Source organism: Kogia breviceps, chromosome 3, assembly GCF_026419965.1.
Source record: "Kogia breviceps isolate mKogBre1 chromosome 3, mKogBre1 haplotype 1, whole genome shotgun sequence".
Lineage (NCBI taxonomy): Eukaryota > Metazoa > Chordata > Mammalia > Artiodactyla > Physeteridae > Kogia > Kogia breviceps.
Window position 1 is genome coordinate 1,698,898 of NC_081312.1, and position 117,874 is coordinate 1,816,771.

The 117,874-nt window shown below is 48.8% G+C and overlaps 3 protein-coding genes and 1 long non-coding RNA gene across 4 annotated transcripts; 2 read left to right on the plus strand and 2 right to left on the minus strand.

Moving 5' to 3' along the window:
* Positions 1-18,516: 18,516 nt before the first annotated feature.
* TDRD9 (tudor domain containing 9) lies at positions 18,517-83,354 on the minus strand. Its single transcript, XM_067027593.1, is given in 28 exon segments — positions 18,517-18,546; positions 19,032-19,187; positions 20,102-20,362; positions 20,863-20,952; positions 21,235-21,447; positions 22,528-22,639; positions 24,299-24,472; positions 26,584-26,684; positions 28,559-28,723; positions 30,060-30,157; positions 35,153-35,257; positions 37,555-37,614; positions 38,970-39,052; positions 39,203-39,257; positions 41,018-41,082; positions 42,147-42,209; positions 43,579-43,739; positions 47,300-47,376; positions 51,514-51,640; positions 52,328-52,549; positions 54,032-54,122; positions 57,584-57,590; positions 61,607-61,710; positions 64,824-64,836; positions 65,835-65,878; positions 81,680-81,710; positions 82,841-82,846; positions 83,216-83,354. Coding segments are annotated over 28 exon segments (2,853 nt in total).
* Positions 66,100-72,423, plus strand: RD3L (RD3 like). Its single transcript, XM_059058277.2, has 4 exons — positions 66,100-66,163; positions 70,782-71,019; positions 71,404-71,709; positions 72,091-72,423. Exons 3-4 carry the CDS (start codon positions 71,411-71,413, stop codon positions 72,386-72,388), a joined length of 597 nt encoding a protein of 198 aa, XP_058914260.1. The 5' UTR covers positions 66,100-66,163; positions 70,782-71,019; positions 71,404-71,410; the 3' UTR covers positions 72,389-72,423.
* A 4,253-nt stretch (positions 83,355-87,607) lies between the features above and the next one.
* On the plus strand, positions 87,608-92,453 carry ATP5MJ (ATP synthase membrane subunit j). Its single transcript, XM_059058280.1, has 4 exons — positions 87,608-87,717; positions 90,516-90,639; positions 91,596-91,619; positions 92,305-92,453. Exons 2-4 carry the CDS (start codon positions 90,516-90,518, stop codon positions 92,334-92,336), a joined length of 180 nt encoding a protein of 59 aa, XP_058914263.1. The 5' UTR covers positions 87,608-87,717; the 3' UTR covers positions 92,337-92,453.
* Positions 92,454-105,304: 12,851 nt separating this feature from the next.
* On the minus strand, positions 105,305-109,644 carry LOC136793748 (uncharacterized). The gene is made up of 3 exons (XR_010839366.1): positions 109,263-109,644; positions 106,168-106,376; positions 105,305-105,425 (listed from the first exon to the last, which is right to left on the minus strand). It is a non-coding gene; the product is annotated as an uncharacterized lncRNA (long non-coding RNA).
* Between the last annotated feature and the right edge of the window lie 8,230 nt (positions 109,645-117,874).

Here is a 117,874-nt window from a genome sequence, read left to right on the forward strand (position 1 = left end):
GCCGCGGCGAGGAGTGGCCCCCGCTCGTCGCAGCTGGAAAGGGCTCGTGCACAGCAGTGAAGACCCAACGCAGCCAAAAATAAATAAATAATTTATTTAAAAATAAAATAAAATTGTATAAAAATAAAAATCACTATAAATTTTTTTTTTAAACACACTACTGGACAGTGGATTAATGCAAAAGTGGAAAACAGTGACCCATGGACCAAATCTGACCCACCACTTGCGCCAGTTCCAATAAAGTTTTTTTTTTTTTTTTTTTAGTAAATTTATTTACTATTTATTTATTTATTTTTGGCTGCGTTGGGTCTTCGTTGCTGCCTGTGGGCTTTCTCTAGTTGCGGCGAGCGGGGGTTGCTCTTCGTTGTGGTGCGCGGGCTTCTCATTGCGGTGGCTTCTCTTGCTGCGGAGCACGGCCTCTAGGCGCGCGGGCTTCAGTAGTTATGGCTCGTGGGCTCTAGAGCGCAGGCTCAGCAGTTGTGGCGCAGGGGCTTAGTTGCTCCGTGGCACGTAGGATCTTCCCAGACCAGGACCCAAACCTGTGTCCCCTGCATTGGCAGGCAGATTCTTAACCCCTGCGTCACCAGGGGAGTCTGCCAATAAAGTTTTCTTGGTTTTTTTTAACATTTTTATTGGAGTATAATTGCTTTATAATGGTGTGTTAGTTTCTGCTTTACAACAAAGTGAATCAGTTACATATATACATATATCCCCATCCCCAATAAAGTTTTATTGGAACACTAAAAAAAAAAAAAAACAAAACAGGGATGACTCAAGTTTGGACCAGAGCAGCACCTTTGACGGAGATGTTCTTTCCCAAGTCCAGAAAGCCTGGGGCAGGAATTGGGCCATACTGGGTGCCTTATGTTTTGAGATGCCACCTGGAAAGCCCAGAGGAAACAACGGCTGTAGGTTCTGGAGTCAAGGGCACAGGGATGACATTTAAAGGCACGGCAACAAGGTGTCTCGGAGTGGAAGCAGGGAGACCGAGGCCCAGACTCAGCTTGGCATCGCAGCTGTGAAGCCAGGAAAAGGGGAGAAGCCGGGAGAGTCAGGGGTGAAGGTGGGGTCCACATGCCAACCCCAGGGCTTGAGTGTGTGTACGTGTGGGGGGGTGCGCAGACCCGGAGCAAGGTGAAGGTCCCGGGCAACCTGATCCCCAGTCATGGAGCAAAGGGGACAAACGACCCCTGGAGGGTCTGCCTCAGTGCCCACCGTGCCCCTGCCGGGGGATCTAGCTCCTCCCACAGGGGTTGGGCTCCCCGACTCTGTGGTTGCGGGGGATGGCATGTGCCGCCCTCTCCCTGGGGCGGGAGCTGTCCCCAATCCCCTCTCCCCCCCGGGGTCAGGGAGCTGTCCCAGACCCTCTCCCTGGAGTGAAGGCTCCTCCGCTGGTCAAGCCTTGGCAGACTGGGAGGTGGGTTTGGAGGACCTGGGCAGGGCCATCAGTTCTCATCAGGGTCACCCCAACCCCTGCCTTTATCTGTTTTACTTCTCAAAACTTGTCTCTTGGACCCCCAGGGATCCCTCGTACCCTCTTTTCTCTCTCTCTTCCCATCCACACCCTTGCTAGAGCCGTTCCCTGCACCCAGCGCAGGGGTGCTCGCGGTCAGAACCCCTCCCGGGGCACTTATAAAATATGAGGCCCCGTCCCAACCCAGACAGCGGGATCCCGGTGGGGGAGGCGTGTCTGGGACTTGGAAGCTCGTGGCTGGTCCCAATGCACCCACAGCCCCATCTACTTGCTCCCTGCCCACCCGGCACTCGTACCCGTCTTCCGGAGCAGGGCTCTCAAGGCCAGCCCTGGTCTAGAGCCTCACCTGGAACTTGGAAATGCACACTTGCCAGACGGCCTGACTCAGAAACCCGGGGGTGGACCCCGACAATCTATGCTCCGATGCCCCCGCAGGGGGACAATGACGCAAGCACAAGCGTGAGAACCACGGGCCTAGAACAGGGGCCGGCAAACCGTGACTCAAGGGCCAAGTGTGGCCCAGCTGTCCCTGCAGATGAAGCGTCACGGGGACAGCCACGTCCACACACTTCTGTGCGGTCCGCCGGTGGCCACGTGGTGGCTGGCCTTCCGGTGGCAGAAGGGGAGCCCCCTCCCCTCAGGCCACCCACTGGGGCAGGCTTCTGTCCCTGGTCGCCACCTCCGCCCTCACGGGTCTCAAGCAGCGGTCCGAGGGCCCGGCCTCTGCAGACAGACACGTGGGGACTCCACGGGGGGCAGAGCAGCCGCGGGTCCTGAAGGTGCGGTGGGCGCCGGGGAGGCAGCCCCCCACCCGGTCCTCTGGGAAAAGCACGCCCCCCTCGCCTGAGGCCCTGGCAGGCACCGGGGGGCCACGGGCGCCCTCAGCTTCTGCCCCTTTAGCAAACCCATCCGAGGGGCCAGGCATTGCGGGACACCCTCCCGAACGCGAGTCCTTGGGCCTGGGACGCCCCTGTGTGTCTCGTGAGACCCCTGAGGCTCCGAGAGGCCCCGTGGCCTGCGGACAGCGCGCGGGGGCGGCAGCCCCTGTAGGGAGGGCAGCACCGGCTCCGATGGCTGCAGTGGAGACTCGGGCGGCAATGATGACACAAGGTGATTTTTAAGGCAAGGAAAGAAAAATTTAACATACAATTTTCTCTGCTGTTGGCCCCCTTGAGCGCGCCCTGTGCGCCTGCATCACACGCTAACCAGACGTGTCCCCCGCCACTGGCGCCAGCAAGGCGACTCCTTGGGAGATAACATTGCTTTCTCGATCCCGGGAGGGGTCACGATGACCCACCACTCCCCTTGCTGGACTCTGTAAAGTGTCCACGTGTTACCGTGACGTATAACCCTTTGTCTCAAAAACATACACAGCTGTGCTTTGACCTCTAAGGGGAGGGATGGTCCTCAGAGCTTCTGAAAGCCTGTCCCCCGTGTTGGAATCCTCATGTTGGCTCCAATAAAATGTTCCATGTTTTCTTACTTTGACTGTGGATTCATGTTTTTGCCAACAGGAGGCTCGAGAACAGAGCGGGGAGAAGAGCCGCACCTGGGACTCGGGGAGGGGCGCCCGAGAAGCCCTCCCGATGGGGGCTGGGGGCCGAGGAGATAAGTGGGGAGGGCACCCTCGGCTAAGCCCAAACGGCCCCCCGAGCTCGGGGCCCCGCGCGGGCCCTCTCCCCGAGGAAGGGCTGCAGCCCACACACCCACCGTCACACGCTCCGGCCTGAGCCTGGTCCCTGGGGGCACCCAGCCCCGGGGAGGGTGGCAGCGGGCTCGGCTCCCTGGCAGGGCCGCCCAGGCCGCTGGTGACTGCGCACCGGACTCGGGCCTTGCCTCTCGCCGCCTCGGGGCGCTCTGAGCTGTCACAGGGCCACTGCTCCCGGGAGAAAGGGCAGGCGGCGGAGGATGAGGGCCCCGGGCACCAGGCTGAGCCTTTCTGAGCCGCGCAGAGGGTGGTGTCAGGGCTGCAGGGCCGGCCCCTGCGGGGACGCGGGGGGTGGCTTGCAGAGAGATGCGACTCTTCCTTTAAACTTCACTTTAAAAAACTTTAAAAAACTTTAAAACTTTAAAAAAACTTTAAAACTTTTGTGCATCAAAGGACACAATAAACAAAGTGAAGAGCAACCTACAGAATCAAAGACAATATTTGCAAATCATGTACCTGATAAGGGGTTAATAGAATATATAAAGGATTCGTACAAATCAACAAAAGTCAATAACTCACTTTAAAAATGAACAAAGGACTTGGATGGACACTTCTCCAGATTATATACAAATGACCAATAAGCACCTGAACAGATGCTCAACGTGACTAATCGTCAGAGAAATGCAAAGAAAACCACAAAGAGATGCCACCTTATACCCAAGAGTGTGGCTGGTGTAAAAACAACAACAACAGAAAACAACAAATAGTGGTGAGAAGGTAGAGAAATTGGAAGCTCTGGGCTCTGCTGGCAGGGTTTTAAAATGGCGCGGGCACTACGGAAAGCGGCATGGAGGGTTTTCCAAAGATTAGAACTAGAGCTACCATGTGATCCATCAATCCCACTTCTGGGTATTCATCCAAAAGAATTCAAAGCAGTGTCTTGAGGACATCTTTGCACACCCATGCTCACAGCAGCACTATTCACAATAGCCAAGAGGTGGGAGCCTCCGAAGTGTCCACAGATGGATGGACGGAAAAGCCTGATGTCCACCCACACAGTGGACCATTACTCAGCCTTAAAAAGGAAGTCAGTTCTGGCACAGGCCGCAACGCAGCTGAGTCTTGAGAACATTACGCTAAATGGAATAAGCCAGTCACAAAAAGACAAATACTGCCTAAACCTACTTACGAGACGTAAGAGAGAAAGCAGGGTGGTGGGTGTGTCAGGACCTGAAGGAGCGGGGGGGGGGGGTGCTCTTCAGGGGGGACAGAAGTTCAGATTCACAAGATGATAAAGTCCTGGAGACGGGTTTCACAGCAACGTAAATATACTTAACATTTTGTAACGGTAATCGTTTTGCGTTTTTACTACAATAAAATGAATAGGCAAGGATAGACTAGGATAAAATTTTCGCAAAACATACACCTGACACAGCACTTATATCCTGAATAAAGAACTCCTACAACTCAGTAATAAAAACACCAACCCCCCCAAACGAGGCATAAGACTTGAGCAAATACTTCACGGAGGAAGACACAGGTAAAATGTAATACAAAGAACAATTAATAAGAGGGGATTAACTACTTTAGTTTAGTGGGGTAGACGGACTTCTAAAGACTACAGGAGGAGAAGGCTCAAAGCAGCCACCACTTCGGAAAGTTTGGTCGCTCCTGATGAAGTCAAACCACCATCTGCTCTACGACCCAGTAATCCCACCAGTCCTAGGTATTTATCCAAGAGACGTGAAGACGTATCTGTAAGGACCTGTTCACAGCAGCTTTATTCGTAATAGGCCCAAAGTGAAAACAATCCACATGCCAGTCCATAAGAGAATGGAGAAACTGGTGTTTTCGTACAATGGATAATAAAAGAACACGTTATTGATTTATACAACAACATGAATGAATCTCAAAAATATTATGTTGAGCAAAAAGCAGCCTGACCAAAAGAGTACACGCCGCTGTAGGATTCCCCTTATATGAACTGCTACAACAGTCAGAACTACTCTACAGTGAAGGAGATCAGAACGGTGCTTGCTGTGCACGTGGAAACTTCAGTGCCGATGGAAACATTCTGTTCTCTTAGTAGAGCTGTGGCTGCAGGAATTCATCAGCATTCGCTGAACTATGACTCAGATCCATACACTCCCTGTATGTAAACTATGCCTCAGTTTTTAGAAAAGACAGAAATAACCGCTGATTTAGAGCTACATGAAAAAAGGAGAGAACATAGAAAGACCGGGCAATATCTTTTTGTTTTATGCTCTCCCAAATCAAGTTATTTTGTAATAAGCCTAAGCAACCAATAATAGACAAACAATAAAACTTACCTAACGCTCCATATTGTTTATAAAAATGCTTCCACAAAGTTGGAAGAAGTTCTGCTTTCTGGTCATAATTTCTCATCAGTACTTCCAATTTCTTTTTCATTTATGAGGTAGTCCCTCCCATTACCAGTTTGCAAGCTAACATTCAGAAAAGCTTCAAAAGCATTGCCTATGAAGACTGACAGCCGCTGAGGCAAAACCTGTAGTTCTAGGAGAAAAGGGGCCAGAGGGGGCCGTGCTGCCATTCTGATGTTTCTCGACTTGCGAGGAAAAAACTGTTCCCCACACTGGAATTGGTTTCCTGAAAACCAAGTATAAGTAGCTCATTATGAAATGTAATTTAAGCAAGAAAATATTATGTAAGAGATAACACGCCTCTGTCTAATTGCAGGTCTTCAAAAGCAAAGTCTAATTTAAGATTCCGCTGAAGTCTTTGCCTATCATCTTTCAACATTATACTACTTCTCTGAGGTTATAATACCATTTTTCTCTTTTGCTTAAAAAAAAATCTTTTCCAGTTAATGCTCTAAAACTATTGTTCCAATTCAAAAGCAAATCCAGGGAATAACCCATAACATGACAGAAAGCAAAGCACTATATTCTGCAGCGCTTCCTCACGTGGTATTGAATTGCACTCTCTCAGCCATTGTTCTCTAGTTTCTAGGCAGTCTTAACTTGCCTTCGGGGACTGGATCAGATCCATCTTTTGCATTCCTTCATGTACAAAGTAACTTCATGGTGGAGAGAGAAGATGCTTTTAGTAGAAGATGCTTTACTCACTTGGATTCTGGCAATTTGGATACTGTCTATGCTTCTAAAAGGAAGCCTGGACTTTTCAGAGTGAGAAGCAGGTGGTCAAGAGTTACTTTGAATTCAGCCAAGTCAGAATGTATAGGCTGGAAGCAAATATCCATGACTGCACTGAATCTAGACGATATCCATTTGCCTTGGTCTCTTCTTGCGATTTTTAATAGTCTTCCTGTAACTGAGCACTTTGTTGTTTGAACGTGTATTCTTTTACTTTTTAAGTTCTTTTTTTTCAAGTATATATTGTATCAAACAGGAACTATGTTCGGCTGCTCGTAACACAGACCAAAAATAACAGAGAGCTTAAAAAGTTAATTTCCCTCTCAAGATAAAAGAAGTCTAGAGGTAGGCAGTCCAGGGCTAGTGGGATGGCTGTGGTTGACAGGAACCCAGATTCTGCCATTGTATGTGGGTGGTCTCCACTATCAAGGTCATATCAAGGTTGAAGATGGCTGCTGAAGCACCAGCCATCAGGTCTGTGTTCCAGGAGAGCAGCAGGAATAAATCTAAAAGGGCCCATCCCAGATGACAGAGGTCATTATATAGAATGTATCCTTCCACATTTTTCTCTGTGCTCTTAGTCCCTTCCAGACAAGCATAAGCACAAATACACACACGTGTACATGTAACGTGGTTACTTATTTTTAGAATGAGATAATATGCACATTTCCTCACCTCTCTGTTCCCACTCGCCCTTCCTTGTGGGATTCCTTCAGGGAGCAGCTCTAATTCTCAGCTCACTCTTCATACAGCTGCAAATGTTCCCTAACGGCGGCGGCCGGATCTTTTTAAAAGCGCTGTATCGTTTTAAAAGTTGCTGAAGTGGAGGTGGAAGGGAAAAAATACATATACTGCTGGTAAAAATGAAGTGTTTTAGCTTCTTTGGAAATCAATCTGGCAACGTCCGTGAAAATTGAAAACAGGCCCCTCCTTTAACTTTGATCTGTCAGGACAGCTGTACAGTGTAAGGCAGAAGAGAAGCGGTGCCCAGCCGTCAACGCCAGGAATAGTTGCAGCTGTGTGATACGGCACTTTAGAGAATCTTGCCCACCAGTCTGTGGGTATAAAGCTCACTGGTTTCTATTTCCCTTACTCCTAAGGAATTTGAGCATTTTCATGTTTCTGGCCATTAAGACTTGCTCTTCTCTAGACCTTCTATTCATCTAATTGTTGTTTTTGTGTTTGTTGCTCTTTCCTGATGGGTTTTTTTTAAGGTTTTCGCATCGTATATATTAGCCCTCTGTCACCCCCATCACAGATATTTTCCATTCTACCCGTTGACTGGTTAGGGTGTCTTTTGCCATACAACGTTTTTCAGCGTTAATCAAATATGTTTGTATCTCCTTGTATAGCTTCCGGTTTTCCCTTCTAGGTTAATAAGGGGCTCCCCATACCTCAAGCAGGATTCTATCCTTGGGCATTTACTCATCCACATACAATTTTAAGATATTTTCATCCAAACCCAAAAGGATAACTCATTGGGATTCTTACTGGAATTGTACTATATTTGCATATTAACGACATCTTTCATGAAGTAAAATCTTCCCAAGTATGCTTTTTTTTTTTTTTGCTGTACGCGGGCCTCTCACTGTTGTTGGCCTCTCCCATCGCAGAGCACAGGCTCCGGACGCACAGGCTCCGGACGCGCAGGCTCAGCGGCCACGGCTCACGGGCCCAGCCGCTCCGCGGCACGTGGGATCTTCCCGGACCGGGGCACGAACCCGCGTCCCCCGCATCGGCAGGCGGACTCTCAACCACTGCGCCGCCAGGGAAGCCCCCAAGTACGCTTTTTCATCGGCTCAGATTTTGTTTGTCTTTCAACACGATCTCAGTTTTCTTCATGAGGGCATAGATCCTTCACCTTTACTGTGAAGCATATTTTTTCAGGATGCACATGGAAGGCCTTCTAGGCTCTCATCGCCACGGAAGCGAATGACTTTTGTACCCCTAGCGTGTGCGTCCAGAAGCCTCACCAAAGGATCTCGTTGTTGCCGAGCTCGCTCAGCCGGCGCGATAGCGGACCCCTGGGAAGGCTGCTCGCAGGGCCGGCCTTCGCCTGGCATCTGGGGGCTTAGATCTGAGGAGGGTTCCCACCGTTCTCTAACCGTTAAGGGTGCCTCACTGAGCATAAACCCTTTGCATAAACGCTGAGGTTTATGCCGAACTGGGAGACTGGTACTGCAGCGCATGCGGGGCGGGGGGGGCCTAGGTGACCAGCCTCCGAGACGGCCGACCCCTGGGCACCGAGACCCTGAGGAACTTCCTGGTGGACACCACTTCACACAAGCTGTCACAGCTCATTGGCGGACAAATTAACGTGTGCGACTTCCCTGGGAGAGGACTCCTGCAAGTTTGCACCTGCTGTTTTCATGGACTTTGCCCATGTGCCTGCTTCCTTTGCTGATTTTCCTTTGTATCCTTTTGCTGTCATAACTCTTAGCTGTGAGTCCTGCTAGGGAATCACCAAAACTGGAGGAGGTCTTAGGGACCCCAGCACACAGATTATACATCATACCAGCAAAAAAGAGCGTTATCTATGTCTAATGTTGTATCAGCTATTCCATCTTTCTAGGTTTAACTGCATTTGCTAGAACCTTCAAGTCGTTTTGTTTTTAAAAAATTTTTAATGAATTTATTTATTTGTTTTTATTTTGGGCTGCGTTGGGTCTTCGTTGCTGCACGTGGGCTCTCTCTAGTTGCGGCGAGCAGGGTCTTCTCTTGTTACGGAGCACGGGCTTCAGTAGTTGCGGCGCACGGGCTTAGCTGCTCCGCAGCACGTGGGGTCTTCTCGGACCAGGGCTCGAACCCATGTCTCCTGCACTGGCAGGCGGATTCTTAACCACTGCGCCACCAGGGAAGACCCTTCAAGTCGTTTTAAACAATAGGAATAGGAGACATCCCCGTCCAGTTCCTAATTGTAACGGAATGGTCCGAATGCTTTGCAGCTGAAGAGAACACACTGTGGATTTGGGGCTTTCATTCCTTTTCAGGAGCACCAGCCTCCCAACAACTCGGTTTGGACCCCAGTCCCCGCAGCGCGGTGACCATGAGCAACCGTGCCCAGGACGAGCCGGGCACGCGCTCCGTCCACAGGCGCGCAAAGGAACAGGTGCGCAGCGCGAGCGGGGACCACCCACTGCGTTTCTCCCGAAGTCCGTGGGTCCCTGACCCCCGAGTGCGTTATCTCACTCACACACAAACTGCAGAGCCTGCAGTGGCGTCGCCTCCTTGCCTCACCAGGGACAAACTCACATGACGTCTTACGAAAACGGACACTTGAAAGAGGACGTCGGCCAATAAAGGTGAAAGTGCAGCAAAGATACGAAAAGCGCCGATCACACCGGCAGTGAAATCGGAGTGGACCCTATCGGCCCTGGAAGAGAGGCTGCCGGGGACGCAGGATCTGCGGCTGCTCTGGGGCTGGAGACGCGCGGCCCGGGACCTGGGGAGCAGGACGCCGAGGGAGCGGGGCCAGCTTTCTGGCAGGAAGGCAGGCAGTGCTGGAGGCGCGTCCCAACCTAGGAAGGCCTGCGACGGGTCACCAAGGCCGAGAAGAGGTTCCGCGCCAAAAGCTACACGGTGAAAAGAGGGAAGCGATGTTCAAACCACTGTTTTTTCACTTCAGTTCTCAGCGTTTCCCATCTTTTAAGTTGCAGCGTACGACATGCCCTAGATTGACTATTCTTTTCATTATCCTCTGTATTTAGAGCGGACAGAGTTCCGCTGCTCTGACTGAGCATCTCACGGGACAGCTGCGTAGACTCCGTCTGCATTTCCGCCGCCCCGCCTGCTGTGCACGCGAGAACTGCCTGCACCTCTCTGCTGTTTCTGCCTTACTTCCTTTTTCTCTTCTGACTTAGCCATGGATGCTAAATTTCATGAAATGCCTTTTCAGCATCCATTGAATAGAACCACACACTCTTCCTCCTGTATTTATGAGGGACTTGACTGATGGTTCTTGACATGAAACTGCTCTTACGTTCCTGGAATAGGTCCTGCTTTGTCAGTTTTTTTTTTTTAACATCACTGGATTCCGCTCGGTGGTAAGTTAGTTTTCTCTGTCTGTATTGCTAAGCGGGCTCTGTGTGTAGTGACATTAAAGTCACGCGCCAGCTTCTTCAGATGAACCGAAGATGGCTTGAGAGAGATTAGTCAGCATCTGGGTCATCTGTTCTCTGCAGGCTGCGAGCCAAGCTGATGCCAGACCCTTTTTTAGTGGTGGAATTTTTTACTCCATTTAGCCTGTTTTGCTCCCGTTCTTATTTTTTCTCTTAGTCAGACTTGTGAAGGGCTTATCTATTTTTATGAAACCAGCTTTTGGGTTTATTTATCCTGATTAATTTCTATTTCCTGATTTTATATCTTTACTATATTTCTCTTCTGAGCAATTAAAAATTTTTTTAAAAATATTTTATTTATTTTGGCTGCGACGGGTCTTCATTGTGGCATATGCAGGATCTTTAGTTGCGGCATGTGAACTCTTAGGTGCGGCATGTGGGATCTAGTTCCCTGATCAGGGATCAAACCTAGGCCCCCTGCACTGGGAGCACAGAGTCTTACCCACTGGACCACCAGGGAAGTCCCAGCAATTGCTTTTCTTTGTCTAATATCTTAAGAATACTTAGTTCCTTTTTCTTTTAGTCTGAGAATCGTACACATTTCAGTATAGAGCATTTTTTTCACTGCATTCTTGGCAGTTTGTAATTTTTCTTTTAATTTCTTCTTTTGATCCAAGAGTTATATACGGGCATCTTCTTTTTCTAATTTCCAAGCAGTTAAAATTTGGAAAGGAGGGGGACACCTTTTTATTATTTATGTCCAACTTCAATGGATTATAACCAAAAAACTGTGGCCTTTAAATTCTCTGATTTAAAAAAAAGTGTTTCTTTGTGGTCACGTACATGATCTACTTTTGTAAACATTTCACAAACCTAAGGGAAAGGATACTTTAAATGTGAGGGATGCTGGATTCTACATACATATTATATCAGCTTTATTGACTGTATGATTTAATTTCTGTGCCCTAATTGGCCAATTAGAATGCTCGGGAGTGAACCCACGTGTGCCAAGATCACCCACTAGCGTTGCCTTTGCACGAAATTCTCCCAGCATTTCCAGAGACGTTCTGTTCACGCTATTCATCACGATGCTGCGCGGTGCACACGTGCTCCTCACACGTCATTAACTGTGCCTTTGACATGACCTAACATCCCTCTCAACACGCTTGACCTGAAACACCAGCTCAGCTGATGTGAGCTGCACACTGTGCTCTTGGCTCTCACTGATCTGGTTTCTGCGCCCTCGTCTTTATTTTCAACTTTCACCACTTTAAGTGCGTTCTCTTAAAACACTTAAAGCTGTGTTGGCTGTGCAGCGTAGAGCTGGGGTTTGTTTACTCGTCAGCTCTACTTAGGCGCCTGTCCTTTGGTGGGAAAATTCAGTCCACGTAATAACTGACAAACTTGATCCTGTTCCCTTCACCTTCGTGTTTATTACTCATCACGAAGGGACCGCCTCTGACCACCTCCTCCCCAGTTTCCTGGTCTGCCCAGGTTGCAGCCACTGCATCTCTCCCCTTGCTTGTTTGGAAGCCCCCACTCAGGGCTCCCTCCCTTCCACGGCCCTCGTGACCATGGCCATCACGTGAAGACTAGTGTCCGAGTACTGCCCACGCCGAGATGTTTTCTTCCCCCATCTCCCCGACGCACTAACCATGGCCCAGGAGGCCTGTGGAACACTGACTTTTATGATCGGATCCCTCCTTCTACAACGTAGAATGGGCAGAAAGGGAGGAAAAACAGAAGCCACGACGGAGAGACTGGGTCAGGAAGTTACTGGGTCAGAGATGCTGGTGGCCACCAAGATGGTGACACATGATGAACTTGCAGACGAGTTTTGGAAATTAAATTCTAAGAGAAAAAATAAAATAGTTCAGTGGCCACCTGTAAATTGCTCCACCCAGATGCCTCTCCTGACCTCCAGACACCTCACGGCTTCTTATACATCTCTGCTCAACTACCCATGGGGGCTTCAAGCTCAAATCCATAATCTTCCCCATTCCACCAAAACTGTTATTTTCCTGGCAAAGGATGTCACCACTGACCCAATTACCTAAATTAAACCCTAAAGGTCACCCCAGAAGACTGTTCACCACTCAGTTATACATCAAGCCTACCTCCTTCAGGGGTCTGAAGATCCATTCTTCTCTGTCTCCCCAGCTCCACTGCCTGCCTCGGTCCTGCAAGGTCCCCTCCTCCAGCTCAGGCAGCTCTTCTCCCAGTCTCCGGTCTCACCATTTTCCGCTCCTATTCAGCCCATCGATTCACCACCCTGAGGCCGGCATTATCTCAAGCTCCGACGTCATCACGTCACTGCTCTGCTTAACGCCCCTCGCCGGCGGCACTGCCTTCCTTATAAACCCTACACTCCACGGTCCGCCGGCATCTCTCAGACAAAACCCCAACCTGAACCAGCCTTCCTGGCAAGCAGAGTTTATCATTAGACTTCTGGATGGTGTCATGGACCCGAGGGGCAGGACTGAGGCCAGAACAAAGGACTCAAATGGCCTTCAAGCTCCCCTGCCCCTCCCATCCCTGCTTCTCTGGACACGACGGCTCCAGCCATCACTCGGGCAGCAGGCTGGCCTTCTCCCCACAGAAGAAAACTCCAGAGCTTCAGGCCTTCTCGTTTCGGCCACTCGAGAGTGGCCTGACGCCCTGATCTCCAATTCAAAAACCTGGCGGGCACGGTGGTCCAGTGAAGGCAGGTGCCCACTTCTGGATCAATATGGGGCCCACCACACAGATGGCCTGGGAGGAGAAGCGATACTCAGACGGGGGTATCCAGCGTCGGGAGTTCTCAGGACAGGGTCCGGGAGGTACTGCAGGGCAGACGGAACAACAGCTGCTCCCCGCCCCTTCAGTCTCCCCTCGGGCTACTTAGTTTCCCTGCCTTCGATCCTACACCTGAGCCTTCCGGAACCTTCCAGAACCGCTCAGCCTCCTGACCGTGCAGGCATTCCAGCGTCTTCACGCAGCTGTCCCTCCGAGCCCCAACCAGTTTCCTCATCAGACTCTCCACCTGCCCTCAAAGCTCAGCAGAAACGCCGAGTTCGGGGAGACTCCCCCCGACACCCACCTGCACCAGGCTGAGGCCCGCCCTCGACAAGAGCCCCCCGCGGCCCCGGCTGCCCTGTGACAACACAGACCGCGCTCTTCCTGAACGCTGTCTCCTCACTGAACCATGAGCTCTTGCGGGCAGGAGGCCTCCTTTACTTCTATCTCTAGCGCCCTGTGCCTGGCACCAGCAGGTATTCGCCTGTTCAGAAAGCTGCCTCTTCCTAGAACTATTTACGTTGCTAATCTCCTTCTGCACTTCTAAGTCAGAACTGCTGTGACCCACTAATCCACTTCACACTTAGCAAGTCGCTCTTACGTCGGAAACACAGCACTTTGACATCTCCGTGGCAATAAGCCCCATGACAGGAGGTGGCTTTGCCAGCTGCCTCGAGACACATGCACTGGCCCGCGCCATCGGGTCTCCCCACCAGAGAAGCCTGGACGGGGAGGAGCGCCGTCTCGGTGTGTGCCCGTGGCTTTCGGCCCCGCCCGTGGTCCTCCTGCTCCCCTAAACACAGGGCCGCCCCTCAGCCCCTGCCCTCCCGACAGTATGTCGATGTCTCCCTCCCTCCCCAGACTGTGCTGGGTTCTATTCAAACCGTATTTGAATACCAAGTAGGGGTCAGGTATTTCAGATCCAGAAATTAGTACCGATTCTACCCTTAAGAGACATATGATGTGAAGCCCCTCTCTTAGCATTTACTAAGGGGCAGGGCCATTTAACCCTAACCCCGCAAAAGGCAATCCAAACATGCTCGTGGAATAAATGAACCACTTAATGCTGGTAGCATAAGCAGATGCGTGGACCACCCAGAAAACGGGAAACTTAATTCCGTCCAGAGACTCACAGACAGCTTTGCAGTACGGGGGGCAGCCCTGGGGGTGTCCAGAGGAAGAGGAGGAATCCACCAGGGGCAGAGCAGGGGCAGAAGTCAGTCCCCGGGGAAGGAACCCTGTGTGCACGGAGAGAATGTCCAAGTACCTGCGAGGCTCAGGAAATGATGAGAAATAGCCCCGTGGCACTGGGACCTGGGCTGCAAGGTCGCGTGGTGACGCGACAGCCAGAGGCGCGTCCAGGCTGCACCAGAGGCATCTAAGCACTGAGGTGACGTGCACGCCACAGGGTGCGGGACGGGAGGAGGGGCAGCAACTAGACGTCAGGCAGGAAGCTCCAGCTACAAGGCATTCGCCTGCCGTTCTGACCAAGTGTTGGTGAATCTAAAACACATTAATGAGCATTGTATCAACAATGAAAATTTTCACTGAAAAAAGTATTTTCTGGAATGAATCTCACTAAATCTGTATAGTTCCCTGCTCAATTTTCTAAACAGAGAATGTTTGGGGAGGGGTGTTCTATCTACAGTTGTATTAGTCAGAGCTTCTGTCACTGTGGGATTTCTTTGGAGCCAGTTTTTCCCGTGTTAGATCTTATAAAGATGGCGGTTGTGTCCATTTTTTAGCTTTCTGTGGCTGCTGTAACACACTGGGGGGCTTGACACGACAGAAGTGGATTCTCCACAGCTCTGGAGGCCAGGAGTCTGAGAGCAAGGGGCCAGCAGGGCTCCACTCTTCCCGCAGCTCTAGGGGAGGCTCTCCCTGCCTCTTCCAGCCTCTGGTGGCTCCGGGTGGTCCTTGCCTCATGACCACATAGCTCCAGTCTCCGCCTCCATCTTCACATGGCCTCTTCCCTCTGGGTCCTCTGTGTGTCTTTCATAAGGATGCTGGTTATCGGCTTTAGGGCCTACCCTAAATCCAGGGTGATCTTCTCATCTCAAGATCCTTAACTTACCTAATCAGATCCTTTCTCTGAGTAAGATCACATTTACAGAGAGTCCCAAGGGTTAAGATGTGGACACAGCTTTTTTTTTTTTTTTTTTTTTTTTTTTTTTTTGCGTTACACGGGCCTCTCACTGTTGTGGCCTCTCCCGTTGCGGAGCACAGGCTCCAGATGCGCAGGGTCAGCGGCCGTGGCTCACGGGCCCAGCCGCTCCACGGCACGTGGGATCCTCCCGGACCGGGGCACGAACCCGTGTCCCTTGCATCGGCAGGCGGACTCTCAACCACTGCGCTACCAGGGAAGCCCATGGACACAGCTTTGAGGGGAAGTTCAGCCCACTACACTGGTGTCCCGAGAACATTCTTCCTCTCTGATTTTTAGATTCCAACCCTCTTCCCCCGTGTCCCTTCCCCTCTGGAACACACCCCAGTCCGGCCACCTGCTCTCAGCGCCAGTGTCTCTCCCTGGGCCTTACCTGCAAGTGGTCTCACCCTGTGCCCCATGCAGCAGACAGGATGGTCTTTCTCAGAAAATCAGTTGAGACACGATACTACTGCTCAAGCCCCTCTGTGAGCCCGCCACCTCATTCAGAATAAAAGCTGGACTCTGCCCCACAGTCCCAGACCTGGCTTCTGTCTAATGTCCCCTCCTAACCATCCTTGCCCCCAGCCTCCGGACTGGCTCTCCAAATACACCAAGCATGTGCTCCCTCCACAGGGCCTGGGCACGTTTTCCTCTGCCCAGAACACCTTTTTCCCAGATATCCCCAGATGGGATCTCTACCTGCTGTCCCCCCATCACAAAGGCTTTCCCTGACTGCTGTCTACAGGACAGTGTCACTGCCCTGCACCTGCCCCTGCCCTCTACTGCAGGGTCAGCAAACCACAATCATGGTCTGACACTTGTTTTTATGAAGTTTTTCTGGAATGCAGCCTCACTCATTTCTTTAAGTATCACCTATGACAACTTCTGAGCTATGATTGCAGAGCTGATGAGCAGCACAGACTCCACGTGGCCCACAGAGCCTAGGACATTTACCACCGGGCCCTTTAGAGACGACAGGCACCTTCTGCCCCATCCCTTCGGTCCCTTCAACTGACTTCACAGCTCTTACCGCTGCCTGCCTGGTTGCCCGTCCTTTGCCTATACGCACTCTGAGGTCAGCTCTGTGAGGGTGTCAGTGTCTGTAAGCACCTGCCCCGGTGCCTGGGGCATGGTATGTGCTCAACAAACACCCGCTGAAGGGCTGTGCAAATGAAGAAACCACAGCCGCCTCAGAGGAGAGCTCGGTGCTGGGGGGATGGGAAGACAGACTTTTCTTACCTGCCTTTTAAAACCTTTTCATTTCACATCATGGATATGTATTACTTACTAAGTAACTTTTTTTTTAGTTACTTACTAAGTAACTTTAAAGTTACTTACTTAGCAAGTAATATATAACTTTTAAAAAATAAACAACTGCTTAAAAATAAGTGACTAGAGAATTATGCACATGAAAAGCAAGGCAATTACCCTCTAAGTTAAAGTGATGTGGAAGGAGATGCCATCAAATCAACTACCTGGTTTGGGCAGAAAATAATATTTACAAAGTTAATGTTATAAAGACTGATGACTGATTTAACCAGCAGTATTGACGTGACTGTATGGGGGGATGGGGAAAATAAGGTACAGAATGATGGAAAGAGCTCAATCTTCATCTATTATAGCAGCAATTAATGACTAAAGCAGAAATCATGAAAAAGCATAATTGACTTAATAAAGTACTTATCAAGATGGAGGCAACTCCAAAAACAACAGGTAAGAGTTAGAATGGTTTTCTTGGAGGGTGAGAACCAGAGAAATCAAAAAACTGGATTTCTTTCTTTTTTTTTTTTTTTAAACAAACCTTTTGGTGCTGTTTAATTTTTTAACCGCCCACAGGACTTTTATTCAAAAGCTAACAAGCAGAGCGGGTGCTCCACCGCTCAGGTCTGTCCTCCTGCACTGCTAAGTCCACAGTGTGCTCACTCGGCGGACACGGGCCAACTACTCCCACCTGGCAGAGCAAAGAGCAAACAGCAGGGTCAAAATATGCTGCTTCTTTTCACAGGGCAGGTGAAATCTTAACCTTAAAGCTGAACAAAGGATGGTGTGTTGCTGGCTTGGTAGCACCACCTCCTGCGCATCCCCCAGAAACCCCCCACTGGAATGCTTCTGTTCTGAGCTGCCTCAGAAGCAGCTGAGCGAGACTGGGGCCCGGGTGAACTGGGGGCCATGTGCTCAGAGGGCCGTGTCGGGCGCAGCCGCTGCTGCCGGCGCACTCCGCAGCCAGCGGGCTTCCCGGCTGCCGGCCCAGCACGGCACTTGGCCGGGCCCCCAGTGCACAGAAGCTCCCCTGGCCGGGGTGGTTTTCGAGTTCTCTACACGAGCTCCCGGTCGTGACCCCACGTTGCTGACCAGGTACGCGCGCTCTCACAAGCCTCAAGCTGTCCGCCTGCAAGCAGCTGGCTCAGGTGGACTATTTCTGCGATCCGCCCTCCGGCCCTTCCAGACCTTCACTCCAGCTTCTGCCACACTCGTGTAAGAGCTGACTCGGATCTCACTTACTGCTGCATTTACAGCGGCTCTGCTTTTCTGGTGAGACCCTGTCTGACAAAAGTTGACTTTTAAAAAGAAGTCTATATTCCTTTATCAGTTTTAGAAATTTGGATTTTTTTTTCAGAATGAAATACCTTTTAATCTCCTCTAATAACTGTCAGAAACAAACTTAGTCTAATGCTTTTATTGTTTTCACATAGATATACTAGTGACCAGGTAATCTCTCTAATTTCTGAAATGTGGACAAAGAATTTAACTTAAGTAGAAACCTAAAATATACAAAACTGAAGTCGTTTTACCAAAGTTAGGTATTTTCCCTCATGGAAAAAAAATCAGAAAACGCCATATGGTTTTGGAAAAAACACACAGCTTTCCCCTTGTGGTAAACTGGGAGCCCTGGTGTCTCCTGTGCCCCAGGTTTAAATCACTGTAACAAAATAGAACATACAAGCATGTCCTGGAACCTTAGATGAAAGATTAGCCACTTACATTTACCTTAGTAAACTGAAAGCGAAATACAGCTCTTTTTCCAAATGAAGTCTTCTTTCAGAATAATTTTTCCCAAAATGTTTATTAATACAGTGATCTTCCGTTTCTAGAAGAGACTAGACTTTTCCCAATCTTCCACTTGAAAAGAAATACCACTCTCCAGCCACCACCCGAAGAGGAAAGGAACCGGGACGGAGGAGGCCTTCCAGACAGAGTGGACAGAGGGAGGCTGCCTGCGGGTGGAGCCTCTCACGGGCCTCCGTGGCCTCCAGGAGGGCTGGGTACAGCCTACGTCCCGCCTAGGAGTTGAGGACAATCAGTCTGTGCAGCTGAAAAGTAACAGTTAAAAACCAGTAAAGAGGGACTTCCCTGGTGGCACAGTGGTTAAGACTCCACCTGCCAATGCAAGGGACGCAGGTTTGAGCCCTGGTCCGGGAAGACCCCACGTGCCGCGGAGCAACTAAGCCCGTGCGCCACAACTACTGAACCTGCGCTCTAGAGCCCGCGAGCCACAGCTACTGAAGCCCACGTGCCACAACTACTGAAGCCCACATGCCTAGAGCCCATGCTCTGCAACAAGAGAAGCCACGGCAATGAGAAGCCCGCGCACCGCAACGAAGAGCAGCCCCCGCTCGCTGCAACTAGACAAAGCCTGCGCACAGCAACGAACACAGCCAAAAATGAATAAATAAATTAATTTAAAAAAAACAGTAAAGAAAAAAACCATCATGACTACTAGCTACAACTCAGCTTATAAATGTAGAATGATTTTTTTTAAATTTAACTGTATTTTAAAATAACTCCTATAAATTACCTTGCAGTTTGGGTTACCCAGTTTATTGGAAGAAAAGCTCTCCAACAAAATCCGGATCAGATACTTTTCGTCGTCTTTCAAGGGGGATGGCATGGACATGTCTGTCCCATATTCTACTGATTTGGAAAAGGGATCCTTGAGAACTTCATGGCTTTGCTGAACAAAGTAAGAAAAGTTCATTTTGCTAAAAGGAAAACCAGTACTAAAGGCATTTTATTCCAAGCTAATCAAAGTATTTCATAGGCGTGACCTTATTCTTAGGTGATCTTTAGATTATAAGGTGTCAAAAGATAATTTTCTCAAGTGCATTTTAAAATTCAAAGAAAAGAAATAAAACAGAATGCATTAAAGGCTCAATTCATTAGCCTTTACTACCTTTCAGCCATCAGAGAACTGAAAAGTGAGAAAAAGAATCTTTTGTATACAAAATGTCAGTTTCGTGCTGGGAATATCGCCAGGAGCCCCGGAAGTGCTTTCTCACACGGAAACACAGCCCAGCCGGCTCTGCGGTGACGTTTCCTGCTTGTTCGCCCCTTGCCCAGCTCGGCACCTCATCCCCAGCAGAAATTACAGAAGGACAAACAAACCACCTTCAACATGAGCCTCAATGCGGCATCTCAAACCTTCAGATCAAGAAAAATAGCTTCAGAACTGATTTTGAAAGAAACAGTTGAAAGATATTTTGAAATGTTCAAAATACTTGAAGCTAATATTTTACAATTACTTTCCTTAGGGAGGTAAATCTTGGAATCCGTTTTTTAAAAACTCCCCAAACAGAGAACACTTTCACATCTAATCTTCATTCCCCCCAAAAAAAAACCAGCTCCATAATCAGAAACCAACAAGAACAGCACTTGGACACCATACTTTGGTCTCAAAGAAACTAGAAGACATTTACAAGGGCACCACAGACCTTAACACACTGAACACTGTCCAGCTCTTCACCCCCCAATATCCTGAGAGGAGAAAAGGGCCCCCCTTCTCTCTCACTCCCCCGCCCCCTGCACACACACACACTCTCACACACACACACACACACACGCTTCGAAAAGGAGGACGGAAGCGCACACCTTGGACTCATAGGGCTCCTCGGCCAGCTCAGCATAGCCCTCCTTGACGAGGACGTCTCGCACGTTGACGGCGTCCTGCAGCGCCGAGGGGAGGTACGCGTCCACGTGTAGGATGCCGTGCACCATGGAGAAGACCTTCACGAGGAGGGCACGGCCACCGACCAGCGAGGAGAAGCGCCGGCTGGCCCCGCCGCTCCAGTGCTCGCCGCACACCAGACACGTCGCGGATGGGCGCATCCTGCAAATCTTAAACTCCAAAGCCTACGGGACAGAAGCGCACAGCTGAGCCAGTTTATAAATGTGCGAGACACTCACCCCAAATACCACTGAAAAGTGACCCTGGGGCAGGGATCCTCACCAGTGATCTCCTACAAATCCTACTGAAAACAGTTTCAGGGTAAGTGAGGATTTCATAGGTAAAAAAAAAACTTGGTTTTCCTTTTCGACAACAAAAAAAGTTTAGAATAACTTTTAGAAAGTGCATGTGGGAAAGCATTAGAAATTACTGCTGAATTAAAACTACTTTTTTTGCTAAGTGTGAAACACTCCATATATTTTAACTTGCTCCAAAAGCAGTACTAGCAAAAATATCTACAGCAATATATTTTTGGGAAAAAGCAGAAACCAAATTCGGAGAGCATGACAAAAAGAGTGCCAGCCCTCTGGGCCTTGGCCCTGTCCATAAGCTGAGGGGTGACCACATGACCTCCAGAATCCTTCTAGCTTTACACTCTCAGACCACAGGAGCGTCTCAACCTTACCTGAAAGGGAAGTTCAAGAAACTGACGGGGAATCTCCATTAAGACATCCAGAGCTACGTGCGCTCTGTTTCCATAGTCTACAAAGAACACCTAGAGGATGAGGAAAGCGCCTCCGTTAGTACAGGCCAGGCAAACGCTGTGTGCCACCAACCACGGCCCCGCGACCACCCATCCCAGCTCTGTCCTCACAGGATTCCTAGGGACGGGGCTTAAGTCCTCATGTCACTGACGGAAGTAACTTTTCTACCAGACCACTTTTCTAACTGTAATGATTTTAGATTTAATTTCCACTTGAAATTAGAAAAGACTTTCTATCAACTGCTATAAGTCTGTTTCATTTCCCTTTCAGCGATTTGTTACAGAAAAACATACCTAGGCAGAATTTCCAGAAACATAAAGGATTTGTGCTCTAAAGTAGCTTTCTTTATCAAAATCAGCAAAAGGAGCCAGACAGACCAAGTCTGGATGTGGGTGAACGGGCAAGGGCACCAACTTCAGACGGCTGATTTCAGCAGCCAGCTTTTTCAGAATCTCTGAGCCTTCTTCATCAATCCTGTATCCCCAAAAGTGCCCCACTTCAACCACCTAAAAAGGAGGAGGAAGAGCAGAGGTGAACTCCAGAAAGGATTTCTGTCAGGAGGGGTAGACACTCAAACTGCAGCCCTGGCACGCCACCCTACTGTCACAAGCCACATTACCCGTCCCTAAGTATTCTACGGGGGAGGGTGCCTGGGTTGAGCGAGGTGAGCAACGGCGTCTGGAGGCACAAGGCGTCTGGGCACGCACAGCACTGCAGGCTCTGGGGGGCACACGTGAGGGCAGGGCTGGTCCATCCCTGAGCAGACTCCAGGGCCCCCAGGTGCCCTCTGGGTGGCGAGGGCCGGGTGTGGGGCGAACGCACAGCCCCCCGGAAGAGCAGTGGGGGGACGGCAGAGTGGATGTCCTCGCCTGCTGCCGCTGCAGGACGGCCAGGGCCGCACTGCTGGAGCTCTCCAGTCTCCTGGCATCCAGGTTTCTATGGGAAGTCTCCCAGGGAAGGGTAACTACAGATTTACCAGGAAGCCCGATGTATTTTAACTGAAATTTTATTTTGAAGAAGTAAAAACTATACCCCAATGAATAATGGTGCCAATGCTAGTTTTGTGCATATAAATTGAATTACACAAGCAAATAGCACTATGCCAATTAACATTTTACACGTATCTCGTCGCCAAAACTGATTTTAAAATGTACTAACATTTTAAAAATTAAACTTTGACTCTAGAATGAATATTTGTGTTTACACATTTGTGTTACAGCCACATTTCAGTTCAGCAAGTGAGAGTGACTCAAGCTCACCCAGATTTGCTACAGGTAACCCTTAAACAAGGCAGGTTTGCTCTGCGAGGGTCCGCTTACCTGGATACTTTTCCACAGTAAAGACTACAGGACTGCATGGTCCGTGGCCGGTCGAGTCTGAGGATGCGGCGGGACCATGGAGACGGAGGGCCAACAGTGAGTTACCCATGAATTAGCCCCACATTGTTCAAGGGTCCAGTGTAGGTGACTAAGGCACACAGGCCGTGGGCGAGTGTCTCTATACCTCCGCCATCTCATGTGTACAACATGACAGTTCTAGATTAAGAAGACAGAAAAGCTCCAATGATTGGATCACACCATTCTTACCTCTGTAACAGCAATTGTTAAGAGGAGATCTCTAATCATCTGGGATCTGTCTAACGTGTTAAATGAGAGTTGCACAGGATCAACTGTCTGCTTCTGGAAGTCCACATTCACCCTATTTAACACAATTTATTTTAAAAGGCAATAAAAGTATTACAAAGAAAACATGTTTACATATATGAAGTTACTGCTTGAACTAGTCCACTGTTTCTATAAGAAAAGAACATTTTAATAAACGACCTAAAGCCAGAGATGACAAAGTCGATCTTATCTGAAATGTGAGCTTCTGATGGCTTCCTGAGCTGCCCTGGGGTAGGGTGTGTACCCCAGTAGTTACATACGACCCTTCAGGAATATATTCTAAAGGTCAAGACTGCTATGGAATATCTACTTTTAAGGATATAAATTCTAAATCTAGGACCTGCAATGTTTCCTAACTTGTGGTGTCAGAGGTGAGTGACTCTGACTTTTAGAAAACTACAAGAATGCAAGCCTATTTAATGTTGTTAGGAAACAAATACATGATTTTCTTTTTTTTTTTTTTTTTTTTTTTTTTTTTGCGGTATGCGGGCCTCTCACTGTTGTGGCCTCTCCCGTTGCGGAGCACAGGCTCTGGACGCGCAGGCTCAGCGGCCACGGCTCACGGGCCCAGCAGCTCCACAGCGTGTGGGATCTTCCCAGACCGGGGCTTGAACCCGTGTCCCCTGCATCGGCAGGCGGATTCTCAACCACTGCGCCACCAGGGAAGCCCTGATTTTCTAATAAACCTAAGAATTATCATTCATCCCTTGAAGCAGTAATATGATAAATGCTAAAATTCCAGGAGATGAAATATAAATTGATAAAAAGTTTCCTTTCCTAATAATTTTATTCTTAAGTGAAGAGGAAGAATTATAAGAAATCTGATCCACCTCTCTTCCCAATTTTCCAACCCACCTATTAAATAAGAGTGACTCAGGCTAAGTTACCCAGCAGGACAGGCCTACTCCATGTTATTACAGGCTGAACCCACTCAACTCCCAAACTCTCAGAATCAAACCATCCCACACTGGATGAAACTTGATGGAACACACTTCCCTACCTCACCAATTCCTCAAATCCCTGTCAAATTCCTCATGGGGTTAAAAAGATTACAAACGAGAAAGGTCGCAGGAGAATTCCTACATACAGCACTGTGTGAATATGACCGAAAGGTAAAGTAATCTGTCAGAAACACTGAAGGGCGATTTGATTTGGTCCAAGAGAAGCCAGCCTGCGAACTGCACGGCAGCTGCCTGGGGGCCGAGCAGAGCCGTGCAGGCAGCCCGGCCCCCCTACCCTGCCTGCTCAACAGGGACGGGTGGCCTGTGCCGGCAAGAGCAGCAGGCTGCTCCCAGCTGTGCCTGCGTCCTGTCCCGCTGCTGCCTCTGCTAAGGGCAAGGGAGACGCTACTCTGCTTAGGAAGAGAAAGGCAGTAACTGTAAGGAGGAAGAAAGGAAAGTAACATTAGGGTCAATCCCTTCGATTTAAACTGAAAATGATACCAATGGTTCTACCCAATCCTCCAAACAGCCTTGTACAATAGGTATCATAGCTATTAAACAGATGAAAACACTGAGGTTCAGAGAGGTCAAGTCATGTGCCCAAGCACACACAGCTAGGAGATGATGAAACCAAGCTACCATGCCAGTGCTTTTAGTGTGAACTTAAGCAAGGTTAAACAGTTGTTTAAAAATAATATTGAGAATGTGAAAGCAGGTGGACAGAGTTGTGCCCACCTCCCTTCTGAAAATACCTTGTATTCCTGAGCCTGGAAACAGCCCCTCCTTGCACCTTCCCTTCAATCTCCTCTGCAGAATGAACACTGAGTTCAAGGGAAACTTTCAGCTGAGACATCTTAATGGCCATATACACTGCAGGAAGAGTTTTAAACCTGTCTGTTGGATTGCGCAAAAACTCCACAAAGGCTCTGTTCCACAAATGTAAATAAAAAAATAAGTTTACGAGGCATGTTAATTTCTCTCAAGTTTAGATAGAGATTTTCAGTAACACCTCTCTTCAAAATACCAGCAACTCTTCCTTCTATAATTAATCAAGAAGATGTATTTAGGGGAAAATTATTCACTTAAGAGAAATAAAAGTTACAATGACATAATATTAAATTAAAACCAAGTATCATCCTCATGTATTACTCAGTATAATGCAGAATAAAGATTAAGTTCAAAAGGAATTTTCGGCTAAGAGATCTTAATTCTCATCATTAGAATAAAGTGACAGATTTGGGGTTTTGTTTTCTTCTATTTTATTGTAAAATAAAAATCAGACAGAGAAAAGCACACAGCTGAGTAGTTCAGTGATCTTTCTCATCTCCCTCCAAAAAACCACCCAGTTTATCACCCAGTAATGTTGAGGCGCGCCCCACCTTACGACCCACCCACATCCCACATCGCAGTGTCCTGTTATCACATCCCTCCCTCTGGGGGGATAAGAATCAAACATGCAGCAAGGGGACTTCCCTGGTGGCGCAGTGGTTAAGAATCTGCCTGCCAACGCAGGGAACATGGGTTCGAGCCCTGGTCCGGGAAGACTCCACACGCCGTGAAGCAACGAAGCCCGTGCACCACAACTACTGAGCCCGTGTGCCACAACTACTGAAACCCACGCACCTAGGGCCCGTGCTCCGCAACAGGAGAGAGGCCACGGCAATGGGAAGCCCACGCACTGCAACGAAGAGTAGCCCGCGCTTGCTGCATCTAGAGAAAGCCTGAGTGCAGCAACGAAGACCCAACGCAGCCAAAAAATAAATTAATTAAAAAAAAAAAAACATGCAGTAAGGGTGCCTGCCAGACACTTCCTGGTAAAAAGGAAAAAAGCTTCAAGTTTACATTTGTTTGTATATGCACGTCAAAATCTCCCGGAGCAAAACATCATACTCAGAAAAATAGACTTACGACCGCTTCAACTACCGTCAGGGAAACGTGTGATTTGGGGTGACCTGGAAGGACCCTGAGCTGATGAAGAGCGGCCTGTCGCGTCCTCTGGCCTCTCCGCAGCCTCCTGTCTCCACTGCACTGTCCCCCTGCCCTCGGCTCCCTTTCAACCCTCCTCCACCGACCCTGGGTGAGCTCACAAGTGAGCACGTGCAGTCCAATTTTAAGTAAGTAATTTTGTGTATGTGATTAAGAATTTGACTGCTAATTTACATTAGAATATTTACGAAAACTTGAGACACTGTAAGTTTAATTAAATCTGTGACGGTTGTTAGAAGCACCTAGAAAGACTTTACTTATTAGGGTTATATATTTGTCATGTGAGGCATTTACATGCTTACAAAGAAAATCAATATATTAAGCACAGGAATGGAACTTTAAATGTGAGGCAATTAATCCAAAATTTAAGCAGAATGGATATGCTCAACTTGAGTTACTGGACATAAATCAAAGAAAATATAAAAGTATTTCTTATTTACTAGATTTACAAAGCTTTGTAAATTAAATAAAATGTGTAGGACACGAGAAAATTTTTTCCAATTTTAAAAATTAAAAATCAATTTAAAAACCGTAATAGCCTTTTCTGTGCGTAAGCATTCTCTCTTGGAAATGAAAACTCAAAGTGATACCCCAAAACAAGCACTTATTCCTTGTCTGCCATTAAAATAGGCCAAATGTAACTGAGTTTTGCAATATTTGTCTTCCAAAAATATTTAGAACATGTAAGTTCTAAATAACTATAAGCAGATAAGCTCTCCTGCAGGCATCTCTGGCGGCCGGCGACTGACTGTGAAATCTCGGATGGACGTGCCCAAGTACAGGGCACTTGCAGAGCACCAGCCCTGTACCTCATCACGCTACTGAAACCTCGCAGCATCAAACACGTCCTTTAGGAGGAACGTGGTTGAAAGAGAAGATAAATTGCTCCTGACAACAAGATAAACCACAGCTACGCTTCAAGAGCTGTCCTCAGCAGCCCTTCTGACGACCCACTTCCACACGCCCCCAAGTTGAAAGAATCAGCCCCTGTAAACATAAAATCTCGTGGTTCTTTCGTAATTGCTGTGGATTACAAAAATACACTACTTACTTTGCACCATCAAACACGATGGATCTGACTTGGCCGCACTGTCTGAAGAGAGACTGCAGTTGTTTATAGTAGAGAAATCCATAGGGAGGAACGTGCTTCAGCTGTAAAACACCACACTGCATTAACAGGAGCAAACACAGAGCTCACAGTCATAATGTTCACAAGAACAGAGCACGCTGTCTGTAAGCACAAGAGTAGACCCGACAGCAGGGTATTTCAGGACTAATGACTTCTAAATTATAATTAAGTTTTAATAATACATGTTAAACAAAAGCTAATTCTTCCCCTGTTAAAAGAGTCCAAAAGTCTGACACAGAAAAGTTAAGACTTATTTTTCATTTTGACCTTAAAATAACCAAGCTGACTAAATACATCTTTTTCAAACACAGTATTTCTATACAGGCAACAGCGGGAACTTAAACGTTCAAGGGAAATGCACCACTCGGTGGGGGAGGGGGCACGTCCTCGCCCCACAGGCAGCACTAACAGGAGGGGAGCTGCAGCAACCCCTCCCTGTCCCAGCGCCTTCTCCCTCCCATCAGGGCGATCTGTGTTCCGAGGTCCGGCCGGACACTGGGAGTCCCCTGCCCCGTGGCCTGCTTACCCCAGGGCCCAGCACAGCTCCATGAGAGGCAGTGGGTAGCTGAAAAGCAAGGGCTGGGGGCTCAGGTCTGAGCTCAGGTCCTGGCTTGTCAGGGTTCTGCAGGCAAAAAGTCATGGAGCCACCCTAGGGCCCAACAGCCACATCACTAATTGAGGGGGACAATGAGTCCTCGACTCAGAGAGTTAATGTGAAGCTCAGGCAAGAAGGAGTAAACAGCACCCGACAAAGGCCCTCTCAGACGGTAAGCGCTACGTAAACACTAGCCACACTTCGTTTTTATAACGCACACAGCAGGTAACTCCTTGGCCCCCAGAGTGCAAGGTGAACAGGCTGCCTGGTGGCTGAAGGAGGCGAGCACAGCCTACGTCTGGGGAGATGTGCTGTGGGGTCCCTCCCCCGGTGCACAGGTCAGGAGGGAGCGCCACCGAGGCGTGAGAGGAAGCCAACGAGAAGGGCTCGCTCCCCCACGCCGGTCAGTGAGGAGCTAACGACCGCCCCTTCGGGTAAGACCCGTCCCCAGGTTCAAACTGCATCTCAGCTGCCTCTCGTCCGTCCCCACTGTGGGCGCCAGCTCCTGTCCAGTGCTCTGCAGAGACCCTCTCTCTGTGCGCTCTTACTTCTTCAGTAACAGTGTGATGGAACCAAAAGGAGGAGCAAGAGCTGGCAATGATGGCATGTTTACTTTGGGCCGGGAGCTCTGCCAAGTGCTCTACACCCCCCTGTTTATTAGATACAGGCCGGTAATGGAACCCAGGGTCCGCTAAAAGCCCGATTCCCAAACGCTTTATTCCAGTTGCCTGCCCTGAAGTGATCCTGTGCTCAGGTTTAAACAAAGGGTCCACAAATGTTGATCTGACAGTCAGTGCCTGGGACTGACCATAAGATTTGCCCAAAGCTCACGTTAAACACTAATTTCCAGGCCACACTTCCTAGTTCAGATTCTGTGCCACGGGGCCTCAAATCTGAATTTCAAAATAAACAAACACGCTCTAGGTGATTCTATTAAGCATGAATAGGGATCAGAGTTTAAATCACAGTACAAAGGTGCCAACCAAATAACTCTTTGTGTAAAATGAAGCTGTCAATTTACTAAATGTTCTTAAATTTATGGAGAAGTATCTTAAATCCTTCAAAATGGGACATGAGCAGTCAAGGTTAGCCATGAAAACTTAACTCTGCAAGGCTTTCTTTTTTAAGGCCAGGTCTGCAAAACAGGAAGCGAGACTGAGGAACTAGTGGATGCATGTGAAACGGTCAGACAAGCCATGAAATTCACTTTAGGGGAAAAAAATCCACTTAGTACTTATAAAAAAAATAGAGACAAGTGGGGAAATAAAGTGTTCATGTTCACCACATTGGAAAGAAGCTCACCTGAAAACTGAGCGCGCGGTCTCCACCCCAGAGAAGGCGGCCTGTCTCGCCACCTACCACAACGGTTGTCTTTGCGTCTTTGCCCGCCATCTCCCTCACTGCCATCTTTTCGTCAGGGTGCCCACAAGTAAAGTAATTTGGATAAAAAGCACCTGCCAATACAACCTGGAAGAGAAACTTATTTTCATGAAGTAACAGCATTATTTTATCACTTTATCTCACCAATAGACCAATCTCATCCCAGAATATCATCTACAATATAAAAGATGAGTTTAATGTTAAAAAAACAAAAACAAAAAAACACTGGACCTTTAAACCAATCAAACAGAAAGTCACAATTCTGGTTACTTCCCCATAACCGAAACACTTATACATGGTCTTTCCTCCAAGGAACCTGAGTACTTCTCAGAATGAGGTTTAGAAAACAGCGGTGAGTTGAATGAGGATACAAATGATTGTACACACAGAGCCCCGGGGGTTAGCCAACTTTTTCTACATTTTCCCTGACATACTTACTTCTACGGGTCAGGCCCTTTCCCAAATGTTTAGATAAAATTACAATTAAGACACTTAGATTTAGAGCAGCAGGCTTGCATCCAATATTCACTTCTAAAAGCATGCTGTGAAGAGCCCCTTCTTCAATAAAAATATACCAAATGAAATATACACCCATGGAAGACTCTCTCCTAAACTTCAAGTGATTTTACATCCAGAGAAACACTCCATTTCCCAGCATCCTCCAGTTTACAGGATCCACCTAGGACCCAATTCTGTATGCGTCAGCCAACACACTGACACATCCAAGAGGTACTCCTCCTCTGAGCCCCTACATCAGAAGCACTGGCCACCTTTCTAGGACACACTTCCCTCTACACAATGCCTAGAAGGTTCCATCCAACAAGCTAATTTGATCATGGCCTCGAAAGTTAAAATAATTTTTCAGTGCAAGGGAAGAGCCACATAATACTATTAAGAGCATTTTTACTTTCTTAAAAGCCAAAACACAAGGCTCTCTCCAGAAGCAGAACCACACTCAGCAGCCTTTAGAAACACTACTCCAGAGGTTAGAAGTGGGTCTGGGTCATCAACTCAATGACATGGAAAAGCTAAACTGGGTGAGGCCAGACTTCTTCCTGGTGCCCAAACACAGTATGAACACTATGGACCTAAAATCTCCTGTGAGGCATGATTTGTTGTTTTTGTTTTGTTTTGTTTTGTTTTTTGTGGTACGCGGGCCTCTCACTGCTGTGGCCCCTCCCGTCACGGAGCACAGGCTCTGGACGCGCAGGCCCACCGGCCATGGCCCACGGGCCCAGCCGCTCCGCGGCACATGGGATCCTCCCGGACCGGGGCACAAATCCGTGCCCCCTGCATCGGCAGGCGGACCCCCAACCACTGCGCCACCAGGGAAGCCCCTAAGCTGGAAGAAATTTAAAATCTATTCAGCAAAACTGTCTACAAAGAAACAAACTATGTCATAAAGATGACCAAAGTTTATTACCAACGTCTCAGGAACGACATGGTCGGGGATGGAGCTGTCCCGGAAATCCTGGTATATGAGTCTGTAACAGTATCCTTTAGACACTCGTCCAGCACGGCCTGCAAAGGAGAAACATTCAAACTCTGGCATTAATTACTTTAACACTAGCATAAAGATATATTTAAGAATAACCATTAAATATTAAGAAAAACTTCCGTTATCTTCTACCAAACCAGTCTGGTAAAAACTTCAGATAAGTGTTAGACGTGATCTTCTATATACAGATTAAGTGCTGACTCCTACTCAGTGATGTACAGTGGAAAATCCAATGCATATTTCTAAAGAGAACCACCTTGGCCCCAAAATACTATGGCAATCAAAACGTTTTAAATACCACACATCTCCTGCAAATGCATAGTTCATAAAAACTGGTAAAAATACAAAGGTCACCAAACGAAAGTAATCAAGTTGGCGAGAGAAGCCCCAGTGAAACGGCTGGTTGTTACCCATCCCAACACCTCTGCAAAGGTGTCACTCAAGACAATGGCTTCATATGAAATGAGTGATCACATGCAAACAGCTCAAAACCAGGCCTGGACCACGGAGACCATCCTATAAACGACTGTTCTCTTGTGATGGTATTGCTTGTGCAATGGAAACTCCTTTATCCCCAAACATAATAAAATCTGAGAGAGAGGAGACAGGTGGAGAGGGGGGATCCTTCACAAATACTCAGCTTTTAAAAAACGAGGCAGCCCAGGGAGGAGCTTTCCTTCCCCACCTGTGGAACCTGGACCCCTGCCCCCTTCTGCCCCCACCCACCTGTCCTGCCACAGGAGACTGAGTGCAGAGTCCAGACTGCTGCCTCCGCCACCATCTACCCACCATATCTTCAAATGACAGGACTGTCTAAATGGAAAATCCCAAGGTAATGACAAAACCAAAATCAACTCCTAGAACTAATCGGTGAAATCAGCAAGTTACAGGGCACAATACCAACACACAAAAATCAATCACATTTCTATACACTAGAAATGAACATGTGAAAACTGGAATTAAAAACGCCATCACAATCATTATAATCCCTCCAAATTAAACTGAATACTTAAATGTAAATCTAGCAAAACATATACAGGGATCTGTATGGTGAAACAAATCAACAAATTAATCTGTATGATTAAACAAACCAAAGACGACCTAAATAAAGGGAGACACTATGTTCAGGGATACGCAGCTTCATCATAGCAAATATATCAATTCTCCACAAACTGATGTACAGGTTGACACAATTCCTAGCAAAATCACAGGAGGCTTTTCTGTGTGTGAAGATAGACAAGATTATTCTAAAGTCTATATGGAAAGGCAGAGTAGAATAGCTAAAACGATTCTGAAAATGAAGAATAAAGTGGGAGGACTCCATGTGTTTCGTGAGAAGTCTTACTATACGGCGATCAAGACAGTGTGGCGTTGGTGGAGAGAAAAACACACAGATAACAGAACGTAATGAAGAATCAGAAAGAGCCCCAGACAAGTACACCCACGCGATGTCTCACAAAGGTCCAGAAGCCTTCAGTGGGAGGAGAACAGCGGTGCAGGAAGAACTGGGCACCACAAGCAAACCTCACACCATCTACAAAAGTTAATTCAAATGGATCACAGATACAAATGCAAAACTTACCTATGAAATGTCTAGAAGAAAACACAGGAGAAAAACCTTTGCAACCTAGGGCTAGGTGAAGAGTTTTACACATGACACCAGAGGCATGATCTATAAAATGAGAAACTGATGAATTAGACCACACCAAAACTTAAAACTTCTTCTCTGTGAAATACCCTGTTAAGAGGATTAAAAGACAAAATATAAACTGGGTGAAATATTTGGAAACCACCTATCTAATAAAGGACTATATCTAGTACATATAATATAAAGAACTCCCAAAACTCAACAATAAAAATACAAACAATCCAGTTAGAAAATGGGCCAAAGACTTGAACAGACATTTCACCGAAGAGATACAGAAGACAAATAAGCATAAGAAAAGATATTTTACCTCATCAGCATTAAGGAAATGCAGATTAGAATTGCAATGAGATATTATTATGTACCTTTTAGAATGGCTAAAATAAAAAACAGTGGTGTACCAAATGCTGGCAAGGATGTGAAAAAAAACAGATCTCACACATTGCTGGTAGAACTGTAAAATGGTACAGCCACCAAAGAGATAGTTTGGGGCAGTTTCTTATAAAAGTAAACATATACTTACCATACCACCCAGTAATTGTACTCCTGGGCTTTTATCCCAGAGAAATGAAATTTTATGTCCACACAAAAACTTGTACATCAATATTCACAGTGGCTTTATTTGTAATCGCCAAGAACTAGAAACAGCTCAACAGGTGAATGGTACTGTTGACCTTAAAAATAAAATAGTAATTGGGACTCCCCTGGTGGTCCAGTGGTTAAGACTCCATGCTCCCAAAGCAGGGGGCCTGGGTTCGATCCCTGGTCAGGGAACTAGATCCTGCATGCCACAACTAAAAGACCCCAAGTGCCGCAACTAAAAGATGCCGAGTACCACAACTAAGACCTGGTGCAGCCAAATAAATAAATAAATAAATATTCTAAATAAATAAATAAATAAATAAAAACAGTAAGTTTACCAGCAAAATGGGTTTATTCAGAAATAGCAGAGAATTGCAATTTGGGACAAGCAAGCTATGGCAAAAACCACAGGCAAGTCCCATATAAAGAAGAGGAACATTATTTTATAGAGAAAAAGGAGGAAGCTGGGAGGGCTTGTCTTGAACACAAGCCCACTGGAGAAAAGCGAGAGTTCAGGGTGGGGACGGTTTCTCATTGGCCAAGCTGCTGGGGCAGGTGATTTCTTGTGGGAGACGCAAGGCACAGGTTTTCCTGTTGAGGCCTATAACTGATGCTCCTTTCCTGTTGCTGGTTCTCGTTGGCATCTAAAGTTGACATTCCTCCCGTAACTGAGCTCCAGCGGTACTTCAGGTGGTAATGCACAAGAGCGCCCCCTTCTGACCTCCCCCTCCATTTTAGTGAGGTTTCCCTTTACTAATTTTCAAACTACAGTGGAATATCACTCAGCACTAAAAAGGAAACTTTCGACACATGCAGCAACTTGGATGGAGCTTAAGGACACTACAGCGAGTGAAAAAAGCCAATCTTAAAAGGTTACGTGTGGTATGATTCCACCTAAATACCGTCCTTGAAAGGCCGCAGCTACGGCTATGAAGAAGGGGTTTGAGGTCGGCAGAGAGTGGCAGGGGACAGTGTGACTAAAGATGCAGCACTAGGCAGCTCCTTCAAGGCAGCTGGAACAGTTCTGTGTTCTGACCGTGGCGGTGGCCACACATGGGATCAACTGGAGAGAAGCCTGCATGGTGTGGACGTGGGCAACTGACGAGGGCCTGCCGTCCAGCCCTGTGCTGACACCAGCTGCTTGGGCTGACGCTGCACCGAGGTAGGAGGTGTCACCACTAACAAGCTGAGATGCTGGGGCTAGGGTTCAAGGGACTCTATGTACTAGTTTTGCAACTTCCTGTATGGGAAAAATTTTCTAATTGTAGAAATTTTGAACATACAAAAAGACAAAGGATACAATTCCTATAATCTCAAGACTGACCCAAAAATAATCACTTTAAACATTTTTGTATATCTATCGGGTTGGCTTTTTTCCATTACACCTTATGGCAAAAACCAAACGAACTTTGTGGCCAACAGTATTTCTAGTCACTTCTTCTAAGCGTAGTTTTATGTTCTGGATTTTTTTTGGCGGGGGGGGGGGCGGGGGGAGTTTGAGATGATTATAACAATACATAAGGTTTTTCCAAGGTGATGAGAAGCTCTCTATGACAGTACTTCAGTGACTCCTTAATCATTCTCTCTTTTTTTAAAATTAATTAATTAATTAAATTTATTTCGGGCTGTGTCGGGTCTTCATTGCTGCGCGTGGGCTTTAGTTGCGGCGAGCGGGGGCTACCCTTCACTGCGGTGCGTGGGCTTCTCATTGCAGTGGCTTCTCTTGTTGAGGGGCGCGGGCTCAGTAGTTGTGGCATGGCACATGAGTTTAGTTGCTCCGCGGCCCGTGGCATCAGGGTTCAAACCCACGTCCCTTGCACTGGCAGGCAGATTCTTAACCACTGCCCCCCCAGGCAAGTCCCTCAATCATTCTCTCTTAACCCCTCTCCAGACAAGTCATTTCAAGAGAGGTAACACAACAACATGGTTACAGTTGCGGGCTGCAGCCGTACACCTGGGTCCTAGTCTCGGTCCCAGCGCTTCCCAGGGTAACCCGAGCAGGCTACTCCTCCTGTGTGTCGGCTGCACCACTGAGAAGTCGGGGTGTTAACAGCGCGCGCCCTCACTGGGGGGGTGAGGGGTAAACGCGTAAGTACACGGAAAATACTTAGACTCGTGCCTGGCCTGTGGCGAGCACTCAGGAAATGTGGCCTCTGTTCTGTTTTTTGATGTGGTAGCTTTATGACCCAACCCAACAGGTATTCTTGGAGCAGTCCTTCAGCTGTCCTCCCCGAAGGCTCTCTCGTAAAGCACAAGCTGCATCTCAGTCCGAAGGCTGTTCCCTGGAGCCACTTCCCGCAGGCAACTGCACAGTCACGTGGCCAAAGCCCCCCCCACCCCCTGACACCCAGGCCCCGACAAACGACTCCACACCCTCGTCTCCCCAGCAATACACCATGTGCACTCGCAGGAAAGGCTGACCCCTCCGTGGAGCCAGCTCAGCTCAGGAAAAAATCACCCCAGAGGATCAAAACTTGGAGAGAAGTCAGAGGAAGGACTAGCAGCCGCTAACAAGTGACCCCCACGGCTTCCGTAACTAGTCCCTGCGAAAGATGACGGGGCCGCTCATCCAGTATGTGCAAAGGCTCCTACCTGCTTCAGTGGACACGAGGAGGACCATGGATTTGAACAGAGAGTCCGACAGTATGAGATGCTGTTGCTTAGAACTTAAAACCGGTTCCAATAAAGGAAATCTCTGAATAAGACTAAACGTACAAAAAGCAAAAAATTCTAGAAGACACCCGAATGCGCCATCAACTCCTATCATTGTGCTGGAACGCAAATGCCTTACCTTTTCTCTGATCACAACTGGTTTTAGAGGCCCAACTCAATCGCAGGCCCTGGTAATTCGTATCTTCATCACAAACCAGAGTTCTAGTCAAACAAAAATCTATAACTGTCATTTAAAAAAGGTAACTAAATACCAGGCTAGCGAGAAATAGTTGTAACAGTCACAATGCATAGCGATAAGACAATTTACGAAACACACAGCCTTTAGAATTAGTGTACACACAGAAGCCTCTGGAAATGCACCAGCCATTCCTGACTGCCTAGGACAGGGAGGCTGGGCTCACATTCTTTCTTCTAATTCCTGGGAGTCTGGGCAGAAAGAACATACGCCCTGTAAGAGCCCACACGTCACAGTACGAGCCTACGCGGGCTGCAGAGACGGGCCGGCCTCACGGGGCTGCGCAGAAACACAGCTAAAGTGGGGGACTGCCAGGTCCCGATCCCGTGTGTGCGGTGGCGGGGCGGGGGACAGCTGCTCAGTATCTCTGTGCGGCAGTGTCCTCACCTGTAAAAGCCGGGGACAGGAGCCCCTGCAGCTCTTCTCAGGACAGGCCCTCCCGGTCCCTCGGAGGAGAACAGGAGAGCTGGCGGGGCGGTGCCGGCTCCTGTCCCCGCCTGCCGCGGGCTCGGCCCGCCCCCCAGCGCCACTTCCCTCCTCAAGAACCTCCTGCTCATTGACTGCAGCGCCACAGCCACCCCTCCTTGCTGGCTCCCCAGGGCTCTGGGACGCTCCTTCCACCTTAGTGTCTGGGGGTCTCAACTCCCATAGAAACGGCGCTGGCAGCACCGAGGCCTCGGTTTCGAGACCCCATCTTCCACCGGTCTCAGCATCTCCTCCCCACCGCTCTACCTGGCCCCCCCTCCGTCTCAAGCATCTTTCCCAAGCGCCAGACCGCTTCCTCCCCCCAGCCTGTAACCCTGGCCCAGCAGTCCTTAATCCCTGCAAATGGACCTGCAACCTGTGCATGTCGGGGCCTGCTGCTAACTGTCCCCGCCCCTCCGCCTAATGACCTTCCTTCCCTCCTGACCGAGCCACACGCTCCCAGCCCCCACTGTGACCGCTCCACTCATCTGCCTTGACCCCTGGCCTCCTGTCACCCTGCTCTGCTCAGCGGACTCGACCCCAGGCCTGCCGATCACAGCTCTGCACCTACACTGCGCAGCCCAAGTGGCGGAAGAGGGAAGAAGAGAAACAAGACGGGCTGCAGGCTGGCTGACGGCGCCCTTTGAGCTCCCGGTCGCCAGCGGTCGCCAGCGGCCCTCGGGGCTCGGGCTGCCCCGTCCACCCTGCCTCCTCACACCTCCGGCACTTCCTGTCCTGCTCGCTTTCAGCTGGGGCCCGGCCTCTGGCTCGCGGGGAACGCAGAGGCCATCAGAGGACCCCGCGCCCCCTCGGCAGCACCCCTCCGCCCACATCGGCCTCCTCCCCAGGATGGGGGCCAAGCCGCCCCCCGGTGCCGCGCCCCTCCCCCACAGCCGGCCCCCACGCGTCCTCTGACGGCACGTGCTTGTTTGTCTAACTGACGGCCTGCGTGTCAACACCCGCCCCCCCGTGTCAGGAGAACGGAGCCTCGCGCGTTCGTGCTCGGCCCGCCCCGCACCTGGACGGCCGCCGGCACAGACGCAGCGCTGCCGCGGCGCCCGCTGACCTGTGCCGGCCACGCTGGCCGCCTTGCTGCTGCTCGCACCTGCTCCCCACGCTGTCCCGCCTCTTTCCACGCTCGCTCCCCGCCCGGCTCACGCCTTCTCAGTTCTCGTGTCCTCACAGAGGTGTTCCCACATCGCCCCATCCAAAAGGTCCTTTACCCAATTAACTGCAATCCCTGTCTCTGATTTATTTCCCTCCCTAACATCTGCCCCGACCTGAAATCGCACCTGTTTTCTCCCTGCTAACTTCCCGGCTCTCCCACCGGAAGACAACACGCCTCACTCGCCCCGCACGCCTGCCTCTACCACTGAGAACGAGAATTCACGCAACCTCACCAAGTCATCAAGGACACACGCGTGGGGGACCGGACTACAAGCGGCCCCACCCCAAGCTGTCGTGGCGTCTTTCTCAACGACCTGCAGCACCTGGGCGGACTCGGGCTCCTCCCTCCAGTCCCTGTGTCCGGGGGGGGCAGCCCCAAAGCTCTCCTACCGCCCACAGCGCCCCGGGACGCCCCCGACCGCCTCCTGCGTGCATTGGTAGCCGCGCTGCTGCAGAGGCTGCCCGGCTGAACCGACACGTGAGCTCAGAGGAGGGCGGGGGACAGAGAAGGACAGGAGGAACTTCGGCACCCACTTTCCTACACTCTCTCCTCCAGAACAGGGGAAGAGACAGACGGGGAAGAACAACTCCTGAGGGACCCACAGGCTACAAATACTACGGTTTACGCGGTGAGGAAAACAGCAGGATCTCACCGTATTTGACGTCTGGAACCGTGACAGAACTCTCCGCAATGTTGGTGGACAGAATGATCTGTCAAACATCAAAAAAAGAACCCGACATGCTCACTGTATACAGGAAATCATCAGGTACTGGGCTCAAATTGTGCAATTGGCCATTTTTTCTATTTTACACAGAAGGCACAGCTGGTCACGGGTCCGGGGCGGGGGACGGGGAGGAGGAGTCAGTGCAGTGCGGGCTCAGCAGCCAAGCCTGCTCTGAACCCCCGCTCTGCCCCACCCCAGCGAGGGCTCTGGACCACTTAACCTCAGTTTTCTCATCTACAAAATGGAGAGAACAGTAATATCTTCCCTATTACTTGAGTTAATAAATGTGAAATGCTTAGAGCTGCTCCAGGTGTGAACCGAGTGCTCCATCAATATTAGCTGTTACCTGTAGTACCAGCATCCAATCATTGGACACCTACTTCACGTCAGGCACCGCAGCACTACCACAATTTAAGTATGGACATACAGTACCGTAATTAACCTTCTTAACAGCTCTGCAAGGTAAATACTATCGACTCTACTTTCCAACAGTCAAATTAAGTCTGAGAAGTGAGGTGCTCAGAGGCACACACCTACAGGGGACAGAGACCCATGTCATCTGTCCAACTCCCCACACATGCTCTTAACCCCTACACCTCAATGTTAAGGTACAGCCTTTTCCTGGTGGAATCATTCCAGGGCTCCAGTGGAAGCCCCTGATGTACAGAAAACCAGGCCCATGCAACACAGAAGGTTCCTAAAAGCAGCAGGCGAGAAACAGGGCAAAGACAGCTCTCCCCGCCCTCAGATATGATAGCTTCAGGGGGTCTTGGAATTACCCAGGGGCACAGAGCACAACCAAGCCGAAGTCCCCAGGAAGGTCTGCAGTTCCTAAGAGCCCTGAGCTGCCATGCACGGTCTAGGCTGCCCCTAGAGATGCAGAACCTTCTCACTGGACTCAAAGGGGCCGGCCTGCATGTCTGGGGTCCCTGATGATCTCAAGCGGCACTAGAAGGGTTGTGATAAGACAATCCCATCATTCACACATAAAACATTAAAGAAATACTCTTAAACCAGGACTAAGAATGTGGGTTCTAACCGAAATCTCCAGAGCAGCGCCAGGGACCGGAGGACAGTCGCACAGTTTGAGAACTGCTGCAGGTAAGAGGCACTGAAATCTACTAGAAACAATGTCCTGAGGCTGAGGAAATCTAAAAAACCTTAGCAAACTGATTTATAAAAGAAAGACAAAATGAAATAACATAGTTGGCTCATCAGGCAAGTGCTTGTTTAGCTACAGAACATATCGTACAAACAGCTGGAACGTCAGCACTTCTCATTGGCAGAGTCTCTAAGAAAAATGTACCTAAGTGCTCAGAACTGGTCTCGCAGCTGTCCTAGCTTTCTGTACCCAGGCACTGGACTTAAAAACACGTTATTCTGTTCTTCCAAAGTCACACCTGAATGGAGTGGATAGACCTGTAACCTAAGAAAGAAGTAAATGAAATAAAATATCCATAAAGAGTAGATATATATGAAAATGAATAACTACTCACTGAGATCATTAAAATTATTTAAGCTAGAAACAATACAATGCTTTACAAGTAAAAATACAGCAGTATCATTTTAAACACACCTTTTATGAACCATGTTTGTGAGAAGTTCATGCATACAGTTTATTTCACCCAGACCTAGGGAAGAAAAAAAGTGGAAGGGGAAGAAAAAATTTGTATTTATTTCTAAAAATCAACCTTTAAATTAAGATGACATCTTTTATAAATATGGCTCTACCAATTCATTTTATCTGACTTTTTTATCCTCTTCACCTAAAAATATCAGAATTACGAGTGAAAAATGCATAAGGACACTGACTACCAGTAACTCAAAAATATGAGAAAAACCATATTCTTTCTAAGTTTTCCTTTCCACAGCAGTGACTGCCTGTGAGGGCTGGCCACATGAGATGAGTAATTTTACATTCCTCTCTTCCCCACACTGGTTTTCCAAATGTCCTACTTTGATTACGCAAAATTTTACAACCAAAAAATAATATTTAAAAAGTCTTGGTCACAGAGATGTGTTAAATTTTTTTCGTAAGGTTCATATTTGTAAATAAAGCATGACTGCAGATATAATTAGTTAAGATGAGGTCAGAGTGGAGAAAAATAGGCCTTTATTCCAACAGGACTGGTGTCGTCTTAAGGAGACACCCGCACAGAAAACGCCATGTAACGATCAAGGCAGAGATAGAAGTATTGCGGCCACAAGCCAAGGAGGGCCAAAGACTGATGGCCAAGAGAAGCTGGGAAGTCAAGGAAGGATTCTACCCAGAGCCTCAGAGGGAGCAGGGCCCTGCTGACACCTTGAATTTGAACTTCTAGTCTCCAGCAGAGTGAAAGAATAAATTTCTCTTGTTCTAAGCCTTCCGGTTTATAGCACTTTGTTACAGAAGCCCTAAAAAAACTAACACAGAACCATTCCCAAAAGATCAATTAATGAAATAAAATTATTGTCAAATGAACTCACATAAACACATAAAAGACAAACAACAAACTAAACTGTAAAATATCATTTATACATATTTTATTCAGGCAATGTTTAGCAGTTAGAAAGCATTTATTTCATATCAGGTGTTCTTAAGATAGTACTGCCCTGACTCTCCTTTGGTCATTTCTTCCTTGATACAATATTATGCACACAGCAATCACTGACAAATATTTATTGGGACAAATGCAACTCCATACCACTGTCAGCTAATGCTTGTTTTCTGGATATAAAACTAATCTGTATCAACCTAAGCAAAACATGATCAAAGTTTTAAACTCTCATGTTGCATTCCAAAGTAAAATGTTACTTTTATTCATGCTTTTTGTTCTCCACCACAATTAGCACAAATACTCATATGTTCTACATATTATTACCTTCCAACAACAAAAAATACATGAATTATTGTCATAAGGTTTCATCAAGCTATACCACTTGATTAAAAAATCAAAATCATCATTTTGAAAATGTACAATTTAACAAAAATTAATCTTTAAGTATCTTAAGAGGTTATTTTGTCAAATACTGAAGAAAAAGGAACTCAAGGGCTACCCTGATGATTTTCATGGTACTACAATAATGATATTATTATTAAATAAGCTTTAAATAAAGATTGATGACAATTACTTCACATTTATAACCATATATATGAAATAGCAAATTTAACATAGACAATTTTTTCTGAAGGGGGTCAGACTGCCCTCAAAAAGTTAAACTGTTCGTTATCAACGTTTTTAGCAACACAAAGGTTATAGTAAGAAGTCAAACTGAAAATCACATTTATTCACATTCCCAGAGTCTAAAAAGAATAAACCCGCACTACAAATACCATATTTTACAATATGTGTGAGACACAAACTAGTCTCCATCCAGCGCAGATTCTAGATCACGAAAGAATGACACTCACCTGGCAAAAACACCAACACACTGCTCCGCTCTGACACAAATGGGGTGCCCGCCCAGGTCTTGGTCCTGTTAAAATGTGAAGTGCACAAATATTAATCAAGGCTAAGTAGCCACTGTTTTTCCAGAATCCTCATATTATGGCTTCTGACCCTGAAAGGTTCTTACATCTAGGTCATCGAGTATAATTTTCCTTCTTTTACATACGAAAATACAGAGGCCCCAGGACGTGAGACACTGTCCAAAGCCCCAGGATCACCCAAGGGACCCCAAGCCTCTTGACTACTTTATCCCATTAAAACTCACTATCGGGCTTCCCTGGTGGCACAGTGGCTACGAGTCTTCCTGCCGATGCAGGGGACGTGGGTTTGTGCCCCGGTCCCAGAAGATCCCACATGCCACGGAGTGGCTGGGCCCGTGAGCCATGGCCGCTGGGCCTGCGCGTCTGGAGCCTGTGCTCCGCAACAAGAGAGGCCACAACAGTGAGAAGCCCACGCACCGCAATGGAGAGTAGCCCCGCTCGCCGCAACTAAAGCCCACGCGCAGCAACAAAGACCCAATGCAGCCAAAAATAAATTAATTAATTTTTTAAAAAAAATTAAAAGCTGGGAGAAAAAAAAGTGCTACATTCTAATGGCCATCACTGGCCTCCCTCTGACATAATTAGATTTGACAAAATACATCTTCTAATGAGGTGAACCCTAGTCAGCCAACTCATTGTAGGAGAGACTTTACATTAACATTACAGATTTCTTTTTTTCTTTTGGCCGAGCTGCACGGCATGCGGGATCTTAGTTCCCCAACCAGGGATCAAACCTATGTCCCCTACACTGGGAGCCCAGAGCCTTAACCACTGAACTGCCAGGGAAGTCCCTACAGATGTTTTTAATAAAAGCCAAACTCTTATACAGAGCAATCTGTCAACGTCCATCAAAATTCCCAATGCACACATCCTCTGACCCACTTCCAGGAAGGCACAACCTACACAGGGTCCTCGAAAGAGGTGTTTTACTCCCATCCCAGGGATGTACAGAAACATTTTTGGTTGTCACAGGGGGGTGGGGGTGGGTCAAGGCCAGCAGAGCTATTAAATATCAAGCATCCTACAATGCACAGGACAGCCCCCACCATACAGAATTACCTGGCCCAAAATATCAAGATATACCTTCACATGCACAAAGATGTTCTCTTCAGCACTGTTTTTAATAAGAAAAGATAAGAAACACTGGAGATTAGTTAAATAAAGAATAATCTTTACTACATGCACCCCAACGTTCATAGCAGCAAGCAACCTCAGTGTCCGTGGACAGATGAACGGATAAAGACACGGTACATATATACAACGGAATACTACTCAGCCTTAGAAAAGGATGAAATAATGCCATTTGCAGCAACATGGATGGACCTAGAGATTATCACACTAAGTGAAGTAAGTCAGACAGAGAAAGACAAATACCATACGATATCTCTTACATGTGGAATCTAAAATATGATACAAATAAACTTATTTGCAAAAAGACTCAGAGACATAGAAAACAAACTTCTGGTTACCAAGGGGGAAAAGGGGTGGGGGAGAGATAAATTAGGAGTTTGGGATTAGCAGATACCAACTACTACATATAAAATACATAAACAGTTAAGGTCCTACTGTATAGCACAGGGAACTATATTCAATACCCTGTAATAAACCATAATGGAAAAGAATATGAAAAAGAATATATACACACACAATATATATATATATATATATACAACCGAATCATTTTGCTGTACACCAGAAACTAACACAACATTGTAAATCAACCATACTTCAATTTAAAAAAAGAATAATCTTTATATTTATATTCACATAAAAGAATGTTATGTAGCTCTAAAAAGGGAATGAAGAAACTATATGACATGTAAAAAATGTGAAAAGGTAAGTGAAAAAAAAACCAAGATGCACATAGAATGCTATCATTCTGTAAAACAGAGAAATAATACATCCATATTTGCTTGTAAATATGGAAAGATCCAGAGAAATTAATGACAATAATTTAGTGGGGTAACTGGGCAGACAAAGGACAGGAGTAGGAGGAGATATTTTATACCTGCATATACTCTTCGATCTTCAAATCCTATAAATTACCCACGTGAAATCAACTGCAACTTTTTTCATAAGAATATACTATCACACACTGTTCCCACAATGCAACCCTCCTTCAGTTTAGAGCAATACAACTTACGTCAGAAAATCTAACAGGAATAAAATTACCTTCCACGCTCAGCTGAGAGCACAGCTCTGTAGCCGACCAAAAGCGGGCTCTCTATTCTTCAGCATCCATAGGGCATAAGCCAGTCTGAATAATTTTCACCGGGACACAGTGTGGGCGCTGCTTGTGCCCACAGTTTATGACAGCAAACCCCGGAGTGTCCTTCCTCTTATTCTTCTCCAGTCCCATTCCACACCATCTCTCTGCTCCAATTTTAAGCTCCAAAAGAGCCTTGCAATTGTAGCTAATAAATACAGGTTTGATCAAAAGTACATTCACTGCAAAAGAAACAATGCATCCCAACATACCCTGCTATGATGAAATGTGCTCCAAATCATTAAGATAATACTCCTCAACGGAATAGGGCTTTCCTTCCACTTCAAAAATGTAAGCAGGGCTCATCTTGTTCTGAACAGAAACAGCAAAGTAATCTGCAAACTCTTTACAGCTGATGGTGGCTGACCTCAGGACTACCTACAGAGTAAAAGAAACCATTAAAACAGACAAAATGATGATGATAATAATAACTGAAATGAAATACTTTTACAATTCCAGGCTTGTCTTCTGTTTTAATAATTTTCAAAACTTTAACTGAATACTTCGATTTGATCTCCAGTGTAATTCAAATTATTACAATTTAAAGAATGCTCAGAGATGCCAACTTTTAAATTTCTCTTCAACTGCTTTATCAAGTGAGAAACTACATTTCTCCAATAAAGCTAAATTACAGCCATTAACCTAAAAGGACACTTTGCACCAGAAAGCTAACTTAAGGGCTTCCCTGGTGGTGCAGTGGTTAAGAATCCACCTGCCAATGCAGGGGACATGGGTTCGAGCCCTGGTCCAGGAAGATCCCACATGCCGTGGAGCAACTAAGCCCGTGCGTCACAACTACTGAGACTGCACTCTAGAGCCCACAAGCCACAGCTACTGAGCCCACATGCCACAACTACTGAAGCCTGTGCGCCTAGAGCCCATGCTCTACAGCAAGAGAAGCCACTGCAATGAGAAGCCCATGAACCGCAACGAAGAGTAGCCCCCACTCACCACAACTAGAGAAAGCCCGCATACAGCAATGAACACCCAACGCAGCCAAAAATAAAATAAATAAAATAATTTATTTTTAAAAAAACAAGCTACAGCTAAAAAAAAAAGAAAGAAAGCTAACTTAAGACAGAATAAGCTACTAGATGATATGCTCCAGAAAAATGAGGGAGTAAAAAGCACCAAAGAGAGGGCTTCCCTGGTGGCGCAGTGGTTAAGAATCCGCCTGCCAATGCAAGGGACACAGGTTCGAGCCCTGGTCCGGGAATATCCCACATTCCGCGGAGCAATTAATCCCGTGTGCCACAATAGAGCCTGTGCTCTGGAGCCCACGACCCACAACTACTGAGCCCGCGAGCCACAACTACTGAAGTCCACACGCCTCAAGCCTGTGCTCCACAACAAGAGAAGCCACTGCAATGAGAAGCCAGCACACCACAACAAAGAGTAGCCCCTGCTCACTGCCACTAGAAAAAGCCCACACGCAGCAACAAAGACCCAACACAGACAAAAATAAATAAATTTATTAGAAAAAAAAAAAAAGCTCTTTAAAAAAAAAAGCACGAAAGAGGAAGAAGACAAGGGGTCCATAAAACCTTGACTCTAAGCCGAGAAACTGGAGAAGCCCCAGGACGGCCGCTGTGCAGCAGCCCAGGGGAACCAGTCCAGACCAAGTGGGACAGCAGAGGCTCAGGGACTCACCACAGGTTTCAGTTTTGCCAAAAAGCAAATATGGGATGACATCCTTAAGAAACTCAGCCATGTACGCCAGAGGCAGCATCCATAGCCCATCAGCTGTGCCCTGGAGAAGGTGGCAGCGTTACGAAGGGTCTGCGCCATCCACCAGGCTCCAAAATGCTAAGCAGGCGGTAAACACAGCTATCTGCTGACCACTGACTACCTACTACATTTCTTAAGTGTAAATCTTAGCAGAAAAGTAAAAACTTTACACAGGCATTATTAATACAGTTACTGGGTAAACAAAATGTCTGTATTTTCCCAGCTAATGTGAGGTACAAGAGGTCAAAGTCCTGCTGACCAGAACTCACTGAGACAAGATACTTGTGGTTAGAAGGCAGGCTCTGAGAAACCACTTGGGGTGTAAGAGTGGCCCCCAAGGGGCACACCCATCACAGCAGATGTTCTCTAAACCACCTTCCAAGGAACAGTGAGGCTAGGGAACTGCAGGGCTTTTGTTCTACTGAGGCAGCAGGTAACCAGAAGGTGAAATCTGGACTGCTCAAAGCTAGAAGGTTCCGTGCTGCCACCAACTCCCCTGTCGTGCACCCTCCCCCAAGCAGCTCTCAGCCTCTCCTCCAGACAGACCGTTCAACAGCCTGCCCAAGACACCTGCTTGTCCAGGGTGGCCTGGGCTGAGTCTGGTCAGCCAGCAGTGACAGCAGGGTCAGCAGGCTGGGGGATGGCACAAAGCCAGGGACCTCTAAAGGTTTGGGTGGGGAGCGGAAGGGGGGACTGGAAGGCCCATCTGCCCGTGCTCCTGCATCTAAGTCTCTGACAGCCACTCTCTTTCTAAAAAGTAGTAAAAAAAGGAATTTGGGGGCTTCCCTCGTGGCGCAGTGGTTAAGAATACGCCTGCCAATGCAGGGGACACGGGTTCGAGCCCTGGTCCAAGAAGATCCCACATGCTGCGGAGCAACTAAGCCCGTGCGCCACAACTGCTGAGCCTGCGCTCTAGAGCCTGCAAGCCATAACTACTGAGCCCGTGAGCCACAACTACTGAAGCCTGTGCGCCTAGAGCCCATGCTCCGCAACAAGAGAAGCCACTGCAATGAGCAGCCCGTGCACCACAACGAAGAGCAGCCCCCGCTCGCCGCAACTAGAGGAAGCCCGCGCGTAGCAACGAAGACCCAACGCAGCCAAAAATAAATAAATTTATAAAAAAAAAAAGAAAGAAAGAAAGAAAGGTCCAGATTCTGGGGACTTCCCTGGCAGTCCAGTGGTTAAGACTCCATGTTTCCTATGCAGGGGGCATGGGTTCAATCCCTGGTCAGGTACCTGAGATCCCACATGCCCCATGGCACGGCCAAAAAACAAAAAAAAAAAAAGAAAAGAAAAAGAAAGGTCCGGACTTGTTGAACAACCTTCAATATCATCTTTAAGATTCAAACAAAGGAATAAAATAGCCAAAATCTCTCACTCATGCTATAGTCGTCTCAAGCCGTAAGACAGCTTATTGCAAATTTCGGGTTCCATGTAGTCAGCACCCACTAGGTGAGACTGTGAGTGTCCGAAGGGTGACGTCCCCACCTTGGAGCAGGGCGGGAATGTCTCCGTGAACGGACAGAGAAATGAAACACTTGAAGACAAAATATGGTATGATTTAGAGGGCATCTGTTTTCCAATAACAGTAAATCCTTCCATAGTTCCTTTATATAATGAATGACATGCACCCAATCACTGCTGCTTCTGAAAGACTCCTACTTAGCATGGCTGGGCTGACCTAAGTCTAAACTGCATACTAATTATAAACCTTTTGCTATTTTGGCCTAGTTCGCTTCTCTGTCCTTTTTGTTCAAATAGAAAGTAAGCACTGTTTACCATTGCCACGGACTTTCAGTTAGCTCCTAGCTCAAGCCTCCTATAATAGCAGTGCGTCTAACTATTCTCAAACTTCACTGTGACTCAGTGCTACTTTTAAAATAGAGATTACAGATATAGTCACATACCTTCAGATTACGGTACCTATGCAACCAAAAGCAGTGCTCTAATACCCAGCATTTCATTAGAGTCAACTATTATCAGATCATTTTCTGCAGCCTGGAGAATATTCTACAATTTAATGCAACATAATAACCAAAAGGTACTCCACAGTCTGGTCATACGAGACCGCCCTTTGGCCAGCTTCCCAGCAAGATCTGGAGGACTACGCAAGACGATGAACAACTAGTTTCTATTAAAATAAAGAGAAACGAAACTAAATAATAAATCTTAACCCTAAATGTTTCAGTTACTCATGAAATCAACTTTACCTTCACAAAACGTGAATTTGTTCTCAGGAGTTTGCGGACGACCAACAAGAGGAAATCCATTTCTTGAGTTCGCTCACCTGCAAAACGGAAAGGGGGCAGCCCTGACGTGGGGAAGGCGCACGTCACCGCTGAGTGACCGGAGGGAAAGGGGTTCAACGGTGCGCCTAGGGGCCTGGGGGCTAAGTCTCTGCGCTAAACGCCGTTCCTCAGGAACTATCACTCCTGGTTAAGGGGAAGCAAAGAACGGCAGCCCACAAACCAGAGAGCAGACGAGGGGCGTGTGCGCCGCTGCCCCCCCAGCCCCGGTGCTTCTCTGCAGGGCCCCGCTGGCATCTGGAAGGGGAATGCTTAGCGCTCCCGGCCCTGCCCACTGGGACACACAAAGCGTCCCTCCGCCGAGAGGCAGCAGACCGGCCTCGCTCCCTGCCGCTCCTGGCCCACAGCCCCACCCCTCCGCGTGGGCATAGTTACACGACGACTTCAGCAGGGGAGTGCAGGGTGGTGGTTATGGCCGGGCGGCAGTGGCCCCTGCCTGGCAGGCTGGAGCTCACAGGGTGGGCTCAGGAAGAGCTGGCTCAGTCAGGAACGGGTAGCGCAGGGCTGGGTGAGGAGCCGAGGGCAACGGGAAGCCCCTAAGTAGCACCCAGGGAAATGGGGCTGCGGGCCCCCCCCCCCCGAGGGCCTGCTGCTCAGACAGCGCCCTCCAGGCCGAGCCACCCCGAGGGCCTGCCCCGAACCAGCCAACACCCAGGGCTAAGTCACGTGTGGCCGTTTCTCTACACTCAGTCGGGCTCCCCAAGGCACAAGGGGACAGCAGATTCTACTCTGGGACATTTCTCTGCCCAAGTGGAGAGATTAGCTCCTAAGTCTGAAAGAGGGCGCTCCCTTCTCCTCCAGGCGAAAGGCTCCATTGTTTATTCTCTAGCGGGCTCCTTCCCTGCCGCACTTCCACTGAAGCAGGTATGGACAGAAGTGGAGAGAAAAGAAAAAAATACCAGCAGCTGAAAAGTATTTAATGTTCCTGCATAACGGCCGGAAACCCTAACAGACACCTTATTAATCTAATTCTCATTTCGTCCTATCACCAAACCCCAGGGCACTTCCTCAACACAAACGTCCTGCCTCGCATACTTAAGAAAGAAAAATAAAGGCTGTGCTCAGGCAAGAGCCCCAAAGTGACCTCTCCTCAGCGCTGAGACTCCCCTGGCCTCCACACCACCACTACAGCCTCCAGAGCTGTGACCTCACACAACCCGCCTCCTCCCAGTTGCTGGAGGTCGGGCTGCCTCGCCCTCCTGCCCTGAGGACCCCACTCACCCCGATATCCCAGGACACCCACAGCCCTCTCCCTGCCCCAAGCCCTTCTCCGTTGCCCATAATTACACATATCTCAGTAGATATGTGTCTCCCCAGCAGGGTGGCTGAGAGCAGAAACTACTTCTGCATCTCTATAACCTCAGCACCTAATGAGGCAGGTACTCAAAAAATGTTGACTGAACGAATGATCCACCTGAAGCTACTTTATTCTTTTTCAAGAGCTAAGAAGTTAAGGACATGATCACCCCATTTTCAACTGCCCGGCCACCTTCAACTTCTTAGATTTCTTTTGAAATTCAAATCATCCTGCACAACAGGAACAACATTCTTTGTAAAACTGAAACTTCAGGTCTATCCAACCCATTAATTTTTTAAGCAAACAGTTATTAGAACACCTACGAGGAGCTGGGGACACAGTGGTAGAGTAGGAAGATGCTCGCGCATGTAACCGAGGGACGAGACACTCCCCTGTGGGACAAGCGCTTGCACAGTGTAGCTGACTCGTGTGCAGCTACCATCACACAGCTTCAGGAAAGAATGCGCCCAGCAACGCAGTGTGCACGGGCATGTCCACGTCCCTCAGGCGCGTGTGCGCAAAGATACCCCCTAACGTGGTCAGGAAGTTGCTGGATCCACAGAAATAAATGGCGGCGTGAGAAGTAGCGCTCTGAAGTGAACTACCCCACAGCACCTTGCTATCTGGGGGCCTCAGTAAAAGGCCCAACAACAAACGGTACCTACTGTGGACTTTATAATGCCACCTTTGGGCACACTGCCGAAGTTTGAATTTCATCACTATGTAAAGACACTCAAAACTGACAAAAGTCATACAGAAAAATTATGAACCATGCTGCACATCACACTGTATTGCAAAGAATAACAACACATTTTCCACCTTTTACCCTCCCAAACAACCAACAGTAATTTAAAACCAAGTAAATGTACACAAGCTAGTAAATGCACCCACTCAGCTTTACCTGCAGTATCGATGGAAGAAATTTTCACATACTGAGGTATGGGGAAGTCATTCTGGCTTATACATGACACGCTTGGACTTTATGTTAATTAGAACAGCCTTGTTCTGTGGCCTGTCACACAGGCATTGTGCATCTGCTCTAACCATTAAAGAAGAGAATGCATTTAAACATAAAAATGGAGTAACTATGGTTCAGGCATCCAAAATGGAGCCGGGTGGCCCTTGTGGATGTGGTTTCAGACACGTTCCTCCAACACTTGGAACCTGAATTTTCTGAACTGTATCAGACTCAAGGACACCTCCAGCCGTTCTCAAAACAGTATCTGGGGCTTCCCTGGTGGCTCAGTGGTTGAGGGCCCGCCTGCCGGTGCAGGGGACACGGATTCGTGCCCTGGTCCGGGAAGATCCCACGTGCCGCGGAGCAGCTGGGCCCGTGAGCCATGGCCGCTGAGCCTGCGCGTCTGGAGCCTGTGCTCCGCAACGGGAGAGGCCACGACAGTGAGAGGCCCGCGTACTGAAAAAAAAAAAAACAGTATCTGCCAGCAGCTGCCAACTGCAACCTTATGGTCTCAAGGTCTCCGCTTATAACTACGCAACCATTCCAGACCCCAACCAATCCTTGCTTAACTAGCACCCTTACTTCTCTCCAGCTCCAATCCTAATTCTCAACAAACAACTTGTATTTTTCAGTTTTTGCCTTTATAAGCCCCCCATTTTGTAGTCCAGCAGAACACAATTCAAGTGCTTCTTTAATCTGTGTGTCGCAGGCTATAGTCCTCAGTTTGGCTCAAATAACTCTTTTCCATTCCTATTATAGATGGTTTACTGATTATTTCCATTGACAGTATGTTTCAGTATTATACTGATCACACAGCATATCAAGAGAACGGAGAGACCTTTCCCTAAAGGGCTGCTCAGAGGGTCGCAGTCCAGCCTCTATCAGGTACTCCAGCCCCACCTCACAGTCTCCCACACATCCTATTTATTTGCTGATGCTTCTAACGCCACAAGAAATAATTAAAGCTTCTCAAGGCATAATTACTGATGAGGTTTAAAACTCAAGAGTTTGGGGCAGAGGCATTTCCAAAGCTCCTGGGAAAACTGTTTGAACACAGCATCCCCCCACCTCAAAAAACTCAATCGGGAATTCCTTGGTGGTCCAGTGGTTAGGACTCGGTGCTTTCACTGCAGAAGGCGCAGGTTCAATCCCTGGTCAGGGAACTAAGATCCCACAAGCCGCGTGGCGCGGCCTAAACAGAACAGAATAGAATCAAACCAAAATCAATTAAATATTCCATCCTTACTGAGAAAAGTCGAGAAAGCTAAGACTGGCACAAAGACAGGGTTCACGATACTTTATCAGAGATTTATTAGAAAAGAGAATAGATCAATATCACCTGTTTACTTTATTCATTTTCTTAAAAGATATTATTGTCCTTGTTTTACTAGATAGAAAGTATCTGTAAGGCACTAAAAAAACCTACAGACAATTAAAGTTCTTTTAATTGTCTGATGTGGCTAACACTCTACACCGGGGTCAGCAGCCTTTCCCTGTAAAAGGCCAGAGGCAAATACTTCCAGCTTCACGGAGCACATGGTCCCGTCCCCTATTCATCTCTTCTGTAGAACACCAGCAACCCTAAACAAAGAGCAAAACTGTGTGCCAATAAAACTTTACTCACACAAACCGGGGCTAGCGTTGGCCTGAGGGCTGTAGCCTGCCACCCCTGCTCTAAACAAGGGTTCAGACTCCTCAACCTCCCCACCCACGTTTTGGAAGTAAGAGCAAAGGATAAAAACAGAAAATCAACATTCTAGGTAGAATAAGCAGATATAGACCCAGGTTACTTTTTGACACTTTACAAGTAACTTGCACTGTGTTCTCTTACCAAACAGGAACATGAACATAAGAGCAGAGCACTTACTTCATCGATGAAGACATGCGTGAATTCCATCAAACTCTCAGCACTGACTGTTTTCTGAAGCAGCACTCCGGTCGTCATATAAATTAACTTGGTGTTTTCTGTCGCTATTTTCTCCAACCCTACCTAAAATTGGGGAACGAAAAAAGAAAAGAGAAAATTTTCAGTTTAAATGGTTCACACTTAACTACCAAAAAATGCTATGTTCATTTCATAATGAAGGTAAGAAAGGGAAAATAATTATAGTATATCACAAAAAAATAGGGTCTAAATTAAAACTGAAATTCTCAAGTTTATTTTTCTTCTTCTTCTTTGGTGATGGGTGGAGAGATTGGCCTATCTAGTCACACTTCCCATATCATTTTTATGTTAAAATGATTGTGTATGAAGACATCTTCAACATAAAGATATAATTAGAAGATAAAATTATATAAAAGCCATTCTCAAGTCTGAGCATTCTCACTTCTTTTCTATTCAACTGAGAAAGAAACTAAAGTTATCAGTATTTTCAAGAACTTCAGAGATTCACTGTTTTTAAAATTATGCCATAATTCTGCTCTATAAGCAACTGATTTCATTTTCTTTTCCAGCAGAAAATAATCACACCTTATCATCAACTTATATAAAATAAAAAATTAACAAAGAGGGACTTCCCTGGCGGTCCAGTGGTTAAGACTCTGCACTTGCAACACAGGGGGCATGGGTTCACTCCCTGGTCAAGGAACTAAGATCCCACATATCACGTGGCATGGCCAAAAAATAAATTTAAAAAAAAAATTAAGAGAGAGAGATGGCTCCCTCTCTCAGTCTCACCTGATAGCCCACCAAACCACCCAAAGTCCAGGCCCGCTCTTGACTGGTCCACCTGGCGATGCTGCGGGCCCCGATCTTCCGCGGCTGGGTGACCGCAATGTTGCAGTGGGCAGAGCGTTGGACGTAATGATCCAAGATATACTGCGGGAGCCGAGTACTTTTACCGCTACCGGCGGCACCGTGTATAACTACCACAGAATTGCTTTCTATCAAAGAAATGACCTAGAATTAAAAAAAAAAAAACCTTCAAAATTGCCACAAACTTAACAATGATGTAATAAAGTATTACCTACGAACCAAAAGCTTTATCTCAGGAAGACCTTCAGAATTTATTTTCTTGTCATCCTTAAAAGTTAAATTATTACCTAACCACCTAAACATCACAAACGAGAGAAAGAAGGTTACTAATGGCTGCTGAATTTGAAAGCAACTTGAACACTGTGAACAATAACTAACTGCCACCGAAATTCAGGCCAAGTTCACTGATCCCTATGTCTCAATTTCTTCGTCTATAAATATGAAAACACCAAAATGAATTTCTATAGCTCTTGCTAAGTCTAAATTTCTATTATTTTAAAATTTTGTAATGAACCTCCGTGTAATTCTACTGAGAAACACGAAAATACAGCTGTTCTTACACTCAAATGGCTTTAAATTCTCATTTGAAACCCTTCAGACACATTTTAAAACAATTAACTTCTAGTGTTCCGTGGACAGGCTGCATGGAGCAGCTCCAGAAGGCCAATCCAACTTCTCCCACCACTCCCCGCCTCCGCCCGGAATATGCGTAAGCTCTTATCACTCTAGCAATTGCCACGGTCAGGGAATACAAATTAATTTGAATATTGGCCTCTTAAAAATTAATAAAGTATATCTACTCTACAAAAGCTGCATGATTCGATCTAAAGCAAAATACAAATTAAATTTCGAACATTTACAGTTTAGTCCTATCTGTAACCACTTCTTCTGCTACTATAGTTAATTAAGGTTTCAGTACGCTTACTTTTACCCATGTTTAATAACATGTAACTAATTAAAAGTGTAGGGCTCCCCTGGTGGCGCAGTGGTTGAGGGTCCACCTGCCGATGCAGGGGACGCGGGTTCGTGCCCCGGTCCGGGAGGATCCCACGTGCCGCGGAGCGGCTGGGCCCGTGAGCCGTGGCCGCTGAGCCCACGCGTCCGGAGCCTGCGCTCCGCAGCGGGAGAGGCCACAGCAATGAGAGGCCCGCGTACAGCAAAAAAAAAAAAAAAAAGTGCAATCATCCTGCTGCTATATTGCCCGACATTGTTCTTAAAATTATGTATCAATGACTGATCCATCACCAGGCAAACAAACCAGGCAGAGTGTAAAGAAAACCCGGTGGAATGCTAGAGGAGACTGCGGCTGAGGGCATTATTTGCTTTCTAAAAAGTCTGGGCAGCAGGCATTGCAAGCAGCAGCTCCCCCGGGCCCAGCAGGTGTTGGCTCACACTATTTCAGAGCAAGGAAGACTAGGGGAATAATTAAATGTGAGGAGCTGAGCTCGCGGGAGGCTGAACAAACGAAGCACAGCCGAAAGGAAGGCCATCAACACACTTGTTACACAAAACCCCCTCCCCGGGGTGCCTGCCCAGCACCTCATCACTTTCAGACCAGAAACCAAGTGCTGGGTCGCCAGCGTTTAGTCGAACAACAAAATTACATTATAACAAAAATAATTTTACCTCTTCCTTACATCGATTTATAGGCAAATCAGGATATTTATAGGTTGTCTCTGGGATGCACGTCACACTGCTTGATTTGGCTAAAGGTGGCCTGGATTCAGACAAAACAAATACAATGCTATTTCTTATATGAAAAAAGACAAGGTAAACAACCTACTGTCTTATCTGTATATACAGCAAGCTGTACATACACACAAATAACATATTCTACAGGCTAACACTGTGAGCAGGGTAGTGAGACAATCCCCTTAGCGCCCACTGCTAATAATTTATACAAGCTGAGCACCATCTTACCCTCCATCACAGCCGCCAACGCTGTGGGCTCAGCACCACCTTCTAAGGTACAAGATCTGCAGAGCACAGCACTCATCACTTGAAAATGGCACAAAATGATTAGCTTAAAGAACAAACTTTTATTTGAAATTTCACACCAATTTCTTAAGTGTTCATTCCTTGCTACTAAACTGGTAGTAGACAACCAAACACCACAAGGATACCTTAGGAACAAGCACCCTGGAAGGGTCAATTTTACTCTGACAAAGACACACCATGGGGGGCTTCCCTGGAGGCACAGTGGTTGATGGTCCGCCTGCCAATGAAGGGGACGCGGGTTCCAGCCCTGGTCCGGGAAGATCCCACATGCCGCGGAGCATCTAAGCCCGTGCGCCACAACTACTGAGCCCACGAGCCACAACTACTAAGCCCACGAGCCACAACGACTGAAGCCCGTGCGCCTAGAGCCCGTGCTCCACAAGAGAAGCCACCGCAATGAGAAGCCTGTGCACCGCAATGAAGAGTAGCCCCCACTCGCCGCAACTAGAGAAAGCCAGCGTGCAGCAACGAAGACCCAACAGAGCCAAAAATAAATAAATAAAATAAAATAAATTTATTATTTTAAAAAAAAGAAAGACACACCCTGGGGAGCCCCGCTATTGAACGTCTTCCTGTAACTACACACCCTACACTCCAGGGATGCCACAAATTCTTCTTTTTTTTAAAACATCTTTATTGGAGTATAACTGTTTTACAATGGTGTGTTAGTTTCTGCTTTACAACAAAGTGAATCAGTTATACATATACACATGTTCCCATATCTCTTCCCTCTTGCGTCTCCCTCCCTCCCACCCTCCCTATCCCACCCCTCTAGGTGGTCACAAAGCACCGAGCTGATCTCCCTGTGCTATGCGGCAGCTTCCCACTAGCTATCTAATTTACGTTTGGTAGTGTATATATGTCCATGCCACTCTCTCACTTCATCACAGCTTACCCTTCCCCCTCCCCATATCCTCAAGTCCATGAGCTAGTAGGTCTGTGTTTTATTCCCATCCTACCCCTAGTCTCTTCATGACATTTTTTTTTCTTAGATTCCATATATATGTGTTAGCATACGGTATTTGTTTTTCTCCTTCTGACTTACTTCACTCTGTATGACAGACTCCAGGTCTATCCACCTCATTACAAATAACTCAGTTTCATTTCTTTTTATGGCTGAGTAATATTCCATTGTATATGCGCTACATCTTCTTTATCCATTCATCTGTTGATGGACGCCTAGGTTGCTTCCATGTCCTGGCTATTGTAAAAAGAGCTGCAGTGAACATTTTGGTACATGACTCTTTTTGAATTATGGTTTTCTCGGGGTATATGCCCAGTAGTGGGATTGCTGGGTCGTATGGTAGTTCTATTTGTAGTTTTTTAAGGAACCTCCATACTGTTCTCCATAGTGGCTGCATCAACACCATTAATCATTAGAGAAATGCAAATCAAAACTACAATGAGATATCATCTCACACCAGTCAGAATGGCCATGATCAAAAAATCTATAAACAATAAATGCTGGAGAGGGTGTGGAGAAAAGGGAACCCTCTTGCACTGCTGGTGGGAATGCCACAAATTCTTGACAAATCATCAGACTTCACAGGATGCAGACTTGTATTGGGAAGTTTTACTTCCAAAGTAAATAAACCTCGAAAGCGTCCCTGTCTCCCACAAACTCAGCACTGCGCTGGCTCCCTCCCCAGGTCTCCCCTCAACGCCCCCTTCCCTGCTCCTCCCAGCCCTCCGCTTCTCTGCCCCAGCCTCCTCCTCTGTTCTGCCATCACCCTTCCCACTTGACACAACACGTGTCCATGCTTTGCTTTTGCTCTCCTACATGTTCCCCTACACATACTCTCAGTTTCAAAATCGGCCTACCTATATAATTAAAATATGGCTATTTTCCTACAGTTGAATCATGATGTGCAGTACTTGTTCTGAATTTTAAGAACAGAGGAGTTGGGCTTCCCTGGTGGCGCAGTGGTTGAGAATCTGCCTGCCGATGCAGGGGACACGGGTTTGAGCCCTGGTCCGGGAAGATCCCACATGCCACGGAGCAACTGGGCCCATGAGCCACAACTGCTGAGCCTGCGCATCTGGAGCCTGTGCTCCACAACGAGAGGCCGCGATAGTGAGAGGCCCGCGCACCGTGATGAAGAGTGGCCCCCGCTCGCCACAACTAGAGAAAGCCCTCGCACAGAAACGAACACCCAACACAGCCAAAAATAAATTAATAAATTAATAATTAAAAAAAAAAAGAACAGAGGAGCCAGTTCTGTTCTCTCTCAAAGCAAAAACAGCTTCTTTGTGGAAACAGAGTTCCTTCTAGGGCATCGTGGCACTGACTTCAGGGGAAAGTTCTCTAAGACCTGCCCTCAACAGCGTTCTAACTTTCTAGTCGCCTCACTACTGACCGCCAAACTCCAAAGCGTGCACTTCTGTCCACTCCCACATCTCACTCTCCTTCCGTTGCTCCGCTTAGCTTCTGAGAAAAACAATCACTGATGCTGTCCTGTGTTCCCACCGGTATACTTGCGCTCAATCTCACCCCTTCCAGAAGCACTCTCAGCTAAAAAGCCTTTAATTTAACACTACCTTCAAAAAGTGTAGCAGAACTCAGTGTGAACAGTTCCTAACTTACAAATGGTTCCAAGATTTTATTAAATTATGTAGAATTCTAAATGATGGCTGGGTACCCAGGCCAGTCTACAAATCCAAGAACTGAGATGATATATGCATAAATAGGGAAAAAACAGAGAGACCTTCCCATTCTTGGTGCTGGTAGGCTTATCAATCAAAAATAGGCCTTTTTAACACAAAGGGAAGGGATGAGACTCCACACGGCCCAGCAAACGAGGAGAGACCGAGGGAGGAGCTCCTGAGCTGCGACTCCGCTGGGAGATGCAGTGACGGGTGGGACGCGGGGTGAGAGGGACAAGGCCTGCCTGGGGGAGAGAAGTGACACAGACTCTTCAGAAAGACAGAAAGGCAGCAGCTGTGGTTTGTTTTTTTTTTTTTTGCAGTATGTGGGCCCCTCACTGCTGTGGCCTCTCCCGTTGCAGAGCACAGGCTCTGGACGCGCAGGTTCAGCGGCCATGGCTCACGGGCCCAGCCGCTCCGCGGCACGTGGGATCCTCCCGGACCGGGGCACGAACCCGTGTCCCCTGCATCGGCAGGCGGACTCTCAACCACTGCGCCACCAGGGAAGCCCCAGCAGCTGTGTTTTTTGCTCAGAACCTGCAGCCTTGGCTCATGGTGCTGCTAAATGAGCCATCACTTTGACAACACTGATGCGACTTACATTCCTTGATTACATGCATTTTGCACGTTGCTGCTTAATGACAGAAATGCTACAAGAAAAAAATTGCAGCAGTCCTAACTGTATTGTCTAAACCACAGCCCTCTCTCTGTTTAACAGGAAACACAGGCTGACATTTTTAGGTCACTGGCTGCAGCCGACCGAGAGCAAATCAAGTCCAGCCTCCACATCCACCACCAGAGGGGAGACCGGAAGCAAAAGACACACACACAAAAAAGTTATATAGGTGAAATAACACCTGTATCACGCCAAAAGCAAAGGTATTTGTTTAATTATTATTTTTTAATTTATTATTTATTTTTATTTATTTTTTTTTTTTTTGCTGCTTTGGGTCTTCATTGCAGTACATGGGCTTCTCACTGCGGTGGCTTCTCTTGTTGCAGAGCAGAGCACGGGCTCTAGGTGCACAGGCTTCAGTAGTTGTGGCACGTGGGCTCAGTAGTTGTGGCTTGCGGGCTCCAGAGCACAGGCTCAGTAGTTGTGGCACATGGGCTTAGTTGCTCTGCAGCATGTGGGATCTTCCCAGATCAGGACTCGAATCCATGTCCCCTGATGGCAGGCAGATTCTTAACCACTGCATCACCAGGGAAGTCTCAGCAAAGGTATTTTGAATCAAAGTATTTTAAACTGGATATAACAAAATTTTCACATTGAAACCTTGGGGCTGGACTGGAATTAGAGGTACCAGCGCAATCTCACAGTTTTAATGTAAACAGACAGAATAGGGATAGAAATAGCTGTGTAGACACGCACGCGCGCACACACACACACACACGCACACACACACACACACACACACACACACACGGGAACCTCATCTCTTCCCCACAGACACTGCTGCACTTCAAAGCATGGAGCGACACCTCCTGCTGCCTGCGGCCCCTCTCCTCGCTCACATCCCCATCCATGCATCACCGGTCCTGTCCGGCCATCTCACAACCGGCTGCCAGCTCCATGCCGTCACCGCAGTCGTCAGTCACCACCCAGTCTCACCTGGACTTCTCCTCATGTCCATGCTGGTCCCCACCAGCCCAGTCTCTCCAATATGACCAGAGTGGGCTTCTCAAAACACTGATCTCATCCCTCGACATTCCCCCACCTCCACACACTCATGCCAAGGTAAACCTAGAACCTTCCACAGCTTCCCCTTGCTCTGAGTATTAAAACTAAAATTCTTAGTCACGGCCCCAGGCCCTGTCACCAGTTGTGCCTGTATCTCATCCAGCCTCATCCAACCCAACCGCATTCGTCTTCTACTGCTCCTGTGACACGTGATCCCAACCTCAGCAGCTTAAAACAACACACATTTACAGTATTCTCTTACAGCTCTGAACGTCAGAGGTCCCGAAGCAGACCGGGCTAAGAGCCAGAGGTCTGCACAGCTGGCTCCTTCCGGAGGCTCCGTGGGCAAGAACCCGTCCCCCACCTCTTCAGCTTCAAGGAGCTGCCCGCGCTCCCCGGCTCACGGCTCCCTCCTTGCGTCACTCCGGCTTCTGTCCTCACGCCTACTACTGACTCTGCTAAGAGTCCTGCGATTACACCAGACCCACCCACGGTCCCTCCACCTCAAGCTCCCCAACTTAATCTGTAAAGTTCCTTTTACCACGTGATGTAGCACAGTCACCACATGTTCTGAAGAGGAGGGTGAGGGTCTCTGTGGAGGGCTACTATTCAGTCTCCAACTGACCCTGCCCGCCCACACCCCAGGTTTTCTCCTATTACAGGCCCTCTGCACGCATTTTCCCCTCCCCGTGACCCCCAAACTGTCTAGGTAACTTTTGTAACTTCTATTCATCCTTCAGCTCCAAGCTCAACTGTTACTTTCCTGATACCCCAGCTCAAGTCAGAAACCCCTGTCCTAAGTCCCCAGAGAGTTTATCTTTCAGAGCATTTACCTCCAAAAGCATTTATTTGTGTAACTACGTGATTCAATGATTAAGCTCTGTAAGAGGGACCAGGTCTTGTCAACTTACGTTCTCGTTGCTTCACACCGTCCCTGGCACACACCTTGATAAACACTGGTCGTTGAGTGAATCCTCCAAGTGCAGTCAAAGCTGCATGACTGCCTAATGAGAACCTCCAAATATACAAAGATGCCATGGACAGAGAAAGCAAAGAGCAGTTTCAAATATGGATCCAAATCATAAGTTACAAGAGCAGACACTTGCACTTGCAGGCACTCGTTTGTAACCTAGCCACCTGCACACGGCGGCAGTCCCGGCGGCCTGCTCCTGGACCCGCAGCGGTGTGCCCGGGTTTTGTACATGTGATGTAACAAGAAGGATCACGTCATCAAGAGTACTCTGAAAGCTAACACACTTCCCCCAAAGGAAATATTAAATGACACATGTCTTTCCACAATAACACAGAGCTATTTCAGGCTTCTATCCAAGTCCACACACTCCCCTACACAGAGAAAAATCACCAGGTCTCTGTGCACTGACATTTAAGAGACTTCTAAGGCTTCCCATAAATAAGCAACGATGCAATAAATGTTCTTCCGCGCACTACGTTGTACTTTTCTTAGAGTAAGTAAATACTGAATCAAAGGGCGCACTGAACTATCACTTCTGGTGATGATGTACTGGGTCGTTCACACAGACCTCCCTCCCGAGGACAACCCAACGCCGTCTTTCAAAAACCCGAAGCTCAGCAAGAGAGGGAGGAAGCACCGGCCCGAAGGCTGTAACACGGCAGGCAGGACGCAGAGGGGAAGACAAAGAGCTCCAAGCTGCTCCTGCCTCAGGAGGAAGGTGGACAATGAGAAATTCATCTTCATGTAGGAGAGTGGCCCCAAAAATGAAAAATACAAGACTGCGTGAGAGCGTGGAGCACAGATAATGGCTCAAAATTTTCCAGAATTGATGAAAGATACCAATATTTTATATTGTCAAGAAGCCCAAATAAAGACCAAGAAGAATAAGGACTAGTATTCTTTTACGTATGGACTATATTTCATAATTTTCCGAAAGGCTGGAAAATATTACTCTAACCCCAACTTCTGTCCCTAGGTCCGAGCATAAGTACACAGGGTAGAAAGAAAGGAGGCAGAACTTCCTGACTGAATTGGTAGGAAGTTTGCGCCGGATAACCTTTTATAAGGCAAAAAAATCGAAAACTTACTTCTGTCATATGAATACGGTCTAATGCTAATAAGACAATCAGCTCACGAAAAGAAAGTGCACACTCACAGAAAGTAATTAGCTTAACCTAAACTCTGAACAGTTGTATCCTTGTATCTCCTCCTTGGGAGGAGGAGAGGTTAAGAAGGATCTTTACCTTTTATTGTATATATTTATGAACTATTAAAAATTTTGTTTTAATAGGATTATTATTTTAAAAACTATAATAATTTTAATAACAATAAAATAATTTTATAATAATTTATTATATTATTATTATTAAAATTATAATAACAATTTTAAGTAATTCTAATTAATAGTAAGGTCAGGGACAGTTATTAGTCTCCCAAAGGACAGACTATTTAGACACTGTACGTACGAGAGAAACACATGAGCAATTCACAACGCATCACACGCTCACAATCATAATCTATCACACACTCAGCCGCCCCCAATCCTGAATTAACAAGCAATATGGATTCTTTATTGAGCAAATACACTTCTTAAAGACTTTTAAGAAGTTAATGTTTTAACATGTGAACAACTCACATATCATATTTTATGACACTTAAAAGATACTCGTGGGGCTTCCCTGGTGGCACAGTGGTTGAGAGTCCGTCTGCCGATGCAGGGGACACGGGTTCGTGCCCCGGTCCGGGAAGATCCCACGTGCCGCGGAGGGGCTGGGCCCGTGAGCCGTGGCCGCTGGGCCTGCGTGTCCGGAGCCTGTGCTCCGCAACGGGAGAGGCCACGGCAGTGAGAGGCCCGTGTACCACCAAAAAAAAAAATTAAAAAAAAAAAAAAAAGATACTCGTTTACCTGCCCCACTGGTTGAACGATCACTGCCATACATAAACTCTTGTGCTTCAAGTTTTCTGTATTTGTTAATATACTCCGTCTCTGAGCTCTTTTGGCTCAGGGGCCTGCAAAGAATATTAAACGTTAGTATATTGTTTACAGAAAGCCAAGAAATTCCCACATGCTAGGAGAATTCTTGAATAGTTACTTTTGCATTAAGTCCTATAAGAAAAACTGCAAATCGTCAATAAACAAATGAAAATACACTCAAATTCACACTCACCAAACAGATGCAAATTAAACCAATGAGAAACCTTTTCCACCCTTTGAATTGGCAAGAAGAACAACTATGCTGAGGTTACGAGGAGAGGGAGGCAGACGGGTACAAGCGGTTACTCTGCAGAGCACTCGGACCTGCCCTATCAACCTCAGAGCACATCTCCCGCCAGCCGACACTTCTTTCCTCAGTATCTTCCCCAAGGGCAGTATTCGCACCTGTAGACAAGGAAGCACATGCAAAGACACGTATGGGAGCTGTAGGGGTTCAGCACGAGCCTCCCCACAATGTGTCACTTTTGCATAAGGATTATTTTGAACTAAAGGCAGTCAAGATGGTACAGGTTCAGGAGAGCACAGAAGCAAAACATCCTCTGACATAAATCGTAGCAATGTGTTTTCTTAGGTCAGTCTCCCAAGGCAATAGAAATAAAAGCAAAAATAGGTGGGAGGGAGGGAGATGCAAGAGGGAAGAGATATGGGAACATGTGTATATGTATCACTGATTCACTTTGTTATAAAGCAGAAACTAACACCCCATTGTAAAGCAATTATACTCCAATAAAGATGTTTAAAAAAAAAGCAAAAATAAACAAAGGGACCTAATCAAACTTACAACCTTTTGCACAGCAAACGAAACCATTAAAAAAAAAAAAGACAACCTACAGAATGGGAGAAAATATTTGCAAGTGATGCGACAGACAAGGGCTTAGTTTCCAAACTATACAAATGGCTCACACAGCTCAGTATCAAAAAAAACAACCCAATCAAAAAATGGGCAGAAGACCTGAGTAGACATTTCTCCACAGAAGACATCCAGGTGGCCAAGGGGCACATGAGAAGATGCTCAACATTGCTAATTATTAGAGAAATGCAAATCGAAAGTACAATGCGGTATCACCTCACACTAGTCAGAATGGCCATCATCAAAAAAATCTACAAATAATAAATGCTGGAGAGGGTGTGGAGAAAAGAGAACCTTCCTACACTGTTGGTGGGAACGTACAGTGGCTGTTTTCCAAAACTCAGCCACTATAGAGAACACTATGGAGGTTCCTTAAAAAACTAAAAATAGACCTACCATATGATCCAGCAATCCCACTGCTGGGCATATGTCCGGAAAAGATGAAAACCCTAATTTGAAAAGATACATGCACCCCAATGTTCACTGCAGCACTATTTACAATAGCCAAGACATGGAAGCAACCTAGATGTCCATCAAAAGATGAGTGGATAAAGAAGACGTGGTACATATATACAATGGAATACTAATCAGCCATAAAAATAATGAAATAATGCCATTTGCAGCAACATGGATTATCATACTAAGTGAAGTCAGAAAGAGAAAGACAAATACCATATGACACCACTTATATGTGGCATCTAAAATATGATACAAAATGTATTTTTTAAAAAAGATGTTTCTTAAGGTGATAGAATTTTGTTACATCCAGGTAGTGTTATTCCATCAAAAGAATGTTCACCGCATATGCTGCATTTCATACATTCTGTAAAATCTCAGGTATAGGAGATATTTATAAGAATTTTGGCTGTACATGTGAAAACATACAGTTATTTAATTAAGAGTATGATATCCACACTTTGGTGCATGTAAGACACTATGCAGAGTTAAATGGGTAACAGACGTTTTTAAGAGTGGTAGAATTTATTGTCTCTGGGTAGTGGTTTCTCAGTTAAAGGATATGTGCTGCAATTCATATACTTTTTAAAGATGCACATATAAAAGATGTTTCTAAGAGTCCTATATGTATATGTAAATAAGTACAGAAGTTCTTGCACTAAAAATGGGATTCACACACTGTGGTGCATGTAATAAAACATGTATAGTCACCTATGGAAAAGATATTTCAAAGCGAAATAGAATTTTGTTGTACCTAGGTAATGTTTTTTCAGTGAAAGTATGTGTTAACCTCACGTGCTGCTTTTAATACACTCTGTAGAGGCCAGAAAAAAATAAAATAAAATAAAAATTTTTTAAATAAAATTAAATAAGATACAAATGAATTTACTTATGAAACAGAAACAGACTCACAGACATAGAGAACAGACTTGTGGTTGCCAAGGGCGAGGGGGCTGGGGGAGGGAAGGACTGGGAGTTTGGGGTTAGCAGACGCAAACTATTTTATATAGAATGGATAAACAACAAGGTCCTGCTGTATAGACAGGGAACTATATTCAATATTCTGTAGTAAACCATAATGGAAAAGAATATATGTGTGTGTGTGTATGTATATGGAGAGAGCCCCGTCTATACAGCAAGGCCAACATCTAACTACCAAACATCTGCTTTCCTTCTTATCGTCCTATAAATGAGCCTCCGGGGGAATTCCCTGGCGCTCCAGTGGTTAGGACTCTGCGTTTTCACTGCGGAGGGCCCGGGTTCAATCCCTGACCCGGAAGATCCTGCAAGCCATGGACCCCTCTCCCACTCCTTAGTTCAGGATGTCATATATACCTCCTTTTACCTTTCTGTCTTTGAACCTCTCCAGTATGTGGGGTCTCTGACCCTCTCAGGTATGTGGGGTTCCTGAAAATGTGAAACTAAATTTTATTTTCTCAGGCTTCCCTGGCGGCGCAGTGGTTGAGAGTCTGCCTGCTAATGCAGGGGACACAGGTTCAAGCCCTGGTCTGGGAAGATCCCACATGCCGCGGAGCAACTAAGCCCGTGAGCCACAACTACTAAGCCTGCACGTCTGGAGCCTGTGCTCCGCAACAAAAGAGGCCACAACAGTGAGAGGCCTGCGCACCGCAATGAAGAGTGGCCCCCGCTTGCCACAACTAGAGAAAGCCCTCGCACAGAAACGAAGACCCAACACAGCAAAAATAAATAAATAAATAAATTTTAAAAACTGAGGAGGTCCAAGGTCCCCTTTAAACACAAACAAACAAAAAATTTTATTTTCTCCTGTTAATCTGTCTCGTGTCAATTTAATTTTTAGACCAGCCAGAAGAAGCTAGAAGAAGAAAGTTTTCTTCCTCCCCAACAAAGCATTCATTCATTCAGCAAATACTTATTGAACACCTAGCACGTGTGAGGCACTGTCTTAGACACAGAGATACAGCAGTAAACAAAACAAGTCCTTGCCCTCACAAAACCAGCGTTCCACTGAAGGACGCAGAACATGCAAGATGCTCATCGGGGATACGAAGGGAAAATAAAACCGGGCAAGGGTATAAAGGACCCCCCAAGGAGAGAGGATAACTTTTCCTGACACTTGTAGTGGCTAAAACCTGGAAAAAATGAATGACAAAGGGACAAGCTAAACTATGGCATACTCTTACTTAATATGTATCATTTTTAAAGAACGTTAAGGCTATATTCATGCTAATAGATAAAAATGTCCAAAACATTAAGTGGGAAAAAAAGGCAATTGCTATGATGTGCAAAATAGGCTATCAATTTAATTTTGTCTTTGTTATCAATGTCTAATTTAAATGCACTGCTATCAGTATGATACCAATTCTTGAAATTTGAGGTTTACCTTAATAAAACGCTATCTGCATTAAAATCTACTTCTGCCTGATATTTATAGTCATATCAGCATACTTTTGGTTACTGTTTACCTGATATTTACTCATTAAGTCACTCAACAAATTAATAATTAAGGGCCAACTCCATGCCAGGCACTGTCCTAAGTACCAAAAGCAGTGAGCAGGCCGCCCTCACGGAGCTGAGAGTCTAGCTGGGGGATGAGAAATAAAGTAAAGCATGGAGTATGTCACACAGTAATAAAATAGAGGGAAAAAGGCAGGAGAAGAGACAGGGCGAGGGGAGTTGCACGTTGATAAGGTGGCACACAGGCAAAGATCAAAAGAGCGAGCACGACTGGGCAGACCTGTAAAGGAAACGTTCACAGGAAAGCAGGAGCCCTGGGGCAAAAGGCAGGGAGGACGGGAGGCTCCAGCAGAGGTCTGGGCAAGGGTGGGTGGAGGCCTGGGGAGGAGCGGGAACCAGAGGGCCGGCAGGGGCTAGTTTCAAAGATTTTGGCTTTTGCTCTGAGTGCGACGGGTTTTGAGCACAGACAGAGCAATAAAAATATCTGATTCCTATTTCACCAGGACGGCTCTGACTGGGTGAAGCAGGGTGGGGTGATGGGGGCTCAGGCACGGCAGAAGCAGGGAGACCACCTAACAGACCAGCGTAAAAACCAAGGCCAGAGATGACATCGTTCGGACTAGAGTGGCAGCAGGGAAAGTGCAGCCCACAGGACACGCTGACATATTAGACCTGGGTCTGCAAACAACAAAGGAGTCAAGAAGGATGCCAGGTTCCAGCTTCCGGTAAGATCGCATGCGCACGCTGCACCCTGTACCCCCCGCGGGACGGCGCTGTAACCCGCGGGCAGAGCGCCCGAGCCGCCGCGGAAGGACCCTAACAAGTGCGCAGTCAGAGGCAGGCTGGGGAAGAAGGCGGGAACTCAGAGCCCCAACCCAGCCGCCCAAGCTCATCGCTTTTTAGCTCCGGTGGCCCCTGACCTGAACTCCCAAGCTACAAAATGCGCCCAGTGACCCCAGGACCAGCTCTAGCTGTGCCCTGGGGGGCAGGAGAAGGGACTCCAAATACTCAAAACGGGGGCAGCGCACACCTCACATCTTTCTTTCCTCCGTTCTCTCACAAGCCAGGTGCGGCAGGGAGCCTCAAACTCCGAGGGAGGGAAACTCCCTCGACAAGAGGCCGGGGCAAACCCTCGCTGCCTTTTTTCTTTCTCTGCCCCCCCCCCACTGCTTGGCCTGGGAGGCAGACGTCACTGCAGGAAGTGCCTGGCAGAGCAGGGCAACAAGGCCCCTGTCTTCTGGCCAGAGGACCAGAAAGGGGAGGCCCTGGGCTGGGAAAGCGCCAGGGAGACCGCAGACACCTGAGAACCTTTAGGAACTGCTGGGCGCACCCCTGGGCTGGCAGGCGTGCCCTGACCCCAAACAGCCCATCACAGACTTTGAGAACTGAGCTACAGGACGGCCACTAGATGGCACAGTGCAAGACAGAGCCAGACAGCCCTGCAAGGGCTCTGAAAACCTGAGGGACTTTGAATCCACTGCCCATAGGAAGCTGGCTGGAACTTGCAGCCTGAACACAGCTGGTCAGCTGCATTCCCCACAGGATTTATTAAACAAGACCCAGAGTCCCATAATATAATATAACATTCAAAATACCCAGGATATGCCACACAGTGACTGGGCGTACGAGGAATCAGGAAAATCTCCTGGGTGGAACAATGGATACTTACTTTGAATGATTATCCAATTTAGGGACCCCTACACCTCAAACCAATCTCAAATCAATTTCAAACCCACTCAACACCCAAGGGTACTTATTTTTTTAAGCCTAAAAAGCTGATCTTCTTCTGTATGTTATAACTTTGAAGTAAAGAAGGGCTTAAACAAGAACACAAAAAAGGAAAATATCAACAAACTGAACTAAACTATAATATAAAACTTATGAACAATGTCTATAAAGGCTAAAGAGCAAGAACAGTGGTCTCTCTAGAGTGAAAATTTGCAGCACAGAATGCAGATGTACACTAAGAATTCTCTTAAGTCAGGAAGATATGGACAACCCAATAGAATATGATTTTTAACATGAAAAAGTACATCTTAGTGTGTTTTAATTAGAGTGTTTTAAAGAGGGAATAATATTGGGAAAAGGAATTTAACATCACAGTTTCTCAAATATTAACTGCATCTCTAATAGACCAAAAAAAAAAGAACCAACCAATAATTCAGAACTTTGAATTCAGCAGCAAAGGAATTAAAACAGAAAGATATTAGTCCCCTCACAGTGAAAAATCTTCCTTTAACTGCAATCAAATGCTGCTGAGAACTGTGTAAGGCCCCCTGACCATAAATATATACAAGTTGTATATAAACAACCTGGCTCCTTAGCCTGCCCTTCGAGACTCCAAAATCTTGTCTTTTTAGACTTAAGTACTTCCTTACACATCTTAAACTTTTACACACACACACACACACACATTAGGAATGATATGATCCTATCTCACTTCAAGTCATAAATATTTTTGCTGTTCAGCTAAGAAGAAAAAGCCTAGAAAACCATGACAAAGACCAAAAAGAAATTAACCTAACTGCTTCGTAGTTTAAGCTTTATGTCTTCCACACAAAATAGCCTAATGAGGTTGCAATTCATTAGAAATAGTTCATTTGTTCAACTTACTAAAATGTGTGATGAATAAAATCCAACATTAATCTGGTTATACTCCCAACAAACAGGAAGAATTAATGCAAAGGTACTTCCTTACCTTGATCTACAAATATTTCTGTTCTCTATCTACATGGTAGTACAAGTATTTCTGTTCTTTATACTGTAATCAGAGAATGCCATTTGGGCTCTATTTCAATCTAACAATCTCAGGAGATAGGACAGAAAAAAATAAAATGTATAATAATACAAGTAGCACACACTAAGTACTAGGAAAATTGGCTTACTCTACTCGAGAAAGATCAAAGGAAAATGCACTGAATGTGAGGTGTAAGAAAAGTTCTGTGAAGGTCAGACTTGAATCTCAATAGCCAGCTAGGTGCTAATAGGTCAAGCTGAGGAGGGAGCTGGCCACATGAAGCGCTTTGTGTGGCTTCCTCATTGGTCTTTAAACCTCTGCTCAAAGGACAGCCCCTACCCAGAAAGGCCTTCCCTGACCTCCACAGTGAACTGGGGAGGCCTCCGAGTGTATCATGACCACTGCACTGGGTGATCTGGGCCCTCAGGTTCATCTTCCCACTAGAAGACAGGCTCCGTGAGGGCAGAGAATAGGTCTGTCTGGTCCACTGCTGCATCCCCAGTCCCTAACCTGCATCTAGGACATGGCACAGTCAAAACTATCTGCTGAGCTAATGAGAGCTGCAGATAAGTGGAGGACAGACAGAACCTAGTCATAAAGGACTATTAGTTTAACAGTAAAGAAAAATAAAACCGGAGTTCAAAGGAACACAGCGTGGGGGCTAAGGGAAAAAATGCTTTTCCCTCAGACAAAGAAAAAATTAGGTGGTATTGAAACTGAGCCCTGAAAAAAAGAGTTACAGTATAGGGACTTCCCTGGTGGCACAGTAGTTAAAATCCGCCTGCCAGTGCAGGGGACACGGGTTCGATCCTTGATCCGGGAAGATCTCACATGCCGCAAAGCAACTAGGCCCGTGTGCCACAACTACTGAGCCCGTGCACCACAACTATAGAGCCCGCACGCCACAACTGCTGAAGCCTACACGCCCTAGAGCCTGCGTGCCGCAACTACCGAAGCCCGCAAGCCTAGAGCCTGTGCTCTGCAACAAGAGAAGCCACTGCAATGAGAAGCCCGCGCACCGCAATGAAGAGTAGCCCCCGCTCGTCGCAACTAGAGAAAGCCCCAGCACAGCAACGAAGATCCAACGCAGGCAGAAATAAATAAATAAGAGAATTACAGTGTAGGTACATGGAAAAGAAAAACGAGCATCTCAGAAGAGAGTCAGTGTGACCAAAGCATAAGTGCCGGAGGGAGCACGGCCTGCGGGGGGCAGTCAGGCTTGGCTGACACAACAGACGGGCTCAGGTAGAGCAAGAAAGCAAGCCGGGGAAGAAGGGCCAGGCAAGACTGCAGAGGGCCTGGAACAGAAAGCCGGTTTATGCTCCACATCCAATACATTTCTGGTACTTTTGCTACCATTTCAGAGGCAACAAATTTAAAAATTAAAGCAATGACAAGGTCATTCAAAGGGAAAGCAGCGTGACTCATCGTAAGTGTGGCAGAAGATCAGGTAGGACAGTTCTGTCGTGATAAACTTTACTCCCTTCCCTTTCTCAGTGCTATGCACAGCGTAATATGAAAACCTTCTAGTTACAGATAATGCATCCTGACATCTGGGTTTTTCTAACATATAAGTAACAGGAGCTGGAGGATGACCACACACATCACTCTTTATCATGCATGACATGCAGGTCTGATGTAAACGAGGTCTATTCTTCACAGTTCATTTGAAGGAAAAAGCAACAGAAGAAACAAATATTATAAAAGGAAAAGCCACTACACAGTCATTTAAAACAGAACTAGAGAGTAACGAACCTGTCCATGCTTAAACCAGAGACACAAACCTCTCTGGAATAGAAAACTCGCACAATAAAGACCAATTACACATCGGTACTTGCCCAAACTGTGAGTATAAGTTTCTCTTTCAGCTCCAAAAGAAAACACGAAAATGATTTTCTATAATGAACTATAAGATTTTGTTGTGAACTTGATATGTTCTCATGTCTCTATTTTTTTCTGACCTTAATCTATTATTGCCTTATCACCATGTTTTTAGAGACTATAAAGTATATTTTAAAGGTATCTACTTAAGTGTACATAATGTCCTCTAGCACTACAACTTGTTTAAATATACAAATTTAAATACTGTTTAGAAAGAAAAGCAAAATGTGTACAGAATATAACGTTTACTAAATAGTTCACACGTGACTGATATCAGCATTCTTTGCCTACTTTGCTCAATTGTAACGAGGTTTCTCAGAATGTATATTGTGCAAATAGTCAAGTCTGATCTATTTTTCCTGCTTTCATTAGAGGGGACAGTGACCTGGCTTCTAAACGGCCTGAAAGTTAAGCTGAAGAATAAAAGCAACATGGTTATTTTTAGAGCTCTACAGGCATAAAAATACAGCACTAAACTGTGACCTGCAGCTATGCACAGCAAAGCATCACATCATGCGACAGTCTTCACTTTAGCTGGCAGCGCATCTGTGGTGCTTCAGACGACCTTTCTTCATTTCTTTATCAAAGATATGTCTAAATGCATTTAGGACCAGAAGCTGTAGCTGCCGGCATCTTTTTCAAATACACTGAGCTACATTCAAAAGGCAAACCATTATATAACTTGTAAAGATTAAATAGTAAGTTATTTTCGTCATTTCTTCCAGCTTACTTACAAGGTGAATTAATGAGCATTCTCTCCAAGTGAAGACATCACAAGCTCATTCCTAACACAGAAGGTTAGTTATTTCAAATAGAGTTTCAGTGGGTAAAGGAGGAGACTCATTCTTCCAACAGGGGACACAGCCAGGAGAAGGAGATAATGCCTGAGTAAAGCACAGCTTCATCTCCAATTCAAGTAAACTCTTTGGCAACATCACCACGTCGGATCCATCAACTTCACAGGTAATCTTGAAACCTTTTCTGTACAACACGTAAGTCAAAAGTATGTTTGCAGATAGCACTTTCCTATATGTTAATATTTTAAAGCCTCCTAAGAACTTTTAATAGCAAGTGTTAGTGGTATTTTCAGAAAATGTTCAGTCTGTAGATCATCTGACTGCATTTCATTTCTCCTTAGCTACATAAAAGTATTTTCAAAGCCTGGTTTTTGGCACTGACCTAGTTAGAAATTAAGACTTTAATCCATTCTAATCGTATTTTGACCTGTATATCTAACCAGTGAAAAATTCATGCACTTTTCTGGCAAAGTTACTGTAAAGAAACAAATATTTGCTCATCAGAACCGTAATATTTTATGCAAATAAACAAGTGAGAATATTTCCATAGGCTAAAAATGCCACTTTTTGGCTGGATGAAATGGCCAAAATACAATTCCTACAAATCCACACACTACCCTGACTCAGAAGTAGTGACAAAGACTCTGCTTCGGGAATTAAAATGGCATCTAAAGGAACGAGAGAGGTTAATACAAGAGATCGAAAATGAGCAAAAAGTGAAAAAAACAGGTGTGGATTACAATTGGCTGAGAAACTATCAGAATCCCCACGCAACCATCCCAGCTACTGAACAAAGACAACTTGAAGTTCTTTGCTCACAGGTTCAACCTTGTCAAACTGGAGCTATTCTCAGCAGGTAAAAATACTACGTTCTCTTCTTGTGATATGTGCTGTCAAGTCTAAGCTCCTCATATCTTTAGACTGGAAATCGTATTATATCATATAAATTTTTTAATCATGTATATCAACTACCCAGCAACCAAAATCCCTAAGGATGGGCTGGACAAAAAAAAAAAAAAAAAAAAAAAAACACTGTTGATATCTCACTGGCTAGGAAATGTTTTAAAGTCTCTTTTAAAATTTCTTTACTAGAAGTATAATTTTAAAGCAATGTGCAGTTTACTCAAAAGGTGGGTAACTACTATATGGTTATATTATCTAAGCTGAATTTTGGAGACAAAGGGATACGACAAAAGAGATTTTCTGAATTGAATACTGATAACTGCTTTGCCTCCAGATTTCGAGAAGTTCTGGCAGAAAATGATGTACTGCCATGGGAAATTGTCTACATCTTCAAGCAAGTTCTGAAGGACTTCTTAAGTAGTACTGACAAAGGCAGTCAGCAAGAGGGCCTGGAGGAGTCACAGAGCACAGCCTGTCCTGTTCGCTCCGTGATCCCAGGAGAAAGCTCCAGGAGTCCAGAAAAGGATGAAATACCCACGATTTCAAGTTACGTAGACAAAAACACAAAGAACAGGCTCCCAACATTTTCACAGAGGATATGGAACCTACCATATTATTACCCATCAAGTTAAATTACTTGTAAACAGAGTGTTTGACACAGTCTTAGTATCAGAACCCTTAATATTAAGAAAAAGAGAAAGTGATATGACTTAATGCTACTCTTTGTTGCAAGATCAGAAGTTAAAATTCCTGTGGATGTAGCCTATGTTTTAAATAGTGTTCCTTTTTTAACCACTCTAAAAATGCAATGTTTTCATTGAACAGTATGCTTTTAACTAAAATGTTTCCTAAATATTTTCAAAAAATGTTTGAAGTATCTTCTTATACCCCAAACACATCCCAACAGGAACTAAGGCATTTTATTTTGACATATGAAATATGAAATTTGTATGAAAGTACCAAGTATGAAATTCGATAAATTAACTTTACATTAACCTTGCTTTTATTCTAAAAAGAACTATGTATAGAATAAAATAAGTGATTGATGTGAGTCTTATCTTTACAATACAACACTGAATCAGTCATTCTCTGCGGGGGAGGGGGAAGGCGGCCGTGAGGGGAAAAATAATGTGCAGTTTGAAAACAAAGCAGTGCTTCATCCCGACGCTGAGATTTGTTTTTAATCTCAACCAGCATTAAGGGAAGGTATTAAAAAAACAGCTCTATGTTACATGAGCAAAAGAGAAACGGACTAGTTTAACAACATTAGTAACGGCTACTCAAAGAAAAACAGTCAATGCCAATCTATAATTTAAACCAATATTATGTTCATTTAAAATAGCAAAATATTTAATATACAAAATTCAACCTCTCAGAATTTCATTGAAGTAGGGAACTATTCATTAGGCAGATTTATTTCTATGATTAAGTGCTAGAATCTATACCATTCTTAAAAGTAAATCCAAGGAACCTAATGTCCATAACTTTATATTTGGAGATTTATTCAAATATGCTTTTTTCATTAAAAAGAAAAAAAAAATCAAGGTAGGAGCTAAATACACACTCCAAAGAAAATCCACACTCTGACTATGCATTTTTCCCTACTCTTGGCTAACTTCAACACCATTCTGAATTGGCCTCAGTTTGGTTTTAAATCCTAACCATGTCATAAATGGTGTCAACCTACCCAGGGTTTAATAAGACAAGGTAAATGGAAACAAACCCAAAGTCAAATTAAAATAAAGACACCTCTCACGCCTGTTCCCTTTTTGTTCACTTTTCAGGACATAACTGTCTATGGCTTCTTCAATCGCTGTAAGCGTCTGTGGAGTGAAAACTGTCTGTGGGAGAGAGAAAGGTTCCCCAAAGGGCACAGCTGCTCATCATGCAGTGAACGCATGAAGCAGCAAACAAGAGTTTCAGTATTATTACCCTAATGATGGGAACAGAATTTTTTCATTAATTTCTACTGGTGTACAGCTGATTTAAAAGGTTGCGTCAGTTTCTGCCGTACAGCAGAGTGCGTCAGTTATACATATACATATGTCCACTCTTTTTTAGATTCTTTTCCCATATAGGTCATTACAGAGTATTAAGTAGAGTTCCCGGTGCTGTATGGTAGGTCCTCATAGAATTTCTGTTTTAAACAGAACTTAGAGTTTGTCTATGAAATCCACTGCTAGAGCCAGGAGCCTCACCACGTATATCACGACATATACACCATGAAGAGGCCCAAAACATTTTCCTCCCTCCAAGGCACATCAAACAGCCACTGAACAAAAGAAATGACTGAGCCCACGGCACTTTGAAGAAACCGCCATCCTCCCTGTTCAGACAGGAAGAAAATAATTTTTAAAAAATAACTCCTATCAAAAAGCTTACAGCGACTGAAGTAGCTGTAGATGTTAGGTCACCCCACCGGTCCAGGATGAAGACGAACCCCACACGACTCTAAGTCACCCACGATGCAGTGAGTCAACTGTACAACCAGACTTTTAAAGGGACTGGAAAAATACAAAGGGGACTATGGTATTCTGAGTTTCTACCTCTCACATTTGTTTTTGGCAACAACCTAATAACCATGTTTCCTATGTCAGTATTGGTGTATATAACTGAAATCTATAGTTGTTTCCAAGAAACCGACCAATCAGGTAGAAATTATAACACAAATAACTTCCTGGATGTTAGCAGATCCACACTTTTATACACTGGGCTATTTATAGTACCTAAAACTGGCAAAAGAATGAGAGTTAAAAATGTAAGGGGGGCTGCAGCTGGGGGAGAGGACTGCTAGGAAAGCTTCAGGTACGTTTTACAAAGATAAAGTACTGGCCCGGGAGCTAAAGGCTCTAGGTAGTCAATAGTAAGGAGTAAATACACTAACTCACATAAAAGAACTCTGATAACCTGACATATAGTGAGCTCTGAAAGGGCGGCGTTCTTAACCAGCCGAATCCATTTAATAACACGAAAGTCATCCTGCTACATGCCCGTCACTGTGCTAAGCACTGCATGTAGGTACATCTCATTTAATCCTAAACTTGAAAGTAGGTGATGACGTTCCCATCTGACACAATGGGCAAACAGCCTCACACCGGTTCGATGCCTTTGCCCAATAAATATCACAGATACTGAATGGCAGGGCTAGGATTCACATCAGCCGGGCAGGCCCCTACACCCCCTCCAGCCCCAGCTTACGTCTGAGCTCCAAATGCATACAGGCAATTGCCTACTTGACACCTCCTCTTGGAGACCTACAGGCAACTTAAATCAACATGCTCAAAACCAAATCAGACAGGTTTGTTTCCTAAAACGATAAATAAAATTCAAGAAGGGAACAGAGGAATCAAAACAACACACTTTACACAAACTAAAAGTGTAACTCTTCGAACACCTCAACTAGTGTTTTCCAGTCATTTCTCAGGAAATGACAACCCTACGTATCCATCCAATTCTACAAGCCAAAAATCTCAGAACCATTCTGGCCCCCTCACAATGGTGGAGGACCCAAAAACACATCCCAAACAAACAAGACTTGGGGCAAGTGATAAGTGCTTTAGAGGAGGAGAAAAAGTTGACAAAGACCAGAGAGACTGCCAGAGAAGGTGGGGGAGGACTTCTGTAGCTATGGAGGTCACAGGAGACTTCCTGAAGGAGCAGAGCCCCGAACGATGAAAGGAGCCTGTCACGGGCAGAAGCAGGGCGGGAACAGAAGAGGGCAGGCACCCCGGGCAGAAGAGAGACCAGGTATGGAAGCCCCAGGGTGGAAAGGGGTGTGGTGTCTTCAAGACACAGAGAAATGCCAACGTGCCCAGCATGCAGTGAAAGACGGCAGGACGTGATTCAGGTGCCAGATGGAGGGGCACTCGGTAAGCCACGGTCAGAGCCTGCGCCTTGTTCGGACAGCCACCGACCCCGCGGAGAGCCGCGCAGGCGCTCCTCAAACCTCACGCGTGAATGTTCTCTCAAGGGTTCCTTCGTTCAACAAATATCCACTGGGCATCCACCTCACGCCAGGTATTCTTCTAGAATAAATTATTGTGTGCTAGAATAAATTATTGGGGGCAAAGACAGGAAGCCAGGAGACCAAAAATAGAAGGCTTTTGTAATAATCCAGGCAAGAGATGATGGTAGTTTATTTAGACCAGGGTGGTGATCGTATACACAGTGAGACACTCTTATTCTAGAAATACTTTACGGTGCAGTTGCCAGGATATGCTGATTTTTATTGGATTGATTGTATACATACACACACACACACACACACACACACACACTCTCACGCACGCATACCCCTACCTTAGGGAAATCAGCTCTGGTCAGAGGACTAACTCAGATTTCAGGATTCACTCAAGGTAGGAGCGAATGAGGAAGCAACTCTCATCATTTCTAGAATAAGGACCCAGCACATTGTAAGCAATCAATAATTGGGACCTACGAAGGCAGTTCATTCATCCAAGCAGACATCTGAGTTCCTACTATATGCCAGGTACTGCGCTAAGAGGTAGAGATTCAGTGAAAATCTGCAGCCTCAAGAAGTTCTTATGTGGGGAAAACAACACATAAAATAATTGCTTGGGACTTCCCTGGTGGCGCAGTGGTTAAGAATCCACCTGCCACTGCAGGGGACACGGGTTCGAGCCCTGGTCCGGGAAGATCCCACATGCCACGGAGCAACTAAGCCCGTGTGCCACAACTACTGAGCCCGTGAGTCACAACTACTGCAGCCTGCACACCTAGAGCCCGTGCTCCACAACAAAAGAAGCCACCGCAATGAGAAGCCCACACACCGCAACGAAGAGCAGCCCCCGCTCGCCGCAACTAGAGGAAGCCCGCCCCGCTCGCAGCAACGAAGACCCAACGCAGCCAAGAAATAAAAAATATAAATAAATAAATTAAATAAATAAATAATTCCTTACAAGTACGAAGAGATGCACACACAGGGCACTAAGCAAGCAGCTGTTTAAAACAGGCTCGCTCGCTTGGTTTTCCTCCGGCCCTGCTAGTGGTTCCTTCGCAGTCTCCTTTGCACATTTTTTCTCACCAACCTCTAAACAGTCAGGTGCTCCAGGCTTGGGTCCTTAGACCTCCCCTCTCTCTGCACTCACCCACCAGGCTCCATCACCCAGAGCCTGGGTGGCCTCGTCTCACTGACCTCAAAGCCTTAAACTCCCAAACATCTAGCTCCACAGCCAGACTTCTTTCCTCGCTTCATGCACTTACTGTTATCTAACAGGATTTTCAGAGTTAACATGTCCAAAATCAAACACCCGGTATCCCCCCAAAAGCAGTTCTTCCTGTGGTCAGGCCGTTCTCAGTGGATGGCAACACCTTCCAGACGCTCAGCCGGAAACCTTGGTGTCCCCCACAACCGCCTCCCCTTTCCTCTTCTACACCTGACCCAGCTCAAAGTTCCCGCCTCTGAGTAACATACCCTGCATCCCACCATCGCTTACCACCTCCACTGCTACTGGCCTGGCCTAAACCACCGTCCTCTCTCTTGCTTGGATGATGTGTTAGTGAGGGTTCTCCAAAGAAACAGAACCAACGGGACGTCTGCATATAGAGAGAGAGATTAGTTTTAAGGTATTAGCTTACACGACTGTAGAGGTGCAAGTCCAAAATCTGCTGGAGACCCAGGTCAGCTGCGGTCTGAGTCGAAAGGGGGTTTGCTGGCAGAATTCCCTCTTGCACAGGGGGGATCAGTCTCTGTTCTATTCAGGCTGTCAACTGATTGCATGAGGCTCACCCACATTATGGAGGTTAACCTGCTTGACTCAAAATCCTCCTATTTAAATGTTAATTCTAGCCAAACAATATCTTCACTGAAAGACCCAGAGTAATGTTTGAGCAAATACCTGGGCACCATGGCGCAACCAAGTCTACACATAAGGGACGGGCAGTGACCCCGTTAAGAGTGGAAAGCACACGCGGCAGCTACGCCCCAAACCTCCAAGCGCCCTCCAGCGGCTGCCCGGTGCCAAAGGTGAAGCAGCAAGCTGCTCACTGAGGCTGAACAAGGAGCTCTTGACCTGGCACCCTGCTGCCTCTCTGACTTCACCTCCTCCCTCCCTCTCAATTCCTCTACTCCAGCTGCACGTGGTAGATACAGAATAGACACTCAAATAGTTTTCTAATTAATGGGAAAATTACCTAATAGACTAAATCTGTTAAACAGACAAAGGTTTTTTAAAAACATGGACTTTTGTGGTTGAACAGAAAACAGAACTCCTTGGAGGGCAACACAAGCAAATACTACCATCTAGGGAAGGCCTAAATACTGAAAGACAAGGCAAAAACGAAAAACTCACAAGTTTTGGAGTCAAATACACCCATTGTACAACATCACAGATACATGGGCTGGGGTAAGTTTCTCAACGTACCTGATCCTTGACTTCCTCAGCTGTAAGATGGGACTTGCCTCATCTGTCAGGAGTGTGAGTGCTTGTCCTCCTGCGTCACCTGACACAATGCCCAACGCCGCAGGCATTCAGCTTGTAGTCAGACGTCTCAAGAAGGAAACGGGAAATTAACAAACAAGGAAACTGGGTAAGAGCATCACCAGACGCTTTTGAAAAGCGACTTGAAAGCTTTCGGTAGTGGAGTTCCTCTGGGACAAAGTACATTTTAAGGTACTGGAGAGTCAAAGATGTCAAAGCGAGAATTAAGCAAGACCGTCCTGAACCCAGGAGTTGGCGTTGAGTCAGGAAGACAGAGGGGCGTCCACACGCAGAGCAGCCCTGGGCGGAGGCCACCGGGAGCACAGTGGGGCCCCCAGCCGCACACTGAGGACCACGCCCTGCTCCGAAGGAAAAGCCAGCGCAGCCAGCCCCGGAGGAGAACACAGCGGCCTACCATAGCCGGCGCAGCCGGCCCCGGAGGAGAACCATAGCCAGCGCAGCCGGCCCCGGAGGAGAACACAGCGGCCTACGATAGCCAGCGCAGCCGGCCCCGGAGGAGAACACAGCGGCCTACGATAGCCAGCGCAGCCGGCCCCGGAGGAGAACACAGCGGCCTCCGATAGCCAGCGCAGCCGGCCCCGGAGGAGAGCACAGCGGCCTACCATAGCCAGCGCAGCCGGCCCCGGAGGAGAACACAGCCGCCTACCATAGCCAGCGCAGCCGGCCCCGGAGGAGAACACAGCCGCCTACCATAGCCAGCGCAGCCGGCCCCGGAGGAGAACACAGCCGCCTACCATAGCCACGAAGTTTCTCTTTTTCATATGCCAAGGTGAAGAAGCAGGAATGTAAAAATAAAAGAAAGCATACCCCAGGACTTCCCTAGTGGCGCAGTGATTAAGAATCCGCCTTCCGGGCTTCCCTGGTGGCGCAGTGGTTGAGAATCCGCCTGCCGATGCAGGAGACACGGGTTCGTGCCCTGGTCCGGGAAGATCCCACATGCCGCGGAGCAACTAAGCCCGTGAGCCATGGCTGCTGCGCCTGCGCGTCCGGAGCCTGTGCTCCGCAACGGGAGAGGCCACAACAGTGAGAGGCCCGCATACCGCAAAAAAAAAAAAAAAAAAAAAAAAAAGAATCCGCCTTCCAATGCAGGGAACAAGGGTTCAATCCCTGGTCAGGAAACTATGCTGCAGGGCAACTAAACCCGCGCACCGCAACTAGAGAGAAGCCCGCAACGAAGACCCAGCACAGGCAAAAAAAAAAAAAAAAAAAAAAAAAGAAAGAAAGAACAAGAAAAAAGGGAAAGCATACCCCACAATCCGCACAAAAGAGCAAAAATACAATAACATGAGGAAAACAAGACAGGAGGAAATCCATAGTATCACTGAATATATCATTTGCAAACCATTCAACTACCCCTACTCACTTTACCACCCTTCCCAACTCCTGGTCCTCTAACTTCTCGCCACAGGAACTCAAGCAGGGCTTTCTTTCAGAAAGAAACTCACACTGTGACTCTGTACTCACCACATAGACACAGGTCCATCTCACAGAGCAATTCTTATTTGAACTACCATGATATAGTCTGGTACTTTCTATCGCTCTTTTTTTTTTTTTATGCTGATGGTCACAACTCATATGACCCGTTAAGCTGATTTAACAGCCCACAGACTGGGCTCCGGGGACTCAATGTAAGCTAATCTTCCCACCTGAGTGACTGTCCCTCTCAAACACCTTTTCAGTATGCGATACACTATACTTACAAAGTCTGCCTTCCCCTACATTGAATGTTTTCTCACCAATGTCAAAACTCTCCTTCAGGGCTTCCCTGATGGCACGGTGGTTAAGAATCCGCCTGCCAATGCAGGGTACACAGGTTCGAGCCCTGGTCCGGGAAGATCCCACATGCTGCAGAGCAACGAAGCCCGTGTGCTGCAACTACTGAGCCCACACGCCACAACTACCGAAGCCCACGCGCCTAGAGCCCGTGCTCCACAGCAAGAGAAGCCACCGCAATGAGAAGCCTGCGCACCGCAACGAAGAGTAGCCCCCGCTCGCCGCAACTAGAGCAGCCCACGTGTAGCAATGAAGACCCAACGCAGCCAAAAATAAATAAATTTATTTTTTAAAAAAACTCTCCTTCACTGGGAAGACATCATTCAACAAGCCTCTGAGCAGCCGTTGTGTGCCAGGCACTGTAGCTGCAACAGCTTCATGGTCAGCTCATCGCAGTCTGAATCCCAGCTCTACCACTGTATTAGTTTCCTGCTGCTGCCACGAGTCACCACAAGTTCAGCAGTTTAAAACAACACAAATTTATTATCTCTCAGTTTCTGTAAATCACAAGTCCAGGTGGACCCAACTGGGTCCTCTGGCTAGGGTCCCACAAGGCCAACATCAAGGTGTTGGCAGGGCTGCATTCCCTAAGCTGGAGGCTCATTCAGGTCGTTGGCCAAATTCAGTTCCTTGAAGTTGTAGAACTGAGGTCCCCATTTCCTTACTGGCTGTCAGCCAGGATCCAGTCTTGGCTCTTAGCTGCCCACATTCCTTCTCAAGCTTTCCACGTGGCCCCTCTAACAATGACCAGTCACGTCCCTCTCATGTTTCAAATTCCTGACTCTACCAAGAAAAGGTCTCTGCTTTTAAGAGCTCATTTGATTCGATAATCCAGGTAATCTCCCGATTTTAGGATCTGTAACCTTAATCACACCTGCAAAATCCCTTTTGCCACGTAACATAAAATGCTCACAGGTTCCAGTGGATATTTTGGGGGGGTGGGGGAGGAAGTCATTCTACCTATCTTGACCATTTATTCCTGGAAACCAGGCAAGTCACTTTATCACCCAAGTCTGTTTCCTCATCTAGAAAATCAAGGTAATGCCAGCAACCTCAAGGGGTTGTTTTGAGGATTAAATAATATGGCTATATTTAACTGGGTGCCTACTATTTGCTAGAGACTCTGGCATGAGATGAGCATTAAGGGTCCAGGAAGTTAAAAGGACATTTAAATCCATGCTTGTCGTTTCTGACAAGGTCAATAATAGCTTACTTCAGTACCACAGTGAGTTATTTAAAAGCAATACTGTTCTGCCCATTAAGTCTAAGGAGCAAGCAGGGGAGTGGGGGCAGGGGGCAGATCTAAGGGATCATTCGCCAGAGTAAATAAAGGAAACAAAGTGTGTGAAAACGTGAACAAAGCAGCCACTCTAAAGCTGTACAAGAGTCTCTCTGTCCCCTCCCTGCCTCCAAGAAACAAATTTACCAACGATTCCAAGTTGCACTTGACTTTACAAAGGCTCGAAACAACCCATGAGACCTTGACTCAGACTCTTAAGTCCATCCACTAGGTCAAATGGGGGTGAGGGCTGGGGGCAATGCACAATGGTAACTTAAAAAAAATTAAAATCAGGGCTTCCCTGGTGGCGCAGTGGTTGAGAATCCGCCTGCCAATGCAGGAGACACGGGTTCGTGCCCGGGTCTGGGAAGATCCCACATGCCGCAGAGTGGCTGGGCCCCATGAGCCACGGCTGCTGGGCCTGCGCATCTGGAGCCTCTGCTCCGCAACGGGAGAGGCCACAACAGTGAGAGGCCCGCGTATCACACACACACAAAAAAAATTAAAATCAAAACCACCCTCTCAACTGTAAAGGGTGTTGAACCTGGGGGGAAGAGGCCAAGCAGTGATGCAGTTACCCCAAGCAGGGGATACTTCCACACTGACCTTCTTTAAAGAAGGAGCAGGTGTTTCTACTCACCATGTCTAGGTCTCCTAAAAATATAGGCATCCTCTTGCCTTATTTCCACTAAAATCATGTGAACAGATTAACTGACAGCACCTAAGTCAAGGAACAATGGGAGGAGGCGCACTAATAAACCTGAACAAAGATCCAGCATTAGTGCTCCTTGATATTTACCCAAAGGAGCCGAAACTTTTTTTTTTTTTTTTTTTGCGGTACGCGGGCCCTCTCACCGCTGTGGCCTCTCCCGTTGCGGAGCACAGGCTCCGGACGCGCAGGCGCAGCGGCCACGGCTCACGGGCCCAGCCGCTCCGCAGCACGTGGGATCCCCCCAGACTGGGGCACGAACCCGCATCCCCTGCATCGGCAGGCGGACCCTCAACCACTGCGCCACCAGGGAAGCCCGAGACGAAACTTTTGAGCCCACAAAAACCTACACAAGAATGTTTCCAGCAGCTCTATTCCTAACTGCCAAAACTTGGAAGCCACCAAGACATTCTTCAGTGGTGATCGGGCCGTGGTGCATCCAGACAATGGAATATTATTCAGCACTAAAAAGAAATGAGCTACCAAGCCCTAAAAAGACATGGAGGAACCTTAACTGCATATTCCTAAGTGAAAGAAGCCAGTCTGAAAAGGCTACATACCGGACACTTTCCAACTTTAGAGTTGGAAAACGCAAAGCTACAGAGACAATAAAAAGGTGGCTGGGGAAGGTGGGGGAGAGAGAGATGAAGAGGCAGAACACAGAGCATCTTGAGGACAGTGAAAGCACTCTGTATTATGCTAATGGTGGATACACATCGTTATACTTTGTCCAAACCCACAGACTGTCCACCACCAAGAATGAACCCTCGTCTTATCGACAGATTTAGTTAATAATAATAAACATCCCACAGTAAAGCTAAAAGCTGATAATGAGGGAAACTGTTCGGGGAGCAGGAGGTACATGGGACTCTACTTTCTGTTCAATTTCTCCATAAACTTAAATTGCTCTAAAAAATAAAGAAAGAAAGCCTACCAATAAAAAGTTTTTAAACTGAACCAAACTCTGGAGCGGCTCCACTTCTGGTAGGGAGAAGTTATCGTGGCCCAGGCCACAGGGTGGGGCTTGCCTGGTGGCCAGCTCACTCTGAGATGGCCAGACATCTCACCAGAGTGGCCGAGGCCAGCGACATGGTCATGCGGGGTCAGGGCGGCTTAGGTCCTCGTTGCCCAGGCCCGCACCTGCGCCCGCCCCCGTCTCTCCCCCCAGCCTCCTACCTCCCGGGCGGCACCAGCCTGGCCTGGGCCTGGGCCGGGGCCGGAGCCAGGGCCTCGTGGCCCGCGTCCCTGCGCTGTGCCTCGTCCCGGGCCACCTCGGCCGGGAGGGCGGGCGGCGAGCCCAGCAGCTCCACACTGGTCACCGTCTTGCCGATGGTGAACCAGTCATTGATCTGGTCGAGGGTGAGCTCGCGCAGCATGCTAACAGTCCGCGCTCCGCGCCTCTTCAACCGCCGGTCAGAGCTGCGGGAACAGGCACGGCGGGAACACGGCGCAGCGTGGGCAGGCCCGCGGCCCCGCCCCGCCGCAAGCCCTCCAATCAGAGCGCCCCTCGCGCGCCACGCGCCACCCGGACACGTGCCGCCGGCCCCGCCCCGCCCCGCTGCACCGTGTGAGGCCTGCCGGGAGCGCCTGCCCGTCCGCGACGCCGAAGTCCGGCCGTTTGAGGTCGGCCACCAGGTACCGAAGTTGGTAAAACGAGTCCCACAGGGCCCCTCGGCCGTCTGGGGGCGGGGCCCAGCATCAGCGAACCCGGGATGTGCAAGAACGAGGCCTCCAGTCTCTCTCCAACGTGCCTCTTCGAGGGCTACTCCATCTGAGGCTTGGCGGGCGCTCTGGGCCAACACGGGACAGACGTTCATTGAGCACCTGCTGTGCGCCTGGCGCAGTGCAGGGTCGTGGTAATGGACCTCAGCATGGAGAAGATGGAAGGCAAACCAGAGCCTGCTAACCTGGGACACCTTGCACCTAATTTGGGGAAGGGAGCAAGGAAGTCGGGGAAGGCATCTTGGAGAAGATGACACCTAAGTGGAAACCTGCAGAAGAACCAGGAACAAGCCGGGAGAAAGAGGACTCGGAGGGGGAGGTAGTCCACTGATGAGGGCCTGAAGGCGGGTGGCCCTGCTGGCTGAATTGAGGACCTGGAAGAAGTTCAGTGGGGCGAGATCTTGACTAAAGTGAGTTCCTCTTCCTTCCTTCCTAAATCCGTGTCTCAGGGGCCGTGTCCTCCCCACAGCTAGACAGAAACAGGTGGTGAGAGGTTCACATTTGGAGGTCATCAGCAAATGGATGGTGGTTAAAACCCCGGGAGCAGCTGAAATGGTCCAGGCCAGAGCGAGTGAAGGTAGACAGAAACTAGGAAGCAGCCTGAAAGAAGGGTCAGAGAGGAAAATTCCAGTAAAGATATACAAAGGAAGAAAGGCAGCAGGGAGAATCAGAAGAGTGATGTTACTGCCTGCCCACCTTCACACCATCAGTGCCCAGTGCAGTGTCTGGCACAGTGTGGGCTCGCAGCAAAGAGCCCTGTGAACAAATAGGTGGAAGGCATCCAGAGCATGGCACTGGTCAACAGTGTGAGGGCCCATCAGTTGAACACTGGAAAATGGCCAAAGAGTGGCAAATAAGAGGTCAGCCTGAGAACAGTGCAGAGAGAAGTCAGACTAGGCCGGCTTGAGCTGTTGGTTTCTTACAAAAAACAAACCCAGCATGGTACTGAGCTGGAAGTCCCAGGCCCTATCTTGGCCACACCGCTATGAGCTCTGGGCCTCGTATTTTGACTGTTCCAAATAGTGCAGGCTTCAGAAGCCCCCCTCACACGCACATGTTTTGGCAAGGAAAAAAGAACACATTTTTCAATGAGTAAGAAAATGTGATCATAAAGTCATTTAGACTCTCAGTATGTCATTCAGCATTGGCTGGAAAATACTGCAGCTTCATCCATTGTGTGAGGGCTAGCACATGTTCTGAATTTCACAAGATAGGCCAAAACCACTGCAAACAACTCTGCAAACCCCATTTGCGTTTCCTAGTACATTGCTGTTCCCACACTACCTTCCTTTGTTGATGTTACAGTGAGCGTGTTTCTAAGTGGAAGTGCTCTTTTTCTGAAGAAAGTGCCTTTCACGCAGATGTTTTCTGAAGGGCTGTTTCTATGTTCTTGGATCCTTTTGGCTTACTACCTCCTTGGGTCCTCCTTAGCTTTGAGTTTTTAACTGCAGTTGAAGGACACCGTCTTGATGCTTCTTCGGTTTTGAAATGTGTTGTCATTTAACTGCCACTTTCCAGACGAAACACTGGTTAACATTGGGTGTCGTGACAGAGTAAATGGCTTTGAGCCCCTTCGTTTCATGAGTAGTTCCCGGTACTCTTTAGTCACCTGGCCCAGCTTATCTGGCATTCCTGCCCAAAGTCCAGAGTTCAAAAGAGGCAGTTTCATAGTTCCAAACAGGTATGTAGACATCTAGGCCAGAGCAAAGGGGAAGGCCACAGAGTAGGCCTTGGTGGAGGTTTCACATATTTGCATCCCCAGAGCAGCTGGAGGCGCAGGCCCAAAGGGAAAAGAGCTGAGAGCAATTCCAAGTGATGTCGATGCTGTGAAGTGGGAGGAGCTTTGCCCAAAATACCTTCATATCTTCGGTGACCTTCTCAGCCACAAAGGACAGCATTTTGCACTTTGAATCAATCTGCTGGGATGACCCTTTCTTTAAACATTGTTTTCTTTGAACATGTGTTTTTCATGGGCTGTGTTGGATTAACAACTGAGGACATTAAAATCCTGTTGCTCTCAAGTCGAGTTTGAAGTTCAAAAGATTTGTCTTGAAATAGCTTACAGTGGTGATGCTCTTCCTTAAGTTTTTCCGAAGTGCTTATTGTCCTCTGCGGTTTTCTAGCTCATTATAAGTCTAAAACATTCTTTTTCTAAGACAGTGTCTCTCAAACCTTGTCCTTGTCTCAGGACCCATTTACACGCCTAAAAATTGTTGAAGACCCTACAGAGCTTTTGTTTACGTGGGTTCTATCTACTTTATTTAGGGATTACAACTGAGAAATGTTTTATTTACTTTTTAAATTCATTTAAAAATGATAATAATAAAACCAGTTGATGTTAAAGGGAATAATTATGAAAAGTCACTATATTTGCCCCCAAATTCTTGTGGTTGAGAAGAGTAAAAGACGCTTACATTTTCACAGACCTCTTAACGTCTTTCTTAATGGAAGATAGCTGGATTCTCCTGTTTTTGTACTCATTCTGTTGTGGTATCACAAGCCACACGGCCTGGGGAAAACTCCACCATAGCTTGTGAGAGACTTCTAGTGAAAAAGACGAGTAACATCTTACCGTTGTTACAAACAATAGTTTCGGCCCTCGGGGGCCTTGGGAACCCCGGGACCACACTTTGAGCATCACCACCGGAAGGTTTCCAAGTTTTGCATATGCAGCTTCATTTGATGCTAAGCTTCTTCACTTAGAAGCAGGACCAAGTTTGTTGCACTTCCTTTCAGCCTCCCCATCCTTCCTTCTGAGCTCACTTTCCTTCTGCCTGAATAATGAACATTGATTTTTTTTTTTAATCTGCAGACCTACTGGTGATTATTCCCTCAATCTTAGTTGGCCCAAAATGTCATTTCGCCTTCTGTTCTGAATGCAAATTTCCTCACGCATGGAATTCTGGATTGGCAGTTATACTAAGACACCAGTTACACCTATGATAGACTTTCTTGCTGTTCCTTTCTCTTTTGTCTGTGTTCCTGAATGGTTTCTTCTAACCCAGCCTCCAATTCAGCAATTCTTCAACTGTCTAATCTGTTGCTAAATCAATCCAATTTCTATTGGGCTCTTTTTCAAATCAGCTAAGTGGCTTTCTTTTGTTTCACTTTTTACAGTTTCCAGTTTTCTGCTGAGATTTTCAGTCTTGTTTTTTATTTCCTTGCACATATTAAGCATGGTTATTTTTATTTATTTATTTTTTAATATTTATTTATTTATTTGGGCTGCACAGGTCTTAGTTGTGGGATCTTCGTTGTGGCATGTTTAGTTGCAGCATGCGGGATCTTTTAGTTGTGGCAATGCGAACCCTTAGTTGCGGCATGTGGACTTAGTTGCGGTATGCACGGGGGATCTAGTTCCCGGACCAGGGATCGAACCTCGGCCCCCTGCATTGGGAGCACAGAGTCTTACCCACTGAACCACCAGGAAGTCCTAAGCATGGTTATTTTTAAAGCCTGCGTCTTTTAGGTCCAGCGTCTGGCACCCTGTGGAAGTCTTTATATTGTCTATTAATAGAGTAGAATTACGATGCACAGAATTGATGCATAAAAATATGCAGAGCAAAAAAAGTTAACACAGAGAAATGGCAAGAAAATCAGATGGGAGATGCAGCTTTTCTGTGTTTAACACAAGTAAAGATTCCCATTTTCAGGTAGGCCAACTCGTCATCTTTGTCCAAGACCACCTCTGTTTCAGCACTGAAAGTCCCACTCCCAGGCAAATCCGGGCGGTTAAGTCACGTGACACACACACACACACACACACACACACACACACACACACACACACACACACGGTTAAGTCACGTGATTCACACACGTCCCCTCCCAACCCTCCGGGCGGCCGCTGGGGGCGCTGTGGTGCGCAGGCGCGGCCGGGGGAGGCGAGCTGGTCTAGGGCGACGCCGCTCCTTCCGCCTTCCCGGCAGGCCCCGCGCGGCGCCTGCGCGCTCAGTGACTTTTTCCGAGTCATCAACTGTGAATTGGGGTTGGTTAAGCCGCTAGTCCTTCGCAGAGGTGAGTGGGGGGCTGCGGTCTGCGCTCGGCGCGGGGCAGCCGGTACGGTTGCAGGATCGCGGGCGGCGGGCGGCGGGCGGGAGCCTCCCCGGCACCACCGCGGCCACACCTCCATCCCCGCTGACCTTGAGGTCCAACTCCTCTCCCTGCCCACGCGCACTTTTTACTTGGGTCCCCCAAACTGTAAAGGGAGGTCGTCCGGGGGTTAGCTGTTATTAGTCGAGGCCGCGCTACGCGTTTTCCTTTGGCCGTGAGAGGTTCAACCACCTAATCGAGCTTACACGGCAGGTTAGTGATGGAGTTAGTATCCAAGTCGAGAGCTCTTACCCAACGTTTAGTCTCTTCTCTCCTTTACACCTCAAGTTGCTACACTGTACGTATGACAAGGCTTTGGGAGAGGGGGAAACGGGGACCAAAACGGGATCGGAGGTGATTGCAGTTGTACAGACCTCAGCCTGTGAAGCCCGGTTCTGAGGCTCAACGGGTCAGACGTTTCCTGTTTCCAGTGTAAGGTCAGGTAGTAGTTTGCTGTCAATGTAACATACCAACCACTTTGCAGATTTTAACGGACACGGCCGACACCCACTTGGCCTTTGAATAGGATGGGTCTTTGAAGGAATGGGCGCTAATAAAACTCACACAGCTGGGAAACGATGCTAGATAGAGTGAACTCAGGCAGAAAAGTAGGGGGCCTCATTTTGTAAACATTGGGAGCATGTCGCTTGTCCAGAGAGGTATGGCAGCCTTGGGCCAAAGGCGGGGTGGGAGGTAAGCATTTGCCGTGTACCTACCCTGAAGCACTCTTGGGTTATTCTAGGTGAGGAGACAACACCAGGGGCCTGGACCCTGAGCAAAATATGGAGATAACAGAAGTTTCTTTGGCCCCTTTTTACCTCCTTTACACCCTCCTAGTTTGCTTTGCTCTTTTCCTTCTAGATCCTCTTCTGGCCTTGCTCTAAGGCCCTTACCTGACCTGGGCCTTGCCCTCAGCTTCTTAAGTCCTTCCTCATAGACTCTCAGGAGCTTAGTACGTTGTAGTCAGCTGGGCATTTGCAGCATTCTTGCTGCGATCATTTACTGAGTTTTTATTCCACACCAGGCAGTAGGTTGGGGTCCTTTACTTTGAGATCCCAGTGGGGCAGGTGGAGCTATCCCTGTTTCACAGAAAGGGAGGCCTCTGAAATGACAGCTTCAAGACATTCCCAGGACCGAGGGCAAAGCAGGCTGAACTGATGTAGGAGCCCAGGATTCGCTGGCTTCAGACCCCATTGGTCTTCTTGCCCAGTCAGTGCTGGGCACAGGAAGGAGAGGAGTTTGCTCAGGGCCTCTGCACTCTTCCTGTCCAGGGCTTCCAGAGGCTTCCTCCACATCCTGTCTGGATCCTCTCAGCTGCCTTTTCAGGACAGGGCTATTGGTTTCTTGGAACATTATGCTCTGACAGAGCATCCCAGTACTGCCTGAAGACAGGAAACATGAGGGCAGACATGTCCGCAAGGGCTTCCAGGAGGAGGACACAGCCACGTCTTCCTGGGTCACTCGGGACTGGCTAGCCTTCACGCCTGGGCCTCAGCCTGGGTATGTTCTCTCTTTGAAGAGCTGGAAGCCAGCCCTCAGAGCAGATTCTCAGTAATGAGGAGCAGATCCAGCTGTGTGATCTCAGGCAACTGTGTGATCTTCTCCAAGTAGTGCAGGAGCTAAGTAAAGCACTTCATGAATGCTCTTACATTTGCATGACATTCTGAGAATAAAAGCTGCGCTCTTTGCTGTGGTCTCCAAGGCCCTGTATGACCTGGCCATCTTCTGTCCACTAGCCCAGCCATGACACTTTATGTAACAAGCACTTGCTGTAGGACAGCAGATACTGCAATTGACACAGAGCAACTCCTCCATCTTCATAACAGCCCTCTGAGGTGGGTGCTGTTTTTATCCCTGTTTTAGAGATGAGGAAACCGAGGCAGTTTCAGTTAGCTGGAAAGTGACAGAGCCAGGATTTGAATCTGAGCGACCACAGTGGCCTTCTTGCTGTCCTCCCACTCCAAGCACGTTCTGACCTTGGGTCTTGGCTCGTGAGCTGCCTCTGCCAAGGACACTGTTCTCCCAGATGCTCTGGCTCTTTAGAAAACTGAAAGTTCTCTCCAAAAAAAAAAAAAAAGTGAGGTGATGGATGTGTTAATCGCCTAGACGGGGGAAGTCCCTGCAAATTGTGCACATGTATCAAGTCACCAGCACAGTGTATACCGTAAATACCTTACAGTTTTATATGTCAGTTATGCCTCAGTACAGCTGAGAGTCAGACAAAACAAAAGAAGGACTGAGATACAGCTGATGAACAGGAGCCCAAGCCTGGGTGTTAGTCTCACAGGGAAATCACCATGCCTTGACCATGTTCTTTTTCAGCTTTGAATGCCAACAGTTCTTAACATGGTGATGCAAGTATGCTAGTTTCTTCAAAAGTGTGTAATTCTTGGCATAATTTGGGGGCATTCATGGAGGATAGCCTTCAGAGAGGGGGACCATTGATGACAGTGGGGGACGGCACGGGCTGGGAGAGCTCTGGGGCTGGAGGAATGTGAAGTGATGGAGTGCCCGGATGGCCACGGTCAGGGGTGGTGAGAGGTGAGTGGAGCTTGGAAAGCTGTTGAGAGCACGAGTCCCCAGGTAGATGTTGGAATGGCTTTGGGCTGCTCCCTGTCGAGTAGTTTGGGAAATCGGGTCAAACTTAATAAATGGAAAAACCTCTTACCGGTTGGGTTTGAAACAATAGTCATGGTAAGATGTATCCCTGTGCTCCTTTTCAGATGCTTCAAAGCCTTATTAAGAATGTTTGGATCCCCATGAAGCCCTACTATACCCAAGTTTACCAGGAGATTTGGGTAGGAACGGGGCTGATGGCTTTTATCGTTTATAAAATCAGGAGTGCTGGTAAGTTTCTTTGCGTTTGATTCATTGGAGGTCGAAGAAAATTACTTTCAAGAGGAATCACAATTCATATTGTAAAGAAACTATGGTTCTTAACTAGGAGCGAACATCAGAACCGCTGGTGGTCCTTTGTTAAAATGTGGGGAGCCGGGCTTCCCTGGTGGCGCAGTGGTTGAGAGTCCGCCTGCCGACGCAGGGGACGCGGGTTCGTGCCCCGGTCCGGGAAGATCCCACGTGCCGCGGAGCGGCTGGGCCCGTGAGCCATGGCCGCTGAGCCTACGCGTCCGGAGCCTGTGCTCCGCAACGGGAGAGGCCACAACAGTGAGAGGCCCACGTACCGAAAAAAAAAAAAAAAAAAAAAAGTGAGGAGTGTAAGAGCTATGTCAGTGATAAGAAATTTGAATAAGACCTTGATATCGGAATCGTTAATTTCCTTAGGTGTGGCAATAATATTTAGAATGCATAGGAGGTGTCCTTAGTTTTAAGAGATGCAGTTTAAAATATTTAGGGATGAAGTGTCGTGGTTTGCAGTGTTTTATTTTACCTTTTCCACTGATCTGAATGTTTAAATATTTTCATAATAAAAGTTGGGGCAGAGTAACCATTTGGTTCTCAGTGAAGCAGAGATGAGGCCCAACTGTGTATGAATGAGCGATTGGTTAAAAAGAGGAAAGAAAGGAGAAACTTTAAACTGCAAGACTGGAGGTTAGGATCTGGTAGAGTGAAGAGTCCTGCAGATTCTGAAGGGCTATTTAACTGTTCAGAGAACGTCTGTGGTAGAATTTTTACCACTTCTTGGCTTTGAGACACTATAGGAATTCCTATTTTCTGAAAGCTTCATTTAATAGCTTTGCCTAAGCTATGAACTTTTCAGCCAAATGATGATTTCGACAGTGAGTCGACTAAAGGCATTTTTATAAAGCATTGACATGACCAATTTTTCTTTCCATTTATTTTAGATAAAAGAAGTAAAGCCTTGAAAGGTAAGATTTCTGCTTCTTAAAATGGATGGGGAATGAAAAAGGCCATCGTACCTTTTTGGGACACGGTGTATCCCTGTTGTGAATTGAAGCTGATGCATGGTTCACTAAGCACACAGATGCAGTAGGAACACTTCAGAACGTGGCGAGTGCTGGCCTGCTGGGACAGGGTTCTGAAGCTCTGCTCCCTACAGCCTGAGTGTTAAAAACCACTGCTCACCCCTTGGGCCAAGTACAGCTTCCAGGAGTGAAACGAACTGATGGGAGCTAGCTTGTGTCACCAGCAGGCCAGCAGGAGTCAGCTGTGCCAGTGGCCGCCCGGTACAACTTGTTTTGAAAGCAAGAGCCACATAAATTTGTGCCCTAGTGCTGGGCATTTCTTCACTTCGCTTCCAAATGACAGGGAAACTCTAGTCGTCTGAGTCCTGTGCAGACTTAGGACTGGCCCTTGCCCTTGGGGAGAAGACATTTCCACGGCGCTTGCTCTCTGCGCCTTCAGTGAGCTGCATGCCCGTGCTGATCCCATAGACCCTCCGTATACATCCGTATAGAAACAACGCTCCATGTACTTCATCATATCGACGGTTGTGCCCTGCGTCTTCTGGCTCGTCAGCGCGCACATACGCAATGAACCGCGTCCTGCTTGTTCCGTTCCTCCTAAGTTGCGTCTGTGCTTCTCTTTGCACAGCTTCCAGCCCTGCGCCTGCTCATGGTCATTAACGAGCTCTCCTGGGACGGGACGTCGGTCTGGCTGCGCTGTGGGAACGTGGGACATCGGGTTGACTTGCAGCAGTGCCGCTGCCCTTGGGCATGAATAAACGTACCTGTGAGACCCACGCTGCCTGCGCCCGTGTCCCTCCCTCCGCCCCGCACCTGCCACACTCCGAGTAGGTCTGTACGCGCCAGGTGCAGCCAGAGTCTCGCCGAGCTGCCCTGTCCTTGGGAAATCCAAGGGGCTGAGGAGTGAACACCTCGGTTAGCACGGGGGTGGAGGGCAGATCTAGGCTTCACACTCTGAAGGTCAGTAAATGTTAAGCAGATGATTCTGCTACTTCACTTCTGTGACCTCCCTGAGCTTTTGTTTTCTCATCTGGAAAATGGAGATAAAGTGTAAGTTCTAACTTAGAGTTACGGTGGAGCGCAGTAAGAGAAAGTTTGCAAGAGCATTATTTAAACTGTAAAATGCCTTTTTAAAAAACAATTTTATTGGAGTATACTTGATTTACAATGTTGTGTTAGTTTCAGGTGTACAGCAAAGTTATGTAAAATGCTTTAGGAATAGGCAGTATTAGATCACATGGTGGATGGAATTATAAGCTCTAGAAAATTTTATCCAGAAATCACTTCTAAGGCAAGGTACATAATTTTTTTAAAAAAAAATCAATTGAGGGCTTCCCTGGTGGCACAGTGGTTGAAAGTCCGCCTGCTGATGTAGGGGACACAGGTTCGTGCCCCAGTCTGGGAAGATCCCACATGCTGCGGAGCAGCTTGGCCCGTGAGCCGTGGCCTCTGGGCCTGCGCGTCAGGAGCCTGTGCTCCACAACGGGAGAGGCCACAACATTGAGAGGCCCACGTACCGCAAAAAAAAAAAAAAAAAAAAAAAATTGATACTTCTTCTAGTTTGGCTAATATCAAGTGAATGCTGCATAATGTTTTTCTCCATTTAAGGCAATTACCAAAACCCCTTAAATTGCATTTAAAAAATAGATTCTAAAGCAGTAAGCGTAGGGGTGGAGTTGAGTCCAGTTTGAAATCTGATGCTTTGCAGGTGATGGGGGTCTGCCTAGGGAATAGAAATGGTGGCCCAGGTCTTGGTCCTGGTCTCTCGCCATGGTTGGTGCCTGACAGATGGCTGCCACTTTTGGGTGGGGTCTCTGAGCCTTGGTTTTTGCTGTTGGAAAATGGGGATAAAACCCACTTATCAGGCTCACTGACTGCCTCACGGTTGTTGGCTCGGTGGGGACCTGGCGCGAAAGCATCGTACAGCCCCAGTGAGAGCTGGCGTTGGAGCTGGGAGCAGGGTTCCATTCTAAAGCAGGGATCCGTTTTCTCCGGTAAGCTTTTGTTCTCTTCTCCCTCCAGAGGATGAGTCAGCACTGTGGATCAGAATGTCCTAATCTTAAAAATTACTCATGTGGGCCATCTGTCCTGAGACGGGCATCATCTAGAGGGCTGTCAGCAAGGACTAGCCGGGCCCAGCGTTTCTGCTTCCATTGGTGTGGCAGGGGGCCTGAGAACTTGTATTTCTCACAGGTTCCCAGGACGTGCTGATGCCCAGGGACCACACTTTGAGAACCACTGGTCCATACAAAGGACGTCCCATCCCCTCCCACCCTGCGCCCCTACATCCACTACATCGGTGTCCACCCATGTTCCCCCCGCTGCTGTGCCTCTTAGCACATTTAGTCCTAAGAACCGAATGAGGTAGAGCTGCCGTCCCATTTTACATAGGAGGAAACTGAGGCTGAGAGAGGAGAGTGATGTGCCAGAGGTCGGCTCGCCGATACTGGGACCAGGACTTGCGCTCCGGGCGGCTAAGCTCTTATCCAGGGACGGAGAAGGAGAGGCCTGGGGAGCCAGCCCCTGGAGTCAGCAGAGGAGCTGCTGTGCGGGCCCTGGGAGCGTGGCCCCCTCTTCCGCTTGTGGGTTCCTTGAGTTATACTCACTCATCAGTAAATAGAAACCCATCGTGGACCAGTTGCCCGTACTGCACCTGTGCAGAACGGAGTGAGGGGCTCTTGGGATTTATGTTGTGAGGGGAACTCGGCTGAGATGGAGTATATCCTATGAAAGGTGGACCCTGTGGCCTGTGAGAGCGGCAGGTTGGAGGATGTCGAGGAGAGACCTGCTCTACCCCCATCCCCACCCCCTGGAGATTGTGCCCAGCGTCAGCCATGCCTGAAAGAGTGAACAAAACTGTCTTCCTGCTGTACCAAGTGGTTTCCCGTCCCTAATTCCTAAGCGGAGACAGCGTGTTCTGTCGCAGAAAGAAGCAGAGTTTTGTTGCTGCCCAGAACCCACTTGCTGTTTGCACACAAGCCGGTCATGTCCCGAAGCGGCCTGCAGGTGGAGCCAGTGCGCGCCGCCAGCCTGTCGTCGCCAGGCTTCTTGTGGGCGCTGAGTACAGATGTGGGACTGCCCGGAGCTGTGCTGGGCACGGGGGGCACCCTGTTCAGAGCAGCGCTCGTGCGGTGCTGGCAAAAGAGAGATGTCTGTCTACAGAAGCGGAGAGGGCCTCGTACTCACCCGTGGGCAGGAGCAGCCAGTTTCCAGGTGGAGCTCCAAGGAGGCCCTTCATCCTGAGGTCCACACACCCCGCCCATCCGTCAGTGTTCTTCCAGTGGCCTGTGGAGGACCCTAAAGGCAGAGGGAGGAGAGCATGGTCCCAGCATCTGAAGGGGTAACTTTCAACAATGTGTGTCAGCCACCAGGGAGTCTCTGGAGGAGGCGTGTGTTTCTTGCTTGTCATTGTATTACTATATCCCAGGGGTGTGTGTGCCCCAGTCGAGCTGTGCAGCACCTGTAAGATGATTGATCATAAATTGCAGATTTGGGACTTCCCTGGTGGTGCAGTGGTTGAGAATCTGCCCGCCAATGCGGGGTACATGGGTTCGAGCCCTGGTCCGGGAAGATCCCACATGCCGCGGAGCAGCTAAGCCCGTGTGCCACAACTACTGAGCCTGCGCTCTAGAGCCCACAAGCCACAACTACTGAAGTCCGTGCGCCTAGAGCCCGTGCTCTGCAACAAGAGAGGCCACCGCAATGCGAGGCCCATGCACCACAACTAGAGAAGGCCTGTGTGTGGCAACAAAGACCCAACAGAGCCAAAAATAAATAATAAATTAATTTTTTAAAAAAGTTCAGAAATAAAAAGCAGAGGACTTTCTAAAAAAGAATAAAATAGCAGATTTATGTAAAGGACACTAACTCATCTCTTTCCACCTGGTATCTCACGTAGGACCAGGCATTCGTAGTAGGCACTCAGTGAAAGCAAAAGCGTGTTCTTTGAGAAGATAAATAAAATGGACACTCTAGCCAGACTGGTGAAGAAAAAATAAAGGGAGAAGAAAAAAGTAATATCAGGAATGAGGGAGGTGCCATTACTACAGATTCTACAGATATTAAAAGGACAAGGGAATATCACAAAGAGCTTGAAACCAGAAAATTCTACAGGGTGTATGAAATGGACAAGTTCCTTGTGAGACACAAACCACTGAAGCTAACTCAAGAAGAATGGAGAACCTGAATAGCCCTATATCAAAGAAATTTAATCTGTAGTTGAAAACTTTCTCAGAAAACTCCAGGCTCAGATGGCTTCCCTGATGAGTTACACCAGATATTGAAGAATGAAATAATACCAACTGTACACAAATTCCTCCTTAATAGAACAGGGGGAAACACTCGCCAACTCATTCTGTGAGATCAGCACCAGCATGATTCAAAAGTAGAACAACATTAAGAGAAAACTATAGACCAATATTCCTCGTGAGCATAGATGCCAAAGTTTTTAACAAAATTTTAGCAAATTGAATCCAATCAAATTAAAAAGTCATGACCAAGGAAGGGTTGGTTTAACATTCAAAAATCAATCAGATGTGGATTTTAATCAATGGCAACATTCAATAGAGAGAATGGAGAGAAATTGAGATGTTTAAGAAACCCTGAATAGGATCAGGTTACGTTGGCAGGTTCCCCATAGAAAGAATCTGGCAAAAAGCAGAGAACCTACTGATTCTTAAGAACAAAGACTAAACAATGACATAATCCTCAGCTGACTGACTGATAATCTATCTACAACATTGTTTTCTCCAGGGAGCAGGGATTACTGGCACGTTTTTTAATATACATGCTGACCTATATTTGTAAATACACATGTTAATGCTGAAACTAAAATAGTGGGGGAGGGATGGAGTGGGAGGTTGGGGTTAGCAGGTGTAAGCTTTTATATATGGAATAGATAAACAACAGGGTCCTACTATGTAGCACAGAGAACTATATTCAATATCCTATGGTAAATCATAATGGAAAAAAAAAATTTTAATGTGTATATACATTTATATATGTATAATTGAATCACCTTGCTGTACAGCAGTAATTAACACAACACTGAAAATCAGCTGTATTTCAATAAGAAAAAAATAGTAGTAGTTGTTTCTTAGGGCAGTATGCTGTTGTGTGTAGCAGAAGTAAGGTGTCCTTTGCTTAACTAAAAAAAAAAAAAAAATCAAAGTAGCTCACCATATTAATACAATAACAAGGAAAAACAACAACATCTCAATAGATGCCCCCAAAAAAGCATTAGACAAAATTAAACATCCATTCATGTAAAGTTTCTCAGCAAAGTACAGATGGAACGTGACGTCTACAATATAAGTGCATCTAGGACTTCCCTGGTGGCGCAGTGGTTAAGAATCCATCTGCCAATGCAGGAGGCATGGGTTTGAGCCCTGGTCCGGGAAGATCCCACATGCCGCGGAGCAGCTAAGCCCAGGCACCACTACTACTGAGCCTGCGCTCTAGAGCCCGTGAGCCACAACTACTGAGCCCATCTGCTGCAACTACTGAAGCCCATGTGCCTAGAGCCCATGTGCCGCAACAAAGAGAAGCCACCACAATAGGAAGCCTGTGCACCGCATCAAAGAGTACCCCCGCTCACTACAACTAGTGAAAGCCCATGCACAGCAGCAAAGACCCAACACAGCCAAAAATGAATAAATAAATTTATTTTAAAAATATATATAGAAGTGCATGTATAAAAAACTTTCAGCTGGGCTGCCCTGGTGGCACAGTGGTTAAGAACCCGCCTGCCAATGCAAGGGACGTGGGTTTGAGCCCTAGTCCGGGAAGATGCCACATGCTGTGGAGCAACTAAGCCCGTGTGCCACAACTGCTAAGCCTGCACTCTAGAGCCCATGAGCCACAGCTACTGAGCCTGCGCGCCACAACTACTGAAGCCCACGCGCCTAGAGCCCATGCTCTGCAACAAGAGAAACCACCTCAGTGAGAAGCTTGCGTACCGCAACGAAGAGTAGCCCCTGCCTGCCGCAACTAGAGAAAGCCCACGCACAGCAACAAAGACCCAATGCAGCCAAAAATAAATAAACTAAATTTTTTAAAAATTATTTGTTTACATCCCCTTTCTGATTCATTGTTAGTGTAAAGAAATACAACCAATTTTTGTATGTTAAACCTGTATCCTGCAACCTTGCTGAATTCATTTATCAGTTATAGTAGTGTTTGTATGGAGTCTTTAGGGTCTTCTATATATAGTATTCTGTCATCTGCATATAATGACAATTTTACCTCTTCCCTGCCAATTTGACTACCTTTTTTTTTTTTTTTTGGTACGCGGGCCTCTCACTGTTGTGGCCTCTCCCGTTGCGGAGCACAGGCTCCAGACGTGCAGGCTCAGCGGCCATGGCTCACGGGCCCAGCCGCTCCGCGGCATGTGGGATCTTCCCGGACCCAGGCACGAACCCGTGTCCCTTGCATCGGCAGGCATACTCTCAACCACTGCGCCACCAGGGAAGCCCTTGACTACCTTTTTTTTTTTTTCTTGTCTGATTGCTATGGCTAAGATTTCCAATACTGTGTTGAAGAAAAGTGGTGAAAGTGGGCATCCTTTGTCTTATTCCAGATTTTAGGGGGAAGGCTTTCAGCATTTCACCATTGAGTGGTACATTGGCTGTGGGTTTGTCATAAATAGCTTTTATTATTTGAGATATATTCCCTCTATTCCACTTTTGTAAGGGTTTTTATCATGAATAGATGTTGAATTTTATCAGATGCTTTTTCTGCATCTATTGAGATGATCATGTGGTTTTTATCTTTTCTTTTGTTGATGTGGTGTATCACATTGATTGATTTGCATATGTTGAACCATCCTTGTGCCCCTGGGATGAATCCAACTTGATCATGATCTTTTTTATGTATTGTTGGATTCAGTTTCCTAATTTTTTTAATATAAATTTATTTATTTTTGGCTGCATTAGGTCTTCGTTGCTGCACATGAGCTTTCTCTAGTTGCGTTGAGCGGGAGCTGCCCTTCATTGTGGTGTGCAAGCCTCATTGCGGTGGCTTCCCCTGCAGAGCACAGGCTCTAGGTGCGCAGGCTTCCGTAGTTGTGGCACATGGGCTCAGTAGTTGTGGCTCGTGGACTCTAGAGCACAGGCTCAGTAGTTGTGTTGCATGGGCTTAGTTGCTCCATGGCACGTGGGATCTTCCCAGACCAGGGCTCAAACCCGTGTCCCCTGCATTGGCAGGCGGATTCCTAACCACTGCACCACCAGGTAAGTCCAGTTTGCTAATATTTTGTTGAGAATTTTTACATCTATATTCATCAAAGATATTGGCCAGTAATTTTCTTTTTTGGTGGTGTCTTTGTCTGGGTTTGATATCAGGGTGATGGTGGCTTCATATAATGTCTTTGGGAGTGTTCCCTCGTCAGTATTTTTTTTTTTGGAAGAGTTTGAGAAGAATTGATATAAATTCATCTGTGTATGTTTGGTAGAATTCACTTGGAAAGCCATCTGGTCCTGGACTTTTGTTTGTAGGGAGATTTTTTTGTTTTGTTTTGTTTTAATTTATTTTATTTATTTATTTTTGGCTGCATCGGGTCTTCATTGCTGTGCAGGGGCTACTCTTTGTTGCGGTGTGTGGGCTTCTCGTCGTGGTGGCTTCTCTTGTTGCGGAGCATGGGCTCTAGAGTGCAGGCTAGTAGTTGTGGCGCACGGGCTTAGTTGCTCCACAGCATGTGGGATCTTCCCGGACCAGGGCTCGAACCCGTGTCCCCTGCATTGGCAGGCAGATTCTTAACCACTGAGCCACCAGGGAAGCCTCCTGTAAGGAGTTTTTTTATTACAGATTTTATTTCACATCTAGTGATGAGTGTTTTCAAGTTGTCTTTCTACTGTATTCAGTTTTGGTGGGCTGTATGTTTCTAGAAAGTTGTACATTTCTTCTAGGTTGTCGAATTTGTTGGCATATGATAATTCATAGTGTTCTCTTACAATGTTTTGTGCTTCTGCAGTATCAATTGTGATTTCTCCTCTTTCATTTCTTGTTTTATTCGGGTTTTCTCTTTTCTTCATGGTGAGCCTTCGCCCAGCGTTCTCTGGCTCTTCCTGAGCCAAGGGACAGCGCTGGAAGCCCCAAGATGGAATCCACACCTCCTGCTCTCACCATGTTTTGCATACGCCCTTCTGGTGTCACTAAGCTCTTTTATTTTTTTTTTTTAATTGAAGTGTAGTTAATTTATAATGTGTTTCAAGTGTATATAGCACAGTGATTCAGTTATATATGCATATATATCTATATATATTCTTTTTCAGATTCTATTTCATTATGGGTTATAATCACTAAGCTCTTTTAATCATTACGCATCTCCCTTGCTAGATGAAAAGAATTTCTTAAAAGAATTCCAAGGACGTTTTCCTTCCCAGCTTGAAGGGTCTATGGAGGACTCAGATAGGGTGGGTGCTGTCACTGCTGCCACAGACCCCTGGGACCTGCTCATGGCGCTGAGTGCCCTCCCGGCTTTGCTGGCCTCCCCCATTGCAGCCCCTGCAAAGTTGCTTCTGGGGACTGGCCCAGGGAGGAGCCAGGAGTGCCGGAAGTTCACGTCCCCCGAGGCGGCCCTCCCCTGTGGGACCCCTCCCCCCCCGCATTGGCTTCTTCCTCTCCCAGAGTGTTACAAAGCCTGCTCCTCTCCACCCTCGCGGTCTCCCGTGGGGCCACTTCCCCAAGAAGCCACCAGCACCTGCGTCCTCTCCTGGGAGTCAGCTTCTGACCACCCATCCTGAGCGTCCAGACACCTTTCAAATGAACGTGACAGGAATCCCAGGGGTGCCCAGTACACAGCCCTGCACACAGGTACCTCGGCACGGCAGCCGTGCCACTGCGCTCTCCCCTGACCTTCATATCACCTTCCTTCAGGTGACTTGATACCCCAGCCTGTGGCTTGGGAACATCACAGCGGACCTGCCAGTGTCCTGAAGCATCCAGGAGACTGGCGGGAGCCCAGCGCCTCCCCCACCCCACAAAGGGACCCCTGTGGGGAGCACAGAGGAGCCGCCTGTCCTGGAGGCTGGGGTTCTACCTCCTGCGAACAATGGCCGGACTCAGTGCAGACACTGCCATTGAAGTGCGGGCATTCTGTCTTTTGAAAAGGGCAGAGAGGAGCCTTGTGTTTGCATCTCCTCTCTGGCCTCAAAACCCAGTGGCTTTTCCAGTGAAACCAGCACTGTGGCCTCCCATGCCCTCACCCGGGGAGCAGGAGCAGCTCCAAAGTCCACCCGTGTGCTGAGGCGCCGCTGGCCTCAGAGCCTCTGCCAGCCATCCAGGTGGGGTCCCTGGGTCCCCATCCCTGCCAAGAACCTGTTTCCACAAGTGAGCTGTGCCCTGAGCTCCAGGCACTGCCTAGAGGTCTCCGCACCCCACCTTCAGGAAGGAAGCAGGGCTCTGCCCTCACTCCCCAGATCCCTGCCCTCGAGTCCCAGCACCCTGGAGACAGTGGTTCAGGAGAGGTGGTTCAAGTGCACCGGACAGGGCCGCAGCCCCCTTCCGAAAGGAAGCAGGTGCAGAATGATTGAAAATAAGTCCTCTCTGAAATGGCTTCAGCCACAGCGGTGCCTCTCCAAGTGGGGCCCTGGGACCACTGCCGCGGCAGCAGCATCGGGGAAGCGGTAGGAAATGCAGGTCCTCGGGCCCCGCCCAGACCTGCGGCATCACACGCTGGGGCAGGCAGCAGCCCGTGCTCTCGGGAGCCCTCAAGGAGCTTCTGTTCACACAAGTTCAAGACCCTTGGAAGAGCGTGCCTCTGATGGAAGCCTGGAACAGAGGCTCCAACAAGGTCGTCAGCCACCTGCAGTTCTGCCCAGTCAGTGAGTCAGACGTGAGCATAGCAGGTTTTCCTAACACAGGGCCCCCCGCCCAGGTGTCACCGGGGAAGAGCTGCGTATCTGAACACTTGCCTCCCTTCCCTCCCCCTCATCCCTGACCAAGGCCGGGAGCCCCACCGCACCAGTGCCTGGGGGCCACGGTTAGTCTTGTGGCCCTAAGCTCCGTTTCTGGAGGGTAGCCTTGGGCCCAGTGTCATCTCCCCGCCAGCCCCCCGGTGCATCCAGTTAGCAGGCTGATGTAGCCCCCCGCCGGCATCAGAGGTCCTGCCTTCCTGCCTGGCTCTGGCCCCTCTCTCTGGGAGGCGGAGTGCCTCCCAGTCCCCAGTTTGCAGTCAAATACAGGTATGACACAGATGGAGGTAGTGTCGCTACTGGGCAGGACCTCCCCCGGGCCCTTCCTACCCACAACGCCCCTCTGTTCACCAGGCCCCTCCCACAGTTGGGCCACAGGCACCCAACACCTACAGCCAAGTGCTAGCATCCCAGCATGTGAGCCAACGCAAGCTGACCTACGTTTACCTGAAGGTGGCCATTGGGCTGGCACAGAGCCACCCTTGCGTGCAGGGGACAGCCCAGCTCCACTCCTGCCCCTCCTGTAAAGCGAGGCAGACCGGAAGGAGACCAGGCTCCAGCGTCCACAGACGTCCACCCCAAGATGCTGTCACTTGGCTCGTCCTCACGTCGGCCGGGGCAGGACAGGATCCCTGGGGGACCCAAGGAAAGCACCGGAGCCCCTGGGCCTCCTGGAAGCGGAGCTGGATCTGGGAGAAGGGAGGTCTCGGCACCCCTCAGGCCGCTCCTGCTAGCATTTCTGCTGCCTGTCCTGCCTGCTACTCTCCTCCTCCTGGTCTTGGCCTGGGGATGAGGTCGTGATGCCCTGTGGGGCCCATGTGACGTTTTGCTGCATTACCCTCCAACCCGGGGCATCTCCCCTCCTCTCTTGCTGGTCCAGATACCTGAGGGGGACATCTGACTGGCCCAGCCCACCTCTCTGCACCAGGCTACAGGGCATGGCCGGCCTGTGCGGGAGCTGCCTTCTGGTCAGGTGTCCACCTGATGCAGTCGGTGTGACCAGCAGAGACTGGCAGCCGCCTTTCCTTCACGACAGCTCTGACCGTCACCTCTCCATCACTGACTGGGCTTTGCAAATTTTGATTGTAAATGCCCCCAAGTTCATGAAGTTATATTTAACCTTTAAAGATTGATGTGTCAAGTATGTCAACCCAATGATCCTGACCTAGAAGTCCGGGTTTGGTGGCAGTTGCTGTGGGTGTGTGCTGGGCCCTGGTGCCAGGGGCCTGTCTGGACACCTGCATGCACCCTTCTCCGGCTGGGAGCCCAAGTCCACTCGTGTTCTCTCCAAGTGGGAACTGAACAGACCAGAGGAAAGCACGTTTTTGCTGAGCCTCTGGTTTCACTGCCCAGACAGCGAGGACTCGCTGGTCACCTCCACTCTTCTTCAGGGAAGACTGAGGCTGGCCCTCAGGACCAGGGCTCTCAGGGTGAGCCTGGGGTCCTGCTGATGGCCACGGCCAGCCTCTCTGACCTCCACGGGGAGAGGTTAATAAACACCTGGGCTGGCGGAGGGACGCCTTTCTTCCAGGAAATTAGCTCAGGAGAGCTTGGTGGCCTGGATCAGGTCTCCTGTTAAAGAGTAACTTACACCCCATATTACATTTGAGTCCCGGGAGTAAATATCCAGGGGAAGTGTTTATTTTAACGGGTGAACAAAGCATCCTTTGTGGGCCAGCTCTGCCAGCGCCAGGATCTCCTTTGATAGGAACTGGCTGGCGCAGCCCCTGGGAACATGCAGCCTTGCGGTTGACCGGTTAACCACTTTCCAGGTGGGTTTATCCTCTCTGGTCTTTGCTTTCCCAAGCACGCGATTGATGGGGCTGTCAGCACCCCCTCCAGACCCTCCACATCAGAGTGGGATGGGATCTCTCCCCTCGTCTGGAGTGAAGGTGTCGTGCGCCCTCAGAGGGGGCCGTCCAAACCTGAACGTCTAGGTCAGCGTTGTTGGGCTGACACCCCATGTACCACCTCTCTGGGGTCTCGCAGTGTCTCCCAGACCCTCCTGGAAGCAGCTCCACAGATCTGCTGGCTCTAAACCCTCCCCACTGGCTGCACCTCTGTGTCTCCCAGGAGGGAGCTTTGCTAAAATACACTTTTTCTGGGCCCCAGCCTGGATGACTCGATTAAATTCCTGAGGGTGAGAGTCTGGCACTTGTACTTAAAAAAAAAAAAAGATAAAAACCTCCTTTGTCTGATTCAAAACAATGTAGGGAGAAGGGGAACTGGGTAGAGTATAAATAAAACAGGATGGGCCTGAGTTGATGGCTGATACGGGGATATGAAGTTCAATACAAATCCTGTCTACTTCTGTAAAAAGTTCGACGTAAAATATTAACAATGTTCCACATAATGAAAGTTTTTTAAAAAATACTCCTCAAGAGATTCTGCTGTGCAGCCAAACAGAACTCCAAAAGTGAGCCCCACGGGATTTGATGGGAGTAAGTCCGCCTGGGCGCGACACAGACTCAGGAAGCAGAGATGCTACTGACCGCGATGCAGCAGCCTGTGCTCAGCGCCGCTCCGCTCCTGAGCCCCGGGCTCTGTCTGATCCGGGTGACGGCGTGCGAGGTGGAATCTGAGAGTCTCGGCTGTCAGTCAGGAAGCCTGAGGGGCCAGAGGTAGCTGGTCCACGTCACACAGCCAGGAGAGCAGGAGGGCCTGGGGTGCACGGAACCCGCAGACCAAGCCCAAGGACGCGCGTCCCCGGCACTCTTTTGGGAAGGCCCCGGCTGACAGCCTGCTGGCAGCAAAGCCCCCGAGCCGCTGGGCACAAGTGGCCTGTGAATAAGCCAGCGGCTTCCAAGGGGACAGGCGCAAGGTGGTCAGGTGGGGCGCAGCGCTGCGAAACCAGGCCAAGAATGCTGCATGGGCGCTGGCACCACGGACACACCCTGGCCGCGCCCACCCCACCTCGGATTGCCCCGGCCTCTCTCAGCCAAACGCCTGCGACGTGGGTCAGCCGAGGCAGACGCGGGTGGGGAGCGAGGGGCAGGTCCCTCACCCGGCAGCTGCTGCTACGTCTGGGGAGGTTCGGAGACTTCCCGCCACGGGTGGGCGGGCCAGCAGTGAGTCAGGAGGAAGCAGCGCGTTGAGGAGGCTGGAGGCCACTTCCCTGCCTCCTTCCACCAGCACCTTGGCCGGCCCGGCCTTCGTGGAAGCACTGCAGGTCACACCCTGCCCCCCCCCGCCACCGGGTGGCCTGGTCCTTCCGGCACGTGCCTCACCCTGACCTAAGTCCTGGGGAATGAGCACCCGGCAGAGGCCACCCAGAGCGGGAGTCATGGGCGTGTGGGGGACGGACGCGGGCAGGACCTGCCCCTGGGCCCGCCTGGCATGGCAGCGGGCCCGGGCCATGTGTCCTGGAGGACAGGGCCCACCCGGTCATCGCCCAGCCCCAGGCACCCTGGCCACAGAGGAAGGGAGAGCGGGCGTGTCGCCAGGCGGGGCCTGCAGAATTCCTCAGCTTCCAGCGGAGCGCCAGCTTCCTGCCTGATCCGTCCGGAATCGCTGAGACTCCCAGAGGGCAATGTTCTGATTTCCTCCCTTGGGCGTCTGGACTCTGCCCTCGGGGTCCCCTGCACCTGCCACTCCTCTCTTTGTGCTCCACACTTAGCAGTCCCACCTGGCCCTCTCCCAGTCCCCACCAGACCCAACCCTCACACAGCTGGAGGTGACGCTGGGCAAGTCACCCAAGCTCCCTGAGCCTCCGCTTCCTCATCCATAGGATGGGCGTGCGGACTCCCGTGGGGGCCGGTGCTGTAGCCTCGGGTCCTCCGTGGCAGACGCAGGTCATAAGGAAGATCTGTGCACACTGACAGGATCTCCAAGATTTCGTCTGCTCAAGGGAAAAGCAGTTTACAGCATGATACAGAGCGACACCCTTTGAGATTAAACACACGCACAGGCGCAACACTCAAACTATGTGTTTATATAGGCGCGAGCTTGTGTATCGGTAAAAATCTGGTAAAGTAGGCACCAAAACAGAACAGGGAATATACCGGGAGTCGGGGGGCACAATAAAGGGGCTTGATCAAGATGAACTTGGATTTTATTGGTAACACTTTGATTTATATGAGACTGTGTTCAAGAATTAACTGTGTGGGGGACTTTCCTGGTGGCACAGTGGTTAAGAATCCACCTGCCAACGCAGGGGACACGGGTTCGAGCCCTGGTCCAGGAAGATCCCACATGCCACGGAGCAACTAAGCCCGTGCGCCACAACTACTGAGCCTGCACTCTAGAGCCCATGAGCCACAACTGCTGAGCCCACGTGCCACAACTACTGAAGCCTGCGCGCCTAGAGCCCGTGCTCCGCAACAAGAGAATCACCGCAATGAGAAGCCCGTGCACCGCAACGAAGAGTAGCCCCTGCTCACCGCAACTAGAGAAAGCCCGCGTGCAGCAAAGAAGACCCAACACAGTCAAAAATTAATTAATTAATTAATTTTTTTTAAAAAAAGAATTACTGTGTGATTTCAAATAAATAAAAATGTAAATTGCACCCTTCTTGCAAGGGCAAGAAGAATTACACCCTGAGAGTCTAATGCAGCCCTGCCCTCCTGCCTGGCTTCTCTCACCTTCTTGGCACCTCTGTTCCAGGAACAGTTCCACAGCCAGGTCGGTTATTCACTCAACAAGCAGGTGCTGCTGCCTCCACGCTGGCCCCAGCCTGGACTCTGGGTCAAAGGCAGTTCCAAGGTGGGCCTGGCCTGACCTGGAGAGGCTCCCAGCCCCGAGGGACACTGCAGGCAGACTTGACGCCCAGTTCGGCTTCCACATGTGTCTCCTAAATGTTTGGAGGTGCCAGAAAACCCAGCAATATTATTTTTCAGGTCAAACACCCACGAATAAACATTTTCTTCCAAAAAGAAAGTTTGTCAGACCAAGATTAATTAGCCAAACAGTAAAACACACAGCAAAACTAAAGGAGGCCAGATAACCTGCACCCCAGCACCAACGAAATCACGGGAAACGGGTGACTTGGAGGCTTTTTCAAGGCCCTGCAATCCCACTGCAAGGTGTTCTGAACTTGAGACCCTCCTGGCGGACCCCTTAGGCACCAGCGTTGATTGCAGCACCCACCAGCATTCTGCACTCGGCCATCCTCCTCCTCAGCACCCGGCACTTTCTGATATCCTTTCCCATTCCCTACTCTCGGCCCAAACCAGGCCCAGGCGTCTCTAAGCCAAGTATGCCCATGATCTACCTGTCCCTGGGGCACGGTTGGCAAACACAGAAGGCCTGCTCTGGGCCAGATCCTGGGGGCGCAGCATCCAGACACAAGCCTAGCGTCCCAGATCACCCCAGGGGCTCTGGGAGGTTCCCCAGATCTGGCCACCCTCACCCGAAGTTCCACACCTAGGCCTGGGGAAAATGCGTGTGTCAGGCTCGGTGGAATGCAGTCCCCAGGAGGGCGCCAAGAAAAACAAGTTCCAAGGTTGGCCTCCCAGGAGGTCACACCCGCTGCCTGGTCCCCGCTGGGCTCTGGGAGCCCCTGCTCCCTGAAAATGGGCGGCAGCATCGTGTCCATAGCGTCAGGGCCTGGAGAGCCGAGTGTGGGCGGGGAGCTGGGAGATGGGGGAAGGGCTGGGAATGGTTCAAATCAAATTCAGCCACTTGGTACTGTGCGGCTTTGGACATGTGAACGTCGTCCCCCCCCAAGCCTCAGTTTCCTTATCTGTAAAATGGAGTTGTGATGGCCAAATCAGCAGCTCACCGTGAGACCTCATGAGAATGAATTAGGTGATCTGTGTTCCTCAGGCCATGATGGTCTGAGTTGGGTGAAGGGGCTCGTCACTAAAATCAGGGCCACAAAAATGCACAGCACAGAGTCCCTCGGCAGGACCCCTGTCTCCCGCGCTCCCCAGAGGAGCCTCAAGCACACAGCCCAGCCTAGGTCTTCAGGTGCCTGCGCGTGGATGAAAGGGGCCACCCCGCGCCCTCCAGCTCTCAGTGGCCTCTCCTAACTCCAGGAAGTACCAGGGTATCAGGGCAGCCCAGCCCCAGATCTGGCAGCAGGAAGCAGCTGGAGAAGCAAGATGGGCAGTTGCCCTGTGGGCCGCGGGCACCAGCGGCTGGGGCACTGTGCCAGCATGTGCTCTTAGCCCCCACTCCTGCCCTCACCTCCCAGGACTGTGCAGAAGATACCCTTATTTTTGGTCAGCTTTAGGTTGGGAGGGCCTGGGTGCAGACCCTGTCTGTCTGCCAGCAGCCTTACCCAGCTGGGTCCCAAAGAACGGTGACTAAATCCTTTTTGTCATCCTGCTGCTGATACTGATGAATTGCGATGGGCTGCGTCACCTCCCCGTCCATGAACCATGAACCAAGCCAATAGCACCACCCACTCAGTGCTCAAGGTCTTTATCATGAGTTTGGATCACTTCCGTAATCAAAAAATAACAACAGGGCACTTTAAAAACAATAAACTAATAATCCCTCAGCCAGCCAGGGCAGCATCAGTGAGATCGCGTGGGGAGGGCCTTCCTGAGCCCAGATATCCCACACCAGCAGCCTGACCACCCACGATGGGCACTGGCGTTATTACCACGGTCACGGTCACAGCGGCCGGGCCTCGAGGAAGCCGCGGGATGGTTCAGCTCCCACACTGCCCCGGCCTTTCATTAGCGGCTGTGCCGGTGCCCTCTGTCCACGTCCAGAGCGTTTCTGCCCCTCTGTCACCAGCTGAGGCTGTGCAGGTGCTGCCTTCTGCCAGGAAGGACGGACTGAGCCCCTGCCCCCAGACCTGCTCTTGGTGGGGGTCCTCGGGCAGCCCTCGCGGTCCGTAGCCCACCCAGCCGACTCCTGACTCCTAACCCAGACCCAAGGCCTCAGTGTCCCCCCTGTACTTAGAAAAGCTTGCGGGGCTGGTACCAGGCGAGTGAAGCGCCCAGGGCCCAGCACTGAAGGGGCGCTCATTCTAAGGGCCCACGACACTGCCCGAGGCTGCCCCAGCCCCTCCGGTGTCCCTCCCCTGCCCTGTCCCAGCCCTGGGAGCTTAGACCTTTTAAGTGGCTTTACCAAAGGGCCTCAGAGGCCACAGCCGCTTCCACTGCATGAGGATTTTTAAATAAATAAAATGTATTTATTTTTTAATTGAAGTAGAGTTGATTTACAATGTTGTGTTAGCTTCAGGTGTACAGCACAGTGATTCAGTTATACATATGTGTGTGTGTGTATATATATATTCCTTTGAGATTCTCTTCCCTTATCGATGATTACAAAATACTGAGTACGGCCCCTCGGGTAAAATTTTTAAATAGCCGGCTTACGAACACTGATACAGTTTAAAGTTTACAGTTCACAGTGTCACCTCTCACGCGCCCTGGACCCCCTGGATTACGCTCCCTGGAGCAGGCGCCAAAGGCTCACTGTTGAGGCCTCTGTGAGGGTGGCTCCGGGCAGGCACGGCCCCCACCCCCGCTCCGTGCCCGCGCTTCCCAGCAGCCTGGAGGCGGCGCTCAGCCTGTGGTCCTCAGAGCCAGGGCCCAACGCAGCCCGCGGGGACAGAGGGCCGGTGGCGCTCGGGCAGGGGCCTCGTGCGTATGAGGCCACCCGGCAGTGACGTCCCTCTTGCTCTCTCGGCCTCTCCGAGAGACAGTCCCGGGAATAACCCACTTCCTCCTCCTGCTCCGCGATTCACCGGCACTCGGGGTCGTCATCGCACCCGACTCACCTTCAGCATCAGCTGAGCGCGGCCGGAAGATGCCCGACTCCGTGGGGACCCAGGGGCAGGAGGGAAACGTGGGATGGAGGCGGGGCAGCTGGCAGGAGCTGCAGGGGCGTCTCTGTTGCGGCCTCAGAGAGAAACCCTGCTTCCTGCAGGGGGCAGCAGCCCTTCGCGCCCGCGCAGCACTTTACAGTTTGCACAGCTCCGTCTCTTGTTCTCTTGAGGAGGCGGAAGCTGAATTTCCTTTTGGCTGATGGGGAGACAGAGGTCGCAGGGGACCTTGACTGCCCAGGGAGGGACACAGCAGAATGGCAGGCCGGCCTCGGCGTCACACGCAGTGCCTTCCCCCCTGCAGCGGGCAGAAGCTGGAATCGGGTCCTGGGGCTTCAGCCCCCGGCGCAGGGCTGAGGAGCTGTGCGGGGAGGATGAGCTGGGAGGGGCTACAGCACTGGCTGCTCTTTGGAGAGACAGTCATGAGCCCCACCCCTGCCTCTTCTCAGGCCTTCAATCTAACCTGCCTGGGAAAGGTTAGAGGTCAGAGGCAGCTCCAGAGGGGGTCAGCCCCTCTGGGTGGGGGTTGGACGGAGGTGCAGGAGGCACCACATCTCCAGCACGCCCACTGGGGGCTGTGTGAGTGGCTCACCCAGCCCAGCAGCCCTGGAGGGAAGCTGTCGCCAGCAGGTGGGGGCTCAGGTGCGCAGAAGCCATGCTGGCTGGCCGGCCCTGTGAATCACAGAGTCCGCCCAGAGGCCTTGTGGCCCGTGCACGTGCCTCCCTCCCGGGGCTGGGGGCCCAGGAGGTGTCCGGGAAGCAGGAGGGGACGGAGGCCCAGCGGGCGTCCCTCCCAGGCTGGGCGCGCCCGAGCCCAACTTTCAGAAGGAGGAAGCCGTGAGGCCGGCCAACTCCAGTCCTGCCCCGACTGGCTCTAGCGTCTATTTTTACATCCCCGCTTCCCGCTTCTTCTCCTGTTCTCAGGAAAAGCTGACGGAGCTCCGCGGGGCCTAGGGTTTCTCCCTGGAGCCAGAGGCAGCTGGGCAGCACCTCTGCCCTGATCCAGATCCCTGAAGGGACTCCCCTCCTGCAGCTGGCCTTGGGTTCGCCTCTCCCGGCGAGGGCCTCGCAGGATGGGGGACCCAGGGAGGCCGTAGGAACCGGCCTCGTGCCCAGAGCGGGTGGCACCTGAGAGGCGCGGGAGCAGCCACTACCCACTCGTCTGCTCTGTCCACCCTCGCCGTCCTCTCACCCCCAGACTCATTCTCCCGGCTCCATCCTGCTGTGACCCCGGCCTAAGTGCAAACGGAGGAAGAACCAGGAAGGAAGGAAAGAGTGGGCAGGAGAAACTGGGAAGGAAGCTGCTTACCTACCTTTCCTTACAAAGAGCAAGCTGCACGTGAATTCTTGGAACCTGGCTCTGGACCCGCAGCGGGGCCCCGGGCAAGGCAGCTAACTCTCCAGGCCTCAGTGTCCTCACCTGTGAAACGGTGTCCAGGGCTTCAGGGGTGATGAGTGACACTCTGCCTCGCTCAGAGGCACAGCCACAGCGGGAAGGCCATGTTAGCTCTTAGGCCACCAACACTCAGAATCCAGGTCTTTTTTTTTTTTTTTTTTGCGGCACGCGGGCCTCTCACTGTTGTGGCCTCTCCCGTTGCGGAGCACAGGCTCCGGACGCGCAGGCTCAGCGGCCACGGCTCACGGGCCCAGCCGCTCCGCTGCATGTGGGATCTTCCCAGACCGGGGCACGAACCCGCGTCCCCTGCATCGGCAGGCGGACTCTCAACCACTGCGCCACCAGGGAAGCCCCAGAATCCAGTTCTGGGCAACTCAGGCCAAAAGGAGACGGACAGGAAGGAGGTGAGGCGTCTTCCATGTCAAGAAGGAACGTGGCCAGCGAACCTGCAGCACTGACCTTGGGGGCCTCCAAGAGGCACAGCAGGCTCAGTGCCCCCCAAAATGTTTTTATTTCTTCTCAAATCGGCAGGAAAAACAATGAGCTTTTAGGTTGAAGAAAATGTTTCCACACATAATATGCATATACTCGTCTTTATGCCAACATGTTTGGAAAATGTCATTTTTAATATTCTTTTATGGATGAGGAAGGGGCCCTGCCGCCAGGTGTGGCCCTCAGGGCTCCTCTGTGGGCCAATCAGAGCCAGATTTCCAGGAAGGAAATTCTGATTGGTCAGCTTGAGTCAGGGGCCCACACCAGGACCAGCCACTGAGGCCAGTGGGCAGGGTGACCAGGCCCAGACGTGGCCACTGGGCACCCCATGTAAGGGGCTTTCCTGGAGAAGGGGAGTAGCTGGGAGCCCCACGTTGCGGGCCTGCGCTGATCATTGGTCCCCTCCAGGGGCTGCTGGTAGATTCTCCTGTTTCGGGGCTGGGCACCATCCTTTGTTTGGCCTCCGTGCACTCAGAGACGGACATCCACCAGGGATGCTGACAGCTGCCTCCTGAGTGCAGGGGACTTGGGGCTGCAGGCAGGGCTGGAGGCCTCACCACCAGCTTTGGATCTGCTGCCCTCAGAGCAGCCCAGCAGAGACCACTGCGGCCATGACCACTTTCAAGGTCAGCATTGCCAGTCCTGACCTTGGCCAGGGGAAGCCTCAGGGACACTCCTGAGCACCTGTAGTTTGCAGGGGGGGCCACCAGGGTGGGCGTCCACCAGGCTCCCCTGATCGGTGGTGTGGAGAGCGACCCTGGGCCAAAGGGATTTGGGGTGTGGTACAGTATGGGCCATCCTTGCTGGCCATGGCGGACTTCTTTGGTCCCCTCCAGTCCCAGTGATGAAACGGACTTGGATTTAAAGCCGATCTGGCCTTAGACCAACGGCGGGACTCTGAGAGCTCTTTCCTCTCTGAGCCTCGTTTTCCTCTTTTGTAAAGAAACTCAACTGCAGGGAGCAGACCTCATAGCATTGCAGGGACAGCGGGGACAGGAGAAGGGTCAGGAGAGCTCCAGAGACAGGACAGATTCTCGGCTAACATTTTCCACCCCTCACTGTGCTCTTGCTGGGTCCTTTAGGGCAACTTGGGAATTTTAAATGGAAATACGAGCCCAGGCCCCCAGCCAGCTGGTCTGCACTGTCCAGAGGTCCTGAAAGGCAGCAGGGGGCAGGGAACGCCCAGGAGGAAAGTTCTGGTAGGCCGCCCCTCTCCACCGGCCTTCGGCCAGGCCCTCCAGCTGGACCAGCCCTTCCCTGCCATCCTTTTGTTCAGCCCCTCCCCCCAGCCTCTGAGCATGCAGTCTTCCTGGGGCTTTGCACTTTCCAGGCGTCCTATGCCCTCTGCCAGAGCAGACACAGGATGAGAAGCCTTCCCTCCCTACCCAAGGGAGCCCCTTGCCCCTCTGCACCTGGGCATGCACTCAGGCCTCCTCCCGTGCACTGACCACTTGCCAGGTGCCAGGATTATGTCACCTCCATCCTCCGAGCACCCTGAGGCAGTGCCCTGATTCTTGTCCCCATTTTATAGATGAAGAGACTGAGGCTCTGGTAAGTGACGCACTTGTAGGTCTGTCTATGTTGCCTCTACACGTGCATCACCCTTATCACAGCGGCGCCTAAAGAGCAGCTTCCCCACTGGTCTCTTAAAGGCTCTGGGGCTGGGACAGGGCTGGTTCACCTCAGCCGTCTGGGAAGTCAGGTATCCAGGGAAGGGCTGACAGGGCCTCTGCCAGGCCTCGCCTCACAGGCTGCCCCCCTAGGCACTGAACCGGAGCGGGCTGCACGGGGCGCGTCATTTCCCTGCCCGGTGTGGAGCACCCAACTCTGGTCCTCACAGGCCTGCATGTGGGTGTCACCGGCAGGGTCCGAGGGCCCCACCCAGGCCAGCGGCCTCCCTGTGCTCCCCCCTGCCCTAGGGCCCAAGCGCTGCCATTGGCTGCACACCCAAAGCAACCCACCAAGCTGGGCCTGGGCTGCGTGGGGAATGGGAGAAGGCTCCCCAGACGTCTGGAAAAACCTCGGCTCCCTCTCTGCCACGTGGTGCTGGAGATGACAGCCTGTTTGTGTGGGGAGATGCAGGTCCCTGACCCTGCATGGGGCCCAGTGCACGGGGTGGCATCCTTGGCCTTTGTTTTCGCTGGAAGCCTGGCCCAGGAAGCAGGAGGCCATGCCCCTCTCCGGGGCAAGGACGCTGCTCCCCTCCTCGGGCGGGTCCAGGCGCCCAGACTTTCTTCTAAACGTTTCTGACTTCTTCACATTCAGCACTTTCATCCCTCCGGGATGTATCTGTGAAGTAAAGCTACCGAATAACCCATCAGCTTCCTGCAAACCCTGCCTACACGAGAGTCTGCCCCACCCCCGACCGCACAATCCCTGCAGCCAGGGATGGTGGGTCAAGTTCTTTAAGATTTCAAGTCTGTTCCTAAAGCAACAGGGACTAGTAAACAACTCAAATCCATGGAGCCCAAGAGTGGACGGGGCCACAGCAAGGACGAAGCAGGGTGACCGGCCGGGCGGCCACTGCCCTGGTCCGGGGGGCATGGCGGCAGCAGGGGTGCAAAGGAGAGGGCGGACGTGGAGGGGACTTGGGGGGTCTGCTCCCCGCGAGGCCCCAGCTGCCCTTCCCCGTGAACACCACCCTGCTTCTGGGCAGCAGGGTCTGGCTTCCCCGGCAGAGCCAAGAACAGGGCCAGGAGTCCTGCGGTAAGACAGAGGTGGGGCCACTAGGCCCCTGGGGGGTCCTGCCTGAGTCCTTCTTAATTTCCTGGATTCCAGGAAGGCTCCCAGGGGGACAGTGGGCAAGCCCCTAACAGGGTGTGCCCATCCTGCATTTCCAGGCAGCTCTTCCGGTGCCGCGGGAGCCGCGCACCCAGCCAGCCGGAGGCTCTGGGAGTGTCTGGCCATCTGGAGCCAGGGCCGGCTGGCAGGAAGGCCCCGAAGCCCCACAGGGCGGTGGGGAGATGACGCCCAGCGACCAGGGTCACAGAGCAGAGCCCCACGGGGAGGCCCGCGGCTACTTGGGCAAAACAGGCAGTAGTGGGGACTGCCCTGGCGGTCCAGCGGTTAAGAATCCGCCTCCCAGTGCAGGGAATGCGGGTTCGATCCCTGGTCAGGAAACTAAGATCCCACACGCCCCGGGGCAACTGAGCCTCCGCGCCACAACCACTGAGCCCGTGCACCTCAACTAGAGAGCCCACACACTGCAACTGCTGAGCCTGCGTGCTCTGAAGCCCGTGCGCCACAACCAGAGAGAAGCCCATGTGCTGCAACAAAAGATCCCACGTTCTGAAATTAAGACCTGATGCAGCCAAAAATAAATAGACAAATATTTTTAAAAAAACAAAACAAAAACAGGCGGTGGCTCTGGCATGGCTGTGTGCAGGCTCTGGCCTGCCCCTCAGTGTACCCGGCCCCTGTGGCCCTTCTGTGTCTGAGAAATTTTGACACACTGGCCTCCAAGTCCCTTCCCGTTGACAAGCTGGGAGTGTCCGAGGGCGTGCGCACCCGGGTGCTGACCGTATGGTCACCCCTGAGCAAACCCGCGCTGACTGGCGCCCCGATACTGGCACTGCAGCAGGGGACCGGGGACGGGCCAGCTCGAGGGGAATTGCAGCACAGGGGAAAGTGGGAGATCCTGAGGTTTCAGCCTCAGGTTTCTGGGGAGGAGGGGGGCAGGGCTCAGGGGGCAGAGATGCAGGAGGGCAGGAAGGCAGAGGGTCCCTCCTCCCAAGCAGGCCTCTCTCAAGCGGCCTCCCCCTCCAGCCAGCTGCTCCGGCAACGCCCCGCCCCCCGAGCAGCAGAAACGCAGCGGGGGCTGCAGCTCACGTTGGGAGGCCGCGTGCCTCCCAGGGCCGTTCCCAGGAGAGGGTAGGGGAGGCGGGTCTCCGTGCAGGGCAAGGGGGAGGGGGAGGAGGCGTGGCTTCGGTACCTGTCGGTGACTCCGGAGGGCCGGCTCAGGTCGGGGGCAGCCCTGAGTGGGCGTCCCAGGTTGGAGTCCGCCCGGGATGGGGAGCTCACTCCCACACCAGGCAGCGGCTGCTCCTACCAAGGGTGACGGGTGTGGGCCTTGCTGCCTGGGCCCCACCCCGGGCTGGAAGGGTGAGGAGCTGTGGATCCCAGGGGCTTCTCACTCGGGGAGCCTAGAGCCCGCAGGGGCCTGGCTTCTGGGCAGTCTGCCCTGAGCGGACGCTGCTCCTGGCAACTCCGCCAGCCTCAGAACTGCACGTGGGGGTGAGGCCGCCACGCAGCCGCAGGGCCGGGCCACGTTGACAGCAAACGTTCTAGAACCTTCTTCACGGCCTCCAAAAGGCAGGTCCCACGGTTGCCTTCCACGGAGGCGGAGAGGTCGAGAGGCCAGTGCGGTTAACGGACCCCTCTTTTTATTTCCAGCTTTATCAGCTAATGGCAGCTAAGAGTGATTTTACACAAAATAGTGTGTCAGAGGTAATAGTACCTGGGCACAGCTCCCAGATTCCAACCTGAAATCAAAGGCCAAATGTGCCCGTTAATGATTAAACCTCCAGAATGGGCGCTAAGGCGCTGAGCAGCAGGGAGAGGCTCCTGGCGGCGGCCCAGCGGCTGGCCCTGCCGCGCGGGGCAGGGGCAACACATCTCCTCTGAGGGAAAGCAAAACACTGTCTAATGCGGCACCCGGGAAGGCAAACAGCCCTCCCATTGTCCGCCGGGAAGCAGGTCAAGGTCACGGCCCAGGTTGCACCCACCTGAGGTCAGGATGGAGGTCCAGGGAGGCTGGAGCGTCCTGGCACCAGGTGGAAGGCAAGGGGACGTGGCGGGGGGGGGGAGCCCTTATACCTCTACTGCCTTCCTCTGCACCGAAGGACATTCTCGGGATGGGTCTTGCGTCGCACAAAGGGCTTAAAACACGTAAAATGAATGGGTCTAGGTGAGCACCAGCCTGAGAAAACTCATACTTGGAGACAGAAAGCAAATGCGGGCTGTTGTCCCAGGTGGCCAAGAGCTTTGGATTTACATTCCAGGCTCTGCTCCCAGATCTACCACGTTCTAGCAGTCATGGGATGTCTCTAAGCCTCAGTTTGCTCCTCTGTCAAATGGGGACACGGTGCCTGACCTCAAGTCATCCTGAGGCTTAATGAGATGATGCATGTAAAACACACAGCACCGTCACCTTGACACGGGGTGAGTATTCAATACACAGCAATTATTTTTTAACTCACAGTTATGATCACAACGGGATTCTGATTCTTTGCAAGACCCTCTCCCAACCTCAGCCTCCCATCTGTCGGTGTGTGTTCACAGACTGATGTCGGACAGTGTTCAGGTTCACTGTTTGGGTCTGACTGAGGAGGGATGGGGGAATGCAGTTGGGGGGGACCGGTGACCTTGCCTCCCCAAGGCCAGGTCAGAAGTGAATGTGAACGAATAGATATATAGATATTTTTAAATACATATTGAAGTATAGTTGATTTACAATGTTGTGTTAGTTTCTGCTCAAAGTGACTCAGTTATACATATATATACATTCTTTTTCATATTCTTTTCCATTATGGTTTATCACACCATATTGAATATAGTTCCCTGTGTTGTACAGGAGGACCTTGCTGTTTATCCATTCTGTACGTAATAGTTTGCGTCTGCTAAACCCACACTCCCAGTCTGTCCCTCTCCCTTGGCAACCACAGGTCTGTTATCTGTGTCTGTGAGTCTGTTTCTGTTTCGTAGATAAGTTCATTTGTGTCATATTTTAGATTCCACATATAAGTGGGATCATAGAGTATTTGTCTTTCTCTGTCTGACTTACTTCACTTAGCAGGATAATCTCTGGGTCCATCCATGTTGCTGCAAATGGCATGATTTCTTTTGATGGCTGAGTAATATTCCACGGTATATGTGTACTACATCTTCTTTACCCAATGAATATATATTTTTACATATAACAGCTTTATTGATATATGTCACCTAGCATAAAACGCGCCCTTTTAAAGTGTGTGATTCTGCGGGTTTTTGGACATTGGCAGAGGTCCTGCAACCACCACTACTGTCTACCTGCATCTTTGTCATCAGCCCGCAAAGAGACCCCGTACTCGTTAGCAGTCTGTGTCTCCCTGCCCAGCAGCCCTAAGCATCCACAACTCTACTTTCGCTCTCTATGCATTTGCCTATTCCGGTCATTCCACGTAAACGGAATCATACAAGATGTGTTTTTGTGTGTGTCCGGCTTCTTTCACTTAGCATAGTGTGTTCAGTGGTAAAGCCTGTCTCAGTACTTCATTCCCTTTTTAAAAAAATATTTATTTATTTATTTTTGGCTGCGTTGGGTCTTGGTTGCCGGGCGCGGGCTTTCTCTGGTTGCGGTGAGCGGGGGCTGCTCTTCGTTGCCGTGCGCGGGCTTCTCATTGCGGTGGCTTCTCTTGTTGCGGAGCACGGGCTCTAGGCAGACGAGCTTCAGTAGTTGTGGCTCGTGGGCTCTAGAGCGCAGGCTCAGTAGCTGTGGCGCACGGGCTCAGGTGCTCCGTGGCATGTGGGATCTTCCCGGACCAGGGCTCGAACTCGTGTCCCCTGCATCGGCAGGCGGATTCTTAACCGCTGCGCCACCAGGGGAGTCCCCATTCCTTTATATAATTGAATAATATTCCACTGTAGGAACAGACTGCATGTTGTTTAACCATTCATCAGCTGCTGGATATTTGAGTCGTTT

What these genes read in the sequence shown, in the direction of transcription:
- RD3L (XM_059058277.2), top strand. Translation starts at nt 71,411, where the DNA reads ATGCCACTTTTTGGCTGGATGAAATGGCCAAAATACAATTCCTACAAA. An exon ending in ACTGGAGCTATTCTCAGCAG is followed by an intron (nt 71,710 to 72,090) that starts GTAAAAATACTA and finishes CTTTGCCTCCAG; the next exon opens with ATTTCGAGAAGTTCTGGCAG.
- ATP5MJ (XM_059058280.1), top strand. Translation starts at nt 90,516, where the DNA reads ATGCTTCAAAGCCTTATTAAGAATGTTTGGATCCCCATGAAGCCCTAC. An exon ending in TTATAAAATCAGGAGTGCTG is followed by an intron (nt 90,640 to 91,595) that starts GTAAGTTTCTTT and finishes CATTTATTTTAG; the next exon opens with ATAAAAGAAGTAAAGCCTTG. An exon ending in AAGAAGTAAAGCCTTGAAAG is followed by an intron (nt 91,620 to 92,304) that starts GTAAGATTTCTG and finishes CTCTTTGCACAG; the next exon opens with CTTCCAGCCCTGCGCCTGCT.